At 39.5% G+C, this 144,179-nt stretch overlaps 4 protein-coding genes and 2 long non-coding RNA genes across 7 annotated transcripts; 3 read left to right on the top strand and 3 right to left on the bottom strand.

Moving 5' to 3' along the window:
• Positions 1-47,629: 47,629 nt before the first annotated feature.
• Positions 47,630-54,747, top strand: LOC148190034 (uncharacterized). The gene is made up of 3 exons (XR_015775705.1): positions 47,630-47,815; positions 51,128-51,156; positions 52,934-54,747. It is a non-coding gene; the product is annotated as an uncharacterized LOC148190034 (long non-coding RNA).
• Positions 54,748-54,750: 3 nt separating this feature from the next.
• On the bottom strand, positions 54,751-116,943 carry LOC148190033 (uncharacterized). Its single transcript, XR_015775707.1, has 4 exons — positions 116,028-116,943; positions 113,354-113,430; positions 100,400-100,432; positions 54,751-54,886 (listed from the first exon to the last, which is right to left on the bottom strand). It is a non-coding gene; the product is annotated as an uncharacterized LOC148190033 (long non-coding RNA).
• hmx1 (H6 family homeobox 1) lies at positions 56,194-59,789 on the top strand. The gene is made up of 2 exons (XM_042484306.2): positions 56,194-56,889; positions 58,496-59,789. Exons 1-2 carry the CDS (start codon positions 56,589-56,591, stop codon positions 59,116-59,118), a joined length of 924 nt encoding a protein of 307 aa, XP_042340240.2. The 5' UTR covers positions 56,194-56,588; the 3' UTR covers positions 59,119-59,789.
• hmx4 (H6 family homeobox 4) lies at positions 61,044-62,814 on the top strand. Its single transcript, XM_042485956.2, has 2 exons — positions 61,044-61,444; positions 61,605-62,814. Exons 1-2 carry the CDS (start codon positions 61,219-61,221, stop codon positions 62,177-62,179), a joined length of 801 nt encoding a protein of 266 aa, XP_042341890.1. The 5' UTR covers positions 61,044-61,218; the 3' UTR covers positions 62,180-62,814.
• Positions 116,944-117,452: 509 nt separating the features above from the next.
• cpz (carboxypeptidase Z) lies at positions 117,453-128,651 on the bottom strand. 2 transcript variants are annotated; one of them, XM_042485561.2, is made up of 13 exons: positions 128,390-128,651; positions 127,861-127,896; positions 127,217-127,268; positions 125,844-126,166; positions 125,517-125,732; positions 124,221-124,417; positions 121,708-121,869; positions 121,023-121,181; positions 120,790-120,925; positions 120,555-120,694; positions 120,099-120,198; positions 118,556-118,701; positions 117,453-118,353 (listed from the first exon to the last, which is right to left on the bottom strand). In XM_042485561.2, the coding sequence occupies exons 1-13, from the start codon at positions 128,481-128,483 to the stop codon at positions 118,150-118,152; spliced, it is 1,965 nt and encodes a 654-aa protein (XP_042341495.1). In that variant the 5' UTR covers positions 128,484-128,651; the 3' UTR covers positions 117,453-118,149. The 2 variants fall into 2 exon arrangements, with proteins under 2 accessions (XP_042341495.1, XP_042341494.1); XM_042485560.2 differs by having other exon boundaries at positions 124,182-124,417; positions 128,390-128,650.
• A 1,637-nt stretch (positions 128,652-130,288) lies between these two features.
• gpr78a (G protein-coupled receptor 78a) lies at positions 130,289-133,973 on the bottom strand. The gene is made up of 3 exons (XM_042485928.2): positions 133,005-133,973; positions 132,693-132,806; positions 130,289-131,130 (listed from the first exon to the last, which is right to left on the bottom strand). The coding sequence occupies exons 1-3, from the start codon at positions 133,676-133,678 to the stop codon at positions 130,887-130,889; spliced, it is 1,032 nt and encodes a 343-aa protein (XP_042341862.1). The 5' UTR covers positions 133,679-133,973; the 3' UTR covers positions 130,289-130,886.
• Positions 133,974-144,179: the final 10,206 nt, after the last annotated feature.

The following is a 144,179-nucleotide window of genomic DNA, read 5'->3' as shown; positions in this document are numbered from 1 at the left end:
CTGCATCACATTCTCAGTGCGCCAACCATATTGTTGTAATCAACGCAGCAGAAGAACTAAAGGCACAGTGAAAGTGAAACTTAAGCGTTCTTTGTGCTGGGTCTAACTGTTTCCATTCATGCATTATGTTTCTTCTATCATCCATCTATGTCCTTTGGTCAACGTCAGAGGCGAGGCCCATCACATTCCAATGAAAGTTGCTCAGTGACACAAAAAGGTGTAACTGCTGTGTATAAAATTATTCGGATGATTGGCACTGCTTCCACACTGTGTGACCCATATATAAGAAGCACTAGGACTTTTGCTGGCCCAACGCCGCTTACTTGAAGATGGTTAAAATTATTTAATTATGCAGTGCTTCTAGACTTTCCAAATGTAATAGTACTGAGTGGATGAAATCCCAAAAGTTAAATTAGTCATTTTGTGGGGGTTGTGAGGTTAAAAAAATGTATCCATTGATTTACATACATCTCTTTCATCATGGAAATAAATTGAAAAAATCCTTGTTGGGCCACACATTACAGTGTAATTCCACCGTTTGACCACTATGAAAACTGGCTTCAAAACCTGGTGCACTTACTGGGGGCCTGTTCAAAAAGGGGGTCGACAAACCAATGGGTAATGTAACTGTGGCTATGTCCATTATTTAATACAGTCTATGGTGGTGACAGCACTTTACACAATTATAAAACTTCATATTGAAAGAAAGTTTTGTGCACATTGTAAGACCTGTTTTTGAGAAAAATGCTTCAGAGTGCTGCGATAAAACCATGCCATTCTCCAAAAACCACAGGGGCATAATGGATTTCTCCAAAAGTGATTTGCGCAGGTGTGTCCAGTGTGATGAGACTAAAAATAGGATGCTGATATACAGATTACATTTTTTCATAAACTTAATGAATTTCATACAACCTGCATATGAACTCAGCATGCAGAGTATGATGGGGCTGGCTGTTCCCCGTGATCTACCCATCCTTATTCTTTGTGATATACATTATTGGCACACTGCTCAAATGGATGGCATAATGGTAATACAATGGGACGCACCACTATACATATAAAACACCACATTTTGTATGCAAAACAGACTGAATAAAAAATGCATTAAGAAAATGAATCATGAATATTTGGCAGAAAGTAGAATGAATAACAATTGCCTCATTCCAGTTGCCCTTTTCCACCTAAATGCAGCATGCTGAGCCAAGTCCACTGAGGGAGCAGTAGTGACAAAGTTAGAGATGGGACAGAGTCATAATGGTGTCAGTGTGAAATGTCACGTTATTCCACCCTGGAGCTTACAGGGGAGGGAAACTGCCATGTGAGCACAATTTTCTGCGCTATGATTTTCATATTAGCATTTGCTGGCCTCATGTGATCACATTAGGAAGGATAGTCGTGTGCACATCCAGAGACCTCAGTAGGTCAGGGTGCAGGACGCAAAGAACAAAGTGACGAAGGACATAAAGGTTTCCTCATACTGGAATTAAAGCTCCTGTGAGAATCACTTTATTTGTAACTTTATGGTGTGATTAGGTGTTCATGATGTCTGTGGTTGCTTCTTATTTATACCTCTCATTTCTTTTATATGGTTGAAACATTGCTAGTAAAGCCGTTTTCACAAGGGAGCTTTGATTCCAAAGCTGAGATCCCCTCCACTTTATATTACAAACATTTCTCCCGTTTCATCCTGTTATCTCTCAATGCCAAACACTATGTCCAATCGGATAAACCAACTTGTGAATACCATAAAAATTCATTTCAACATGTTTGCCCTGTTTACTAAAAAATGGCACAAATGATACATGTTGTGTACCTCTGAGATCTACGTTATGTGTATGATATAGATCCCTCTCTGCTCTGTTTACTCTTTTTGAAATCAGTATTACAGTGATGTTACTGTTTGCCTATCTCAGAGATGAACATCAGTTGACACAGTTTAATGCATAGGAACAGAGCAAAATAATCCTATACAGTGCAATTGATATCCACATCCTATCTATCCCTTTTCATTAACAATGGTTTGCAATTTAATCGCTCTCTGCTTTATGGGTCTGGGAGTGTTGCAATATAGCAGTGAGTCATTAAGTGAAGCAATCTGCACTTATTAGCCTGTTAATCTCCCTAATTAATTTGACTCTTGGGTAAACAGCTGTATATAGACAGTCTCTTGAGGAAGAATCTTGGAGTGGCTGCACACAATGCACTCGCTGACACACGCAGTGCCCACACTTACACTCACATGGCTGCACATCTGCAAGCGCACACACTCGCCTGCACACAGTCACACACAAACACTTTGATTCCCTTGTGTGTGTGTATATTCTCTCAATACAAACCCTTAGACAACTAGGCTGAAACAATGCTTGGCTGGGGTCGGAGACAAGAAGCAGACAGATAACTTTACAGCTGCAATGATTCTAATATTTTTAGGATGGCTCTAGGGGTGGCAATGCAGGTCAGTCAGTCCACCATTTTGGTCAAAACTGGATGGACTCACGTTCCTGAGAAGATGAATCCAAATGACTTTAGTGATCTCCTGACTTTTCTTCTAATGCCACCATGGGGATTACATGTTTATTTTATTGTAATATTGCACACCATCTTTAGGTCAATATGACTTTGCCCTTTGATTCATGACCTAATATATGCAAAATTAATAACAGTCCCATCAGCCCCAGCTGTACTTTACAACAAATGTTAGCATGCTGACAGACTGAATTTAGATGATGCCCATGGTCAACATTAAACCTGCTAATCATTAATGTCTGAGCACAGCCTCAAAGAACTGCTAGCATGGCTGAAGATCAGATACTCAACTTAACCAAATCTGGCCCCTGATAGGGTGCCAGGTCCTAGAAATGTCCTAAACCCCAAAAAAACATCCTCCCAAAAAGTTGTTCCTGTTAGTCCCTTAGACACAAAACATGGGAAAATCTGGTCAAGACTGAAAAATACCAGAATTACCCTTTAAGTCATCCATTACGTTGGTGTGAGAGGTTAAAGGTCAGTTCTCATTAACTGTGAGGACATAAATTACCATCTTCATTGGGTTGAGAGAGCCGTAATTGATTTCCCATACAATCTTAATAAACCAGTAGGTTTCTTGATCATTCTGGATGATCTGCTTTATTGGCTATGAAGTTACCAAATTTGGCTCCTGATAGGTGCCAAGTGCCCCTCCCCCAAACATTTATTGTACTTTTAGTATACATAAGGTACCAGAGTGCATAAAACTGCATAAAAATAGAGCTTGTTGATTACAAAAAGTGCCAGTGGAGGATCCCCAAACCCTGACAGAGGTCCTAGCTATGCCCCTAATGTCCTAAAATCCTAGAACAACCTAAAATCCTAGAAGTGTCCGAAAAACCCTAGAATTATCCTAAAATCCTCGAAACATCCTTAAATCCTAGAAACTCCTAAAAGCCTAAAATTGCCCTAAAATTCTAGAAATATTCTAAAATCCTAGAAACATCCTAAAATCCAAGAAACATCCCTAAATCCTAGAGATGTCCTAAAATCCCCAAATTACTGTCCCATTAAAAGAACAAACAAACAAAAAAGCAAAAATGATGTTCCCATTTGTCCCTTAGACACAAAAACAACAGAAAATCTGGTCAAGACTGAAAAAATACAAAGTTACACTTTAAGTCATCCATTATGTTGGTGTGAGAGGTCAAAGGTCAGGTCTCATTTACTGAGGTTATAAATTACCATCTTCATAGAGTTTAAAGAGTCGTAATTGATTTCCCATACAATCTTTATATACCAGTAGGTTTCTTGATCATTCTGGATGATCTGTTTTACTGACAATGAAGTGTCTATGTATTTACTTACCATATGCATGTGTGTCTGTGTGTGTGTGTGAGTGTGTGTGTGTGCGCGGAAGATGGTGAGATATTGATCCGCAGGTGTAGGTGCTCATCCTGAGATTAACAAATAGTTATTGGAGACAGAATGGGATGCAGAGGAGGACTGAAGGACGAGTAATCTGCAGGGTCCTAAATCATTAATTGCAGGCTCTTGTGGTTTGTGATGACATCACTATTGCTTCATTGCATAGAATTAACCTTTAAAGAAAGGCAATGAAGATTCATGAGCTCAAGAGATGAAAAGAGGAAATGAGAAAGAAAAGGAAAAGAGAGGAGGAAGAGGAAATGGCAGCTCTAATAAACATGATGAATTACTGTTTTGCAACTGTGGATGGATTCATTAAATTTGCAGTAAACAAGCAGTTTAAATGTATCCATCATTGGGGGATGGAAGTGAGGATGTGAGGAGAGAAATATGGATTAAAACATAAAACAACACTAGCAGATCAGGTGTCAGTGAAGGCAGCTGAAGGTAATCCCAAGTCAAGTCAACATATTTTCTTCCATGCAGTTGCATATCAAACATGTCTGCACCGTAATGGAACACCTCTATGCTTAATTTTTTTCTCACCAGAAGGGCTCTCGTGCATCCCAAGTGCCCTTCACTTAGCCCTAAATGCCCCACTGCTGTGACCTTGAGGGTTAAAATGAAGCATGATGTCCCCTTTCACTTTCACCCTTCCCAGTGAGTATCTTTGCACACCTCTGTTTCTGTCATCTTGACATGTTTGCACAGACTTCCTATTTCCTGACGATCTTGCAGAGAAAATGTATCCTCCAGATTCGTTTGTGCTTTTCTTGTCACACTGCCAGGATACAATGCACCTGGAAAAAGGCAAGAATGAGGCTGAAAAACCTTAAAAAACCTGTGTACGCGAATGAAACAAAGAGGACAAAAAAGAGTGTATGACATTGTGCCTGCGAGTGTGGAGCCAGCATGCACAGGTTAGTCAATTACAGCCGGGCCGTGCAGTGCAACACGAGTCACAAAATCTTCCTTACTTCACCCTCTCTCTCTTTACTGCTCTCTAAGGATTACACAAGATAATCCTGCAGCTGAAGGTGCCTGCAATGACACAATGGTTCTGCGCGATCTCGCCTTGAGCAGACTTCTGATGGAAATGATAGAAAAGCCCCGCGCCTGATGAGCCACAGGTGGTCCCTCATGGGGCTGAATCTGCATACCACTACACTGAGTATAATCCTGTAGCTCGAGATGCTTTGCTGCCCGTAAGGAAAAAGATGAAGGATATTGGAATAGTAATGGAATTTAGTAGTTTGTCTGGGCCTCTTAGTCGTCCATCCATCTCATGTACAGCCCACGCCTCGGTGATGGCTGACACATGGGAATAAACCTGTGTGAAATACAGGAGTAATGACTGTATAGGAATATCTGCAGCAGTTTTCTTTACACAAAAGATTGCATTTCCTCTACGAATTCACGGTGCTTAGCTACATCACAAATGCAAGCGTAAATCTCCGTGGACATAAAGAGTAAGCTTCGCGGCTGGATCTGGAATGAACGCATACGTCTGATATATCAGACTGCCAGGAGGAGCCTATGATATGTCCATTAGAAGATCTGATTCTGTTGCACCGACACGGAGCCAAGGGGCCTTATTTCTATCTGGTGCTTCCTCCTTTAAAATAATGTTTTCCCCATCTGCAGCGGTGTGCTCTAAGGTATATACAGTAGCCTGCCAAATTAAATAATTCAACTGAACAGCCTCTGCAGCAAATGCAGAGGAGCTGTGAGGGTGGAAGTGTTGTGTTTTATAGGGAAAGAGAAAATGAAAGGGGTTCAGTAGCGAGGAAAGACAGATAAAGGGGAAAAAAAGCATGAAAACACTAATGCTGACAGTGGAAGTCTTGAAGTGTACGGGAGATAAAAGACGGCAATGGCCTTTGAAAATAAGAGGACAGATAAAGTTTTAGTATCACAGTATTACCTCGAGGCTGTTTGTTCAAATTGTTTTCAATCTTTAACCTTGAGGCTTAGACGGATCTCCCGCTTCCGCATTTCAACTTGCAGGACGACCAACAACACTTGATGTGATACTGAGAGCAAATCAAATAACAAACAATGGATTTAAGTGTGACACAGATTACAAGTTCTTTTTTTACCATAGAGTATTAGAGCTACAAAAATTTGTTGATTAACTGATGATGATCAAAAGAAAGGACAAAAAAAGAAAGTTTCTTTAAGTGTTTCATCGATATAAAGAAGGCCCTCACAAAAATCTAAGTCGCCTCTGCAGCAGAAGAATACTTTTGACATTGATGCTACAAACCAGGGAGAACAGAGAAAAAGGATGCTTTTGCTTAAGAGGTAGAAAACCGACAACGACCACAATGCATTGTGCCTTACCAGACGCTCCCGCTAGTGGGTGACGTCACACACGGACTTGTCTGAATAAAACAATGGTGGCCAGCGATCTCGTATTACAGCTAAACGGAAAACATTTTAGGCGAGAAATATGCAGTGACATAATCTTGATTTTTTTATTGGATCAGCACTAGCTAGATTTAACGTTTGATCGGATTTAAATGCAGAAGTACAGCGTACAGCCTGTAGTCCAAGCAACAAGTCAAGAGCCAGCGAAACTCCTCCAAATGACATAAATTACATCATTTGGAGGAGTTTTGCCATGAGGGGAAGGAGGGATATCTTGGCATTGGTTAGATGTAGGAAAGTTTACCACAGCACAATATTTTGATACAAAGCTAATTGATAGTCAGTGAAATATCCCTTTAACTGTCAGAGTTTGCTGCTTTAGTTTTTCAACAGTTGCCTGGAGTCCAGGAAATTGTTAGGAGCATTTTCAGGGGAAGAATAGGAAAGAAAACATTGTTCAAATTTAAAAAAAAAAAAAAAATCAGGATTGTGACCACAGACCAGCCAGTCGAAAAAGTGGTCTCAGTCTGCAAATACTGTGAAATGAATGACTGAGCTGAGTCCAAAGTAAACATTTATGTGTTTGTGTTTCTCTTTGTGTGAGGGAAGTCTCTCAGGTTTTCTCTCTGTGTAGAAACAATCATATACAACCAGCGCTGCTCGTCTCCCGGTTTATGTAACATGTGTATACAAGAGATCTGAGAGTCCCTTGCTGTCTTCCTTCTGCAACAGTATGGGTTGACAGACGGTAGGCTACGATTGCAGGTCCAGAGAGGACCATTACTCTAGTGGGAAACAATGGTTGCCTTGGAAACAAACAACAAATCAGGCTTGGAAAAAAATAAGAATCTGCCACCCAAAAGTAATAAAGACAACACATATCCAAGTGGATATATGATCATATTTCAAATGTGCTGAAATGCATGTCACTAAATACAATACACTACAATAATACGCCTGTGCCATTGCCTATATTAATGGTATAAATGTGTAATTTATGTTCTTTTTCAATTCGAATGCTTATAAATATTTTTAAATTGTTTTAAATTGTGGCTTACAGTACACAACCTATTGACAACTTGACTGTAAAACATAACAAATTGAAATATATCTAAAGTATTGAAATTAAAATATCTTAATAACAAATACAACATTTAACGCTGCTATGATCAACATTATAAATCATGGATCTGCTGAGCTGCTAACTGCTGTTAGCTGTGTTTTATGTCTTCTAGCAGTATGCTCCACCACACAACACGCTGTAAAAATACTATTGTCCATGTCCATGCATCCGTCCTGCAGGCTGTTAACGCAGATGTGGATTTCAATTCAATTCAATTTCATTATTTATCTCAGAGGGCAAGTTGTGTTGCAGCAAGTATAAAAACACAGGAAAACACCTAAAAGCACAAAAAATATGACATAGAAACATAGAAGACACTGATCTGTAGACAGGATGACTTGCACCTGTGCACATTCAAGCTCCACAGGAGCAGATCAATAACTGTCCACCATAACTCCATAGGGCCTGAAATAATTAAGAGAGCAATAAATATGACAACCTTTCCTCAGTAGTTTACATCACCATCAACAGATCATGACAGTCACAATAATGCAGCATCAGAACCGGCACCATGGAGGCTGATACTGCAATATAGCATACGAGTACAACATGTACTTCTGCTGTCACGCTATCATTATCATCAACAACATCATTATCATCAATAGTACAAGTACACTATGTATCGTTACTGTCGCTCTACCACTGCATTCATCATCACCATCACCATCATCATCATCATCATCATCATCATCAATACTGCAAGTAAAATATGTACTGTGACGGTCACTCTATCATTATCATTATCATCATCATCATCATCATCATCGTCATCATCATCATTATCATCAATACTACAAGAACAATATTTACTGTTATTTTCATCGTATCATCATCATCATAATCAATACTACAAGTATAATACTTGTGTGTTTGATGTTGTTACTTCCTCAGCTGCCCACTTGGAGACGAGGAAATTCTGTCTTCGTATTCCGCTATTGTACCTCTAATATACAGAGTGGTGAGACAGAATAACGGCGTGACATTCCCGCCTTGAACAGGCTGTACAAAAGTGGCTATGAGTGGACAATGTAATGCAAGATTGTCTATTTTGTTGGGACAAAAATTAATTAGATTGCCAGTGAACATTTTGCAAATATGTTCAGTATGAACATTTTTGCACCGTGCCAGGTATGTTAATTAAGTTAATGTTGAAATGCAATCTGCTCTGAATTATGTGGCCTTCCAAAACATATTTACTGTTTCATATGAAAGTAATTTCTAGTAGACAGGGCTGACTGTTTTCAAGTGGCCATGCAACAATGACAAAAAACAATTAGATAAGGTTAAATAAAGCTTTTTTTTGGTAAAAATGTGTAAAAGTTGGAGCCTGGGGGCCAGTTCATTACAAGCTTTTTAACATTTTGAAACCTGTGCAAATTGGTTTAATTTCTTTTGAAATCATGGGGGAGAAAATGTCCCACAGGTAACAAGAGAAAGAGCTGATTTTTTAAAAGGGGGAAACAAAAAAAAAGTCCAGAAAACAATATTCATAATTATCATAATTATATATCTAAATCATGTTACAGAAAAAAAGAAAACATTTTTTAGCACTTTTTTGGGATGATTTCTTGTTGTTTTTTTAAAACCTTTTTTGACTAATTTTTTTTTTATTATTTTTTGGCCATGTCTTGTTGTTGCTCATTGCCTTCTCACTGCGCTTTGGCAATAAATTCAAACCAGTTTATGAAACCAATATATGAAAAACAATACCTAGAAAACATAAAATGCCTTCATGCATATCACCTATTTGCAGTGGAACCCTAAAAGAAACTCTTTTATGTTATCGTGCTGTCAATATGTAATCTGCCTGACTGACAGATAAAAATAATAAATTAAACTAATCTACTAGATTGCATCTCATGAGTGCGCATGTGAACATGAGCATCATGCGTCACCAGCAGGGAGCTTGTGTGTCCTCTTTACATTTGTGTCACTGGAAGTATATAAAGGACAGATGACATTGCAATGTATCAAGCCAATTAAGCTGAAGGTGAGTTATAGAAAATATGTATTCCATTACCGTAAGAATTTGTGCCTTGGCTTGACCTTACGCTTTGTGTTTTTGAGTATCTCTTTCACCTTTCTATCTTCGTGACTCTCTGGCTGGCTCCCTCTCTCTCCTGCAGCTCTGCAAGGTCAGTTCACCCAATTACTCTCCGTGTTCAGGAGAGGCAAAGTGTCCTTCTCCCCTCTTCAGCTCTACAAGTGATGAGATCAATAGCACTCCAGGTCCAAAGTTAGAATGTCTCTAGACTTATTAGCACTGAGCCGCCCTCCTGACAACAGCCGCACTCCTTCAGCCCAGGTTTCACTGTCACAGTGGTCAGCATGTGAAGAGCTTTATCCCAAGAGGAGAAACCCTCCATTCAAAAAGAGAAAATCACACCTACGCCTGGCATCGACTCCTGACATCAACACAAAGAGCCTGCCGTAACAGTCCGAGTGCATTTCAGGTAATACAATTATTGCAACACTGATATAAAGTAATTTGGAACGAAATCCACCATTATGTATGCTGTGCTTCATTTAACAGTATAAGACGGTATATGAGAAGCAAAAAGATGCAGAAGATATTGAGTTTGTTCACTGAGCTGTTTTTACTGCATTGTGTTATTTATAAGAGGACTACAGCAGAGAATATTGTATTTGTTACAGTAAATAAATACGTGGGTAAAATATTAACCTCACAGCAACCAAACTACTGTACTTCTTATTTTTATTAATACCATAACTTTGATTTTCTTGTTGCTAGAAAATCTAATAATAAACTTATGGATCAGCTTGAGAGACTGGATAAATTACATTTAACAGACAAAAGCAGAAGCGGCTTCACACCTCACTACATCATAGTTTTTATTGCTTTAATTCCCGTTGAATCTGCCCATACTTCTGTTATTTATGCTTCCACCTAAAAAAGTGGCTGTTGAATTAACAGCAACAGAGATGTTTCTGCTTCAAGTAACTTTTCAAAAACAAAGTCATTAGTTCCATTAGGTCTGTATCACTCTGCTTCACTGCACGCTGGTTTGGCTTACACCGGGCCCAATTAAACTGCAGGCCTGTCATTCACTTCTGTCCCTCTGATCCTTATAGTTTCATATCTCAATATGTAGCACGAGATAAATTAATGAATTTACCATCATGAAATTAGATTAATGAATTCTCAACAATGAATGTAAAGAGTCCCCCCCCCCCACGCATGCACACGCACACACACACACACACACTTTAATTAATTAGAAAATATGTGAGAAGCATAACGAAACATGTTTTGTAAATTAGTATGCAGCGTACACAAGGCATTTGTATGTTTTTGGCAAGGTGTATGTACGTGTGTGTGTACAGCAAGAAAGAGGTACAAGAAATTAGAAAGTGTTGATTAAAAAGCTCTGAAGCGTATCCCTGTTATCTTCATTAATAACAAAACAATTAACCTGCTTTGAGCAGAAAGCTCTCAGTGATGCTGGCTGGCATACATACAAAGACACTCACATACACAAACAGACACACGACAACCCCATCCAATGACCTACACATAAGAATGACCCAGCCTGGGTGGCAGGTGAATGAACAGAGATGGTTGAATGGCTTGCAATTTTTTTACTGAAAACATCTGTCTGCTGCAGGTGGAAATGAAGGTTATGAGAGGGGAGAGAAACCAACGTGAGAGAGAACCAGTAGCGACAACAAAACCGTGCTGAGTGCCCTTACGTCGCTGTGTCTCAACCAAAAAGTTGCACATGAACACAAACTGACATCTAACCAATGCATATGTTCTCTGCCTGCATGAAAGGAAATATTCCTCCATACCAACAGACGGCAGTCATCTCCAATCATCATTCAAAAAGGGAAACCAGAAGGAAGCCTGACACTAGTTAGCTAGTTAGTACATTTAACACAATCTCATGTTGAAAGAACAGAGCATATTTACCGTACGGCGGTGAACAATAACATAAACCATCAGAAACTGTTTCTGCTAAAGAGCTCAATGGCTAAAGAGAAACAGCAGTCGGCTTCTTTATAGATTAGCGCACAACTTGAGCAATATTTTTGAAATGTCGAGAAAACACAAGATAACTGTGTTTCCACTGAGTGATATAACGCGACTTCTGCTCTTACAATAACATTTCGAGAAGTATGCCAATGGATGTTCACAACATTAGCAGGTTTGTTTTTTATTGCAGCCACCGTACTAACCATTTTTATTCCCAAATGAAGGCGAGGCAAGCCCATTATACATGGGAGTGGCCAAATATGAGGGACTTCTGAGAGGTAATAGCCCACAGTCTTAACAGAGGAATCGTGGATTTTAAACTTCTGGATGATTGGCTCAACTTTTGAAGAGTTATGCGATGCAATAATATCTCTCGGTGTGCCTGCTGCATCATGCCCGAGGGTGCCAGTTCCTACCGAGAAGCACATAGCCAAAGCATCATGTGACCTATAAAAGCGAGAAAAAAAGTGTTTCCATTAAAATTTTGAGAAGTAAGGCTTTTTTTGAATCACCTTAAATATCACCTCATGTGAGCCTAATTTTTTTTTGTGATAAATGAGTTTTTTTTAAACTGACATATTTCCATTAGACATATTTTATATTCGCAATTTCAATTTGCTCAGCTTGAGGGTTAGTGGAAACCTGCCTAATCTTACCTTATAAAACAAGTTTGTCTTGACCTCACTTCCTCTTGACATTGCCCTTTGTTTACATTTGTCACTTCCATTTCTCTTCTCATGCACCGAGTTGAACGGCCAATCAGAGTGATTTCATTCACCGACGGGATCCACGGCCTCCGCCGCTGATTCAGTATGTTGAATTCGCAGAAAAATAGAGGGCCAACGGTGAGCGACACACCGCGATGATGAGGTCCATGGACGCACGCCGTCGGCCCAATGTGGATGGACAGCTGACCGTTGGACATTGCAAAATACTAAAGTTCTCAGTTTTGACTTGTGTTCCAGCAACATTTTTTGAAAATCCTAATACTCATGTGAGGCAGGAAAAAACTTTTCCCTCCAAAATCACATCCTGTCTGGCCCACAACTGACTTAATGTCCTATTCCTAATCTCACAAGTCACCCGCTTTAAAACTGTACAACACGGTCCAAAACTCATAAGATGATCCACACCTACGCAGAATTCTCGTCATTTTCAAGCACAATGCCATCACACTAGTCATGCACACTAAACTGCCTTAGGGCACCATACCTGTCACAATCTTTACCTGTATTCTAACAGAACAAAACTTTAGCAAAGTCTCCTACTATTCAAAATACACAGAAACTGTTATATAAACCTAAATAATAACAGAACCTATATAATATGTCATATATGTCATATACAAACATAAACATATTTACCTAGAACAAAATATGTGACCAGGTGGCTCATACAGTCGGCTTGGTGCGTCACGGTTTTAACAGGCTCTGTAGCGCTCAGGGGAACTGCGGAGTCAGAGTGATAATTCTCTGTTAGTTTGTCATAATGGGTGACCTGTTTCACATTACAGTCGTTTGACCCTTTTTAAAAATTCAGAAGAAATATTGCTTAGTGCAGCTTTAAGGATTACACTGTCCCAGCATTTGCTTTGATTTATTACTTGGTTTTGGTGTATGCTGTTCATAAATGATCCTGGAATTGTCTCTAATATTTTATGCATGTTAAATCCAACCCCCTTTCTGCTGTTGTGCATACCCAGTCTTGAAAATACACATAAGGAGCCGGCTCATGGTAGAGAAACACAAATTCACAACAGAGATGATAGTTTGTGGTATTAAAATGCTGGTCATGTCATGCTTTGGTGAAACATGCCAAGGGCGGACCAATCAGTCAAGGAACAAGTTGGAGAGGGAGGGACGACGCAGGAAGCAGATACGCTCAATGACAGTCTTAGAATTCACACCACCAGCGACAAATACATCAGAGAGTGTATTGCTTACAAATCACCTTGGCTGTTTGTTCTTCTAACACACATATTACTATAGAAATGTGCATCACTGAATCATTGTTAGCAGCCTCAGTCAAACAGAATCCCCCAGTTATAATCTGTATCTGCTTACACTCACTGTAGGTTCCTATAAAACAAACTTTAAGGCAGCTGTAGTTGCCAGTTATCCATATAAATGGCTCATTCTGAAGGATCTCGTTTCCACAAAGGATAATGGCACCGATGCATAATGTATAGACTCATTAAGAAAAGCCAAGGGAGCTGAAGAAAACACACATCAGCATTAAGAATCATGGCGGACATGAGTGTATAAGGGAAAAAAAATAGAGCCTGGGGCGATACACAGCGCTGCACAGCAGGCTGCTGACCTTCAAAGCAACACAACAGTCTCCACGTTGACAACACAGTAGAGTGTGCACTGTGTTGTGTATGTGTACATGTGCGTGCAAAGTGGCTCTTTAAGCTCAATGTCACTGAGCTGTCTCACTTTGTCAGTGGTGCCACGGGGAGGCTGGAGACGCCACGCAATACCCTTTTTAAGACCGTCAGACATGATCTGGAAAGATACTTCAGAGGACGCACCTCAGAGCAGAACAGGTTAAGACTGTTGCACCCTCTCAGTGCACGCTGGCTTCCTGTGGATGCTGGTGACATCCTGGAGAAGATCACAGCAGGACAGAAACTCACCAACAACCCTGAACAGGGTGAGCCATCTTTTTAAATTAAAGGTTCACAGAGAAACAACACACATGAGTCAGCATCGAATGTAGACATCGAAGCGATCCGCAGCTCTCACAGGCTCTCATTGAGGGACACCGTCGCATTAAACAGCACTGGCAAAGAGACAATCCCAGGGTTCCCCACGCATTCATTTGTTTGTGGTGGGCCTCCACAACAAAATCATCCACCACCACAGCTAGATTTTTGGCGCTAGACTGGTTATGAGAAGCACCATTGTTATATATATGATACAAATGTTGGATTTTAGAGTGAGAAGACAGAATGATACAAAGGGGCACATTAACATTTGAAAGATGCCAATAAAACAAAAAAGAAACAGCGTCAGCTATCGCCATACATACACTGGCATTCTGTGGGAAACACTGCAAGCCCCTTTTACACTACAACATGACGCAGGAATGTTGTGCTATTTTCCGCCTCACGGTTTTGTATAAAAGTTACCATCATGGGGCGTCCAGTGGCTTAGTGGATTGAGCAGGCGCCCCATGTATAATGGCACTGCTGTGCCGCAGCGGTCGCGGGTTTGAGTCCGGCTCGCGGCCCTTTGCTGCATGTCGTCCCCTCTCTCTCCCCCTTTCGCACTACTGATCTGTCCTATCTAATAAAGGCAAAAATGCCAAAAAAATAATCTTTAAAAAAAAAAAAAAAAAGTTACCATCATTAAATGGGGGAACGGAGCTGTCTTGTCTTAAAGTTGGCATGCGAGGTAGTAACAGCACTGAATTGATGTCTGTGTAACATACAGTGTCGTCATATTCCTTCCATCATCTAACATTCACAAAAAAACCCTAACAAATTTAATGGTTCAACTAAATTTGAACTTAACACAACCATCCATGAAATACATTTCCAATTAAGAAATGCATGAATATTGAGGACTGGAGAGCCGAACTAAGGTCGCTGCTGTTGGGATCATGTTTCTCTGTTCATAAAGTAAAGAGAACAATTATAATCCCATAGAGGCTACAGAAATGGCTTTAAGTCTAATTACACATTTAACCCGCTTGGGTTTAAAATGCAGTTTAGAAATCCTGAAGTCCTGCCTGTTTTTTAAACCATAACAATGAGATTTACCAAACTGTCTGACACTGACCATATCTTTACAGTAATTTATTTGCACCGTAGTTTCCATGCAAAGATATTGCAGAAATAAAGATTTTTAAAAACACTGGCATTTAATGTAGTCGTCCAACACAGATGTTCTATTCTGGTGACAGGGCTGCAATGTCTTTAAGACTGTAAAAGGAAACATTAATGGGATACGGTGCCGCTTTTCAACCGGCTATTATCAAAACTATGTGGGTAGTCTGTGTAAATGACCTGTGGTTAACGTCTCCCCATCTAACCCGGGCCTAGAAATCCCTCCTCCCCCGACAGTGAAACTCCAGTCAAGGACGTTTTTTATGTGATCCGGTCGAGTTTTTCAATGGCTCTTGGAGCTCCAACTACAGGCTGTACTTCAGCATTTTTTTTGCCTGCCTACTGTGCCATCGCCACCATGGACACAAAAAGCAAACAGCTGATCAAGAGACACATCAGCCCCTCCCTACGGCTCGCAAAGTTGGACCAAAAAAAAATCCTACCAAACAGTAAAACTATGCAGTACTGATCGAATACAAATCAAGATTACATTACTGCACTGCCTGTTTCTCACCTAAAATGATGTCAGAAACGTATTTTAATGCTCCCTTTTACCGTAATGCAGAGAGTTTGTGAATAAGAAGTAGGGCCCCATCCTACTTCATGCACAGTGAAAATGGAAGCCGAAAAAACTGAGATCAAACTGTAAAACTAAGCAGTGCTGATAAAATATAAACCAAGACTCTGTAACTGCGTTGCACATTTCTAGCTTAAAATGTTTTCAGAAACTTCTTTTATTTTACTGTATAACTGTAATACGAGATCCAGTTGGCTGCCATTGTGTTGAATGGACGAGGTTGCATTGCGTCCAGTGGGTGTGTTCACTGGTTTGACGTATTCTGGTGGTTGTAGGTTTTCTACCTTTTGAGCCAATTTCAAAAGCATCTTCGTTGTTCTACTGCATGGATGGCCTAATTTTATGTGAGGAAATAGTTCTTTAAGTGCTGAGATGACACACTGATATCATTCTCCACGAGAACAATTCGGTCCACACATGAAAGGCCATGTGGCAGATGGGTCATGCAATGTATGTTGAACACAACATCCAGAGCAGTTGTGGATGATGCTGATCCTGCAGCAGCTGAAGCTGTCGCCAGAAGGGTAACCTTCATTTATTCTTTTGTGTGAGAATTGAAAAGTCCAGCACCCAAGACTTCATGAGCCTATTTCCCTCAAGGGTCCAACAGGTTACAGGGAATCGGGATTGCAGTCTGTGGCTGGGCTCCTGGGACCAACTCGTTCTTAAAACTGAACCTTGTGCATGGAGTGAATTAGCATGGCCTCAGTGTCACATACTCCCCGAGGTGATATGAGCTTAAGGAAAGGTTGACAAAGGTCTGTCAACACACACTCCCCTTTTCATTTTGCTCCCCCCTCACCCTCTCTCCCTGTCTGCTCCTGGTTGGCATCACTTCCTCTTTCCCCCTCTCTCTTTCTCTCTCTGCCTCTTTAATGTAATCATTCACCAGTGAACCCAGGAAACCCAGACACTTATTGGGTTGCAAGGACAAAGGAAGTGCATTTGCCTACTCTCTCTCTCTCTCTCTCTCTCTCTCTCTCTCACACACACAAGCACACACACACACACACACACACACACACACACACACAAGCAGGCAGGGCAGGCAAGAGAACATGCAATCTCTGCGTGGTCAACACCTGTTGCGGCTGCTGGATGGGGAGACTGATCGAATTTCCTCTTGATTAACAATCAGCCGACGTACTCAACCCCTTCGTTGTAAACACGAGGAGGGAAACACTGAGTGATGCAAGCTATGTTTTTCCTTTCACTCCTCATCTTCTTGTCTCAATTGTCTCTGTGATCTCTGCTGGGTTTTAAGAGGCTATTACATTACAGCTGATTCACCGTTTGACCCTCCCCTTCTTCAAGGAGGAGTTAACGATAATCAAGGCGTCTGCTCTTCACCTCAGATATCCGTCTGGCAGGACTCAGGAAGCACTTTGCAAAATGAAGAGGGGACTGCACTTCAATCAGTTATTATGGTAAGCCCTGACAGATACAGTGAACTTTGACCCAGAATTAACACAGCTCTCCTGACATTTTGTCCACAAAAGAGAAACAATGCGACAAAACACAGCACAGCATTACTAAATGATAAGGCTGGTGATATGCTATATTTTTCTCATGTGTCATGTCTCGATTCTTAGCACTTTTACGATTTCCCCAGCCGGCCTGTGGCACTTAATCCATAACTCCAACTGAAGATGTAAATCTTTAAAAACAGGTCACAACACTGTGTCGGAGATATTTTCCACCTTGGATTTTCTCGTGAGTATTTATGGCAGCAGGATGGTGTATGTGCGATCAACTATAAATAACTACAGTGTGCTTATAATGAAGGATGTAACCCACTTTAACAGTGCAACTTTCGAATGCACTTTTTAATAGTTTCTATGGCTCTAATTGTTGTTAGAATGAACTGTTAGTTTATACTTTTCATGGCCTTTTCTTATATCACACAAACCCTCTTTTCTATCCTGTACTGTGGAGCTGCAAGATTAGTCAATTAATCAATTTGTCAATCAACAGATATTTAATCTGCAACTATTTTAATAATGTAAATGTAGTAAATTTTTAGCAAAAAAGCCAAATATTTGCTGTTTTCATGCTTCTTAAATGAGATAATTAAACATGCTTTTCTTCATCCTACATGATAATAAATAAAAAGCTTTGGATGTTTGGATTGTTGCTCAGATAAAATACAAATAAATGATTTGAAATCATCACCCTGGGCTCTGGGGAATAACACAGGGCATGTCTAACAAGTTTTCTGACATGTTATTTACAAAAAAAATATATAAGAAAATAATGGGTGGATCAATCAATGCTAAAAATCATCATTGGTTAGAGCCCTATTACAGTGCCAACACTTTTAATGTCTTCCACTGCCCCTATATATTAATATTTTGTATTTCGCTGACTTTATGTTTTGTATTCTATGTATTTTCTGGTCCCTTGTTGCAGTTTCCCAGTTACCCTCATAAATAAAGTTTTGAACTGAAAGTTTTGAGTTGAAAATGATCCCAGTTACGATAAAATGCGATTTCTGTGGGTAAGCACTAAGCAATTATTGATGCCCATTAGATGCATCCAGAGTTAAAGAGCCATTAAACTCCATATCTGCATTTATGGCAAAGTTTCATTTTAGCAAATAGAACACAATTATCCAAATTAAACATTTCAAGGGGCACTGTGGGAATGGAAGCTAAACTAGAATTTCCGATCCATCAAAACAGCCAAAAGATAATGACTATCTCATGAAAACCATCTGCATACTCTGGCATGCATTCTGCATACACACTTGTATGCAACAGACTCCACTGCAGTGGAGTTAGTGTGCTGTCTTAAACGCTAGTTAATTACACAGTTTAGGGCAGGTCACACTGTCTTTTAATATAAGAATTCATTCCTCAAGCAGGGAACGTGATCTGAATCTGTATGCGTGTGCTTATATTGGAGTTTTCCATTTGGCCACAGGAAAACGGGAGAATAAAGATGCACACTGACCTCTCCCTGCTTAGAATCACATTAATAAATGTAACAGTGCAGACATCAGGATACAGGTTCATCCCCAAGATGACATGGACAGTTTGCACTGAGCTCACACTCGCATTCCTTGTGGAGATTTCTTCGCCTTAAATTTGATTCCTGAGTTAAAATCCATGTCATGCATTGACAGAGAACATGTACAATGAGCTTTGTAAACAATCTGTTCACTGTTTTTCCAGATAGTCATGTTCAAGCCTACCGTCCTTCTTCATACCCCTGAAATACCCTTTTTAATTAAAGGAAGCAGCTATTTCTAGGTTTGGACCATTGAGAATATAATGTCCACAGTCTGCCAATGTGTCAGTCTGCATGTTGGATAAAAAAGAAGAATCATGGGCTTAAGAAAACAGATTCTCACCACAGCTGATTCTCTTAAAAAGTTGGTTTGTTTCTTTCAGTCCTAAAACTATTTGCAATTCCAATTAAGACTTAATCACGTCTTGGGATGAATTTGACACTCGATATTTATTGATTTACAATATACCTGCCGCAGTGTCCTGTGTATTTACAACTGTGTGCCATAATGCTGACAAAAAAATGCCTTTTCTACATGTTTGTATGTCTTCAGTAAACCACTAACATCCCGATTTTCATTTTTAAAGAGAAGAAATAGGCTTTCTCACATCCAGCCAGTAGCTATAACTCAAACATCAGGGGGCTGGCCAAATAGGAAACTTTTAAACACACATCAGAATCAATTGCACTCAGCCTCAAACATAAAGACTGATTAAGTTCAGATGGGACAAGATCCAAGACATTTTTAAGCTCTCTCTATTTTGTCAGCATGTTCCTGCATTCCTTATCCTAATCAAATTAAAGTTTGGAGCAGATACACAGGTAAATGAAACGTAAAAGAAAAAATATAACTAAAAATATGCACAAACAATAAAATACAAAGATGAACACAGTGAGGGGATGAGGTAAAGAAGTCGAGCTGATGAAATACTAAGTAATAATAAGTGTTTCATTGATCTGGTGTGTGAGCATACCACTGCATATGAGGAAAAAGGTTGTGTAACCTGAGATTTATTGTGCCATTGACAAGGCCGGAGTGAAGAGTACATAACAGTACACTCCATTCACTCAGTGGCATTGCACTGCCATGAATCTGTAGCAGAAACATTGACATAAAATCAGTACTGCACGTACGTTTTACCAGCAGTGACATTCAGTATGTGTCGAAGTACAATTTATCAGTGCTGGAGGGAACAACGTGAAGTGTGATACTGCAGTGAGTGTATATAATCGTTGTATTCTGACATCGATACAAATATTAAAGCATTAATGCTCTGTATAAACTTTCCAGCTTGAGGGGGGAAAATTTAAAAAGCACAGTTACACTAAATGCTCATGCTGATTCATAGAACCATAGTGCTATCAGTTTGTGCTTGCATGGTTGGAGTCCAGCTTGTTTTCCAGCCTTGTTAATTACTTGAATAGGAATTGTCACAATATTATGTTAAGGATGCAATTCTTTATCTTTCATGTGTTTTTTTTTAATTAATGTGTGTGCTGCATGCATTTGATTAACTTTATATGCCTGTATAACGTTTCGTATAGGTTGTACTGTACACAATCTAAACAAGAAAAAGCAGTTGTAATCATTATGCAGCAAAGCAATAGAACACATTGCCTGAAGGTCTTAGAAATACCCCAACTATTGCAGTTTTAAAATCCAAACTGAAAAACCTTATTCTCAAGCACTTTAAACTCAATATTTTAAACCCTAAGGGCCTGTTATCATTGTATTATTTAAGTATTGAATATTATTATCATCATCACCACCGCTTATTATTTTACTGGTTTTTGCCCCTCCCCCTCCCTTCGGCATTATGTTGTTTTAAATCTCTCTGGACAGCACCTTGAATCTACCTTTGTGTATGAAATGTGCTTTAGAAATAAAAGTGCCTTGCCTTATTTCTAATTCTATTAAAAAATGAGAAGTTTTTTTTCTCAGTTCATCTTTATAATTCCCCCTGATTGTAATTATCCCAAACAAAGTGTCCCCAAAGTTAAATGTGAATTTCACTTGTGGCAGCACACAAAATTTATTCATGTATACCCCCCTAAGTTAGGAGGGTGCGCATATATTTCAGTTTTGGGATGCAGTGGTCTGTAGTATTATTCGTGATTTTTCCAGGCTGATGGTGGCATGAATATTCAGGGCTGGAGAACTGAACTAAGGTCGCTGCAGTTAGGAGCTTATTTCACTGCTTATTGGCGGAAATCAGAAAAACAACCAAAGTTTTCCTATTTTTCATGCTGATGGGGCTAATTAGTAATGTGCATCATTTATTTTATAAAATTGATTTTTTTTGCCTCAAATTTATTACATATGAAGAAAAACGTTCTGAGGAATTACACAGTTTGATCAGTTTCGCTTTGTAAACATATTTAAACAGCCAGAAAGCCTGTTGTGGAAATGTTTCTGTAAAAACTGTGACAGGCCATATGGGAATGTAGATCACACTGTTGCATATGATTAAATTGCCTCTTTGACACTGGTTTCAATAGGAACTGTTAAATAGGTTTAAACTGCACAATCTGTGCACTCTGCTGTTTACTGCAGGGGCGATATTTGGAATAAGAACCATACCAACTCCAGCATGATGTGCCCCACCTCGCTCCAGTCCAGTGCTATGTTCCCAGTGAGCACAGCAGTGCCTGATGATAGGTGCCACCGAGGCCATTATCACCACTATATGCACAATTTTCTATAATCAGGCAGAAAATGAAAAGTGATATTTTGGAGCACAAAATTGTACCCTGAGACTCAACACTGGGCTAGATAATGTGAAATGTGGTGCTTCTGGAGACCTGCTATCTCTACAGACTTGCAATTAATTTCCATCTGGATAACCACATTCCTCCCAGTGTTATCACAGGTCCAACTGTGCAGCATGGGAGGCTGTCCTGAAATAAATAAATAAATAAATAAATAAATAAAAATACAAGGGCATCACTCAAGCTTGTTCTCACTAATGAAAGGTTCCTCTTGTTACAAGGAAGAATGGCACCTACCACTAGGCAGCTGAGGCTGAGCAGTGACAGCACGAGCTATACTTAAACATCCAACACACACACACACACACACACACACACACACACACACACACACACACACACACACACACACACACACACACACACACACACACACAGACTTTGTTACAGCCCATTACCCAGCCTTCGGTACTGTGAAGGGAGGAGACTGGCAGGTATTGATCCATAACAGCAAGTCCAAGCAGATATACACAGAGAGAGGAGAGAGCGAAGGAGAGAGGGAGCACACACCTCATCCTGTCACTTTCCCCCTGCTCTCTGTCCTTCATCTTATAACACACACACGCACACACACGCTCTCTGTCTCTCTCTAATGATCAAAATGTGCATTTCATTAAAAGCATCATTACAATGCTTCTAACAATACTCGTAAATCATTTCATAATTGGGTCTTTTGTGGTTACAAGTCAATTTCACATTCACATGAGGTGGTCGGTTTTTTTTTTATTTGGATATCTACAGAAGCCCATCAAGTTTTAAGTTGTACTTTATCCAAATGAGGAGGTTAATCATCTGCATTTGACTCATTTTAGTAGCAGTGGGCAGCGACAGTGCTGCAGTAACTCAGAATGATCTTTACATTTTGGGAAATGCTTCATTTTTCTGCTGAGAGTTAAATGACATAATCTTTACCACTATGTCAGTTAACCCCAAGAGACCCACCGGACTACCTGCTGTTTTACCAACACACTGACTTTTAGAGGCTGCAAGCAGGCTGAGCTTTGAGGTTACAAGTGTTATTTTTTGCCCATTGCCTTTGAATATTCCTGCATACTGGAGTCAATAAACAGTCTTACTATAAATCAGGCATGACTTGAAAGCTAAGACTCTATTTTTTAATCTTGGCATCACTGTATAAAATAACTCTTTGTGACCTTGAGGACAGTCAGAGCCTCATGACAAACTACAGACCTTGGGCATTCAGAGGATGTATGGGTTTCACTGGTATATTTATTTATATATTTATGTTTATTCCAATCGCTGCTAAAAATGCAGTTACTACCTAACCAAAACAACAAAAAAGAAAAGAGAAGAAAACAATCTTTATTTCTTATTATGACCAGAAGCTCCAGCTTTCAGAGGATGTAAACCACTTGTATATGGTACATACTGTTGACCTGATATCCCCTCTAATGATTCCCTATCCCCCATGAAGAAACAATGAAAAAAACAAACAAAAATAATGGGTCTATGGTAGGTCTCAGAGGGTTAATTAAGTCGGCCAGATGCCATAACTTCCTAGAGTTTCCTGGCAACATCATCGTGATGACAAAACAGGAATTCACTGCTCAAAGCAGTGTGGTCAAGCACATCATTGCCTTTAAAAAGGGTTTATGTATGGATTAAACAAATGTGATCTTGTTTAGTGTCTCTGTGCCTCCAGTCTTTATGCTACATTGATACAAAGTAGAGTACAAATATGAGAGTGGTATTGATTTTCTCATCTAACTCTCTGCAAGAGGGCGAATGAGGGTATTTTGCAAAAATGAAACACTTTCCTTCACTTATCACGTGTACCCCTGAGTATAAGTGAATGCCACCGAGCAAAGACAGTCCAAAAGTGTGCGCCATTATCCACAGTTGTTATGATTCATTGAAATGACGCTGCAAAGACATAAAAAAGACCTCTGTGTCTTTTGGAGAGAGATCAGGGGGTTGGGTGATGCAGCTAAGTGGAGGATATGATGGCAGGATTTTGCTCCACTTTTGACTGTGGCTATTTGGTGTGTATAAACACTTTTGCCTTTAGACTTGGTCGGATGACATCTCCTACTTCACACTAAATGACCCCACTCTCCATCTAGCGTTTCAACTTTTGCAGGTTATTTTTCCTGTGCTTACTTTTATAGGATTTTATTTTCCTCTTTGTTTTGTCTTTAAATGATGCTCTGATGCATTTCTTTGCCTTTTACAGAATAATTGCCTTGGTTTTAAACCTTTCATATTAAATAAATGAAAAATACAGAAAAATGTAATGGGAAATGTTGTGAAAACCCCTATGTTTGTCTCTACACATAGCTTACTCTGCATTTTTTAATTCTCTTCATTTTAATTACTGTCTGGTAAATGTCTCAGCGGATAATTTAAGTCTTAAAGTAGTCGAGAACTTTTAAACCAATCAATGGCTTCCAAAGTTCTTAATAATGTTTGGATAACAGAGCCTCTCTTAAAGAAGCCCTCCTTCTGCTTCAAGATATTTTAGACCCATCTCTAAGGTGGTATTTTAATCCAAGAGTTTAGAAAAAAAATGTCTTGATACATTAACATCAATTTAGAAAAATTTCAGTCTGGGTTTTCACTCTCTGTACAGCACTGAGACTGCTCTGTTCAAGGTCTCCAATGACTTAGTGCTTACTGCAGATGCAGGCCTGTACTTGTTATGTGTGACTCAGCATTTGACACAGAGGACCATAATGTCTTAAAGGAATAATTCACCCAAAAATAATATAAATTGTACATAGAGCTCACCTCACTAGGTCATCTATGGTCCCAGAAAACTTTTTCTACCTTGTGACATTAAAGGGGGTGAAGCACCTGGAAAATAAAAGCATATCCATACGTATGTGGGTGTACGCATATATACTTAGTTAATTAGAGAATAAATCAATAAGGAAGCTGGTTAATTAAAATTGAATGACCGTAGAAGGGGTGGGATTAAATAAGGTTGTACTTCTCACTCCTTTTCAAATATGTAAACCAAGTGTTTGACCATTTCTTTTGCTTAAATTTTTCATTGTCTGTAAATATTACTTTTTTGTCTGTCTACTTGTTTGTATAATCATTTCTCTATTTCATTTTTACATGTTCGAAATAAATCAAATTAAATCAAATCAAATCAAATCAAATCAAATGATATGCAACTGTATTTCTAGATAAAGCCTGATAGTGATTGTCTCACTAAAACTAATAACCGAACATCCAAAAATGCCCCATAGTTGAATAAATCAGAAATAGTACGAATTACCCCCTCTTGCCCTACCACAATACTGTAAAACAATCTTTTCTCTGGTCTGTGTATCTTATCTAATAATGTTTTAAGAAAAAAGAGAACAAAAGAAGGCCTGAAGTTGGGCTTTTTGACTTAAGAGTTGACTTTTGATGCTCGGATGACTAAAGTTGTGCAGTCTTATTTTGTCAAACTCAGACATTTAACCAAGATCAGGTCATTCTTTTTCATCTGCAGATCTGCAAAAGGTCATCAATGCTTTTATCTCCTCCAGACTTGACCACAGCAGTGCACCTTATTCTGGTATCAGCAGGTGAAAAAAATCCAAAGACTTCAGCCTCGACAGAATGCTGCTGCCGGTTTTTAACACTCACTAAGAAGAGAAACGACATCACATAAATCCTCTCTGCCTTTCACTGGTTACCTGTGAGTTGTAGAATTGATTTTTGGATTTTATTGCTCATTTCTAAAGCCTCGAATGGCCATAAGAGGCTCCTGCCCATATCGGTGATCTGCTAACTCCCTGTAAGCCTGATAGCTGCCAGACATCATCTGGCAGGGCTCCTCTAACGTTTTCAACTCAACTTCTCACTGACAGGCCCTTCAATCTGGAACTCTGTACATAAGAGCTTCTTTGGCTACAATTGCAGGATTGTATATGTTAATGGTAATCATAATGATGGTTACCAGAAAGAGATTAAAAGTCCATCTACCCAGAAAGCACTGGAACTTGAACACTAATGTGTAATCTCTTCCCCTGGGTTTTTGTAAGCTTTTTTGATGCTTTCATCTCGGATAGTAAAAAGAGGTCTGGGTCAGACGGTTGCACTGCAGAGAGCCCAGTAAGCACTGTACTCGTTCCTCTGCCACCACTGAATCCTTCTGATCGTTTTGCCTTTTCATCCCCCATTTTATCTATTCTCTACATCTTTCACCCTTTCCCCTTCATGTCCTGAGCCTTTACTTCTGCATTTTCATCTCTGTTTACATCCTCCCCCTCTCCCAAAATCCCCTTATCCAGTTGAAGCACTGTTCCTTCCAGTACTCCATTGTTTCTATCACAGCTATTTCTGTCACTCTCAGTCCCCCTTTTTTACTTTAAATTCTGTCTTCCTGTTTTTTCTTCATCCATTTTCCTGTCCCCCTCCTCCGCCACTCAGAGATGTTGACAAGATTTAATCTCGCAGCAGCCTCACTCGTTCAGGATGATGGTCTAACTTGGCGCACAGTCGTCTACCTCCATTTGGTAACCCTAACAACACCATGGTAACCGTGATGTTATCATGGCTGTGTATCTGCTCCCAAGGTAATGGCTGGAAATTTTGTTTTTTATTGTCTCAGAATCGATAGAATAGCACAAGCTGACTTCCCTTTGAGTGTTTTTCTTAATAAAAGACCTCTGAAACTTAAAACAACCTGGGCTTTTTCTGTTAATATGTCATGGTCCACTTAATTTAGATCCCAGTCAACAGCGTTCTGTTTCATAAGCTTCTGTCAGCTGCTTTCTGCTCGAAAAGTTCATTATTTCCCCATCTGGTGCTTTAAATGTTTCACAGAGGGAATCACAGGCAGAGAATCAGCCTTTGGAACTCATAAATTAGTCGAAATTATGAGTCAAAGGCTATAATTGAGTTTCTGAATGTTAAAGTGACAGTCAAGCTCTCTGCCAAGCCCTGGAAAGCGTAATAACGATTTTTACAGGGATATACTAATCACCCATGTATTGTGCTAAGAGGATAAGTAAAGTGTGAATAAATGAAGATGCCTGGATGAGTGCATGCATCAGTCTCTCAGCCGCTCTAAAAAGTCCAATCAAAAGGGGCGTTTTTCATAAATCAAGCAAACTGCCCACACATCCCCATCTGACAGTCACTCCTCCGACTCCCTGCCTCACTCTTCTACTGATCATCACAACAGGGAGAATGCATAATAAAGACCTGTAATTCTCTATCACAAAAGATCTAAAGATTATGATACACTATATGCGTTTAAAATGAAAACTCACACAAGCTTCTCTGCAGGCTTCGATGATAATGTGCACTAATTGCTCTATTAACCCCCCTTATTGTATCTTTCCAATCACCATCTCACGCTCTCTCTCGCTGTTTGTTCAATCACAACACATCGTGCAGCAAATGGCTAAAGCAAGGCCATAATAGCAAGGATATGGCTATGTCTGTGTGTGATGTCACCATGGCAACAGGCACCTGACAATGTGCCATCTAGCAAGGGGTGAGAATTAAATGGAAAAAATGTGGATAAAAGAGAGGTATATTTAAGTATTAATATTAGTATTGCAGTAGTATAAGTTAAGTATTTTCAGACAATTGATCACAGCAAACATAAATTAGATATCCAGCATTATATTTCTGAAGGCTCTACAGTGTCATCACTTTCTGTAGTCAGTTTTGTGTCAGAGAGAAGGGTTTGGTTTGGTGTGTCTTCTGCCAAAAAAAAAATAGGAATCTAGGCCATAATTAGTACATATATATATATATATATATATATATATATATACAATCAAATGCACATGGAGTTATAATGTTGCACGACCTTATGTTTACACAACATGAGCACAAAATTAAGCTATCACAGTTGAGCTTTAAAAAATATTATATATTAATATTATCTTCTTCTTTCATTGAGTTATTTTTTTAACCAACATCAGTCTTAATCATAAAATATCAATTATTCATTAATTTTCAGAATTTTCAGAACTTAAATGCCAGGCTTTTGTCAGGATGCCACTAAAAAACAAACAAACCCCCCCCCCCCAAACAAACACAAAAAAAAAGAATTATTTTCAATATACTACATGCAGGTATATTTTTAGTAGATTTTTTTGTTAAGTTTTTTACAGCCTGGGATATGTCAGTTATTTGCAGCAACATTGATTGTGACAGTGCACCTAGTGGAAATGGCATGTATTTTGTCCATATGCCAAATATGAAAAAGAAAAAAAAAGAAAAAATACAGTGCTAAAAAAATAATCAGGTGGAAAATAGTAAAAATTATATATTCCAAGGCAAAACCTCAGAATGACACCCACAAATAATACAATGCATGTTTTATGCTTTGATGGCTGTGGGATCAAAAAATTGCAGTTTGAATGGGTTTCAATGTTGATTTTTTGCACTTAAGAGTATGAATGTAACAATTGTGTTTACACAGTGTATTTTAGACTTATTGTAGGAGCTGAGCTGGAAATTACACAAAAAAACACAGTCTTGCCAAAATGTATGCCATATGTATGAACACAGCCAAAATTATCAAAAAACTAAGAATGAGTGTGTAAAATGCACTCAACAGTCCTTCTGGTTTAAAGTCGTGTCAAACTGTTACTCAACTGCAAATACAACGTAATGCAAGTACACACTCTACTTTTACATTCACTGTGACTCTCTCTCATCTCACATACCATAACAGGTTGGTCCCGCAGGACAGCAAGGTATAATCAATCATTTATCTGGTGTGGCCATAGGAATGTGCATGAATGTGTGTCACAGAGAATAGGGGAAGCTGCAGGAAAGAAATGCAACTGCATGAATCATAGATTGAAACTCCAGCTTGACAGAAAGTGAAGGTTGGTAACAGGCGTAGAGGAAACTGTTGACAAGGATAGAGTTTTAAATATTGACCTGTGTCAGCTCCAGTCATTATTACCTGCTATACACACTGGATATTACAACACTGCTCAAGCCTGGGGGTTAAACTGTCAGCTTGTCAGTGTTTTTGCACCTTGATTAGGCCGTACAGGAAGATGGTGGAAGGCGAACAGGTTACCTCCTGGTGCTTTCTTCAAAATTGTATTTTTTCTTTAATTTACCACAAGTGTGACCCCTCAAGTTTCACAGATGAAAACAAAAGTACAAAGACGTTTCACTTTGGAAGACCTTGGTTTGTGTGTGTTTACCAAAAAAAAAAAAAGAAAGAGAAAATCAAAGAAAAGAAAAGTAAAATTCCTTGGTTTGACCATGAACAACAGAATGCCTTGTAGTAAGCTGTCATTTCGGGTGACTGCCTGTCTAGACATTAATTGACTACTTTTGTGTGTATGTGTGAAAAGTAGAAAATAAACTAAGAGCATGAAAAAGAGTTTGAGTGCAATGCAGGAGAAGGTCCTGTAGACAGTTGTTAAAGTGCAGTAATGTACGATATGTTGGGGACACACAGTTTTTCTAATTATGGTGAATTCACACTCAGTTGAGGGACTATGAAGATGCGAATCTTGCTGAGAAACAATAACTTGATAAAGATATCCCTAAATTCAGACTAAATCCAGACAAAGATGTTCCAGATATGTTTGCTTGTCTCGTGTCTCTGTCAGTCCATGGTCTTTGTGTGCTGAATTGAAATGAGAACGTCAATGATAATCTCCTTTAGTGCCACACTGGAGGGACAGCAGCATCACTTCACTCACTTCATTTATCAGCCCAGCCCCACTGACAGTAAAGCCCTAGCAACCTAATTAACTGCGATAGCTGTCGGCTGTTTAATCTCCACGGCCTCACAAAACAAGCTTTGTGTTCCAACAGAGATTTACAGGAAGCCAGGGGTAAGAGCCGACACACATCTGTGAAAACTCTACGGGACAAAGACACAGGCAGCCTGCCGCTCCTATGTGGAAACTGTGCCCATGTTTGATGATACAAGGTTATAACACAGTCTGTAATGTGTTAGTGTTGTTTGAGTTTTGTCTCTGTATGCTTTTGGGAGCATTTGTATTTTCCCGACTTACCACAGACCAAACCGTAAGGCTCAGACAAATGAGCAACTAAATTTAGAGGCTTTTTTCATCTCACCTGAAGTTGTGTCTCAGCTCCCAGGTGGCTGCGTCACGACGCCGCATCGCTGCAGAGGAACAGCTCAGGTGGCAGCATGCAGCTTACAGGGTGAACTCCGGTGTCAAGACTGCAAATAATTAAAGGTACCAAGTGCTGCTGTGGCCCAGTTTCTCCATTACCTGAAAATATACAGCAAAAAAAAAGATTAATAAGTAGCACTTTTAAACTATTATGGGGTGTTCTGTTGCTAAATCTGTTGTCATGTCTTTTGTAACAATCATTTTCCTAAAAAAAAAAAAAAAATGAAAGTGTGCCCGTAATGCTGCTTATTATTGCACAGGAAAACTGTAAGTTTGGGTAATAATTTTACCTTTGTTTTCTCCTCCAACCAAGTCTGACTTATCTTGTTTACAACCTGTACGACAATATAATGGCTCAAGTTTGTTATCCCAGCAATTACTTGAGTAAAATCGTATTGTAACCCATAGGACAGGTGGCCAAAGCTACAAAAATACAATCCAAGTCGTAAGAAACTGCAGTTTTCCTTCAAGTACTGAGCTGGAGCCAAAACATGTTTAGCCTAGGTACATGAAAAGAGCTCTAAAGCTGTATTATGAAAACACTGTATCTCATTAACATGTAATTAGTATCTTGTTTATTTAACTCACATTAAAACAGAAATATAAAAACATCAATGTTTGGTTTTAGGGGAAGTTACGAGCTAGAATTATTTTTTTGGCAAACAACAACTGCGCACAGCTTCATTAAGTCTTGTTTACAGAGGGATTGGAAGCACTGTGCCGTGCATGTACTGATACCGTATCAAAACCTCTGCTCAGCAGACTGCATTAGTAACCCACTCTGTGTACGGAGATGCTGCACAGAAGTACTGGGATGTATTAGCTAAAATGCTGTGTTCTTCAGGAAATACCTCCAAAACGAAACTCATCTTTTTGCTTATGTACAGGACAAAAAATGTTATATAAAAAGTCTTTTAAAAAAGTGAGCTTTTGAGATTTTGCTTTTTTTTTTGATGCATTTTATCTCTCCACTCACTGCTAGGGCTGTGCGATATGATGAAATATATCGTCTGTCTGTGTGGCCGAGGGGCCTTCTAAACAATGCAAGGCAGCAAAACAGACAAATATGGAGGAGCTGGAAAGCGATACTGAATGTGGGTATTCAGTACTCTTTCTCTCTCTCTCTCTCTCTCTCTCTCTCACACACACACACACACACACACACACACACACACACACACATACACAGACAAAGCAGGGTTTTTGCAGAGCTTCGATTGCAACTATTTCGTCACATTCTCAGACCAGGGTGCACCAGTGCGACTTGAAACTTAATTTTATGGCAGTAGCTACTTTTGTAACTGTATTTAATTTCAGAATTTTGTATTTTAGTATTTTGCAGTACTTCAGAGATTTCAAAATATTGACATATAAATTGTGTATCGCAATATAGCCTAAAAATATCATGATATTATTTTTAAGCCATATCACCCACCCCTACTTAATGCACATGCATAACAAGTGCATTCCCCAAAATGTTGAACTGTTCCCTTAGTTTTCTTGCTTAACTGCTGGTAGTGACAAAGAAACCACCTTTTATCAACGTAGAAACTCTTGCACAGCTCAGTGGGACTGAGGCCTATTATCAGTGCCGTGTTAAATAGGGATATATCATGGTGGCAAAATGTAGGAGGCTCCATTGCAGGCCTGACTAAATCACTCTGAAAAGGCTAAATGAAAGTCACTGTCAACACAGTTGGAATGAGTAACAGTGGTGAAGATTTTAAAGGCCAGAAGAAGCTGGCAGAGATCCGGGCGAACTATTCCCGCCTCTGGAGAGCAGAACTCTGGTGATCAAGCAACACAGCCCGAGGATATCGAGTCTGCTGTTTTGAGACTGGAGGATGATGGTATAATAAAACACTGACTGACTTAAGTTTGTGTGCAGGTGCATGCATGCACAACCTCACACAGAAAGAGACATGCCAATAAACTACATCCAACTTTTATCTTATATGTGGGGAAAATCATAAAGCAAAACAGTAAATATCTTACAGTTTCTTTCTGACTGCATTAGAGGTCAGTGCTTCAATCATTTCTCAGGTAACATTAGCCGTGAAATCGCTCTCCTCGAGACAGCTTTATGACCAATGCAATTATCCTCTGCAAGAACAAAAGCTAATGGTAAGGAGCTCCACGACAAATGAGAGTTTGATTAAATGAACCACCCTGGCATCAACCTTTTCCCCTCACATTTTACAGATGGAGCTCTTATTCAATCTGGCTTCAAACAGAAATGCTTTATATATCTCTCTTCTCTGAGGCTGTGTTGTTTTTCTCTTTAAATACAAAGTAAAGCAGAAGAGGTAGTGAAAAAAGAACACAATGCGTTGAGTGTGACGGTATCATCTTACTTCAATACCCCTGAGTTCACTGAAAGGTAACTTCAATATTTTTTTTTGAATAGGGCTGCCCCTTGAAAGTCTGGGACTTGGATCATCAGTTGGACTGAGACTGCTTCAAGATGAGCAGTCATTTCTTTCTTTGCAGTGTACTTCTGGGGACGTTTGGTTCCACAAATTTTGCTGCAGAGTGAGAGCTCTTGACTTTCATGCTACTCTTTACAGTTGCGGACATGCAGGCCGCAGCACTGAGAGATGGAGAGACCGCACTGTAAAGTCAAGAAGTGGTTAATTTACAGCTCACAACAAGTTAATAGGACACAGTCTCTGGCTCTTGTTTGATGTCTAATACCGGCGAAAAAGGTTGTTATGCATTTGCAATTCATTGTTAGCTTGTTTACTGTATGACTCGAATGTCGCTGTCACACTAAACATCCCACAGAGCAAAGGTCAAAGTCTTGACTCACTCTGAGTGAACTAAACTGCCAAAATGTTTACAAGTAAAAGTTAAATTACAAGTAATCACATATTGGAGCTCTGCAGAGGACTCCCATGTCTCCATCCGCTATTTACATTCCAGGGTGCCACTATTGTGATGTCAACAACAACAACAACAACAACAACAAAAGCTCATGGCAACCAACACCAGGATGTCAACAAACACACATGCTGGCACGGATGGTTCGGCAAAAGTGGCACATGGTAAGGAGCAGAAAAAAGAACATCACATTCAGACTGGAGGTGAACACCGGACTTTCCCATGAAAGCCCGAGACCTTTGTGATTCTTGTGTTCAAGTGGCATATCACGTGGATGCAACAGGTTCTGAGCAGCTGTATTCTCAACTTATGCTGACCGTCTGTGTATCATGCTGCCGCAGCAAGTGATGTCTGGCAGTACATAATAACACTAAGAAAGGTTCTGTCCGGCCACATTTTCAGCTTACCAATGGTGTATGATGTGGATGCAAAAGGTGCCTTATGGCGTCAGGATCTTACGCCGAAAGCACTACAAAAGCAGCAGTATTGACGACTTCAGAATGAGAATGGGCTGAAACTGCACTGAGGTTAATCACACATGCTTGTAAGTCCAAAAGGGGCAGCAATGGTCCAGTTAACTCAGCTTAATAATATGGTTCAAGTTGTTAAAATTTGCTATGTGGTGGATTAAAAACAGGAACCACAGCTTTGACCAATATGATGATTTGGGGGGGGGGGGTTCTGATCTTTGGCGTAAACCCTGTAAGTCTGTGCAGTTTGTCATTTGGAAGACAAGGCAGCTTGTTACTGTTAATCAGATGGTCCAGTCTGAAAACATGTATCTATATACAAACTAAAGTTCCTTCTACAGAAACATGAGTTACATTTGGGCCACTGCCAACACTGCAACAAAACCACAGGAAGAGTGCTGGTTCTGTTTCCCTAAAGGCTCAAAAGATCATTATCTGTGGAGGAAACGACTCTAAAAGTAATAAGAAAACTTCCAAAGCACCCAATACATTCACAGGTCGCGCATGCCTTCCAGATCCATTTGCAGTATAGTACAGTAGGTAAGCAAGGTAGTTTAGCCTTCCTTTCTCCAAAGTTGCACAGCTCCTCCTGAGAAAATAAGGGATATGTTTTCCCCTCAGGGTGCTCTGGGTCTGCCTTGAGTTCTTCTCACAGCTGGTGGGCCCAACAAACCTCAAAAGGGAGGTATCCAGGGGCCACAATTAGTTTTTTCCAAAGCAAAAAAAAAAAAAACCCAGCAGTTCAAAATCAAGCTTTTGTGTCTGAGCTCCTCTCCTCTGCAGTGAGCTCAGAAAATTCATTCTGGCCACTTCATCAGCCGTCTCATTCTTTCTGTAACTAAAGCTAATGACCATATTTGAAGATTGCAACTTACTGGTAAATTTACACCATGTCCATCTTCAGGTTCAGCTGAGTAGCAACCTCAGAGGCTGAAAAATTAAGCCAATGCCTAAGTGCCAAAACCTGCAGTTCCTTCAATGGCCATTTGAGTTTGGCTCCAGAAGAGAGAAAATCCCCACAGACACCAATGCTAAAATGACTGACTTTACAGCAGAAAAAACATGTTTACAGCCTGGTTTTAAAAAATCTGTTTGGTCTCTACAGTCGATTTCCCTGTTCATAACAACTGTGCTGCAGATGAATATTTATTTTTGTCAACCATATATATCTTTTATTAAGGCCGAAATGGCCAAAATGCCAAACTTGAACCTTCAAAACTGCACTCCACGATCCAGTCAATCATGTCATGTTAGCCATGTCCAATATTTTATACAATCTATGGGTTTAATCTTCAACACAACTTCAACCTGTTGATCTTGTGGCATTGTCTTGTGTCTATACCAAGGATCAAAACTCAAACCAAAAGGTCAAATACAGATGTAAAAGCCATCAAGATACATGTCAAAGTTTTATTTTATTTATATATTTATTTATTATTTATATTTATTTATTTATTTATATTTATATTTATTTTATTTTATTTATTTAAGTCTTGACATCACACTGAGGCTGCCAGGTTTGTTCCCACTTGTTGGTCAGTCCACTACTTTGGTCCAGACTGAAAAATCCTGAAAAACTGTTGAGTGGATGCTATGAAATTTTGTAAGAATATCCATAGTGCCCAGAGGGTTTTGGTGTTCCCCTGGCTTTTAATGTGACACTATTATAAAGGTCAAAACTTTAATTTGCCCAATACTTTGATTTATAACCAAATACCTGCAAAACTGGTGAGAGCCCCATCAGCTATACTCAGCTGCTAAGTGCTGATCGTAGACCTTATATAAAGAATGTAAGCATGTTAACAAGTTAAACACTTGCCATAAGAATGCATCTTTTTGTCTGATGTGACTTGTTTTATTTACATTTAGCTGTGGTTTTGATACTTGGTTTATTGTTTATTGTTCTACTTTGTATTTATGAGTATTAATGAAACAGTTGACATCCTGGGAGACACATTTCAGAATTTTTTCTCTGATAATAAAGTGAAATCAAATAAAAAAAGAATAATGCTTGTGAGAAATTCAAGAAATACATCCACCAACTGCATACATCTCTCACTACAATACAGTCCAACTTCAGCACCTCAAAAAAGGGCCACGATAAAATTTTAACACTAAACAAAGGCATGCAAGTTACTGAAATTAAATCTGTCTTTCTCTTTCATCAGACCCCTCTCTGTGGATCACAAAACTCATCTCTGCACAACCTAACCCTCCCCTGCTCTGTACACTTAATCAAACTGCATCAAACACCAGAGGACCAAAGCTTTTAAATAAGCATCACAACTGTAATAAGACAAAATCCCATGTGCTAACTGTAAACCAATCTCTTCAGTATCTGAGGAAACACATAAAATATCAATTACAAAGTTTCTTGGCATCTGAGCCTTTTAATTGAATATTGACTCCACTCTCTCATGTCATGGATGTATCTCAGTGGAGCTTTACTCACTGTCATCTACACACCGCTGCCTCTCAGATATGTGGTGCAGGTGAGGAGGGAAATGCGGAGGAGGAGAGGAAGAAGAGAGCGCAGGGCAACAGAGTAGAGGAGTACCTGTGGGTGTCTGTGCACAAACACCACACATCCAGACTGTACGTATGCTGTGGATATCACCTTGTCCATGAATCTATATGCGCGTGACAAACCTTATTAGCTCTGTAGTTAAACTTTTAAGTCCAGCAGAGAGACTTTGACAAATAGCCTGTCTGCTGACTCCGTCTGGGGCAGTCAGTCGAATGCAGTACCATTTGACATTTGGCCCGTTTCTAAATCATTGTAATATGACTGAAATATCCCAGGCCTTTAATCATTCACAGCCCTGAGGGAGAGGAAAAGTTATGAGTCGCTAACGGATGGGAAGAAATGGTGAGAAATGACATTTCCTTCTTTCTGAAACTTGCAAAAAAACATACACACACACAAATATACAAAGGCATTCTCTAAATGCTCTTCACACACTCACATATGTGCAACGTGGTACATTATGATCATTATTGCATCACTCGGAGTACATCGGACATCATTGAGGATGCAGTATGAGGACACTGAATACAAAACATTTGTACTTGAGAGAACTGAAGAATCATTTGAGAAATCCTCTTGTGTATTTTTTTTAATTAATAATGTAACACATTGTTCTTTAAAGAAACGATTGCTGGTGTTGAAGAGAAGGCTAGATTAAAGGGTTCAGTGTGCTTCAAAGTGTCGTCTGAAGATGTCCACAAGAAAAAAGGTTGTGTTCTGTTGCGAGTGGCCACATTTGAAGGCAGGCTTAAAAGCCCGCTGCCACAAAGAAGGGGAAGACACAATGAACTGTACAAATGGGGATAACCGTGCACACTCGTACACAAAAACAGTGATAGATGTTGTTGAGAGAAGAATGAAAGAACAGAGCTCGAGTTCAAAACCAGTTTATTATCTAACTATCCTCTGCAATCCCGGCCAATCAAAGCGTGAAGCGGGCGTGCTTGTCACATTATCATTTTCTGACCTTTCCAACACTGAAAAGCACAGCTGACTCAACCCCAACTTCAGAGAGGTGTAACAGGAGGGGGTTACAGACACAGACCAATGATCCGACAAGCACTTTGTCTGAGGCACACTGATACCTTAAAGGTCACGTTACGCTCTGATAGAATGAGTTGGTACTACATGTTGTCTTATCACCTCTGAAATCATCCCATTGGGCAGAAAAAAATGTTGGCATTATATATTTACACAAACCATGGATATATTATGTTTGTGCGATATTATGTAGTGGATGAGATTAAACAATGCTGCGGTTAACGTGTGTTTAGGCACAAAAAACACTTGGTTATGGTTAGGAAAATATATGTATATATAAAATGAGTTTTGGTGGCACAATCCCAACTGGAAACACAACGTCTTGGTAATAAACAACTATCTTTGTGGCACTATTTCCCGTGGAAAATCCATCTGGGTGCTATAAAACTGCTGGAAACACAGCATAGCTCACTTTTTGCTGGTCTCAAACAGTGATCTGCTGTGGTCTGCAGCTTGGTAGGTGTCTTTTATAGATGTCACATCATCCATCATCCCTTCCACCTCCAAATGCACCTCACAAACTGTACGTTTTTCTACCAAAAGTAATGCACCTGTATTCGAACATATGCCATATATTTTGAAAGGCTGCGATCACAAAAGTAATGTGCTTCCCACGGAGACGCATGTTCAGAACCATGTCAACTTTAAGTGAACTTTGAATCATTTTTAAGGCACGTCCTCATCATGTTTCTTTTCATAATCCTGACCACAGTAACTTTACTTGCCTAAACCTAGAGACACCGAACTATGTTTCGTTTCCTAAACATAACCATGGTAACTTTATTGCCTAAACCAAAGTACTCAATAACTACATTCATTTCGTTACTGTACATTAAGAATCTAACGTTATCCGTGGGGTGCTATTTCATATGATATCATACAAACAGTTTTGCATGCTTTTTTGTAGGATATCGTACAACCCGTTTGAGAACACTTTGCCAGATGACTAATGGAGCTCATGCATGTTATTTAAGAAATGTTGATATGAATAAGGTTTGGGTGGTTTAATGGTATTGTGGTATATCAGGGTATTTAGAAATCCCAAAGGTATGCTTTTCAGTATCGTCCTAAATACAGGCTCTCCTCTTTCTATTAAACTCATTGTATGTAGTGCACAGCATGCACCACCAGAGCTCAGTCTCCGGTCTCAACTGGTGGAACAGGCAGCTGAGCTGAAAGACAGTGCAGAGATAAGTTATAGGACTGTAAACAGCTGGCAGCCTGTAATGACTGTGGGGAAAAACTGCATGTTTTATTTTTTGACATCTAAGCAAGATGGTTTAGGTGAGTTTTGTTTTGTTTCAGTCGAGTTTGATTGAAGTGTGTTTTATGATAAGTTAACGACACAATTAAGCCTCGTCAGTCTTTCGTTATTTATTACTAAAAGTAAGTAGCGCACTCACTTCATTTAAACTTGTGTATACTGTATACCCCCGTACCTTTCAGGGAGGCATGAAGGTATGACAAAATAGATACCATCCAAGCCTAATATCATGTAGCAATGAAAATTGCTATTTGGTGTATTAAGGATTTATTTCGACCAAACTGGAGCTGGCGACTGTTGGAACAGTGGACTCACTAACTAGATTATTAGCAACATTAACCAGGACAGTTTGGGTGAGTTTTGTTTTGTTTTTGTCGAGCTTAAATGAAGTGTGTTTTATGATGAGTTAACGCAGCAATTACGAGGGTATGAAGTTATGAAATACTACATACTGCCAACTTTTTTTTTCTGACGCCTGGGCCGCTGAAATCAGTAGTTTTTCTGAATGGCCACATTGGACAGCAGAGAGAGAAGCCAGCAATAGAAGAAATGAGGAAGACGCGTATATACGGAGGTCACGGTGCACATTTAAGACGTTATCTCTGGAGTGTGTTTATAGTGTTGCATTAGGTTGTTCGTTTCAAAGTGAGAGAAACTGTTGTATTCAGAATGAAATAAGACAGCTGAGAGAAAAGTTCAAATCCTGGCTCTTTTCTTGCATCCTCACAGCTGACCAATCACGGTGTGAGGTGGCTGTGACTGTTGGATCACTGGTTTCTCAGAGTTACATAAATAATAGGGCACAACCCTGTTAACCTGATGCCAGAAAGTTGCAGGAGGTAGAGAATCATACTGGCAGCTTAAGACCTCCATAAGCCCCCAGGGTGTTTCTCCACAAAACCAATCTGCAACCAGGCAGGTGGTTTGCGGTAATATTCCTGGTTTTCACTTAGTGGAAAAACCAGAAAGGAGGAGAAGAAGAAAGGTATTTACAAATCACTAATGTAGAGAGCAAAGCAATGACCTTGGATATGTGTAAAATAACCCTATCAGATGTCTGCTCTTTGTCAGGTCATTATTAATCAATAAACTAAGAATAACTCGCATTTCTTCTTTTTGATTTGGCAGGTAAAAAAAGCCAGTCAAAATAATCTGAAAAGCCTTTTGTTTTTGTCCTTGAAGGCTGAATGAGGTCTTGCGCTGCTGCATCGCTGTTCACATTCACAACATTTAGTGAAGTGACATTCACATTTCTGCTCACTGTGCATCCAGGAAATCTTGGGTTAAGTGTCTTGCTCAAGAGCACCACAGAAGCAGCTACTAAACAAAGGTAGCCTTTAGGTAGTATGGCTGTCAGACTGGTCAAATTGGTCCAATGACTCGGTTTTGGCCAGCCTGAAAAAGGCTTTCCGTCATGGCAACATCAGCACCACCTCCCTCCTTTATCTCCTCAGCCAGTCACGCCTCACCTGTCCACCTACACCCTCGCTGTGGCCCCCTGCTCTGCACACCTGTTCCCAATCTCCTCATCAGCTCCCCAGCTGCTCCTTATTGGCTCATTAGTCTTTCTGTGTATGTCAGCATTTTCCTTGCGTTACAGGTCAGATTGTACGAGTTACCTTTGTGGAAAAGTTCTAGCTACCCTTGTATACCTCACCTTTGTCTTTGTCTGCTGCAGCAAGTTTTAGTTCCCATTCTTGTTGTATGTTCCCTCTTTGCTCAACTTTCCTCCCAAGTTCAGTTTCTCCTACCCCACTTTTCTCCTTTACTTCTGCTGTCTTTCCCCTTCTACAGCAATCTGGATATTCTCTTATCCTCTCTGCATATTTATGTTGTTTGGATTAACAATATTTGCTGTAAAATAGATTAAAAAATCAATCAGTTGAAGTTATGATAATAATTAATAATTTTGTCAGCATGTTGCCTTAACTCTTTGAAACTGGGAGAAATTGGCTTGATGACTTTCAAAAACATAGGAAGTAGGCAATGAGCAACTTAAGAAAAAAATGAACCAAAAAATTAGAAGACATTTACCTGAAAATGAACAACAAAAAAGAAAAAAAGAAAAGAAAATAGCCTGAAAAAAGCTTTAAAATTATGATATCTCTGTTAAATACATTTAAATATATTCTGATAATTATAAATGTCGTTTTATGGACATTTTTCCCAAACCTTAAGCTCTTAATCTACTTTTTCTTGAAATTTGCGGGACATTTCTTGCAAAGTTGCTCATTGCCATTTTCCCCATGTTTCTGAAGAAACTGATTTGTTGAAGGTCCAAAGATTTAAATACTTAATTGAAATGCATGTGAATGCAGCACAAGAAACGTGATGTTGATCCAGGTTTCAAAGGGTTAAAGAAGCTTCTCGAAGAAGATGTTTCGAGATTTTTTTTTGTGTTGTTTAATAATTTATTGTTCTTAGGAGAGATACATCTGCCACATGTTTGCCTAAGACCCTAAGATTTACAGATGAAGATCCCTGGTGGTAATGCCCCCCTCAATATTTAGATTTAGATCATGAAAATAACAGAGGACTTTTGTTTACTTAACGACAATTACACCAGAAAACAATGCAGAGAAGGCACAAATTGGTGCAAGAGCACAAAACCTATGCTCTTGCTAAATTGCACTGTCAGCATTTGCCTCCCGTTACAGGTCAGATTGTACATGTTGCCTTTGTGGAAACATTCCTGCTGTTCTTGTATACCTCGTTTTACTTCACAATGTTGTTATACAGAATGTGTCACATTTCACTCAATTCTCAGTAACCATAAAAATTATTTTTCAAGTCTTATCTTGCACTGCACCATTCCCCTGCAATCACAGGTTCAAAAAGTCCCTATTAGTTGGCTAAAATGAAATTTAGCTATACTGTGGGACTGGGGACCAGCGACCTAAATCACATAAGTAATTATGAGGCTAATGGGGTTGGTGCCATTTGTAGTGGAATAATTTTAACCTTTCACATTATTCATGAAGTGCAGGAGCTGGACAAGTGACAGGCATTATAAAAAAGGAGTAAGACAAATGACCATGACTCCAGTTCATATTAATCATGAACTATTTCAGAGATTTCAATCACATTGCAAAATTCTGCTTTTTGGCAGGATCATACAGGCGAAGGAATGTGGGTGATTTGCGAGTCCCAACTGAATAAATGTCTATTGAATCCAGCAAGTCATGATATATCTGGAAAAAAACCCATCTGAATCTGTTACAACAACTCAGTTCAGTGCTCCATTACATTACAGGGCTGCTCAATTTAAGCGAGAACGGGGAGCGATTTTCTCTGAGTGGTGCTCAAGCCATTAGCTTTCCCAAACAGGTAGCAAGGTAGATTGAAGGACCTTGGAGAGTAAGACCCTTTAGTTGGAGCAGAAAAGCATACCTGTTGCCATGACAACCACTGATAAGAATTGAGTCAGGCTGCAGGTTTTGTTCAAGACTGCATTAGTGTGACTATAGTGCCATCTTATGGTTGGAATTCACATTAAAAATATATGGTGTTGGTAAAACTGAAAGTTTGGACACAAAAGAATCACAACAAGCCAAAATGACATTTAAATAACACAATCATCAACCAGCACGGGAAGCAGAGGTCAGATTAGTAACTTTAAAGGCATAAATGTTTGGGGACATAAACGCACAAGAAGAGAGTGAGTGACAGCAGAGTTAGGGGTGTCAGCTGCAGAGAGAGCTGATAAAAACGTGTACTTTGGTGCCACTTGGTGATGACTTGTGTGCATGCCGTTAAGATAAAAGGGAAAACCATAAGAAATACTAGTTATAGTTGGTATTTTTTAGATAAAGTACATAGTGGTCATTTGCACCAGACACAAGAATGCAAAAAGTTCTTAAATCTGACTATGCTGCAATCAGTGTGTGTGTGTGTGTGTGTGTGTGTGTGTGTGTGTGTGTGTGTGTGTGTGTGTGTGCGTGCGTGCGCGCGCGCGCGCGTGCGTGCGTGCGTGCGTGCGTGCGCTCTTGACTGGATAGTGTGAAAAATGGTTCCTGACATTATGGGTCTTGACAAAGGCCAGGAACCTGTGGAGAGAGAGGAAACTGTGGAGCTTCATCCAATCATCAGCCAGAAAACTGCGGGCAGAACTCTGCAGTAGGCCTCCATGTATCTAATCATGCCTATCACACACATACTTATACACACACACAAGCAGAATGTTCCCTCATGCTACCCTGCGACATGTATGATCTCGTTGGTGTGTGAATTTTCGCTTATTACTTTGGTTAACTGTTGAGAACTTCAGCCCTGGGAAATATTTGGGAAAATACAGGAAAACACAGGTGAGAGATGAATGAAATCAAAACTTCGTCTCCAGTGGTGGTTTTTAACGATAGTTTAAAAACATAATTAATTTCACTAAATGTACTTGCAAGCTAAACATGTCAAATTAGATTTAAAAATAGTAGAACAATTAAATTAAATTAAATTGACTTAAATTGACTTAAATTAAAAAACACATATGCAGTCTCAGTGTTGTTTCAACACAACAGTTTGTTGTTGCAATATTTTTTGTTTTCACACAGAATTTTTATTAAGAGCATTCAGAGCATTATGTATTATACTGGATGACATAAATGTGGGTAAAATACATAATTAGTGAAAATGAGATTGAGGTCCGTCTTCACCATATTCAAAATTGGTGGAAAAAAATCTAAATTTTTGAAGTTGTTTTTTCCATTCTAATGAATTATACATGAATTATTCTACAAAATGAACATCAATGACCACAGATTATCAAAACAGAAGGCAACTATGCAAAATGATTTAATCACAAAATGTAATACACTTTCTGTGTTCATTCAAAGTAATTTATCACCATGAACAATTAAATTTAAGGATATAAAAAGCTAAAGAGAAAAATAACAACTGATAGCAACTAAATAGATATATTTAGCAAAGAAATTATTTTTTAGTACTTTTTCACATTGAAATAATCAATGCAAAAAAAATCGAATTGAGGATTTTAGCAATAATAGGTATCTAAAATATAGTTTAAAAATATTTTTTCACAAATCAGTACGTAAAAGGTAAGCGAAAATGTATTTAGGTGTATTTTACATTTTTTGTTCTGGGACTTTACTTTCTAAGCAGAAGTATCATACTATTTTGGCTGAAATGTTTTAATTAATTTTAATTGTTGTGAGATAAAGAATATGTGAAGATTCTCTGCTATCACATCAAAAAGTGCTAAAGCAGGTGGATTTAATTTCTTTTTTTAACTTTATTTTGCAAAAAAAAAAGGTGAGACCAATAGGTGCAAAACGATACAAAACATAGTGAAGGAGGACAATAGTTGTGCATTAATCAGCGATCAAGAATTTAACAAATTAGCAAACAAATTATAAAAAAACAAACAAACAAAAAAGAACAGAAGACCAGATGATAAGGACAGAAAAAGAGGAAGAAAGAAAGCCTGTAGATTTGGTGGCCTTTGAAGAGGTAGTTAAATGAGAGGAAGATGTATATCTTTATGGATGGGTAGGCATGTATGCATGCAGTTGTGTGAAAGGTAAATGTTGCAGAGGACGGACGGGTTCACGATGGGGTTTGGTAGCTGGTGGGGGGAGCAAGTGGACTTAGTTTAAAGAAAAGTCAGTGGGCGTACATTAGAAACAAAACATTGAACCAAGGGTGTATAGTTAAGACATTTCACTATACATCCTTGGCTCAATGCCAGTGTACCTAAAGTAAGTCCAGTGGCTTCCCTTTATTCCTATAGCTCACCAGTTTGACTCTGAGGGTACCTCACATTCACCTGGAGTTTACCATTTTATGCCGTGAGCTCGCTGTATTTTTACTTTTGGGACTTTATATAGATTCTTAATGAGTTTGACTCTTCTGAACAAAAAAGTGTCTTAGATTTCCAAGAAATAAAGGATAATAAATTAATGTGTAAACCACTATATCTCTTTATCACTTTTGTCTTAAATTTCATGTATGGAGTTGCAGAAATACTGATGCCTTTTCTCTGCCGACACTTGATCAGACTGATGCAGGGCTTGGATTTCAGTGTCCTGTCATGTCGCGTCTCACTTGTGATCCATACTGCAAATACCCCCATTAGTTTGTGATGGAGATTAGGGGCATTGTATCTTGCATCAATGGTATTGTGTGCCTACATGGGCGACTCGGGGGGGTACAGATTAAGGTGATCCCTGTCCTTCAGTGACAGCACATTAAAGGGCTGAAACATGCCATGGCCCGGGCAAACTACGTGTATGGAATCTAAACAGTAATCACCTTAGCCTGACAGTCATTGGAAATAGGCCATTTCTCAGTTGTGTGTGTGTGTGTGTGTGTGTGTGTGTGTGTGTGTGTGTGTGTGTGTGAGTTGGTTGGTAGGTCAGAAAGACTGCACACACACTCAGGAAGTGCAGCAGTGGAGGATGGGCGGGGCATCAAGGAACGTTGCGTGACAAGACTGAGGAAAACAGAGCGCAGCCTGGTGTCTCACTAACGCACGCGCACACGTGCACTCAGACCGCCAGCCACATACACACACACAAACACACACACACACAGACACTTATTCATACACGTGCATGCGCGCACACACAGGCTCTTTACTCTTTTATGTCGCTTCAGGTTAGGTCAGTTGCCCTGGCTTTCCTTCACTCTTTGCTCAACTCTCCTCCCCCCGTCAGTTTCTTCTACCCCAATTTTCCCCTCATCTACTTCTGCTGCCCTTTTTCTTCTCTAATATTTGTCTTTTCTTTGATCCTCTTTGCGCATTTATGTGGCCTTTCCATGTTCCCTCTATTATGGTTGCAAAAAGGAATGCAAATTATGATAATAATAAATAATTTTGTCATTATGTTGCTCTTTTATCAGCTACTCTGAGGATGCCATATAAGATATTTAAGAAGAAGAGGGGAAAAAAAGCCTTTTTTCTTTCTTTCTTTATTTATTTATTTTAGCTTTGAGAATTTGTTTGTACTTTAAATCGCTGTGCATAGGAGAGATACTTCTGTCACAAGTTTGCCTAAGACTCCAGATTAAAAGGTGTAAATTCTGGAGGGGGGATGTAGGGGACAGATCTCCTTCAATATTTATAAAAATTAAGAGCATGCATTAAAAACATGAAAGTAAAAAAAAATTACACCATAAATCGATGCAGAAAAGGCACAAATCGGTGCATGAAAATTCATCAGAATGCAGGAAATTAAGTGTCTGATGCTCAAAGTTTTCTGCCAATGGACCCCATAAACATCGCTATTTCATGTGTGTCTCCAAAATGTCTAAATAAATTCTACACCCCCGCCTAGATAAACTGCCAAAGTCTACAATCATCATGAAATTATTAATATTAACACAAGATGAACACAATTATTGTAGACAAAAAACAAAGTGAATAATAGTAATAATGTTTTCAAGTTATCTTGACATGCATGTTTCATTTAAAACATTAAACTGGTTTGTACTAAAAAAAAAAAAGCAGGGGAAACCTGGCATTAACTTTCGATTTTTTTTCCTGTCTTTTTGTTGCTGGTAACTAAATAGTGCATAGTCACTTTTTCTATGGAAAGAGTACAGAGCGTTCCCATTCATTAATTATAGGAGCTATTTAATACCAGCTGTACACTTGAGAAAGCCATCACCAACACAACATTAGATGCTCTGTTCAGATTGCATTTTGTGAAGTATGTTATTCTGTAAATCATCTGTGTTTTGTTTAGTTCATATTCATGTACTTATACGTTGTTTTTTTAAAAAACTTTTTTTCCCCACTGTTTTCATTTGGCTGTCTTTCCTTGTCATGCTGTTGGCTTTTAGATTTTCCATTGATCGAGTGTGTGTGTGTGTGTGTGTGTGTGTGTGTGTTTATTTTGTATTTTAGAGATAGTGTCACTTACAAAGCTGTTATCATGTCCAAACCAGGGTAAAAAAAAAAAAAAAGAGAGAAAAAAAGAGAAACACTTCATGTATTACTTCTTTTCTACTGTACTCATTTTTTTTGCTATGAAAATAAAATAAAATGCAAAATGTGTGAGATTTTGCAGAGTTTGTTTGTTTTGCATTAAGACTCAGGTCATGTAAGTACAATTTTAATCTCATGCTGAGCTGAAACATGTTTCACATTAAGATGATAGTTATCGCTGGAGGCTGGTCTGGATGTGTTCACACTGTATAGTGACACATTAACCAGAGCCTGAGTAAACATATTCCTACTTAACACACTGAGTTTATTTTTTTGTTTATTTGTTTGGATGCCTGTTGGCTGTGTCCTAAAGCAAAGCTAGCTTTCTTGGGTCCACATTTAAAAACATACAATACACATCGCACTCAAATGGCAAAAGCAAAAGACAGTAAAACTTACACAGATATGCACTTATTTGTTAATTTAACTTATTAAAAGTTTCAGATTTTGTTTAATTGAGCCTTTAAGCTTCTTGAAGGAGTCAAGAACAAAAGTTACACTAAAATGAAATTGATAAAAGCCAAATTGATGGAAAAACTATCACCATTACTGTTAAAAATGCTTTTTTTTGCATTATACAAATATTACTAAATTATATTTCATATTTTTTGTGTAATTATATTTAACAATTAAAAAGATAAAACAACAAATTGCTTATCAAAACATTGTGTTTTTATTTTGTACGTTTTGCCTCTTTTTTTGCATTAAAGTGATGCAGTTAATAGGGAACAAGAACAGCGACAACGACGTCTAATTTATGTTTGCTTTTGCATCATCAGCATCGCATCTGTGTTGCAGAGCGGCAAAACAAAAGAAATACTATCAAATAAAAAAACAAGAGTGTACTTCCTTCAGAAAAAAATACATATGTCTAGTACTTAAAAGCAAATGCTCTGTACGAGAGCTTTACGCGAAAATGTTAATTATTTTAGAGATCTGAATAAACTCCGTGATAAGGTGTCACTAAAACACCCTCATATGAAAGTGTAACGTCAGACCGCAAACACACGCAGCAAATTAAGAGCGTGACTCTCGTGGGTTTGTTGTTACCTGTGTGTGCAAGTGGCCACGTGAGACTGTCTTTGACAAATGAAGCCGTTTGAACAGTGTGCTGATGGTCTGATCGCCTGCGCCACCATCCTCATTTACTCCGCTCGAGCTACTTGACAGCAGGGCCTTTAGCTCTCGCGCTCGACCTCCCTCTCTTTGCGCGTCTCGTGCACTCCTCTTCTTTCTCACGCGATCGTTTAATGTGAAAGGTGCTCATCTGAGCATGAGATAAGCGAAGTAAGAATGAAAGACACAATTTACTAGTATGTGGCTCTTTTAGCTGCAAATGGAGGTAAATCAAATGCAGTGGCCACTGAATAACTGTTGAACATAACACCAGCTTACAAGCGGCCGGAGGGCGCGAGGTTGAATAAACAGGCTTTAAAACAATCTGACAGTGAAGAAAAAAAAAACTCGTGATCTGCTTTGATGGACTTTTATTATGGTGCAAATGAAATGAGATTTGTAATAGCGGTCAACCTAATATGCAGCTAATCTGATTTCTAATGACGGAGCGTGAGGTCATTGAAGTTTGAGTGTGGGGAAATATGCAACTGTTTGGTACTTTTAGGGCTTAATTTAAAAACAGCAATGTGTTATCCTGTTTGTTAAATATGCTACTCAAAGGAAGGTAAAAGACTAACAAACCACGACATCAGTCCAGTTATTCCAGCCTCCAGGTACAAGATGTAACTCAAAAGTTACAATACGAGTTTATTTAGTGATGAGCTGCATCTATCGGGTGCCAATGATTGATCTGTTTGCGCTTGGACTTGTCCAAAAGTCTGACTGAACACAGCCTGATTCAACCGGAGATCTCGTTTTGTATTTACCATATGACCAGATTCCTTTTTTTTTTTTTACCCCCAAAGCCTGACTGAACACTGCGGGCAGGTCTTGGCTCCTTACGCACACGGATCTATTTTGCCATAAGCTTATTACAGGAGGTCAGCAAGTCCCCGAGCCACGTGTTTTCAACTATGGTAAGAAATTATGAAGAAATATTACACCTCGCTTAGAAGGCATTAGCATGTTCCTCTCACAAAGGCAAAAACTAAAACAAAGAGAGGGGAGCTGCAGGTCCTGCAGGGCTGAGAGGGGCAAATGCACATATTTACGCAATTCACAATTGAGTTCTTTTGAAATTCTGAAGAAAAAAATACGAATTTATACTTATGCAACTTTTTTCATTGCTTTTCGTTTTCCATATTTTAAAGTAATCGTTTAGAGCGCACTGGGAACTTTTCAGGAGAGCAGGCTCGGGTTGGAGCACAGGGTCGACCGAGGGGGAAAGGTCCCCGCTTTTCAGCCCCTTTGTACTGGGCTGACGAGTGCGTCCTGACAGGGGTTAACGTACCGTAAAGAGGTTAAACAAACGGACATTCCCGTTAGAAATCTTGCACACACATAAGGCCTTATAAGTGAAGAAATTGGCAGTGGTGGTCCCGGATTTTAACCAGCGATGGGAGCTAAAGTCGCCTGATTAGTTTTAGAGCTAAACCAACTTTTCAGACTTTTTTGGGGGGTTAATTAATTCAATAGGCCTGCAGTCATTTGAAAATAAGCTGATGTGAATTGTAATAATAGGGTCTTTTTATTACACGAGATTTGTGTCTGAGTTTATTTTCATTTAATGTGACAGATTTTATGTAAACTGAGTTAATACAACTACCAATGACGTCATCTGAAATAATTGCCCGCGAAATTAACATAAGATAATGAATGTAGCCTGTTTTAATGAGGCCCGTTTGAACTGGAATGATTATGATTTGTATAGGTTTAACAATATTCTTGATATTTGCCAGGACTATCATGCATGAAAAAATAAACAAATAAATTTAGATCAACATGCTTTGTCAGACTGCGCAAAGAAGAGGAAAGCAAATGCAAAAGTTAGACTCTTTACTGCATCATTCTGCAGTGAGTCTTTAGCACAGTCAGGTGCATTACTCCAGCTTAGCTGTAATGATCATTTCCCACAAAACCCATCTGGACATCATCTGATGTGAAGTAGTCAATGTAATGCAGTATTTGGAATAAGAGGACCTGTGGTCAAATATTGAACTTAAACATTTGACTTGAGATAAAAAGCTTTGACCCTTCCGTTCAGGGACTGTAAAATGACTTAAGGCTGACAGTGATTAGATGTATTCTAGCATAAATAAAACAAAAATTGTATTCTTCAAATGAGTGGCCCACTGACACAAATACATGAGGCAGAATGATCAAGAAACTGGGTTACAGCAGGCTCTGAATGCATTCTTAATAATGAAAGAGATAAAAAATGCACATCATAGACAGAGCAAACAGATGTGGAAGTAAAGTGGCATCGTGAGCATTTCAAACCTAATCGCCAGGGTAAATGTTGGCATTGTACGTTTCTGCAAACCACTGATTCCTTACATTTGTATGTTATTATGAAGCCTGTACATTGAAACTTTAAGCACCATGTGGTTGAAATGTGGTTAGTTTTAGGCACAAAAAAAGCATAAATGCCTTGGAAAAGATTGTATTTTGATGTAAAATACCCAGTTTTACCGGCATAATGCTGGCTGTAAACGCAGCAATCTCTCCGTAAAAAACAGTCGCTTTTAGTGGTGGAAACACAGTGATGGGTCACAAAAATCACCCACGTTTTGAGGCTAAAACACTGTTTGAAACACAGCGATGACTATCTTAAAAAACAACAGTTTTGTTGTTTGCTGTTCTGCAGTGCCTAGGCGTCTCACTGGTGTCACTCCATCCACTGTCCCCTCCACCTCCCGATGACAGTAAGCTCATAAACTAAGTTACTCTAGAATTGTTGGTATTTTTATTATCATTTTTTCATTATTTATTATTATTTTTTTCCCCTTCTTTTTCTGTTTTTTTTTTTTTAATTTTTATTGTATGTCTGTGTGTCTATGTCTGCCTGTTTATCCAGGGTCTGTGTACGTATTTAACTAATTAGTCACTTACTGTGGCCACAACCAAAATGGGAGGTTTGGAAGGTGGATTTTGGGAGGGTTAGTGGGATTTTTGTTGGGGTTTTCTCTTTTTCCTTATGCAGACACTCTGTCGTGACTGCAAAAACTGAACATAAAAAATTGGGAAAAAGGAGAAATGTTGATATGATACATATGAAACATACAACTGTAACATATCTGTGGTTTGCAGAAATGTACAATCCCGATATTTTTTTCTGGTGACTGGGCTGTCCTTTCCTAAAAGGAGAGAATCTACGGTCTATTGTTCCTTTAAGCGTTTTTTTTTTTTTTTCGTTTGTAGAAATGCTTTTCAGGTGCAACATCAGTTAAGTTTGTCTTAAGAAGGAAAAAAATGTTCCCGAGGAGTAAAGCTCTTTGCTTTCAGTTACAAATATGAGAGTGCTGACTTGAAATCCAAATACAGTAAGAGTGCGAGTAAAAATCCCAAAACCCTCTAAAGTTCTTTGAGTTCTGAGTCGAAAATCTCTTCCAAGCATTCCTTGCTGTGAGGCCTTTGCACTGATATCGAGCTAAAAATGCCTTGCTAAGGTCTGGCATTTGTAGGCTATATGCTGTTGACTTGCACTGAGAGGAAAGAGAACAGCAGAGATTATGGGCAATTAAAGCCCACTTTATGCCGGTCTGCTGGCGTCACAAAGTCTGGCCAAGAATGCTCACCTCGGCTAATACTATCAATGAGAACAAACTCTGCAGCATCAACTTATTATGTACAGTGAATTATTAATGCCAGAGCTAGCACGATCCGGCTAAGCTGGCTTGCCAGTTAAGGAAAGCAAGTATGCAATGAGATTTTGTTGGAGTGCTGAACATTTGAATACTTCAAGATTTGGCAAGTTCTTAAACTGTGAGAGGAGATGAAAAGGCGTCTTCACTCTACTATTAAACAGGCTCAAATTAAAAACACTCTTAAAGCGGACAAATCACATTTTTTGTGGATTTCCACAAGGATACAGAACATGCTGAATTAGTGGCCCAATCTGCTTTGCACCTTCATGTTTGCTCAACTTCCAGCATGCAGTTATGCTGCCAGCAGAATATGATCTGAGGGTAATGACAGCTTATGAAATTGCGAGACGGCTGTTTCAACCGCTTGCTAAGCTGCATGGTGCAAGGTGGTTTATTCACACACTGTTCTGATGATACATTACATTGTTATTTTGTTAGGATTAACTATTTTGTATCTTAACTGATTTCATGATTGATGGTTTTATATAATGACTTTATTATTTTAATCATTATTTACATGCACGAGATAGGGAGCAACACGCGTTTATGAACTCTAATGTAATTGTAATGCTCTTCTTTCAGCTCTGTTTTGGTGTTTTTGCTGTAACTAAGTAAGTAAATAAACACACACACACACACACACACACACACACACACACAAATAAATAAATGAATAAATAAAACCTGCTGCAGCTAAAACCAAAGTTTTGGGCCCTAAAACCAAAACAAAGTCCTTTTATGCTGAATTGCCTTGCAGGCCTGTGTAATGTTCATTCTGTCTGTTTTCATGTGAAGAAAACTGCTTATAATGCCCTTATTGTGAAGCACTTTGTGCTGCATTCCTTGTATGGAAAGTGCTATATAAATAAAGGTTATTATAATAATAACTACTACATTTAAGATCTATGGTGTACTGTGCACTGTTGACCATTAGAGGGCCCTCTGACAAACCAGAGACAAGAACCTGATCGCTCTCAGATCTGTGTGACTGTTACAAGTCTCAGTGGTACATTTTGCCAGCTTCATTAAGGTGCATTTCATTTGATTGTGTCACAATTTCTTATTTCATAAATGAATAAATAAGATAAATATAAATGTCTGTGTTTACTGTAAGTTTATATTCATATGAGTGCATGCATCACTTCGAATACAAGTCAGCTGAGGTCACTATACTTCACTGAGTCGCTATGAAGACCTCTTAATGTAAAGCGAGCTGTGAAATGCCCCAGAGGAGATGCATGCCTTCCTGTCTCTGCCTGCCTGTCTCACTGCCTCCAGTGTAATGAACTAGGTCAAACTGTCTCCACTTTCATTGACTGTAAACCCCTACTGAGAGCGGTAGACTCCAGAGCCATTAAAATCACACTTGAGGAAGTAATGGCTGTTATAAAATGGTGATTAGACCGGGGTTATTTCAAAATTAAAAACAGGGGACTGCGGAGGAAATATGACTGGTTAACGATAATGAACTCCTGTGTCACGTCATGAAGAATGTACTGTATTTCAAATGACATACTGTCAACAGAAATCAGGACGGAAATTAGAGATCAGTGTTGTGCATCTTTTTTTCTTTAAGTCTTATTCTAGTTACTTTTTAAACAAAATATCATCTGAACAAGACACAGTGGAGGTGACCACGGCTGCCAACACGAGTACACTTTAAAATCTGACATGTTGATCTTACTCAAAATCATTTTAGAAACTGATTGCCTTGAAAAAGGAAACATAATTAATATTTAATTTATGTTAACTTTACATCTACTGTTTAAGTTTACCTAAAATTTTGCCATATTTTCTTAATTTTGTGAAGTTGTTAAAACTTGAAAATGAGAATTGAAATTTCCTTGTTCTTTCCAAGTGTTCGCAACTTCAGTAACCCAAGTTAGTCTGACTTAACTTGATCATGACGAAGAGAACTTTGTTAAGAGATCAGCAAGTTCTGTTTGTTAACACATTTACGAAAATATAAATACGATTGTCCGGTTTACGAGCAGTGGAATACAGAAATATAGCACACGAAACTTGGTTTAGTGAAGTTTTCTAAACTTGGAAAGATTGATTTAATGAAACTTGTCATATTTAAGCTGCAACTTCACAAAATGAAGTAAATATAACTAGATTTTGAGTAAAAATAAAAATTATATCTAATGTTAACAAAAATTAAGACTAATAGTTATATTTACTTACATTGTTACATTTTTATAGTGTACTGAAAAATGTTTTATGTTGTTTTTGCCCAAGACTTTCAAAGCACATAATGTGTGTTGTGTACAGTCAATTTGCTTCTCAAAAACCAAACAAGTTGGCCTCACTGCCACCTCACAGAGGACTTCTATTTTCTCTTGGAAGATAATAACACAAACTGTGACTGTGTTTTGCTGCTTACAGGCCTGGCTGCACCAAAGGCTGGAAAACACTCACCGCCGCCAACTGGAGAAACATGCTCAATTTGACGCAGCTGTCTCCCGGAGCACATGCTGGAGATGTGATGTTGTGCGGTGAAACTGTACTTCAGAGCTGTGGTGGCACGGAGGGGGCCGAGGCTGTGGAGCAGGCCATATAAAGCAAAGGGCACGCCAGGCTGGATAAGGATCAGAGGAGGATGAGAGAGAGGAGAGAGAAGAGTGAGAGAGGAAAGTGAGAGAGGGGCCTCTGGGTCTGGGCTGTCGGCCCCCAGAGCAGGGGGCGCTGGCCGGGGTGCCACATCGTTCAGACGGCGTGGTGTACACAGAGAAACCTGATCTAATGTGGACTTTTGAGACACAAACATAATATCTTCTTCTGAAGATACACCGTCGAATAATTCAATAATTTACATTTATTTAACTGCTGTACTTAATTTTGACGTACTTGGACTTTACTTGATTATTTCTGTTATGCTTCATTCACACTTCATATTTTACTCCACTGCATTCATGTGACGGCTAGATACTTCAAAAACTAAGATTTTAAGTAACACGCATAAACTTCCAAAAGATGATAGAAGACACCATATTATAAGACATGAAAGTTGGTCAAGTCCTCTAACTTGTAAAAAATAATAAAATAAAAATTAAAATACATAAATAAATACAAATCTTTTAAACCTCTCAGATGACTGCATTTAAATGGCAGTCTGGGGCCCCACAAGGGAAAACGGTCCACTATTTCACAAAAAAGCAAAGATTAGAAAAAAAGTGCAAAAAAGGTTAACAGAGTTGTGCAGCATAATTTGTTCCTCTCCCATTAACCACTAACTAACAACCCTTTACAGGCGGTCCAACCCCGAGGTTTGGAACCACTGGACTAAACTACTGAAGTGAAACGAAACTAGCTCCACCTCCTCTGTAACAGAGTGTTTTTACATTTTGGTATTGGTATTTAGAGTCAAGTAAATGTTCTGCGTGCCAGCAGAACCAGCAGAATGCTGTTCACTTACAAAAAAAACCAAAAACAAAACATGAGTCTGAACATAAATTGTAGAAATTTAAATGAATCTGAAAACCAATATCTGCTGTAGCAAAAAGAATATCCCAAGCGTACAAGCTGGTGGATTTTTATGAATTTTACCAAACCTCAAACAGAGAGCAATAAATCGTAATTGTAACAGTTTTGCAGAAAATTAACTCATATTGTGATACTTTCATAGATTGTTTTAATTCTGGTAGGCTAAAATATAATTTTGTATTATTATATTATTACTTTATTATTTTTTACTATTATTAACAGGGATAGAGGCTTTGGGCTATATTGCATTAAACATCTCCATACACTTATACTCCCATTCTGTTTTTTCATATTTGTTGAGTTTGGTATTTGGGATATTTGATAAAAAGTAGCCAACTAAAATAATTTTAAGGTATTTTTCTATGTCTATAGAGTGTATTACAGAGCAAGCTTCTCATCCACTCATTAAAGTTCAATATTAAAAAATGACAATTGAGAAAAAATTGTTCTCACAGTAGACAGAGCCGAGGCTAATTGCTCAAATGTCCAGTTATGAAATAATTGCAGCTGACTGTTTTGCTCACGGGTCTAACGGCGAAACATGTGGCCTTGTCTGCTTCTGTGAACCAGTACCAGACTCCCTTTAAAAAAATGGTGGAGCTCTGTGCGTAGTTGAGTGGTCATGGTTTGGGCACAGGGGCTGGGTCCCGCATTGTAATACGAGGGTTTGTTGACCTCGTGAGGAAGACAATGCGGCGCATCAGCCAACACGAGATTAAGTCCCTTTATTGAGAGGCAAATTACAAGACAGGTGCAAAACTCAGCTCTTCACCCCACGGCTCATGTTACTCTTGTCTTCACTGAGTGTTGGGTTGAAGAGCAACATTATCGCTGATCCTCAGTCAAAGGGTAAGTCTGGCCTCAGGGAGAGAGGGAGAGAGGGAGAGAGAGAGAGAGAGAGAGAGAGAGAGAGAGAGGGAGAGAGAGAGGCTGAGTTAAAGGTCAGTGCAGCTGACTTCATTGAGGGAAATAAAAGCTCAAATGTCTTGCCATTTTAGCGAAAAGGGTAAAGACGCCCGTCAGCACTCGTTTAGATGTTTCTGGTGATCTAATAGTGATAAACTTATCTTATTCTGTCCGATGAGGGCTGCAGTCACTTCAAACATATTACTATTAATCAAATAACTGGTTTGTGTGTGCAAAGTAACTTCTTGCTCCTGCAATGACGCTGATGTAGCAGCAGAACAAGAGCTTGGAAATTAAGTGACTTTACTTGGGATGGTTAGCTTTATCATGACTACTTTTTAAAGGTTATTTGCTGCTTTGTGGTGAATTTTCAAAGAAACCAAAGGCCCATTGCCCAAAGTCAAATGGAAATGTCAAATATTATTATAAAAAAGAATAAAACGAAGATATATACACAACAGAAACGTCTGTTCTACTGTTTTTACTCTCATATGTGTATAATTGCTTGCTTTTTTTCTCTGTACAGTCCTCCTCCACCATGAAACTGCGGAAAATTATCTAATTAGACTGAGGCCATCATGTGCTGAAACAGCTCCGTCGATACAACACTAATTCTGTATATAGACTCTAAATCTTGAGATTGAGGAGGAAATGTGCAGTTAGACCTGATTAAACCATGCAGCGCTCTGCTGCAGACAAACAGGCCTATTATCAAGAATATCAGAGCCATTATGCAAAGTTTGGATAACCTTTGACAGTAGCCGCATCTCCGAGACGCAGCATTTCACGTGCCATTACAGAGCCATGCATGGTTCAATACGCACGTGCGTTTAGAAATGATAACCCTGAGGTCGACAACATCATGCCTCTGAATATGGTCTACTGTTATATTGGCTTATTGCACATATGTGAAAACTGAAACTGAGGGTTTTGAGATGCTGTCAAAGGTCAGACAGACTTTATATAAAGTATAAAGGAGAAAATAGGCTATATTCTCTCTCTCTCTCTCTCTCTCTCTCTCTCTCACACACACACACACACACACACAACACTGAAAATTGACAGGCTCCACACTGTCAGTTAATAGCTGACTGTGAGGCTTATATGTCAGAGTGGACCAGGGTGGGGGTGGGGGGGGGGGGGGCGACCTCGGGGATGGTTGCTGCCCTGGCGGATCTTTATTTTGATTTGCACTCTAATTGACCCATATAAAGAGTACTGTACCACGAACAGAGGTTTTCTCCTGGCTACATGGCCTCGAGGGGACGGGCCTGCACGTGAACGTGAACACACACACACACAGACACACACACACACACAGCAGCAGCAGCAGCGGCTGACGCGGAGAGACAGCAATTCTCCTTTCCTTGGAAAACCCCATTTGCTATTGTGCTCGTCCAATCGCTGGATGCCCTCGGTTCGTTAAGCGTTTGACTTGACGTTTCACTGTACTACTGCTTCCGTCTCCCCGTCTCTCTCTCTTCCCGCTGGCACCGAGGAGATCCCCGTCCCGTCTCTGCCATGACTCCTCATCCGATCACAGCGCAAAAGCAGCGACGCTCGAAATGACCGCTTGGACTTTCGGTTGCCTTAACGCACAAACGCAGGATCCGCTCGGTTTTGCGTAAAACCACCGGCAAATCGGGACAACATGCAGGATAAGCTAACAGACAGCCAGGCTCCCACTTCATCGCGGGCGTCGTCGTTTTTTATCGAGAACCTACTGGGAAAGGGACGGAGTGGGCAGCAGTCGACGTCGGACAGGAGCCGTGGGGAAGCGAGTGTGGAGACGGTGTCCACAAGCCGAGTCCTGAACGCACAACACGCCGATGCGAGCGCTCCAGCGCCCGATGGCTCGAGTTCCGCAGCTCGATCCCCGTACAGAGACTCGCCGTTGCAGTGGTATCGCGGGGAGTCTGCCTTAAACTTCAGAGCTTTGGAAACGCCACAGAGTGAGTACAGTCACTTTATGCGTCCTGAAAATAGACGATAATTTTTCTGAGGCATAAAATAACGCCAAAAAAATAAGCTGTGTGCATTTTAGACTATATGTGTACATAGACAGTTTGTTGCATGAATTACTGGCACTGTAGGGGGGGTGGGTAATTGGTGCATTCAGATTGCCATATTTCTTTATTAACGGACCTTATTGGATTATCGCATGACTAAAAATGAAGTGAAATTCATGGAGTGCAAGAATTCTCTCATGACAGCAGTTTATATTTTTAAAAGAACAGCAGTAAGTTCTTATAGTTTACGGGGTGCGGTTCTTGGTCACATTTATGCAGCTGTTATTTACGTCAGGTCGTTTTTTTATTGGTGTAAATGTGTTACCGGGTTTTTATTGGAACCATATGTATTTAATATAGAAAGTCTGCCTAGAACGATGCATGAAGCGACTCGCTTCATTAAATAAAACCAACAAAGTCAGAGCGATTAGAGTCTGGAGCAGACTGTTGCAGCCGCGGCTCCTCTCTCCGTTCACTCACTTTGAGCTCACCCGTGCACTTAAATGCGTGTCAACATTTAGCAAATACACGATCTATAAATCATAAAATATTCGATCTATAAAATACACTCTTTTTTCCTGTCAGATCGCCACAGGCACAATTAGTCCTCTACTTAAAAAAACAGAAGGATATACAGCATTATGGTTGTTTGTCATCAAGAAATTCGCGTCTCGGTTTGAAGATTACGCACGTGGATTACGCACAAATGCCCACAATACAAACCAAAACAGAATTGCACGTCAATATGACGCCTTTACGCACATTCAGTGTCGTTTGTGCCACTCAAACGCGCCCTCATATCAAAACAAAGTGCCCCTCCCTTTGGTATACAGTATTTTGATTTTTAAAATCCCCAACTCCACGGGCCCTTACAAGAGATAGAAGCCCCCGGTCAACAGCAATGTCCATAAATAAATAAATAAATAATAATAATTATTATTAACTGTAAAGATCTTGGGTTTTCTTTTTTTAGAGTTATCTATTTATTATACTCTTTTCTGCATCACAGTCAGACCAGACACAACTTCCTCACATGGGTCATGTGTCGTGCAATCCAATCAAAACGGCTTAGCTTTGCCCATGCGCACCCCAACTTTTTTGTAACGGATGGACTGCAAAACTACTACTACCACTACTACTACTACTACTACTACTACTACTACTACTACTACTACTACTACTACTACTAATATTAATAATGGCTTTATTAAGGACACAGAAAAGGTCCATAGCGTAGTAGTACATAAAAACAGTCAACGGACTATGTACAAAACAATATATACAACAAACAAACATTAAACGTTAATTTTAAACTGTGATTTATTTAAGTGAAAATATCAGATGCCAGCGTTTTATCTCCTCTTAACGTGTTCACTTCCTTCGGATACACCTTTTTTAATTTCTTTATTCCAGTGGACTCACGTTCCGCTTTGCTTAAATACACAGAGAAAACATGTATAATTATTTATTTTAAGGTACAACATATCAAAAAGCTGGGCTGCACTGAAGTCTTTTAAAGTCAGTACTGTTCTTGTTTTTCTCCTTTCAGGTCCAAGAGATAACACAAGTTCAGACGACCACTGCTGCTCCATATCGACCAGTGACAGGTGCTCCCCCGCGGTATCTGAGCCGATAACGGAGGACAGCGACGAAACCGACAGGAAAACAGGCGACAGCAACCTGACAGACGACAACGAGGACGCGCACAACGGCTTTGACGCGCGGTCGGAGCAAGACGCGTCCTCGGACCCGAGCTCCACCCGGAAGAAGAAGACCCGGACCGTGTTCAGCCGCAGTCAGGTGTTTCAGCTGGAGTCCACCTTCGACGTGAAACGGTACCTGAGCAGCTCGGAGAGAGCGGGGCTCGCAGCGTCCCTCCACCTGACTGAGACACAGGTCAAAATCTGGTTCCAGAACCGGAGGAATAAATGGAAGAGACAGCTGGCGGCGGACCTCGAGGCTGCACATATCCCACACTCCTCCCAGCGGATTGTCAGGGTGCCCATTCTGTATCACGAGGGACCCACACCCACTGCAGCTGTGGGTTTCAGCCTGAACGGACATCCACTCTCTCCACCCGTGGCAGGCTTTTCGAGCTCCATCAACTACCCTCTGTCCTCGTTTGCTCACTCCATGAGCATGTTAAGATCGCAGATGACCGGTTTGGTGTAAAAACTTTTACAGACTGAGACATCAAACTGTTTGTTGGTAACATAAATTCACCCTGTTGATACTGAATCGTGCAATAAACCACAAAGCCGCATTAAACTGTTGACTTCATCCAAAGAGCCGCAGAGACGTTAAATATATGAATCATCTTTATAAATCTGTTCAAGAGTCTGTGCTCCTGACGCAGAATAACAAGGCCGAGACCACTGGAGGCCGCAGCTGTTCCCGTACTGTATGTTTGAATACACACATATTTTTACAAACTTTTATATTTAAAGCCACACATTTTTCCAACTTTGTCACTTTTTCCACATAATAGATAAATAAATAAAAACAAGCACAAAATTGTCTGCTTTTCTGTTGTTCGTAAATACACACTGAGCTCAAATATGACTTCATGGTCACGTGGAGAGGTGTTTATTGAGAACGAAGTGAACCCATATGTGCTGAGACACAACGAAAAGAAAAAATATGAAACCTGAGTATTTCTTTCGGAAATTACAGAGTTAACCTTTTATACACTCCTGAGCGTTTCTGCTACAAGTAGGCCGCTGTTATGACTATCTAAGCTCTTTTTGGCGTCCATGCAGATTTGCAACTATATAGTTCATTAAATAATTTAAGTAAGAATTTACCATTTTTTGCCCGTCAATGATAAGCAAACATGATCGGCGATCCTTTAGACCAATAAGATTAGATAGATAGATAGATAGATAGATAGATAGATAGATAGATAGATAGATAGAGGGGGGATATAGCGAGATAAATAAAAACAATAAATAACGTTACAAAAATGCACTGAACATGCAGGTGATCTCATTTTACACAAAAAGCCCTGGTATGATAACTAATCTATCGGTTTAGTGAAATTTTTAACAAATGCCCAACAGTCAGCAAGTTGTGTACTTGGGTTGACTGATATATAATGGTAAAATAATTTAAAAACGTCAAATGTGAGAACGTATTGCTCATGAATTCCCGAGTGTATTAATTTGAAGCAAATTTCCAACCCCTTGAGTATACAAAAAAAGACAAATTAAATACAACGGCCAATTGGCCTAATACATGGGCAGTGGCTATGCAAAAAATAGATAAAATAACATTAAAAAGAATACAATGGGTAACAATTTTAATTAAAATACGAGGTGAAACTGATCTAATATCGTTTTTTCCATGTCACTGCTTGAAATGAGCAAACATGTAGCCCATTTTTGACTTAGGCTACTATAGTATGGGCTAAAAATGAAGTAAATATTTCTATAAACGATCATATTAGGAATGTAAAACGGCATAAATGTAAAAAAAAAAAAAAAGGCAACTATTTTTGTTGGGATTTATTTACAAGGCTATATTACCTTATATTTGTGCCTGCATAGCCCAAGTAGCTATAAAAAAAACACAGCAAGCCCAACTAAAGAGAAAATATTACTGTAATTCTACACAAAAATGTGTGCTTATCAGAAATACTATACGAAAATGCCACAGACAAAACTATGCCACTAATAACAACAACAACAATAATAATAATAATAATAATTTTTAGTTACTCCTGTGGTTGCATATGAGTTGACAAACTTTTTTTCAGTTCGGGGCAACTACATCTGACTCGCATTAAGTCGATACATCAGAGAGAAAGTTCAGGCTAAATCAAAACCACCATCAATTGTGTATGGTCTCACAGCGCAATTACAGTATGGTGTGAAATAACAGTGACATTAAACTCTTTATTTTCCCGAGGGACCTCTGCGGGGCTCCGGACCCGGCTCTCCTTGCAGCAGATGCGGAAAGATGCAGGGGGGAGTGAGAGGAGAGGGAGGGCACAACAACACTCTACTGCCCTCCCCTCGTCTCCCATCCCCTCGCTGTCATTGGTCCGCACTGTACGCTAATCCGGACCAATCAACGACGACAACGCGCTCCATCCGGTGTGTGCAGTCACGGTAGAGGCAGAGCATCGCCAGCCCAGCAGTGTCTGCTCAGTGGCTGCTGCTATGGTGCGTGGAGCATCGAGACGTTAGTGGTCATATTAACGTCCCGGTTTAGACTTAACGGAGAGCAGAGTCGCGGAAGTAAACAAAAAAAAGGACTTAAGCATAGGAGAATATGAACAAAGTGGACGCGCCATGTCGACCCGCCGCCTCTCTGAAATTCACTATTGACAACATCCTCAATCTCAAAACTAGCGGGAGGAACTGTGACAGTTGTCACCCTGCCGGACTGCAGGATGACTCGGCCACGGCGATGCGTAAAGACGGTTTCCAGAGCCACCACGAGGAGCACGTAGCCCTCGTGCAGCGGCAGGACCCGGGCAGCAGGCTGAACGAGAGAGGTAAGGAGGTTTTGGTGAATTTTGAAGCTGTGCACAGAGCTCTGCCGTCATGTCTGCTCACCATTACGCGCGACACTCGTCGGATGAGCTTCAGGTTATTGTAGCAGCACAGTTGAGAGTTAACCACAGCGGGTTGAACCAAGTGTCATTTTGTTCGCAGAGTTGATCACAGACTGCACCGGAGCAACGGAGTCGGTCATTATCAGCCGCGGAGACCCGAAGAAGGCTGCGGAGGTGCGCTTCGAGAGCGGGGACAGCAGCTGCGACGACAGCAGTTCCACCACCACGGCCACGGACACCCACAAGGGAGGCAGCCCTGCCAAGAAGAGCAAAATGATAACGAAAAAGAAAACTCGCACTATTTTTTCCAAGAGACAGATTTTCCAGTTGGAGTCTACCTTCGACATGAAACGCTACCTAAGCAGCGCAGAGCGCGCGTGCCTCGCCAGTTCCCTCCAGCTCACGGAGACGCAGGTGAAAATATGGTTTCAGAACCGCAGGAATAAATTGAAACGGCAAATATCGACCGAAATCGACGGACCTGTTACCGATTTCCCCGAGACTGGAAAGCCCGTGGTGGTGGGGCAGCTCCCGGCCTTGTACAAAGAGAGCAACCTGCTGGGGAGATGCCTGCTGCCCATGCCTCTGCCCGTTGTGTACCCGGGGAGTAGCACGCCTTACCTCTGCTTCTCAAACGCCAGCAAGTACTTCAGCCTGTATGATGGGGACGTATGATGGTTTCATTCATTCCTCATGTTAAAGAGACACTTTTTGGTGGTCTGTTGCCAAGTTTCCAAGCATTTAAAAGGTGTTAATAGATGGTGGGCCGGACCTGCGGCCTTACTGTAAATGAAGACTGCAGATACAACGACAGAGGAGTAGCCTACATATCACTTAGCTGATTCGGTATTATTTATTTTTCTGTCAAAGCTGTGGGTTTTGTATACAGGCCTAAACCTGCTACAGCAACACATGGCCGTTTTTTTAGGAAATAGCAGGCTAAGCTAATGATAGCCTGAGGGAGGCCTCTACAGTATAAATCCCAACATTTTATTGTTTACATGATATGGCATTATTATTATAATAATTACTATCATTATTGTTATTGACAACAGCATTTCCAGCAGCCTAAGCCACCAAAGAAATTACTATAGCCTAGCTATTTGCATGCATTTCCTGTATCATAATGAATTTTGAATTACTGAAATTATCTATGTATTTAAATGAATGTAATTAACATTTTATTCTATGTTTCACGCATGTCTACTTTTTTTCTGAGTATCCTACTATTCTTACTTTATTCCACGTTCGCCTATAGGCTCGTTACACCATTTACTGAAACTGCAATTAAAACATCTTCGTTCAAGAAAGATTTTTACAGAATTGATTCAATATTTTGAACTGAAGTTTTTGTGTTTCAGACAGGTTTATCAGTGCACAGAATTGCAAAAAAGCAAGATCCAATGTATGTGCTGTCAATTTAATAAACTAAAATTTAGCATACAATGGCACATGAATTTTAAACAAAAAAGATGCAATTTTTAAATTCATAAAATGCATTCACTTGGCCTCAATAAAGGCCCCTTAAATGTAAATCTATCTGAAATGGCATAATGCTTGCAAATCAAATATGTTCAAAATGCTTGTAGCCACCCATTCCTGTTTTATTTCAGCAAAAACTCCGGCCTCAACATGTTTCAAAAGCAGTGTATAACAATCACTTAAATCTTGCAGAAATTCAGAAATGACTATAAAAATCATTTCTGACAGTTTGATACTATAAGTACAAGCAACAAGACCATTTAAACTGTAGTAAAGCCAGTAAGTGTGGGTAAAATGTACAAAACAGTGGACATCAATGTCAAAATGAAAACACTAATCTGCAGTTGTTCATAAAACTGGCAAATATGGGATATACACTAAACATATTGTATACCAGGTTAGCAATATGAGACTAAATTTGATCCTTGAAAAACTAAAAACATTTAGAAGTAAACATGTTGGTCAATATGACCTACACATTCCTGCATGCAGGAAGTGGTAGACAGACAGGAGGTGAGACTCATCTAAGTTTCTCTGTTAAAGCTTCCAGATATACCTGGCAAACTATAACATTATTACCGACTTGAGCAACCGATTTTCTTCCTTTTATTAGGGACAAAAACGTTTTAGGAAAAAGAGTGATCCATGCAGAAAGTGGTAGACAGACACAGGCCAGATATTTGTGTTAGACAACATTTAGATCCTGAGAGTTCTGTTCCTTAACGGAGGCCACTCTGCTGTCGCACCACAGCCACAAACTGTTTTACCAGCAGCCTCAGCATAATTCAAAGTGTACACAATGGAAAGCTGTGCTCCCACATCTGTGAATCCTCGCCAAGCAAGGCTCATTTCGTATGGACTGGCTTCAACTCAAGAGTATTACTAAAGATTTGGGTTTGCGCTTTGGCAATACACCTCAGACGGAGTGAATTTATGCACCGCAATAATCTATAAAAGGAAACTGGGTTATTGGCTGTCTGGAATTTTGTTTCGGTGATAACGTCTTAGTTTTTACATCATCTGTTTTGTGGAAAGTGTAACTCTTAATAATATGGTGAAAAAAAACACGGGAAAAGTCAGTAACAAGCAGTTCAGTGTCACCTTAATATTCTGATATGGAAAGTCAAAGACAAAAACAAACATCTAAATTCTGCAAGGATGTAATCTATGCATTATGGTATACTAAATACATGACATGAGTTAGTCAAATTTTACTTCTCTTTGAAGGCAAAAATGCTTTTGAAAAATATGACCTACTTCAGATATTTAATATATTTAATAGAGATTGTTTCTTAACAGAACTCATTACAGTTCTAATGATTATGATTGAAGAAGATTTATGATACTGACCTTAAACTATCTCAGATGATTGTGGTAGTCTGAAGAGCTTCACAGTGTAAAGTTTTGATTTTAAGACCTCATGATGTTCCAAACAAACATGAAAAATTTCCCCTGTGGGAAACAGGTTTTCCCCTCACCCTTCTGATGCCACAAACTTTAATAGCCTCGACTTGGACACCAGAATGTTTAAGTAGCGAAGAACTAAACTGGATCCAAACCAAATCTAATCTAAACTGATCCTACATGAATATCACAGGGTGGAAATAACAATCATGCTTTTTTCCCACTGATGTCAATCCCCCTCCTTTACTGAAAGTCAGTTGACCTTATCAGTGCTGCCCTTTGACCCTCAGTGCACTGTGCTACAACATTTGCCCTTCACAAAATCATACTGAAAACAGAACAGAAAATTGACAGCATAGCGTAGGGACATATTACTGATTGTAAAAAAAATCAGGAATCTATTTATTCATCATCGACCCACTGCATCAAATAATAAAGCAATCTCTGAGGCATTTGCATGCATCATTATGTGTGTGGTTAAGAGACGCGCACTGCGTGTGTGCATCTATTCACTGAAGAAGAGAGGCCTGTTATGTTCAGCAGGCTGTCTCGTGTTTCAGAGCTGCTAGAGAGAGTCACACCACTGCTCAGTACCCACAATCCCTGGCGGCTACCGGCTCAGACATGATGGCAGACTGTCGAGATGTGAGGTGTGGCCAAATGGTATGTTATTAACATTTAAGTCCTATTTAATGGAGTCATAAAATGAAGATCATACTATCTTAAAAAGCACTCGGGCGGGATCTTTGGACTGCACACGCTAAGGTAAAATTTTTAATATATAAAGTTTTATTTATTATGAATGACCTACTGATGTCACACATAAAACACTGATTCATCTCAGTGCTCGTTATAAGAGGTGCTAATTGTTTTCACTACTGTGCTCTTTTCATTTTGTCACTCCTCTCCCATTCTTACTGTACTTGCCTCCCGCCTCTTGCCTTGTCATAGCTCATCACAGCAGTCTGCGCACTGAAGCCTGACTGTGTGCGAGTACGACTTGAATGAGAAGGACTGAGGAGGAGGAGTGTGTAACAAAAAGAGGGAGAGGGTGGAGGAGAAATCAGTCAGAACCAGTTGATGAGTGAGTGTTTGTGTTGGAAAAACTACGATCACGTTTGTATTTCTGCATGGGTCTGCGCCTCTCTAAAGCTGAGGTCTGACTGATAAGGAGCAAGGAAGTCCTATTCTCTTTGGCTGGAGAGCGACTTGCTGTGTGTGTATGTTTGTGTGTGTGTCCGTGTGTGTGTGTGTGTGTGTGTGTGGACATTATGCCAGTGTAAAACTCTCTGGCAGCTCTTTTCTGCATGACTAGATGGGGGCCCCTCTCTCAACTCGCTTGTTACTTTAACCTCTGTCGACCTCTCTCAGTCATCTGACAAAGGTCATCGCCCAAGACGATGGGAGAGACTGTCCCCGAACATGTTTCTGCCACATGAAAGCACAGACAGACTGTCACCAAAAGATTTCACATGGACAAACTCATATAGATGCACTCTATTAGATCCTATAAATGTGATACTCAACTTACAGCCCGCAGGCCAAATCTGGCCCCTGATAGTGTGCAGGGTGCCCCCCAACCATTTTCTAATTCTTCAAATATGCTAAAATCCTAGAATTGTCTTAAATTCCTAGAAGTGTCCTAAAATCCTAGAAATGTCCTAAAATCCTGGAAATGTGCTAAAATCCTGGAATTTTCTTGAAATCCAAGAAATATCAGAAAATCCTAGAAATGTGCTAAAATCCTAGAATTGACTTAAAATCCAAGAAATGTCCTGAAATTCTAGCAATGTCCAACAATCCAAGAAACATACTTAAATTATAGAAATGCCCTATAATCTGATAAATGTACTGAAATCCTGAAAATGTCCTGAAATCCTAGAAATGTCCAGAAATTCTAGAAACGGGCTAAAATCCTAAAAAAATATGCCAAAAAATCCTAGAATTGTCTTAAATTCCTAGAAATGTCCTAAAATCCTAGAAATGGTCTGAAATCCTTAAAATATGCTAAAATCCTAGAATTGTCTTAAATTCCTAGAAATGTCTTAAAATCCTAGAAATTTCCTAAAATTCTAGAAAACATGCTAAAATCCTGGAAATTTCTTAAAATCCAAAAAATGTCAGAAAATCCTAGAATTGTCTTAAAATCCTGGAAATGTCCTGAAATTCTAGCAATGTCCTAAAATCCAAGAAACATATTTAAATTGTAGAAATGCTCTAAAATCCGAGAAATGTGCCAAAATCCTGAAAATGTCCTAAAACTGTAGCAATGTCCTAAAATCCGAGAAATGTCCTTAAATCCTAGAAACACAGACGGGGCTGGTGTTACTAGCCCCTGGCCTCCTGTCATTTTGCCAAAGCTGCCCCCAAGTAAAGCAAGTTTAGTATCCCTGCTTTATGGCTGGTGATTAACTGAATGTAACTGTACAGTACAAGCCACATTCAGAAATAAAATGTGTCTCTGGCATCAGCCCTGTCCAAGGATTCCCCCGGGGTGTCCCGATGCACTGGAGGGCAACCTGAGACCAAAACTACATGACACAGCACATTGTAAAGTAAACAACAAGGCTATTAGTTAGAAGGGGGAACCTGAGACAGGGGGTCTGTGTATGTGTCACACTTAAAGACTGTTTGATGGCGTATTGATCTGCTAATTTAGTCACCCCCCCCTCCCTCTCTCTACTCCATGATGCAAATTGCTGGAGGAAATTGAACGACTGCAGAGGGGGATGAAATCAGATAAAAGTAAGTGATACAGAGATAAGAGATGAGAGAGTGCAGGGATGAGTGAAGATGAGACCAGACTGGATCACTGCCAAAAATTAATTGCAAAGCGCAAAGCAAGCTAAGTGAGAGAGTAAAAACAAATAAAGTTAAATGAGTGAATTTATAGACATAGACTGTGCAAACGTGAAGACGACCAAACTGTGCGTGTGATTGCACAACACTTCTGTCAACATGATTTAACCTACCATACACTAAAGTAATCAGCATTTTTTGATATATTAAATAGTAGATAGAAGACAGAAAGATGAAATTGAAAATATTTGCAGGTACATTTTGACTAAAGTCTGAGGTGAAGGTGGACTTGTGCCTATTTGAAGTATGGTTATTATCAAACAAAACTAAGTTTAAAGCCTTGCTAGTGACTCTGTAAGGCAGCTAACATGTACAGGCTAACACGCTTACAATGAAAATGTTATCATGTTAATGTTTAGCAGGTATAATCTTTACCATGTTAATCATCTTGGTTTAGTGTGCTAGCATACTAATATTTGCAAATTAGCAGTTCAGTCATCAGAAGAAAATGTTAGCATTGTACATTTTTGTAATCATCAAATACTTTACATTTTAACATTTCAAACTTATCATATCAATGCTTCTAAAGTTACATATGAGCTGACTTTGTCATCACAAGATGGAGAGGAAGATGTCACACATAGGCAGTATGCCTACCAAGCTAACAAACAACAAAACTGGTTGTGTTTCAGCGACCCGTCACTATTTTTCCTCTGGCGTTAAGTACTGCCAAAAGCGTTTTTGTTTTGTTTTTTTAACTGTGACAGCACTGTGTTTCCAGACAAAATAGTGCCACTAAAAGCCAGTACTTTAAGCCAAAACATGAACTGTTTCTAACGATAAACAAGGTATTTTTGTGCCTAAACCTAAAAACGCACTAGCATTGTTGAAAGGTAAAGAAATGTGAAAGTTCAATGCATTCTATACACCATAACTTTTAAACGAATTAATTAATCAATTTAATTATTGTTTATTTTTACAGGGAGAGTGCACAATTAAAAGTAACTGCACCAGAGACAGCTAGCAGCTGATTTGCATCTCTTGTCCCCAGGGAGGTAAACACATGAAAAACAAACACACTAAACAGCAAGTAGCCTACACTACCTAAAACAAGACAATATGTCAAAGTCCATATATAATACATAAAGGTCCATAAACATATCTCGGGTTTGCAGCAACAACCAAAGCCAACATTTTTTTCTGGCAATTGGGATGTAGTTAGCATCAGCTACGGACAGTGTCATCTCTAGGGCCATGCAGTTAGCATGGTCAAATGTGCATGTCTTTACATGTTTGAGATATGCTGTATTTAAGCTATCCTGTTTGATTATTAAGTCACAGCAGAACTGCCATATAAGGAATGGCTTTATAACCCCATTAACACATAATGGTCACAAATAAACGTATCGTCATGGAAGAACTCACAGTTTCTGTTTTTGTTTTAATTGGCTTTTAACTCCAAATTCAATATAGACCAAAAATGATGAAAACCGTCTACCATCTCATCTTTAAACCATCCAAATACTACCCTTATTTGGATATCTTACATTGAAGATATACAAGATTTTCATCTACAGCTACAATAATGTTAAGAAAATATTAATTATTATTTTTATAATAAAATATGTTCATTTTGTTGTTGTACAAAGTCCAACAATGACGTAAATATATAAATAAATAAGGCAGTTGCATCAAATATATACAGATAATCTACAATCTACATTTATTCATTTTTCACTACATTTCCTAAACTCTCTCCCTCTCTCCCTCTCTCTCACACACACACACACACACACACACACACACACACACACACACACACACACACACGCGTGCACACACAAACCGTGTATCAATTAAAGATCATCGTCTCTCACGCCCTCCCTCACGTCCTGTCCCCTCAGACACTCTTGTCAGGGTAATGTGCCATTAATCTACCACTGAAAACACATTATTGGCTAATCAATAGGTGAGATGGAGGGATAAAGGCAGAGGAAAGAGGAGAAGGAAGCAGGAGAAGGACAGGAGGCAGGGGAGGGATGCTCTAAGTCTGGGGGACGTTTGAGCGATGGAGAGGGGGTCAACACTTATCCATAATACCACTATTTGCAGACATGGAATACTCTGTGTGGTTTGGTGCTGACAGTCAATACAGGTCCATTAACAACAGCCACAGTTGTCAGAGTGTCCTAACTTTTTAATAACTCCCCTTCCATGTCCTTCAAAAACCTGCATAACCTCGAGCGGACAGCCAAATCTCTCACTGGGATTAAATTACCGGTACTGGTTTACCCATAATTTTTTGAGTTGCTATCACCACACTTAACTGTAGCTTAGGAACATCACATCCTTTTTCCAGTCACATCCTGTAACACAATGTTGTTGGTGACAAATCAGTATAGCACAAACATGCAAACTCACATTTACTGTGTATTCGAGCCAAATCGTTTGTAAATTCATATTCATATTGCCTCCGGCGCTAAAATTATAAAATAAAGGTTAAGTTGAATTAAATTCCTGTTCTCAGCATTTATAAGGATTTGCAAGCTACACCAGATACAGCTCTCGCCTGTTACCTCTCCCTTAAAACACATACACACACTACTGGACAGATTGTCTCTGTGACACTGAACACTTACTTACACACACACACACACACACACACACACACACACACACACACACACACGGACACACAAAGATGATCATATATACCTTCAACTACAAAGGCTTACTCAACCCTCCCACACACACCTTGATGGTCTTGTACCACAGGATGCGGTCATCCAGATCTAAGCTGAGCAGAGCATGTACTGTGCGTGTAGTGGAGCTGACCTGAATGCCTCCATAGTGACACGACACACAGTCACACCCAGGAGACCAGACAGACACTGGCCTGCTGCCATTTACAGCTTCATTGGATGCTGTTGAATAAATAGCTGCAGTGAGACCCAGTCCCCAAACACCCGGTGTCCTGCAGGTTTTTGTCTCAATATTGTTGCATGTGATCCAATTAAAGCACACACAATGAAATATAGTCCTGTCCACCATGACGATCTCAATGGGGAAGCGCTGGGACAATAAACTGAAGGACAAGGGGTAGGCTACATGAGGTCAAGAGAACTGGATATAACAATCAGCTCTATCTGGACTTGTCCCAAACTTGATTACTTTTAAGTCCAGAGACAAAAAAAGTAGTATTTGTATTTGTTGATGAAAATAGTTATAGTTATTACAATGCTGCTGTTGACTGTTGAAGGGAATTTCCTCTCATCGTGTGAAAAAACTGTATGTACGAGACTTATTTGTGCCTTTGCTTTCACAAGGAAAAAATACAGACAGGTTTCTAGTTTAGTTTTCCAGCACAAACATTATGGTGGTATATTAAGTGTTAACTTGAGAGTTGAAGTATTGCAGCTAGTATTCACCAAGGTATTCTTGAATACACAGATTCAGCTCCAACATGTCACAGCGCAACCCAATCATGGCATTGTATTTTTTTTCAAACCACAGATATGTTGACATTTGTACATTATTAAGTAGCTATTAATACGCTGAATCTTTATGTTTTAACGTGTGGTTAGGTTTAAGGCCGTGACACACCACGCCGATGATCTGCTGTTGGTCAAGTTTGCGTCGTTGGTGAGTACTCATGGCCTTTGTTGCTACCTCCCACTATTGACCCTCCACTACTTTTTTCCTCCAATTCAGCATGTTCAATCAGCAGTGGCGGCTGCGGAGCCTGTCAGTGAATAAAATGGCCATTCAGCTCAGTGTTCAAGAAGAGAAATGGAAGAGCGTAATTTAAACAAACTGCTAAAGTCAAGAGGGAGTGAAGCTGAAACAAACTTAATATATTAAGTAATATTGTTGTCAATGTGCTCACTGGCTAGCTAGTGTCAAGATGGTCTTCCAGTCTCCCTTTTTGAATGATAAATACAGACAACAGCTGTCTGATGGTATGGAGGGGCAGAACATACGTGCTGGCTGGCAGTCAGTTTAGTGTGTTCATGTGCAACTTTTTGGCCAAGACACAGCGACATGAGGCGCCACAGCAGGGGGCTTTCATCACTGTTAGTTCTCTGAGGTTGGTATGATATGTCTGGGCCTTTAGGTGCAAAAAGCACTTGGTTATGGATGGGAAAGATCACGTTTTGGCTTAAAATATCCACATTGAAATACCCGCGGCTGGAAATTTAAAAAAAAAAAAAAAAACAACTAGCAACGCTTGCTTTAAAAGCCGCTGGAAACTGGTTCGGTTGTTTGTTCATCTCCAACATTGGTCTGCAGCTTTGCAAATGTCTTGCCTATGTGTCACGCCGTACACTGCACCCTCAACCTCCTGAAGACAAAGTCAACTGAATTATTATTACGTCACTTCAGAAACATTGATATGATACATATGAAACGTACAAATGTATACATAGTACCAGAGTTTGCAGAAACATGCAATGTAAGCATTTTCTTCTGGCAACAATGCTGCTCTGCATGTACCTCTGATTTGCAACACTGACTCTGCGTTATTAGTAAAGCAAGTATTTAAACTGTTGACCAGTCACTGTAAATATAGTGGATTAAATGAAATGTAACAGTGAGAAGGAAGAATAAGTAACTGCAGAGCCAATGTCTGAGCTCCGAATGTTCTCAATTAAATGGACAGTTCTTCCAGCAGAACAAGCACGACATTCAGCCCTCAGCGTTGTTGTGATACAGAGGGCTTCCACCCGTGAAGGCTGGAGGATCAGTTTGATGTTCTGCCTACTGGTGTTGTTGAGCAGGCTACTACTGGTTGCAGAGCTGATACAGGGATCCTGACTTTGTATTTACATCTTATAGACTCCTCTTGACTATAAAAAGTAAACATTGCAGATGCAACATTTTGTTTGCACCTGTCAATCAAGCTGAAGGACTCAGAGACAACAAAATTAGCCTGCTAAAACATTAGACTAGGCCTCGGCTTGGCTGAGAATGGGGGCTCTGGATTAGCCACAAGAGAGAGCATGCTGATTGATTTTGCACTATGTATTGATAATTACTTCATCCAACACAGACATGGATATACAGTAAGGTTGAACATAGCTGAGAGAACACAGGGTGTATTCTACAACGTAAAGCTAACAGAGATGTTCAAGTGTTTAGGTCTCAGGCTCTGGCCAAAAACTCGCTGGGTAATCCAACAAAAATGTTGAATCTGGCTCAACTACTGCCATTGCATAATAATGTAATGGGAACTCAGTATTTCTACCGTTTACCTCAAGATCATATGGACTTAAGATAAAATGACTGCTGCTGAAAACCACTTGTGCAATTTTGGCATTTAAATTGAGCCTTCAAATTGACAGATGTGACTCTCAAAGTGGACTTCCTTGTTTGTATTTCATCTCGTCAGGTGTACCTGAAGCAATGCACCCTCATAAAAGCAGACCCTTGTGTTTTTTTTATTTATTAATGGAGGGCTATTTTCTGTCTGAACACTTGCCAAGGCCTTGGTTTTTGCTATATTACGTAAGAGAATTCCTTCCTGGAGTCATAGACATTAGGCTGAATCTAAAGGCCTGTTGATAATCATACATAAATCAAAAGAGTTAAGGCCACATTCACACCAGCACGTTTTCATTTTAAAACAAAAATGATCCCTAGTGTTTCACCACTGTTTCAGAAGTAATTTTTGTCCATATCAACACGCCTGAAAACATGCAGTCACTTGACCGATGTAAACAGAAAGCAGATTGTTTCATCTGCGGTTGGTTGCTTAGTTACAGAAAATACTACACAAATGGCAAAAGTAAGACAAAATATTTCCTCAGTTGGACCGACGACAAGGTGGAACCATTACTGAAAGTATCAAGAGTATAAGGCGGTCAAGACAGCGAAAAACAGACTTTGAGTCATTACAAAGCAAATATAACAATATGTCAGAGTGATATTGGAAGCATTATCCTTCACTGAAGAACGCCATGGTGATGGAAAAGGAGTAAAGTTAATTTGAAAGAGGGCAGAGGGTCGTATCGTTACCCAATCAAGGAGGATAAAATCACAAAAGGTATGTAGACCTAGCTATAATATTTTTGCTTGACACGATTGGTAAAACTTAATCGTGAAGTAAACATTGGTGTCTGCACCATCGTTTTAATAAGTCCCTGATTCAACTCATCCAGACTGAAACACAACCCTGGATTTTTCAAACTAAGCCACACTTATACAAGAACAGCCCTAGAAAAGTCTTCCCTTTGAGTTTAAAAAATCTGTCTTAATATGATAGCATTATGAAAATGATCCTCGTGTACATGGATCCGCAAAAACAACCGAAAACGATTCAGTATGCATGCCAGGCCAGTAGGTGTCAGTGTAACTTTATACTGACACCATAGAAGAACACCACACGCACGTGCTTAGTGCAGCCATGACGTCTCCTTTCTCACAGGATCCACACATTGCCAGTTTACATGGCGACAGAAGGAGTTGTGTTTTCAAAAGATTACACCCTGGAACCCAGTTTTAAGAGTTTGTGTTTCAAGGCCCCCAAAACACTTTCATCATGTGAACATAAGGCCAAACCGCGACCAAAGTTTAACATTACATGCAAGACTCCTAAAACAGGGTCAACAGTGATTACAGAGCTCTCATTTTATGGGTCCCAAATGCCCGAGTGTGGATGCTAGGCATTATCATAGCAATAGTTATGTTAAAAACAAAAAAAAGAAAACATTTTAATGTAAGTTAAGTCTGCATTTCCGCAACATTCTTGAAAAACAGACGTTAGTGCAAGTGAAAACCCTTGGCATCCAAACAAGACTGCAACTGAAACCTACATAGATGTGTGTATCTAGATAGAATAGAAAGTTGTGTGCTTAAAGGATAATGAAGATTTAGTAAAAATATTCTAAAAATGTGATTCGTGTCATATTACACTGAGGCAGAACAACATGTGACAAAGTGAAGGAGAGCATCGATAGCTTTGACTTCATAAAGAATCTTAAACAGCAACAGAGAAATGTTCAACTCACATGGCTGCATAGAAGGACAAGAGAAAATATATGTATAAACATAACTTTACACACACATTTAATTCCCATGACAAATAATTTGATGAACACGTCCTGTGATGAGAAAAATCTGTAAGTAACTACATCACAATTCATTTGTTTTTTATATGGTTTTAGAGTATTTTGGCTTTCATTTGAGATATTTTCTGTTTGCTATTAGTCTCGTGATAACTCTCTGTTACTACCCCACAAAACACACACAAAACACACCTCTTAGCCCTGAAGCGTGCAGACCTCTCGAGGATTGTGCTCCCCTCTGGCCAGTTCAGGGGAGGCTCTAAGTGCTCTGTAATAGCCAGCAATCAGCACAGATGGATAGAAACCAACGTCTCGCCCTCAGGAAAGAAATATAAATAAATAAGATGAATAAATAAAAGCCCTGTGTCCTCACAACCACATACTGCATTGGGCATGTGTTTTATAATGAATATAGATTGAGAGGTTGAAATATTTATGGTCCAGGGGTGGTGTGAGTTTGGGAGGGGGGGCTAATGGTGTGAAATCGCATCCCAAGTGGACGGAAATGAAAGAGGAAAATTCCTCTTGGTCCGGAAGCTTCCAAGCGAGCATTTGTGATGCCTCAACTGGGATTCTGTCAAGATGCTTCCAGCAAAATAGCTTAAGGATGACTTTTATTTCTTTTTGATGTCAAAGAGAAAATCTTAGCTGAAGGTGCACTGTAGAACCATAATTTATTCTTATCGTAAATGACAACATTTACATTTAAAATAACTTCTCCACAATCCCTGCATGATGTCACAAAACAGCCTCACTGATCAGCTTTTACAAAATGCTTTAACACTCCCATGAAGTGCTCTGTACACCCCCCATTACCTAATTTCCTTGTATGAAGCCTTCACCTAAGAGCCATAAACAGTTAAAGCCCTCCATTGGTCAGTGGAGAGGTGTCTGGGGACACGGGCTGACTAAGAACAGCCCAGGGGCCCGGTGAAGAATAACTGAGTAGACGGCAGCAGAGAAAGAACATATTGTCCCTGACAAGAACAAACATTAGACTGATAAACAAGTGGCTCGGGGTGAGCAAGCGTTTTAGGGAAGCATGAGAAAGAGAACAAACTGTAAGCGGTAAGAGGGAGTCAGAGGAGATGAGCCGAGATGAGCGCAGGCTCCAAAAATAGTCACACCGAGGCCTCGTGAGATCTCTGAGATTCACCGATTCTCTTTTACATCGTTGCCTGGGATCAGCCTCAAGACGTTCTGTGTCTGTGTGTTTGTATACAAACAAATGTGTGTGTGTGTGTGTGTGTGTGTGTGTGTGTGTTGTCTGCCTGACTGAATATTAGTTATGTACAGTAAACATGATAAAAGTGTGCATTTGCTGCTTTAATTTTGCCTTGATTGAACTGTGAAACACTAGAAAGCATTGTGGTAACCCTGATTGACCCCTGGCCCACCGGGGCAACTGAAATGCAATGTTCGTCACTACATTGCACACCAATTAAGCAGACAGAATAGAGCTGAACATGAGACCAACGTTGACATTAACTTCTTTTGCCCTGCAGGACTGAGATTGTCTATCAATAATAACGTGCATGTCTCATAAAAGCGTCTCCTGGCTCTTGTGGCGATGATAAAGGAACACGTCATCTGAGATCTCTCTTTACAGCGCTGCACTACTCCCGGCACTATCGCTACTTAAGAGAGATAAAGCCTTGCTTATTGTCAGACAGAAAAATATTCCTGTCATGAAGTGAATATTTTGTTATGCGTTTGAGGGACGGTTAAAAACTTAGGTGTTTTAAAGCGTTGTTTGGGGTTAGGGGGTTTAGATGAGTGCTGGGGAATATTTGAGAGAGGCAACTTCTGGTGGCAGCCAGAATAAAAAGTTGATAGTCTGTTGGGACGGTTTAATAATGAAACGAGAACATGTGGACTTGCTAGAGTTAAGTACACTTAGGAGTGCACTCAGAAGTGTTGTGGAAGAGATACCGGATGACAAGATGGGACGAGAAGGTGCTATGAAGATGGTTAACAAACCGCAGTTTGGAATCTGGGTCGATTATCTGTCCGTCAAGGAAAAAGATTTCCTTTAATTGTATTGGAAAACATAATAAACAATACACGCAGACCTGATTAACAGACTATTATGAAGCACAGAGTTGTTCTCCATTCAAACCTAGAGGCAATAAATGTAAATGTGTTCTGTTCATACGCAAGAATTACTGAGTGCTGGTGTCTGGATGCTGTAATGCTGCAGATTGAACAATAAGTGTAAATGCATTGCACTCATGTGTGTACAAATGTAAGAATGTGTGCACAATAGTGTGTGTGTGTGATTGTGTGTGTAGCCTTTCTCTGCCATCAGGAGGTTTTAATAGAGTAGTATATTCCTTTGCATTTTACATGACTCTAGGGCACGCTGCTCTCGCCTGTCTGCTCTGCTCAGATCAGACGCTCAAATTGGAGCACAGAATGGACTGCAGGTCTTCATACTATCCTGCTCTGTAATCTGCGTGTGCCTTTATGTGTGTTTACAGGCGTGCATGTGTGCATACTTTACATATAGCCCCCAATATGAATTCCTATACAACACTTTAAGGATTGTACTGGATCTGTCAACATTTCATCAGAGAAAAGTCTAAAATAATACAGTCAATGGGTTTACATGGACGTGAATAACCTGTTCATGATCAGGTTTTTGGAGTACCCCATTTATATATTTGAGTATGTAAACACTGTATTAAGTTTGTGAGAAACCTGAATATGCTAGCTGGAGAGATTGGGATGTATGTACAGGATGTGAATAACCTGATATCTCTGTGCTCATGTAAACACCTTACCCATAATATGATCATAATCAGCATAGGCTTCCTAAACAGGTTATTCATGTCCATGTAACTGCAGTCATGTGCTTCAATACTTCACACACTGGCCTGAATTATGTGTGTCAGGTCAAAAAACTGACTAAATTTAAACTACATCATTTTAGCCATGGATTGCAATGAAATTTTGTACAAATATTCATGGTCCTGAGGATGGATTCTACTGACTTTGGTGACCCCCTGACTTTTTGTCAAGTGTCACCATGATGTTTAACTTTGAGGTTTAAAGTAATATATCTCACCTATTGGATGAATGATTGATGCCATGAATTTTGGTGCAGATGTTCATGCTCACCGCAGGGTGAGTGTAATATCTTTGATGATGCCCTGATGTTTCATCATAATTTGATCAGAATTCAATTGAATTCAATTGGTCACATTTTGTTAATGACCAAATAACATACTGATGGTATTCCCATCATCCTCAGTAGTATTTGATGTCCTCTAGTCCTTACTTTAGTCCCAATTATCAAATGTGCTCATAATGACAATGCTTATGTACTATATTTATTATGATACACCAGTATTACTAGTATTACCATATTTACCATCTCATTTCAACACTCATTAAATTAGTGTATAGATGCAGGGGGTTTTTAATGAGGAAAACCTGCTAAGAATAGACAACAGACTCCTTTCCCACTGCCAGTAGATGTAGTATTGCATATAATTGTGTATTAAAGTGGTCACTTTTTTTTAGACTTCTTCAGTCTCTCTTTCAAACTTCATGCCAACTAATTTAGGACAAAGTTTGAGCCCTGCTTGAATGAAGACCAACAGGATATGTGGTGACAAGTCATTGCACCACACAGCAGTAAGGGTCGAAAAATAAGCGTGTAAACCAAGGTATCATGTTTCATGTTGCATCACTGTCAATCAAGTCCAAGCCAAGTGGACCCTGAGCTGATAACTACCCATGACTACTGCAGAGTCATTTGTCCTGCAAATGAATGCCGATTGTCACCTTTCCCATGAAAGACATGAGCCAAACGTTAGTGGGTTTTTTTGTCCATGTGAAAGGGGCTATAAAGCAGCAAGACTGAAATCTTCTACACCTTCACTTAAACTGTACATTTTCCCAAACATTACAATTTTACCACAACTTAAGATTAATGAAAATACAGCTGGCAAAAGAATGGGCAGAAATTTTAACCAACATTGCTGCTTTGACTTTTAACTTTGCCGTAAATAAATCCTAAAAACAGCACCTACTACAAGTATTTTTCCAGAGCAGCTGCAGTAATTGCAGATTGGTGGAACAAACTTTTGGCTTCAGATGAAATAACTCTATCCATGCTCTGGTTTGTGTTTTTCATTCTCTTTTTGGCAGTGAAATCTCCAACCATCTAGTGTGATGTGTGCCTTGTTTTCACAACAGAAGAACAGGTCTCTGAGGCCCTTTCTCACACTTCTCCTCTCCCACGCCTCCATTGACTTCTGTATTACATACAGCCTGAAGTCTTTGAACTATTCATGATGTTTCCTTTAGAAAAGCCAGTAAATCATTTATTACTCCATACTTTAAAACAAAGGGGACACATTTATTTTCAATCTAGGTTCACATCTTCAGGGTGTAATATTGAATTCTCCTATACTTAGCACACACAGCTTTAAAAAACACAAGAGGGGAAATCATTCTCCAACACCAGAAAAAATGTTGGGACTGTACAGTTCTACAAACCATGTACATTTGCATGTTATTATGAGCAGACACGTTGAAACTTAACATTTCTACAATGCTGTGGTTAACATGTGGTTAGCTGGAAGTACAAAAACACTTAGTTGGTTGGTTTTGGCCCAAAATAGCTGATTACAGGGGCACAAGTCCCACTGGAAAAGCAACGATGTCTCAATAAAAAACATCCTCTTTTTATGCCAATATCTCAGCAGGAAACACAGCAATATTTCTGCAAAAACAACAACTTTTTGTGGTACTATATCCACTGGAAAAACTGATTAATCGCAACAAAACACCCATGTTTGGTGCCTAAAAGCTGCTGAAAATGCAGGAATGACTCCCTAAATCACATTTTTTTTCTTTTCTTTTGCTTGTTGGTCTCAAACAGCAGTCTGCAGCTCGACAGGCATCTTGCCTAAGTGCCACGCCATTTGCTATTCTCTCCACCTCCTGATGACTATATCAGCTCAGCTCATATACTCATATATTCATATACTCAATCACCTAATAATAATAACCCTATGAACCTGGGTTGCAAATTGTTAGCACTTTCCTCAATCAATTATTGGTGAAAATTAACAACTGAATAATCGTTATTTGAAAAAGACATCAAATTATTTTAAACAATAACAAACATGTTTTTTTCCTCAATCAAAGCTCACAGCAATATATTGCACATATCTGACAGCATTGCACACATGATCAATTAAATTTCAAGTTCGATTAAATTGTTATCAACTAAGTAATCAATTGTCAGGTAAGTGTTATCATCCCTATATGAAACGTGCACATGTAATGTATTTATGGCATGCAGAAAAATACAATGCCAACATTTTCTCCTGGCGACTGGGCTAAAAATCATTTCTGAAAATACAGATGCTTCCAGTTTCTCTCCAGAGAGTCTTACGGAGCAGTCTAAAGGAATATCAGTCATAGCAAACAGAGGTGCTACGCTTAAAAATCAATGTCGAAACCATAAATAGACATGCATGATACCCTTTCCCTGCTTAATCGAGATCTTATCTATTATCAAAGCTACCATGAGAAATAAATATTGTACCCGACGCTGCTCACACTGAAACTGGCTTTAACGACTGTAGCATGCAGGCTGAGCACTGAGAGAGCAAGAAGAGTGACTGACTCTCGTGTTTCCAGACGAGAGGGCAGTGAACTGGACTGTATGAGCAGAAAGAGAGATGGAGTGAGAGAGAGAGTGGGGGGTGACAGCAAAGAGACGTAAAAGACACCAGATGAAGAGAAACCAAGAAACAGGGACAGAGAAAACAGACTGTATTCATAAGAGAGACAATTAAGTTTAATAAACTCATCAGTTTCTAAGTGGGAAACACTCCACAGTGTCATAAGACACATCAGGGTGAAGAAAGTTATCTTAGACATCACTACATTTTATAGAAATGCCAATAAGGATTATAGATGTTACATAGTGTTAGAGATTATTCTTAATGCAGACACAAACACACGGCGTGAACTGTAAACCCTGTAAAAGTATACGTGTGCTGCTGCTGTGTGTTTCTGTGTGTGAGAGCATTTACGTGTGGGTCTTTTTACTTAATGCAAATTTAATGAGACTTGCCCTGCTTGCCTGAAGAAGAGTGCCGCCAAATCCTCTCATCCCCACTGACAGGGCGAGGAGTGAGTGAAGAACTATTAAACAGACTAATTGCCAGCAGGATAGCCCTGTCAGACAAAAGGTGCCATTTAGACTGAGGAAGTAAAATCATAAGGAAGAAAGAGATGAACATAGGAGAAGAGGGGATGGAAAGGAAGTAAAAAAAAGTTGTCAAATTATAATTTAGTGCATTCAGAGTTATTTTTAATCAACAAAGAATAGATGTGGGTTTAGTTAAAGGAAAAGGCAGATGATAGGGCTGACAAATTGTTGTTGTCTTTATAACATAATCACTATTTGAAACTGCCATTTCGAAACCAGAAGAGCCACAGTTTAAATTATAACTTACATACTTCAATGTCTTAACAAGCTGTGCGTGAAACTTATGCCAGCAGCTGTTGAATTCACCAGCTCTGATGACAACTGTCATCTGTAAATTTCCTCAGCTGAAGTTAATTTTGTGAATTGGTCAAACAACAACAAAAAAAACTGTAGCTGTTGCCTGGTTAATATGCTCTCTATGTGTCAGTGTCTGCAAAGATGGTTCTGTCAAAGAAGAAACACGATCTATCATTTTTGAAATAAGGAGCTGGCTGTGTGTTTTTGCTGTGCATCAAAGCACAACACAGTGGTGAGTCATTTTCTACATAAACAATCTAAGGTTTTTTCAATTTCGAACAGGTAAATAAATCTGACATACAGTACCAAATGAGCTGACTTATCCTCTAACCGGTGTCGGGTGATATTCGCTTTATTGCCTGGAATTGGCCTATCATATCGGTTAATATTTATTTGTTGTTGTTTATTTTGTGTTGGTTTAATGTTGTGTTAATTATTAGCGGTTGGACTTAGACAACAACAGAAAGAATACCCAGCTGCTAATTCGGACATGACTGGCATTACTAAGAGGCAATGGGTCCATGTACACGTGTAGTTGGTTTTAATGTTTGCTTTCAGAGAATGGCAGTTCAGTTCAACATCTCACATCTTGGAGGAGAACAGGAACAGACTGAGTTGCAACAAGGCAGAGATACAGTGCTTGTCTTTGTAAAATAAAAAGCATGCATACTACTAAGTAGTAGATTATGAGGTAGCACTAATTCTTATCTTTTATCATAAATATCCGCAAGAGGAGGCACACTGTATGAACAATTTTTTTTCATGAATTTGTATGATTGCATTTGTGCTCATTCAAAGGTTGTGTTAATAATACAATTAATTAACAACAAAAAAATTTGTATTGGCTATCAGCCAAATGTTATTGTAAACACTGATATCAGCACTAGCCCAGAATTTCACAATTGGTACATCCCTAAAAGTTCTGTATTAATTCAGGGCTAAAATAATAATAATAAAAAAAAAAATAGGGTTCAAATGGCTAAAAACGAAAGCTCAACCATTGTACCATTTCCTCATGTTTAGTAACAATTCCTAAAAAATGAAAACTAATATAAAGGGAATGTGTTGACAATAGAAAAATATAGGACAACACAAGCTTTATCCTCTCAGTTTGGGTTTTAAATATATCTCCAACTTCCAGCCCTGACATTAAACAGAACAAGCCAAATCTCAAATGGTTGCGTTTCTGTTTTGCAGTGAGCAAATTTGACCACCTAAAAATATCTGTATGCAGCACTCTCCCCTTTCTCCATCTTCACACTAAATTGAGTGGCTGAACACAACTCAATTCACAGAGTCTAGGTAGAGTTATATTGATAAATATTACATGGGATACTTTTATTGCACAGAGCTTGTCGTAGTTGTTGTTTCAGAAGTGTGCTCCCTGTACTTACAGAGCACACCAGAGCGCCAAAACGTAAACGCAAAGAAGTGAACCAACAGAAATAGTACACACGCCATGAGAAAGGAAAAAAAGAGGAAGAAAAATGAACACTGCTCCGTCTTTAATACTGTGTGGATTTCACCTAAAGTGATCGAATAGGTGTTTCCTCCAGTTTGGATCTCTAAAAAGCTTTTAAAATTGCTGCGGCATCTTGATTCAATCAATATTGCAGGGGTGTTGTGGGGATAAATAAATAAGTGAATAAAACACATTTAGAGGAGAAATGCTCTTATTGCTGCAGAGTTTCCATGTATGCCCTCTGGCTAAGCAGCAGAGGAACATGTGTCCCATTACAGAGTGGGAATGCATGGACGAGATCAACCCATCACTTAGCACACAGAATAAAAATGAAAACATACACTTGTGTTGTTGTTGTTGTGTTGTGTTGACTGTTGTAGAAATAAACTAGTTTTAATTACAACGCACCAAAGTAAACACGTTCTTATTCAGCTTTTTCCTCGTCACACTTATCCAATTTGATTCTCTTTGTCTCTAATCGTCTATCAGGTTACAGACAGCGTTAGAGTGACTTCATCTGCATCTCCCTGTCCTGTTAAACCTCTCTACTAGATTTATTATCATTTCATAAGCTCTGTGTGTGTGTGTGTGTGCGTCAGAGTGTGTGTATGTGTGTAAGAGAGAGAGAATAACAGTGAGAGAAAAAGAGAGTGTCTGTGTTGATTTATGATGCTGTATTGGTAATCAATATGCTTCTTTTAAGTCATTTAGATGCAGTGATTGATACTTGGAGTGCTCAGCATATGGGCTGGGAACCCGAGCTGTAAGTCTGACCGTTCCCATATGGGTAACACTATCTGCGCTGAAACCAGAACATCTATTGTTTGTGCTAAAGTGAATTAGCTGCAAATAAAAAGCTGGGAAATTAAAAGGTAGTTGTCAAAAGCCGACGCTTTTCTACGAGAGAATTAAAGACGCTTCAGAAATAACTCTAATGTGCAGTAAAACATCTGAAACCTCAAATTTAAAAAGGGGGTTGTCTTCTTCTTTGGGATTATTTAGTTCTGTGGTCTATAAAGGACCGCACAGTTTAGTTTAGGGGGTGTCTCTTGTCTTTCTTTCATGTGCAGGTTGATTTGACAGGAGGGTTAGATGAAGATAAGAACATACAGAAGCCTCTCTTTGGTCGTCTGTCAGCAGACAGAGACAAGACTCCCTACGACAGACATACTTTACCTCCGGCCAGGCACGAGAAGAAAGGTAGCTACTTTGATTGAGCTTTGATTAAATGTTGTTAACAATGCAGAGAACTGGTTTGGCCTTTTCCTAACTTGGCCGGCACACGGGCCGAGGGGCCACGGACAAAGCCTACAAAGAATTCCCGAATGTGCTTTTACAAACACAAGATAGCCGAACTCTCAGTGAAGCTGTTGGAAAATTAAACTGTCATGTCTTGGGTTCAACTCTCTGGTGTTCATTAGATCAGGGACCAAGAAAAGAGCAATATAAATGATAACTTTCCCACCCAAAATCAGCTAAAGTGAACAATTTTCTATCTCTGGAATTAAATAACTACAATCGATAATAACTGTATCCATGCATGTTAAAATCTATTTCTCAAGATTACCTTTGCAAAAAAATCATTTTTTCAGCTTCTTTTTTTTTGGTATGTGTGTAACATTACATATTGTCTGTTTCCACATACAATAATTGCTTTTATTTGGGATTTTTCAGCTTGTGCACACAGTGGTTACACTGCTCCGAGTGTCTTCGTCTAACCTGTGTTAACAGCCCAAGAGGCTGATCTGAACTATTAGAGAGGAATGTTTCATCCAGGGTGATGAAAGACAACAACTGCACTCATCTTATCAGCTCCTGGTGATCAGGACGGATACTCAAAACCCTGCATGGGGGATCAGAGCTTCGCAGACTACTAACACACACACACACACACACACACACACACACACACACACACACACACAAATACAACCATGCATATCTGCGAAAAGCCATATTCACACACTCATACACACAATGTATATTTGTATATGTTGCTATAATCTCAATAATGAGTGAGCAACTACTTACAGAAGTTGATGACAGTCAAAATAGCCCCGCCGAGAAATAATCCATCCGACAATGGCTCTGTTATTTCAACTTTAAAATCTCTCTTGGCATGGCTTTTGATATTCCAAAAAAGCACAGTCATAGTCAAAGCATATTTATTCCTTTATTTAGGGGTTACGCTTTTAAATTTGCATTTACACTTTTAGGACATTTTTAGGAATTGTGAAGTTAAACCATTTATTATTTTATTTTATTTTATTTTATTTTATTTTATTTTTTTAACTCAAAAGCCAATCCCAACCCCACATACAAGTACTCATAATGCTGTACCTGGTATGAAGATATTTCAGAAGGTGTACATGTAATTTGCATTTTCTAATTCTGTTGTAGTATAGTCCACTATAGTCTGCAAGAATGCATTTTAAATGTTAAAACTTGTCTTGCATGAAAAAATTTACATTCTGAGCTCTCAAACTGCCAGTTAATTACCACAGGTTAAAGTGCAGATATATTGGATATATTTTATATATATATATATTGGATATTTAATTGCCGCTTTATTAAGTGAACATGTAGGTAAAACTAACGCAGACTATCTAAACAATCCTGCCCTTCATGAAGTTTATGATATAAAGTTTTAGAGAGGTGTTGGTTAAACTTTATGGTCATTTTGGAGGCTGTCATTTGTGGCGCTTATGAATTTTATCGTGTTACACCCACAATGTTATTAAGCTGAACAAAATCTAAATCTAAAAAAAGCACAAACCCCCCCCCATAAATAAACGCACAAAATGTTGGCTGTTGTTTGATTTTGTGTTGGCCACATTTATATAAAACAGTGGTTCTCATTCCTATGTAAACGACAGAGCAGTGCAGACTCTCCAATAAACACAACATAGTGACAGCACACAAATGTGAAAAATGCATCATCTTACACGTTTTACAGCCGCTGTACCAGGTGTCTCATTGATTATTTTGGACTGAAACTGTAACAAAAAGCCATCTGAACACAAACAGGCATGCTCACACACACGTATCGGATCTCACAGGCCTGTATTTCATGTCCAGCGCTGCACTGATTGCAATAGATTTCAGATGAGGATCAACACTTTGAAACTGAGTCTATGACCCGAGGGTTGAGAAGAAAGGAGGAAAAGAGAGACAGAGAGGGGAAGAAAGAGAAAGGAGGAGAGAGAAAGATGGATAGTGAGAGGAATGAAAGAGAAACTGGATTTAAAAAAGAAGAGAAAAGTAAAGACAAATTTTTAAAAAACTAAAAAGAGAAATACAGGTGAAACACCAAAAAACTTTAATGGATCTAAATCTGGGTGCTGGTGTTATGTCTATGTCGTAATAGGAGTCATAATAAATAGCCTCGGCACGCTCACGTCGTCTTGTGTTTTCCTGTGTGTGCAATCTAAGAAAGATGTATTCATAACTCGTCGTTCATAATCCAATCTGTGACTGATTTAGCCGTCTGCTGCCCAGGAGCCAGGCAGGCGCTACGGGACACCCCATCCAACACTCTGCTTTCCCACTCCGGGACACTGGGATACCCCCGCGGGGCCACAGTTGGGTTGGAGCGGGCCGATCACCTTAGTCTAAACTGACGTGTCTGCTTAACACACACACACACTCCAAGTAGTGTGCATGACAGGGGCTTGGAGGAGAAACTGCATCAGTAAGGATATGTGCTTTGGCCTGTGGTGTAGGATATCGTCCCTGAAGGGGCTCGGTAGGTGTGTGTGTGTGTGTTTTTGATCTGCTGTAAGTATATTGTAAGTTTCTGTGACTATGCGAGATTGAGCGTTGCATGTTTTGGCACGTTTGCCAGCATGTAACGGAGACGAAGAGACTCTTACAGATATATTTTACTGCATAGTAATGGTACATTTGAGCAGCCTGGAAGACATTCACAATCATACAAAGCACACTGAGGAAATACTCACTGGCATTAATCCTCAGGCAGTGAATTGAAATTGCCTTCCCCTCTATGTCTGGATAATAATCATCACCATGATTTTCACCACCGTCTTTCAAATGTTCTTGGCCGTTGCCTCTGGGTCTCTTTTGTTTCTAAAATACCAAACCTCCCTCTATTATTGGTTTCATACAGGGATCACGATCTGAAAACACACCGCAGTGATGAATATTTTGAGTAATCGCTCCCCCCGAACCCTATTTGGCCTCTTCGTGAGCGCAAGAGGAACTAACCCAACATAACCCAAAACTGCAGCCTGTATTTACTGAATCCTCTTTCAAGGCCTTAGGAGTTAACAACCAAAAACCAACAGAAAAACATCCTGGGTCCAGGGGTCATGGTAACTAGGGGGTATTGTTGTTCCCTGGATTTCTCGCCTCTCGCCCTTCGTAATGAATATGAGAGGCCTAATAGACCCTCAGTCTGACCTCCAATAAGTGCTCCACGCTTGGAAACATGAATTGCTGTCTTCAAAGCGCTGCCACTTCCTGAATGTTGCCCTTTCATTGAATGTGTGAAGTGTGTGTGCACATACACACACTTGAAACCAATGCGGCAGAGGTGACTGCCCCCTCGAGCAGTGAGGAGAACCAGGGGATTCCAGACTCACACACCATTTCAACAGTCACAATTATTCATAATTGCAAAGTGCGTGTGAGTGTGTGTGCGAGTGAAAAGAGGGAGAAAGTTGAGAGACCCACAAACTGACAAACTCAATAAAAAGCCTGAAAGAGTTTGGCAAAGTAGCGGGAAAAACAGAGAAAGAACGACGGTCAAGCTTTTTTTGCGGGGGAGAAAGAGTTGGCACTGATGAAGGCAAAGTTTTCACACTGATTTCAAGTCAAAGAGCAGAGTGAAAAGGTGGCAACAGCTGTGTTTCCTGAAGAAACCAAAATGAAGAAATTATACCATAATCTGTCAGCAATCTTTAAAACAGTCCTAGTTAAACTTTGTCCAATTTGACATAAATCTATGTTACAGAAATTGTCTCATACTTGAATTTTCACCTAACAATCCTCAACTGTACAAGAGTCAGAAAAGAAAATAAACACTCATCTTGTACCTTATAAATTATTTCAGTTAGATGTGTACTTTCACAGGCTTCCTCACACAGGACACAATCAACTGCAATTAATCTGATCAATGGAATGTTAAACGGTGTACAGGATATGCTGCGGCAAGAGTAAGTGCCCTCGAGCCCCATCGAGGATATTCGACGTGATGGAGAAAAACCATGTCCCCATCTCCTCAGGGGGCTAAATCTCTCCCATGTTAGATAAATTAGTCTGGGTTAGTACCTGGACTTCCTATAGTCAACTCGCAACCTTTTGATCTCTAACTACGGCAAAATGGATCCAAGCTGATGAATTTGTACGCCCCGGTTATGATTGATTATGTGGGCGCTCAGGACGGAAAGGCCTGCCAAAGTTTATTTTGAGTTTTTTTAGGTGCTGGAATGGGAGTTGGTTTCTTTCAATATTGAAGGATTTTCAAAAAAACAGGAACAGAAATAGAGAACATCCAGAAAACAGAATACAACAAAAAGGCACACAGTGTGTGTGTGTGTGTGTGTGTGTGTGTGTGTGAGACAACTGAGTCTTGGGATAGCGTTGAGCTGGACAGAGGGCAGATCTGAAGTTAAATGATTACTCTAATGATGAGGCTGTAATGATCTCGTCTACAGCGGCTGGTTTCCATGCAGACACAGAGAGACAGACAGTCAAGCTGGAGGCCATCACGCACGCTCTCACACAACCACATGCACGCAAACACACAAGCACGCACACAAGCACGCACGCACGCACAAACGCACGCACACACGCACGCACACACACACATACACACACACACACACACACACACACACACACACACACACACACACACACACACAGACAGGATAAAATAGAAACACATGGTGAGTGTGCACATGTTCACACCCTCTCTTCTATTGCCTTCTCCTTTTAGGCCTTTACACACTAAGCAGCAGGAAGTTGCCCCCTCGGTTTATTTCAACGACATTTTGATGGAAGCTTTGCCGCCTTGCTGGGCTGTAGCGGCATCTTTTGTACCAACACATTCAAACACAAGAAGAGGGACAGTATATTTAAAACATATTTCCAAAATAATCCATTGCAATTTACAATAACTATGGCTTTAAGTTATAATAGAGGTGATCACCTCTTAGGGTTTCCATTACAATATTGCAGAAAACTAAGCGTCAAGCGTTATTTTTGAAATGTCGATAAAACACAATTGAGAGATGACTGCATTTCCATGAGTGATGTTATGCAGCTTTTCTTGTGATGATATGCACTTTTATCCTGGCGATAACATTTAAAGTAGCATGGCGATGGATGCTCAAAACATTGGCAGGTGTATTTCTATTGCAGCCACTGCTCTAGCCGTCATTACTTCCAATCGAAGGCAATGCAAGCGTGTTATGTGAGCAATTATGGAGAGGCAAGCCCCTTATATGTGGGAGTGGCCACATATGAGGGATTTCTGGGAGATCATAGTCCACAATTTCAAAGAGGAACTGTGGATTTAAAACTTACAGATAATTAACTTTTAAAGAGTTATGTGATGAAGTAACATCTCTTGTAGCACCTCCTGCATCATGCCCGATGGAGCCAGCTCCTACCGACAAGCACATAGCCAAAGCATCATGTGACCTACACAAATGAAAAAAAGTGTTTTAAATTGCTGAAATACCACCTCATGGGAGCGCTTAAATTTTTGTGATAAATTGGTGTGTTTTTTTTTAATTGGCATGTTTCTATTAGGCAATTTCAATTTGCACAATTTGAGGGTTAATGGAAACTTGCCTGGTGACGCAGACACATTTTTAACTAAAACTTAATTTACAGGGACAAGCTTTATTGCAGAGTTGTTTCTCTTTAATGGATTCCGAGCTTAGGTATAAAGAGGTTCACCTAAAGGTCTGTACACACCAGGAGCGTGACGACTTAACACACGAAAATGCACCTGCGAATATTTTGCATCAAAACTATTCACACCAGCAGCGATGCAAATTTCTGACAGTTAGAATACATTGCTCAATAAAAGGTTTTGATCAAAATAGATTTGCTGGTAGCGATGTGAATTTACAACAACTAATGTTAGCGAGGACCTATTGACCCAGATAAGCCTCCGGGAGTATGTCTGAGGTGTTTTATTAAGTTTCCTTTTAGCAAAAATGCTTTGCAGCAAGTGGCTCAGAGGCAAGACCACTCTATCCCCCCTTTCTGCGATCACATGTTATATAATGAGGCGGCATAATGGTGTTTAAATGTGGCTTAACAGAATTGTCTATTTAAACACACAGCTCCAAACAGCTAATTGCTATTGCTTCTGCTAACTGCTGTCTGTTGGCCAGCGGCCACAGCTGCAACTGGAGCTGAAAATGCTCAAAATCAAATGCTCTTTGATTTCAGCTTACTGAGGGACTGTGCTCATATTCAATTATCTCATTTGTTGTCACACTGTATCAGTACACTTAACACCAGTGTGCCTGCTCCACTCAGTCTATTCCCACTGGAGGGTTTTGTTTTTTTGCACTGTCTGAAATCAGCTCTCAGATTAGGCAAAGAGTTGTTTCTGAGTGGAGTCATTAAGCTAAATGTAATTATGTTTTCCAGTCAGTAAATTGACTAAACTAGCTTACAGCCTGAAATTAAACAACCCAACTCACTCTCTCTTTTTAGTGTTCCTGTCTTTGCTGTTTTGCTACTGTACATCACTTCCAGCTCAGCTGACTCTGTATGCATGGTGTAACGCACAAATGGACATAAACACACTCTCACAGCACAGCCCTTTTAATGGATACTAGTTTCTGTGTTGACAGTTGTATTTTTTGTGCGTATGAATCATTTATACTTTTGGCCCCGGGTATTTTTTGGAGAAGCTGCCTGAGTGACATCAAGTCATATGCAGAAAACAGCACATATTACATTCTTGTACTGCTTTTTCTCCCAAAAAAAAAAATGCTACTGAAATTACTAGACAATCAACTGATACATAGAGAGAAATAAAATGAAATGTCAACTCATTTGGGACTATGGCAACTTGCGATGGACATTTTTCTTACCACACAAATGTTACTGACATATACTGTATAATAGATAAATGAGTGATGTGACCCCAAGGAATTAAATGCATGTACAGTATGAAGGAGGTCAATGTTCATGTGCATGTTGGACAAGGTGTTGTGGAATTAGAGGTGGACTTGGGGTGTCAGGGTATCAAAGGCCAGTTGTCTCCATAGACGCTGTTCGCCATTTCACTGTATAGCCCTTTTGACTCAGAATTGTGAGGGCAGAAGTTAATGGTTCATTCTCTGTGTGTGCCTCTGGGTGTGTAAGCTCTTATGTTGCTTCCACTCACTACAATCAGTCCATCTCCTAGAAATTACATTTATCTACAACCAGTATGAAACAGCAAATATTTTTTGAGGGAAACGTAACGCAAACGTAACGCAAACGATGCTATTTTTTCGCAAAAAAAAAATTGTACTGAAAATATTAGCACTATTCACTGACAACATTTTTTTCCATCAGAATAGGCACTCTTGCATTACTGTATCCATTCATAGTGGCCGGAGCATTATGTGGCTTTTTTTATTACATTTAACCGGAATCACAACCTTTCCCTAACCTTAAACACAGAGCTTTTGTTACCTAAACCCAAAACATAAGTCTCTTCACCTAACCAGCTCATAAGTGGAGAGTGGACATCGCACGTGATGTCGCTGACCCAATATCAGCAGCAACTGCTGTATGCACGCAGTGCAGGGTGGCAGTGATAAGCTATACACACACAGGACTCACGTACTAACTTCTACAGACGGCCAGACTGTCTGCCACAACAAAAAACAGAGAAGCTTGCATTACGACATACACAGAGAAGGTGTGACTTCATTCTCTGCTCAGGATGCCATTAAGGCTTATAAATACTCCCTTTACATACAAAAATAGATACACTCATGTATCCTTTATGTTTGCATAGATATGTAAAATAGATGGCACTAGAGGGCCGAGTCAAAATTCCCGAAAACAATAAACATAGCGACTGCAGGGAATGTTGTGATAATGTACCTTAATGGACATTAAATATATTGCAACATATGGACAGCAAGTTCCTTTCACTATACTCATTCCTTTCCACCATAAATGAGCCATTACTACCCTATATTTTTTCATTCAAATAGTTACTTGCTGCAACATTAAAGTTCTGAATGCTGTATAGAACCTTCAGTAGACAAAAAGCAGCAAAGTAGTTGAAAGGGCAGAAAAATAAATCCGTAGGGTAACTCTGTTACAAAATATTTCTCTCCTCAGGAACTTTTTATACTTTTCAAACTGAGAGAATGATAAAACATTTACAGAGAACAACCTGAGAAGCCGAGAAGTCCAGGTAAATGTGAGTCCAGTATGCAGACAGTGGAGAGTGAAAAAGCGTGTGTTCCAATGACGTGTGTGTGTGTGTGTGTGTGTGTGTGTGTGTGTTTGTGTGTGTGTATGCGTTCTCCTGGTCCTCAGGTCTTCCCATTAACAGAGTGCTGGTATGACTTACTCCCTGAATAAACTCACTAAATAAAAAATAAATACAATCTGATATACTTTGAATGACTACACCTTTTCATCCTTCCATCTTTGAGCCCCTCCCCCACTGGTGTTACCATGGAGATGACCAAATGCATATCATATGCATGCATGAGTTTGTGTGGCTTATGCGCTCAGGGCTGGGCGGCAGGCAAAGGGGGGAGAGTGGGGGGGCGACACAGAAATGTGTTCTACTTAAAATGCTAATTTTACATATTTAATGCCACAGAGCAATTTCTATTGGGAGATGAGCGTAGGGGCAATGAAGTGAAAGGAGAAGGGGGAGAGCACTTATAGCATACACTCGACTGTCCAACAGAACCGAGGGGGTGCAGGGACGATGAAAGCACAAATTCCCTTCTCCCCACTTAACTCATTTATTCATCTGTTTGTACCCTCTCCCCTCTCTCTCTCCTGCCCTCGTCTCTCTTTCGGTCTCTCAGCATCCCGAGCCTTCTTATATAATTGTTCTAAGTGTGATGAAACAGAGATTCACTGACGACGGTGCAAATGGTTTCACTTCAGACAGACAATATCAACCAGAGAGATTCCTTGACCTGTTGCAAAAACACGTGCACACTTGTAATTTGTAAAATGACAGAAGGCGCTGTAGGGAATAGGATAGAATAGCTACGAGTAGGAGGGACATTTGTAATCAAAAATACAAGAAGCACCAAATCATGCATTAAAGATTATTTAAAAATGTATGTTTTTGAAGTATAATTTGTTCTGGAGAGGAAGTGATTCTAGAAATCAAGTAAAGAAACAGACAAAACTGGTCACAGTCTCTTCTGTGGTTTTCGATATTGTGTATCAACATGACAGAACGTATATATCCGCTCCATATCCACGTCATCATCGACTATTAGTTCAATGTCCCAGTGTTCTCTCAAGGTCTCTTCCTGTTGTGCTCCCTGACCCCAGCTAGCATGCAGCCATCAGTGGTTTCATGGTTGATTACAGCTGTTCCTGGATTACTCCCGTGTTGTTTTTGGGGCTAAAGGTAAAACCAGATTAACTCGACTTTGGATCTGTGAACTCAGCTGGAAGGCCAGAGGGCCGGTTCTCATGGAGAGAGGATGGACACACACGTCCAGTGAGCAGGAGCGAATGCACACTCCCTACACACACATGCGCGCGCGCGCGCGCGCACACACACACACACACACACACACACACACACACACACACACACACACACACACACAAATATCAAGATATCGAATGAGCACGCACACACACGCGCGCACACACACACACACACGCTTGATGAAAAAAAAAAAAATCGCAGATTTCATTTTTATTTTTCATAACATATCTCAAACTGTCTATTTCTACTGATAATAACACAATTTAGCCTGGTTTGGTTATATTCTGGTTAATGGATTTACTTGGATACTCAAAAATATCAAATGTTGTCAAAAATACTGACTTATAGACAGAATCATTTTTAAGTAATAATAATAATTTCAACGATATCAATGCGATACTAGTTGTTTTTCTGCTCTCTCTTATTCTGGATGTCCTGTTCTCTGCTACAATACAGGAAAAAGTCTTTGTTGCCATGTTATAGCCTTGATACATTTATCTTTTAATAAAAAAATTTAGTTTTATACTCTCAATGTTTCCCCACATCAAATGTCAGTATTTTTCAAGATATTGTACCGTGTGACAACAGCACAGCAAATGACCATTCAGAGTAATTTCATGATGGACACAAAAACAAGCGCCCTACGTGGATTTTTTGCATTTATAACTTTAAACCTGAGAGATAAATGAGTAAAAATAAAAGCAGAAACTGTCAAACTGTTGCTACATCCACTGAGCAATAACTGCTACTCTTTACAAATATAGCTGCTGAAGTTAAAATCAGCATTTTTGTAGTTAATCTTTTTATTACTCATTGAAGCACAATTTCTTTTCAGTTTTTATTTGCACTCTATTGCAAAACTGCTGAATGTTTTAGACAGTTCTTATCATAGCAGAAGATTTCAAGTTTATTCTTATGCAATGCTTTTTATTCTAACAATAAACCTAACCAGTTATTAAGATTTAAAGCTGCCTGGTGGGATCCTCTCAGTTCTGGCTGTTGTTAGTTACTGTTTAAATATTTGTTGGATCATCAGCAAATGTACCACATTTAACTTTTATGGAGGTCATTTTGCGATCAAACTAAAAATGGCTATGATGGTATCAACCTCTGGACCCTCGACATTAAATTTCCAATTGCACTGGCCTGTCTCAGCTGCAGCATTCAGTGTAGTCGCCGTCTCTTGCTCTACCCATGCCCTGTCTTTATGACTCCTGGCTTCACCCTCTCTGCATACCAGCCCAGAGGCCATCAGCAAAGCTCTCTCACTATGTTTCATAAAGAGTCTTAACTCTCGAACCCTGAGGCCTTCTGCATCACGCTGACAGGTTGCCTCTGCTGTGGAGCTCAGTGGAGCCAGCGAGTCCTGGGCTCTCTGGCTGATGATGCCCATGGCTGGCTGGAGCCATTGACAGTCCCTGACACTGACAGCAAAGCAATCTGCCTCCAAAGACCCTGGGCTCACCGTATGTGTGTGTGTGTCTGTGTGTGTGCGTATTTGTGAGAGCACGTGTGTGTGCATTTAACTCAGTCAACTGACTTCCAATTGCCAAAGCTTTCTGTGTGAAGATGTGGAGTTTTTTTAACCCCAAAGCCCCCCTCGCTTGGATCCAGGCTCTTGTAAAGGGGTGGCCTGCCTGGGCTATAGGCCGGCTTGGATTAAAGTTGTTGGAACCCATAATGATGGGAAAAGGCAACATAAGTCGCCAGTTATTCATTTGTCTGTGCAGTTACAAAAAAATGTAATTGGTAGAAATGCATTTTTCTTCTCTTGCTGCTGGAGGTTGGCGTAACGCTGCTCCCCCTGGTAACATAATTTCTGGATTTGCACAAGATGGCCTTTTGGTCATAGTAGGCTGAGTGAGCGTGCCATCTTGCCAGTCACAGATGTCCTTAACCACTATTTTAGTCTGAGGAGGGACAAATAACATAAGATAAAACTGACAGGTTAACCTTTTCAATTATCTCGTAGCCATGAGGGAAAACAACGCACACTGTTAATGCAATGTGGCACGTAGACAATTGAAATATCATTGCTCTCATATCCCGGGGCCTACACACACTGTATCTCCATGCGATACAGCAAAAAATGCCCAAACAAAACAGCTGGAACTCGATTCCTGTGCTTGTTTGCAAAGTTCAACTCGTCGGTGTCAGTAGAGTCTCTCTGTGTCGTATGCCTCGATAAAACAATCAGCTGAAAAGAACACACACGCACACACACACAAATCTCAGTGAGTGGCCTGCTAGACACACAGCTTCCCCAATCCTCCCACAGGCACCAGTCCAGCCCATGAGGTCATCGCCTGCCGAGACCCAGGATTATAACTCCAAAGGGACCCTTGGAAGCATGCGGTTATACGTTCTGACAGCCCAGCGGCCTGATTAAGCCCCCTGTTTGCTAACGCTAATGCTAAGCTAATATTAGCTTTGTAGTCAGCCGAAAGGTGCCTTTTACAATAGCCCCGCCAGGCTAAGCTATGGTAGGCTAAGCTAAAGCTATGCTAATTTCCCCCACTGCACCTCTGTATTTCCTATCCAAATGACTTAACTCAGTGTGAGAGATTCATCATCACGTAATAAGCTCAATGCACTGAGCTAACGGAGGATCACTTTGGACTAATACAAGATTAAGGAGGGTCATATGCAGAGGATTTGGGTTTAACTAGTTTAGAGGCTGAGGGGAACAAGACTGAAAAGGGTGAAGTGTCAGGGACACAAGCTTAATGCCCCTGTTTTCCTTTAGTTTAAAACTAAGCAGCTGTTTTAGTACATAAAATATGTCCGTAATCTGCAACAAAAAAAACAAAAACAATCAGGAATATTGGAAAGGAATACTGTTTTGTTTTTTTGGTTTTTTTTGCTATATTCCAATCAAGACATAATTAACGTGACCATAGATTTTAGATACAACAGATATTATCTCTACCTTTTTTTTTTTTTTGCTATGAATGTGTTTTAAAAGTTTACAGAATTTTTTTTTAAATTCCAGACAAATTGCAAGTATTGACTTTAAGTGATTTTTTCGCTGACACTGAAAGGTTTGGTATGTTATTCTGGAGAATTCTCAGATAAAAATGACACTCTGGGCTGGTGGTTTTGGTCCAAATACCAACCAAAGACTTTTATTAGTATTTTACATTGTAGGAATGAGAGTCAACAATCACCTATCTTTCTTCAGAACTGAATCTTTAAATGAGTGAAAATCTGGTGTGTGTTTCCCGTGATTGTGAATATTACATATGTAATTTGTAGTGTTAGAGTAGTTTGGCATCAGTTTCCATACATGCATTTATTCCAGGCAAGCACTTCGTTTTTGTTATAAAATAGCATCAGTGTTTGGGGGTTTACATTTTTTTATTTTTTATAAATAATAGGTCACAGATTGCTAATTATCCTGTGAAAACATTTATAAGCAATGTAACTTTTTGAAATTATTTGATCAAAGTAATGTAACTAATCACATTTAATTGCTTTGAAAAAACAAACAAACAATTGTTTTAAACTGGGCAACAACACACTCGCAGCATGACCAGCTGTGGAATTAGTTAAGGATTATTTTATCTTCTAGGCTGAAAACAAATGTTTAGAAATGGTCTCGGCCAAAAAGAGGGAATTTCTGCACAGGGAAAAGATGCAAAGCCGCAGAATGAACGTTATATTCTACATATTAACTTTCTGAAAAGAATATATTCACATGTAACCACCAACATTTTGATAGTAACTGTAGTCAATTACATATTTATTTTTCAGTAAGCGATTACAATTAAATGTATTTTGTAATCGAATTACAAACCAAACACAGTATCATAATGAACTCAATTTGAGAACTAAACATTTAATAGTTACTAATGTTTGCCATTCTTGGCTCAATACATGTTCTCTCACTCTGTAGTATATTTCTTAGCTACTAAAACGGGATTGCCGAGGATTACTGAGTTGAATTGACCATTAGATGAATAGAAAATGTGACCAATGTCATGAAGAGCCATTAAAACCTTGACTAACAAATGTGTAGTGATCTCAAGAGGATCACCTTTTACTATTAAACACGTATGCTATACTCTACACAGTGAACAGCATGTCAGGTCCTTATTTGTGAAATTTCAATATTAAGATTTTTGGGTTTTCTTGCTTGAGAATGATCCTGTAGTGCAGATAAAATTTTTCTCACTCTCTCTCTCAATACACTGTACCCATCAGTGCTCTGAGTACTTTGTGGTTTTAACATCAATTAAAATCCCAGCGCCACTTGCTGAGCTGCACTGTGCACTGTCACATCGTGTTGTGTGATCTTGCGGTGTGATGAGCTGTGACAAAAAGCTCCATAGTGTTTCTCTGCAACACACACATTCACAGACATACAGAAAAACACACACTCGCTCTCTCTTGCTGCATGTAAACATGCAAACGCATGTCTCATACATACAGTCATTATAATAAATTTGTGTACACACGGATTAAAATTAAGAGATTCATGCATGCCTGCACAAGCAAACACAATTACCAGATAATACGATTTGGCCGAGAAATCAAACAGAAAGTGTCATTAAATACGATGAGAGAAGAGAGGGAGACTTGTGTGAGAGAAATCAACCATCATCATCTCCATCCGTACGAGTTCCTCGCTTCATTCTCCCTGTCCTAACACATTGCCCAGTAAACAGGCTGAGGCCAACGGCTCAACTCAACGCCACCACGTGTTATCCCAGAGTGTCTGCTTACGCCTTCCTGGGTCTAATCAGCTCTGACAAACCAAATATCTCTGGAGAGTTTGCGCCACTTGGTTTGACTTGTCGGTTGACTTCTAACTACACAGCAGATTGCACGGCTTTGAGGTCAGCTGCTTTTCCAGCAGTTAACATGCAGACAGTTTAAAGGGTTAAAGCTGATGAGTGACACAGAACCCCAGAATACAGCAAATAAATGAAGCTTTAATATTTAGATTTAATATTTTCTATAAAACAGCTTAAGATCAGCCCAGCTTCACATTCTAGTTCTTATTCTTTTACTATATTCTGTCAAGGTTTTAATGTTTTTCATACTGATTAGATAAGAACAAGAAGACTGAACTAAATGTTCAATCATCTAGTCAAAATGTAAGAAGTAGCTCTGCATCATCATCACCATCACCGTGTCTATCTGTGTGTGTTCAGTGATGCTGACTGTGTGCGTTCACTGGTGCGTTCACATACTCTTGCATGACAGCTAAAGTAGCTCCGTCTAACGGCACTGATGTTCCCTGCCATTTGCCTTCAGGGCTTTTCCTCATTCTCTCTCTTCATCACTGACTTTTAAAGTGTATTTCTGTTTTTTTTTTTTTTGTTTCTCCTTCAGGAAACATGACCAACAAAGCTTGGCTTCAGAGAGAGCGAGGCCACTGATCTTAGTGTCTGTTTAGTGAGTTATCGTGGCCCGGCCAAAGTCTTCCGCCAGTTTACGTGTCATTCAGTAAAATGCAGGTTGAAGTGAGGGCAAATAAAGTTGGGGTTAAATGTTGCCTCTTCCTGAACTCCTTTTATAAACTAATGGTATGTGAGACTGCAGGTTAGATGTTACTCAGCTTTTGACATTCCTACAGCTAAAACATCTGTTGTAATTCATCTATTTAAACTCGTCTTTTAATTTAAATTTAATTTTGTCTTGATCTTGTTTAATTCTATTATTAGTACTATTATTTCTGTGTTTACTGCCAAAATTTTCGGATTGTATTTACTCTTTTTGGTACAGGTTGTTGTTATTTTTGTTTTGTAATTGTTTCTCTTGTGTCTGGCCTTCATTCAGCATCTATGTTTGGCTCTTATTGTTATGTTGCCTCTGCAAGAAACCCTTCTTCCTTCTGCTTTGCCTTGTTTGTCAAATAAATAGCAAACAAAATGCAAACCACAGACAAATTTATTGTGTTACATTATGTCACATACACCTTTGTAAAGATAATAATTAAATTAGCTGAATGCTAATAACGACATGATAACAAGCTGATGTTTAGCAGGTATAATGTTTATATGTTTACCAAGTGTCATGGCACACCATCCAAATAGTTTCTGAGATGTTTCACTATGGATCACAGTGTAGACTGACCAACCAACGCCCCTGGACTCCCACCATTAGCATGGCAAACATAGAGCCCAAACCATGTTACACCCATGACAAAGCTAGCAATAATCAGGTAATACGTCATCCATCTGTAATGGTTCCCCCACTACAGTACTTTATAAAGTGTTTCCCAAATTACACATCAGGTAGCAGACTCATGGCCAAAGTTATTCACCCATAGAGAGGTATTCATTACTTTTTGATGCTACAGAGCTGCATCTGTCTCTGTCCCTTCTTGTAAATGTCATGTATATGCCAGATATATTTATGCCAGCACAATGTACAGTGTTTCCATATTGCAATATTTCACCAGCAATAGTATGCAATTCACATGCTATTGATTTCATACAAAGGTTTCAGACTAAAAAAATCTTGCATACTGTTTCAGAAAACTAAATAGCATGTTATTATGGCATTTCGGATGCAGCCAAATAGTTACACAGTTTTTACATTCTAAAAACATAACTACTTAACAACGTGGTCTAATTAAAATTCAAGAAAAGGCCCTGACAAGATTTTAGCTTTTACAGTAGTCTCTAGCACAGCTATACTGTACATCAAGCACAATTATCAAAACAACAAATACAAAATACTTCCAATTGTCTGGTCAATAATGTCTTCAGTCTTTCCACATAAAATGAGAGCTAAACAGTTACTACAGTGCCAATCAACCAAGAAGCACATACTCAGTGGCTCTGTCACCTATCCACAAAAATAGAGCTTTTCCATTGGCACTTTTGATCTTGCTGAGTCAAAACATGCCACGTTGGTTTGTGTTTCCATTACCAGTTCAAATCAAGTCAAATCGCACCTGATGGTTTCAAAGTAGGTTGTGGTGACGTCAAATAGATCATTCAGTGACGATTCAGGGGAATGTTTTCATTTTTCCATCATTAAGCGGTAATCGAGGTCGTAACAACAGCCTAAAAATCTATGATGATAATTAACTGAATAGCAGTGGAATGGTTAACAGCGCTAAATGGAGTGCTGTTAAAGCATCATCAACTCAAGACAACCATGCCATCAGTTAAAGACACACTTTCAAGCAGGCAGCCCTGTTGTATTAAGACAGTATTTATGAGGCTTTTCCCCCCAGTATATCAAGTGTATTTTTCTTTTCCCCACTAAACCCTCTTGGATCTACTGTTCGGTGGTGTAATAATAACAATATTGCATGGTCTACTTCTTGCATAAGGAATAGTAGGGGGACATGGACTTGAGCTGCAACAGGAAGTGAAGGAACATCAGAGGCCTCGGGGAAACAACTACCTAATTGAATTGCATTTTACTTTGCTACTTTCCACAAAAACTAAAAGGATTGGAGGTTGAGGAAAAGATAGGAGAGATAAAAAAGAATAAAAACAGTTTTTACCTGAATGATGCAAAGGGCATTCCAGAGCACTCTCTGTAAGGACAGAAACAAAAGATATCTCTGAGTCACTGAATGGTCTATTATGCTTCCAGCTGAAAATAAAGTAAGACCATATTTACCGCAAGTCCTGACATTTATTTTGAATGACATTTCAATTCCAACATTTGACTTCATCACCCCAATTTAACATCAGTCAGACAGTGAATCAGACAAAATATTCAAACTATCCCTTAGGTCAATCGTCTGAGTGTCCATCCATGAAGACATTTCAGACATCTGTGAGGAGTCAAAAATAAAATAATCCAATTAGTTGAGTAAACAACCAAATATTTTTACCTCTGTATACATTTTCTGAATAAGTTTGATCTTAATTTGGTTTGCAAAGAACCCCATAAAAATCATATAGTCTTTTCACATTGTTTCTTCTCTTCATTAACTTTGCTCAGTTTTCATTGAATCATAATGACAAACACTAAAAATACAGCTTTCCAAAAGTCCACATCCTCCGCTTTTATATTTGTTTCAGTGGCCACATGGCTTTAGGGCATTTTACGGTAAGAGAAACAGCTAGAACAAATTAGGAAAACTAGTTTTGTGTGCGTTCCTGTACTGAACATGTATCTCTGCCAGTTTGTGCCAGTGCACATTTGTGTTCATGTGTTGTGCTTCTTTAAGCCACCATCCTAAGAGAAGTTAAATGCCAGACTGTCTGCTAGGGTACAATATATTTGTCCTTTACTGCTTAAAACAATATGTTGGATTCAATACATGACATTAGTACAGCCTATGACCTGTTAAAGCTTCACAAACCAACATTTTTTTCTATCTAAACAACGGATCTGATGACTTCTTACAGTGTGAAAGGGATCACTTGTAGGGACAAATCCACAGAAAATAACGGCCCAACTCTGCAGCTCTACAAATAATTTTTGCCAATTGTTCTGGTACAACCTTCAGATTCTGCTCAAGATCATATCCAGCAGCAACAGACTATAGTATTTAGCAAAAAGCTCTAAAAAACCAACTGCGTGCTACCTGACCCGCACCAAACAAAAATCAAATACATGGTGTAGCATCTCGTGAGCTTAAGACATAGGTATCTTTCTCTGGAGTTGGTAAAAAAAACAAAATAGAGTTAAGTAAAATTTGTCAGGTGCCTTGAAACATGGCTCCAACAGGATGGCAATATCTGCTGGATGTGAAAATAATACACAACTGTTAGCTAGAAAGTTGGGTAAGGGCAATAAAAGGGATGTGTTTACATCTCAGCATGCAGTTTGTGGTGTGGAACAATAATGTAAGAACTCCACCCTGTTAACTCAACTCATCAATTAACAGTATTGATATGACAAAGAGATAAATAGATAGATAGATAGACAGACAGATAAATAGATAGATTATTGCAACAATCAGTACATACAACAAAATTCCATCATTTTACCAAAACTTTCAAGGTTTTTACTGATTCCATGATTTTTCCAAGCCTGAAAAACAATAATGTGGAATTCCATGACTTTTCTAGGGACTGTGGGAACCCTGTGAAGAATACACTGACATTAAAGACCCATGTATGTTGATGTTCAATCCAAGTCAGGTAACATTAAATTGCTGCATCAAACACAGACTCATTTAGCAGTGGTGGGCAGACTGAGGTAAAGTCCCTCTTCCCAAGCACTCATTAAAACAATGACCAACATCATAAGAGTGCTGAACGCAACTCAGTCTGACTCAGAGAGTGTGGCATTTAAGCATAATGTGCTCGGAGTGCTGCAGCCTGAGTTTGTTCATTCCTGTGCAGAGAGTTATGTATTCAAATTGGTCCAATACAGACATACTGACATTGTTCTCTTTGATATTACTCACTGACCATATCCAGATGTGCCTTTAGTTTAACAGCATGAATTGCCCATGAGAAAAAGTTTAGTCAAGAAATCCAATATTTTGTTTTCCCGGTTGTACTGAATCGTGACCTCGTAACCACAAATAATATTGTGAAATTTGTGTACCATTACAGCCTGACTAATCTCTGCATGCCTATATAACTATGAAATTGTGTCTTCATGAACACTGAAAAAATAATTCACACTGATGTATTGTCTATTTAAAATCATTATCCCATCTTAGATTCCCACGTTTTGTGTGTGCTATCTGTGTGTGAGAAGGTGCCGACAGAAGTTGCCCTAGGAAATCGACGTAATCACACACAAATGGTGCAGAGCTGTGTCCAATTTCACACGCACTGTCGCTGCTCACGGCTACTCTGCTCCGACCTCTGACCCCTTCAGCAACCAGACACTTGCTGTTGTGGTACAATACTATGGCAACAACACTCCAACCAAATCAAAAGCAGATACTGTCTTTTAACAAGTCATGAGCAATGAAATTCAGGAATAAAAACAAGGTTATTATTAATTTAGGAAATGATTTCACAACACTGGTACTGTGAGAGTCAGGCATTTTGATTGTTCTATGTCATAAATGTAATTATTTTAAATTATGTGACTGAAAAATACATCAGTATAGAGATTAAGACTCAATGTCAAACTTCCCAAAATGCAAGCCAGAGAGGATATCAGAAAGGTATGAATGTTGAGAAAAGCAAAAGCCCCAAAACTCAAATCCCTCCTCCTTCCCCTTTACACACAAAAAAGAAAACCACAACAAATAAAGGAAAAGCAGAACGAGGGGTAAACAAACTCAGTACTGGTGAAACTGCCACTTGTTAAAAGAGCTTAAGCTGGCAAATTAGTTTTGGGGTCAGCCCCTGACTCTGGGCCATTGTCTGCCATGACACCAGTTCGTCATGCCTCTGCAGAGAAAATCAAATAAAACAATAGCAGCGTAACAGGAAAGATCAGTTGATGTTTTAGTAAATCCTCGTGATGGCCATTGTGGGAGTCATGGATGGGTAGCCATGAGAGTGTTTAGTAAAGGAAGTGACTCAAAGAGATGTCCAACTGTGTGCTGCTCACACAAGGTCTTAGTTATCACACTCAGTTAGACAGTGAAAAAACAACACAAAAAAGGAGGTTTCAACTTCAAGGAGCAAATGGATACATTTATGTTTTTCGGAGCCATTGGGTGTTTCAATTCGCACTTGTTCAACATTTTCCCTTATCTATACTGCTAGAAAGGGTACTGTCTTGCTATATGTATCTTATTTTGAATGTTATCCAAGGATACAACAACCAAGACAATGAATTGAGAAAAATGAAGAAGTATATTCTGCACAACACTAAGTTTTAGTAAATGTATTTTTAGGCTATATCCATATTACTTACTAGGGCATTTTAGCAGCCCTAAAACTGAGCAGTTTGTAAACGCTTTCTGATTGGGTGTTAAAAGCTATGACATGTCCTCTGATTGGTCATGCCCGAGTTATGTGACCATTTTCTGAAAGAAAACACATTACGTTAGCCTGCATGTATCTATGAGTATTGACTACTTGGTGATATTTTGACATGGCTAACAAATTACAGGCGTTGTTGTAACAGTTGCAACAGTTGTTACTGATAGCAGGTGCAGTTTGTTATCATGCTACTACTGCTTACATGTGCAGGAGGTAAGCTATTATTCAAGCAATCTGTGACAGTTCTTGTGTTCAGCGATGCTTCCTGTTTACACAAGCTCACACATATGCATTGTACCTGTATGGGTATGCATGGGTTTTAAGGTGTGTTAGTACAGACAGCCATTGTTTTTGTTTAAAGACTCCGTTCGCCCTAAATTGAAAACACTGTAATGTGGATCTGTAGCCTTAGATTGCATAAATACTATCATGCAATGTTTTTTTTATATCGACAGCATTTCCAACCTGTTCTCATTCTGAACTCGGAAAATAGTGCTGCACGGTCAGTTCTTTCGGCGTACAACTGTGACGCCAAAAGCCACCTTCCAGGTCTACATGCAGTGTCCACAGGTGGCGTCACTTCACAACACAGCCAGACAAAACTGGTTGTGTGCCCCTGAAGCACTGAAGGACAGCATCAGGTAATAACACTGCCACATTTGAAATAATTCAAAGTTCACTTGGTTTCACATAAGACACAAACACCCGTCTTGGGTCCTGTGTTTGCTTGACCCATCCACAACCACAATATGGCTCCTTTCACAGACTTTTGCTCTCTATTCTACTTCCTTTTTTACCCCTGTCAGTGTATTTGTCGTGTGATAGCGAAAATAAGGATTATACACAAACTCTTGTGCATTACTTTTCGTGGGTATACATACAGTGTCTGAGAACAGCCTGTCCTGTATTCATTGTAAACTGAGGAGTTGCTTGCTGCAGATTTCAGTCTTAACAGTTTCAAACTTTGGGATATTTTGTGCAAACATTACTGTTGTCGCAGCCTGGCTAAATATGAATGTCTGTTCAATCGAGCTTAGCCTGAAGTCTGCATTTGCCCTTTTCAGTGTCCTCACATACACACACGGAAGCGTACATACACCTCATTCAGTTACTCATGCCCCCCTTAACCTGCCGCCCCCACACACACATACACACAGTCTACTGTTCTTCTGCCCTTACTGTGTGCACGTCCAGTGGCAGGCCCGAGTCTGTAATTGCTGCCTCTGTGGCATGGACAGACAGGCGGACTGGGGATTGGAGATGACACGCACCCATTATTAGTGGACCAAGTGCTGTTTTTGCAATTACAGAGGGTTTGGCTGAGCACACTGAATCAGACTCTGGGATTCTCTATTCAGGAGCCATTTAAACTCCAACTGGCTGCACAGCTTCTGTTGGCCGTGGCCTAAACAGCACTGGGCTGGGCCTCTCTGTGAGCCTGACAATCAGTTCTGATGGGGTTTGGAAAGGATAAATGAATCAGGTCTCCACTTTTTGAAAAGTCTGAATCAAGAGTCCAACAATCCAATTTTTAAATTTTTTTTTTCTTTTTTTTTGCAGAGGCAGCACCCAGGTGGCCGAGGCAGGCAGTGTAGACAAAGTGGTGAAAAGGCTGCCTGGCTGCTGGAGGCCTGACAGCCTGAAGGCAGAGCAGACAGGAAAAAGAGGACTAAAATGAACATCTTCACTATCCGTCACATCTCTTTAAGGTGCAACATAGAGAGTATCAGCAATACAAAGTGACTTAACAGCCAGTACACTATGATGCTGAAGCAGGGTGTCTAAACCACCTGTAAATTATCCTGTTACATGTAATGTAAATAATGACAGATAATAGAGAGACTGCTCTAAAATGCAATGCCATACATTGTAAATCTTACAGCTATAATTCTACATATCTGGAAATGTTAATTATGGTGGAACCAACAGAGTGCAGGAGTGAGTCCAAAAACACTGACATCAGTTTGCACTTTTACACTTCTGCTTCCCTCGTCTCAGAGTCAGTGGGGTTTTTTGAGAGGGTTTTTGGTTAGATGCCTAAAGTAAGGTATGTGCTTAACATTTAAGATTTTTTTACATTTTGTTCTAAAATATGTCAAAAAAAAATAAGTCAGTATCGTCATCACGCCAAACATGGCTTAACAGCCTTGTTATGGCGGTGAGGTTGAAGTCATGCAACTTAGAGTTAGTTTATAGCCTACTGTTAGCTTTTACTTTACTTACACTTTAAAAATCCTAAAAACAGTGTTATTTTGTGAAGATGAACTTGCTAAGCAAAACATGTAACTATCTTAAATAGTTTTTTTTGCCGCAGACCTTATTTCCTGCAATAATCCATATTCCATGGAAAAATCCCATTGTCTTTTGTCAAGGGAACCAGAGCCATCCTAACTTGCGAGTCAGCCTAATCAAAAAACAAACAAACAAATTAACAAAATAAATGTCGTCCTTGCAGCAGTCTATAAACAGGCAGACCAACTGTGGGGTTTATAACCAAGAGATTTACTGTAGTTGTCAGGTTACATGTGGCAGGCATACACATTTTAGGAGATACTTATTTGCTTCCTTCCCAATAGTTAGATGAGAAGCTAAATACCACTCTCATATTTATCCATAATACCAGAGACTACAGCTGAGGGACAGTTATCTTAGCATAAAAACAGAAACAGGGGGCAACAGCTAGCCTGGCAGAAAGAGAGAAGGCAAAAAGAATAAATGTCAGCACCACTGAATCTCACTGATTAGCATGGTATATCCTGTTTGTTTAATGTGTTCAAAAACAAACACGTGTAACAACAATTTGTGGTTTTACTGGGATTATGTGCCAAACTATTTCTTGGCACAGAGCATTGACTTCCTGGAGTCACTGCTAAACTTACAGTGATGACAAGACTTCAAGATGTGACTGCTTCCGGCCAAGAAATAATCTGCTTGCAGTTTTTCTGCCAAACTATTCTGTAGCTTCATATTATTTTCCAAAGCATTCCTTTACAAGAAAGAAAAGTCTCCACCCCTGCATTTACTCAAAAGATCTGTCAAATGACATGATTGTTACTTTTGTACAAAGAAGATGCAGAAAAATTGTTTACAGATTTCCTGCGTGGTCGTATGCACATATCAGTTACATTTTGCAGCACTTTCTTCTTATTCCTTTTGAATGCACTCACTGGCAGACAAATGTCTGGATTGCAAGCATTATCTGTATGTATCTGTATTAAGTACACTTAAAATTATACAAATATCTTCAAGGCATGACAAAAAAAATACACAAGGAACAGTAGATTAAAAAATTTACTTGGGTTGTTACACGATTCATTTTTAAAATTTAATCACATAATTTCAATAGTTAATCTCTATTAATTTCATTTTACAACCACGTTTTCAATTCCATTATTTTGCATTACAAAACAGTTAAAAGTCCATATTTATCAAGTGACAGCAAAAAAACTGCATGGGACGGGAATAATGTAGGTTTATCTGTAAAGGGGATCTGATCTTGAGATCACAGGTCAAAGGGAATCCTGTAAAATGACCATTCAGCTTTTCTATTGCCAAAATTTAGCATATTCGAATCATCACTCTGGCTTTAAAACTTAGCCTGATATAGCCAGACAGGACTAATGGTTGGTGATTAACGCAATTAAAAGAAAATAATGCATTATGCACAGACCTTAATCGCATCACGATAAACGCGTTAACGCTGACAGCCCTAAAATTTACCTCTCAGTAAAGAAGTAGCTGAACAATCAGCACACATACTGTGCAGCTGTATTCTCAGGTAGAGGAGTTCCCAGGAAGTCTAGACATACATATTAGTTCTGCCCAGCAGGTCAGTATGAGAGGGGGGCTGACTCGGAGCCAGCCAGCCGCTCAGGCATGAGGAAGGTTTGAACCTCTCTGAGTCTATAAGGTCCGGTGCTGGGGCTGTGGTTGTTGTGCCGGCAGCCAGTGGCTGCTGCGTACCTGCAATCTCCCTGATGATAATGCAACATGGCAGCCCCGAGGGCAAAGCCCATACAACTTTCTCAGCCCTCTCTGAGTAATTGGTGACCTCTGAACCTGCCCTTCGTATAAAGGAAGGGAGGGGAGGGGAAAAGGGAGAGAAGGGGAGGAGGGGGAGACAGGACAAGGGATAGTCAACAGAGACACTGGAAAAGGGGAGACAGGGTCATAAAGAGGAAAGGAAGACAGAAGGCAGGAGAGGGAAAAATCAAGGAGACGCGAGCTGAGAGGAAAAGGTTAATCTCTTTTACTGCGGATAGTTTGAAAGTTCAACAGAGACAGAAAAAGTCTGCAGCCCAGTTGTGTCCATCACACATCGGGGGCAAATGGGGAGACCCTTTACATTCAGTCTGTCCTCTAACTGCATGTTGTATAAGTCCTTCTCAAACTATGTTCCAGAAATGCAGTATTTTCCCTAATGTACCAGTGCGATCAAAATAGCCATTAACTGTTTTGAATAAAATGGTTGAAGGTGGAACAAAACAAAGGACTTTTGCTCTAGAGACAGGAATTGTGCTCTGGTTTAGTGTACTAAAAAACTCTGGTTAAGATTCGGGAAAGATCGTGGTTTGGAGTAAAGCGAGAAAAGAAAACACACACTCTCTTGTTCTTCAGCTTTGAATTTTTGAGTATTTAACCAAGACCATAAACTTTCCCTAACCTTAACCAAGAGCTTTGAGTCACGTAATGCTGCAATCATGTCATATTGGAGTTGCCATAATTACCAGTTTCTGACTTGCAGTGTTTCAATCCAAGACTCAATCATGACTGGGAAATTCAGATTTTTCTGAAAGGCTGCATACATTAAATTTGGCACTTGATAATACAAAAGTGCCTGAATACGTAAACAAGTTTGAACACCTCACATCTGCCAAAATCTGCATTCAGGGTAATTAAACCCAAATATAATGGATAGTGTGTTATATTGTTCATGCACAGTGTTTTTAACCCTCACACAACCAGTTGTGTAACCATAAGAAATTGTCTTGAGTGGACTGGTGATAACTTTTGCAACTCATGAGGATAAGGAGGATAAGGAACACGTGGAAATTGTTTTGTTTGCAGAGTAAAAATTCTTACTTTCAAAAGATCAAGAGAATTAAATATAGTTGAACTTCAGTAAACCTGAATCTCTCCTAACGGCACACTCTCATAACAACTTGTCAATATAGCGACTTGGTCAGTAGATTTTTGCATATGCATATGACCCACTAGGTACCCTACTGCGTCTGTTGTTGACGTTCAAAAACGTCGTGTCACTTTATGTCTAAATGCATTGGGTCCGGGGCACCAGTAGCTCAGCTGGTAGAGCAGGTGCCCCATGTACAGAGGCTGTGTCCTTGCCACAACAAGGTTCAACTCTGGCCTCAGCCCTTTGCTGCATGTCATCCCCTCTCTCTCCCCTTTTCACGCTTAGTCTGTCCTATCAATTAAAGGCCAAAAGCCCAAAAAATGAATTTGAAAAAATGCATTGTGTCATTGGTAAAATACACTTTGCAGGAAATGTACAGTTTATCTTTTTTAAAATAAACTTACATCAGTATAACACCTTGTACTGTATTTATGTTGATTTCCTTGTGCAACAAATGCACATGGTTAGGTTTAGGCATTAAAAGCACGTGGTTAGGTTTTGAAAAAAAATCCACCATGGTTTAACTCAACATTCAAGCAGGAAGTGAACAGCTGGCTCCACGGTGAAAGTTTGGGGTTTGTTGGTCCCATTCACTTCCCCTTACGCCCATCCTATTAGACTCTCCAGCTCCTTATATATTACCTTTTTACCAGCGGTGTTTCAGATCGTGGCTGTCCTGCGGTGTATAATCCCGTCGCAAAAGGTGCCTTTTTGCATCGGTGTCTGAATTCCGAAATCACCAACCAAGCAGCAGTATTTGACAAGTTGAGCGTGAGAACAGACTGGTCTGAAACCACACTGTAGGCATAACAAAAATAAATAGTTTAATGTGTTCAAAAACAAACAAGTTGAAGTATTTTTCTTATTTTGCTCAATGACTGAATATTACATACACTGAAAAGCATTGTATTTTATGTCTCCATCTGCTGGTGGACTATCCCAATAAAAGTATACATAATATGATGATTCCACTCCAGAAGAGACTTGATAATCACTAAAATAAGGAGGGGAAAAAGTGGATATATTGATGTCGGTATAAGTTACCAACTAAATTTGTTGTTTTTTAGTGGCATATTGGATTTTGGCAAAAAAAAAAATCCAATATCCCCGCATCCATAATCTATTTGCTGTTTCTTGGTAGTGGTATATAAAAAAACTGATGCTATAGGGTTAACAAAAAAGTATTCATATGAAAAAACAAAGGCCAATGCTCACCTAGAACTGAAGGATGGGCAGAAGCAACACTGTATGGCTGAATATGTAAAAAAAAACAAAAAAACAAAAAGATGAATCACATCAACTGAACACCAAACTGCCCATCATCTATAGGCAGTCATTTCAAAACACTAATTTGCTCTTGAGAGCTACAATTAAAACATAAAACACATCGCCACATATTTCAATATGTAGCACAGCCATATGGTACAGAGATGCTCTTTGTCCTTGGAGCTTTCTATAAAGCTATCTATTCTTTCCCCACAGTGCTCCATGTTACCCATCTCTATCTTTATCTTTGGGCAGTACATATTAGTCTGTTCCACTGCATTCATCGCTCCGGCCCTGTCTGTGTTGGTTTTTCTATGCAGTATGAATCCATTTGTCTCCACTGACGGAAAATAATTGCAAAGCAAACAAATCATCTCTGCCACATTGAGCAGGCCTCTACTCCTGGGGCATAGCAGCTAGATAGCTACAGGAATGAAAGACGGACCGACACAGAGAGGAACGGAGAGAGAGAGAGGAGAGAGAGGAAGAGAGAAGGATGGAGGAAGTTCAGAGCAAAGTGGTTTGGCATTTGCATTATATGTGCAGAGTGTTAAAACGGGTTATGTTAGAGAAACTGATGCAGTGAGATTGAAAGTGACTACACAGTGCATTGGGGAGGCAAAAAGAGAGAGCGATGGAGAGAGAGAGAGAGAAACAGGCAGAAACCTCAGTAGAGGTCTGCCAGATGGAAACTCACTCCAGGAACATAAGGAGGAGACATCTGGGAACACACTGCCTTGGAAAGAAGATAATTATAGCATGATTCAAAAATGGCCTTTTCGAAAAGAAAACCTACAAATGCATCATAACTGTCCATGTTGTTCTGAATATGTAACTAGCAGAGTTCATTGATGCTGCTAGAAGAAATATGTTGCTGAAATTTTATGAGAAAATACATCAAGGCTTATTTAACATGAAGTTGAATCTTATTTGTTAGGGAGGTGACAATGTTTACATGCCCAACATATCATGCCCTTATTCCAAGAAAGACAATATTCCTACTCAGCTGAAAATAAATATTCCACTAATATTTCTGTTTACATTTAGCCGTGCATACCCTGATTGACGTGTCCTAGTAAGTTGTTTATCAAGTCAAAATATGGAAAAGTGGAATGACTGGAGCCAGTTGTACCATTTTGCTTGTAATGCATCAAAATTGATTATTTCAAAGTTTTCCACTGGCTGCAGACTGTTCGACTGTGAGAACATGACCTCCCTCTTTTATTTCTTCAACCAACTTCTTGAAAAGTTCGTCATTGCCATATTTATGCATATCCCAAAACCAGGTGGGGACAATTTTTATAATGCATATATTTTTTAATCCCTGGCAAAGACCAGTAGTGGTTTGAACATGTTGGCTTTTTAATGATTTAGCCTCTATAATAAAGGCTTTTAAATGCAATTTGTTCTTGTTTTTTCATGTTTTTTACACTTTTGGAGTGCCCGAATTTCCTTCCCGTTCATCTTGTTGATTGCTGTTTACCATGAGCACCCAATACAGATTTTTTTACCTACATTTGATTATAGTCTACAGAGCAACAAGTCATCTCTCTTTTTATCCAAAAGCCTGTTGTTATTCAAGTCTTTCTTGATATTTAGAAGAAGATATGTTTCTACTTCTGACCTGAAAACTTGGTTTCAAGTTCTAATTTTTCCTTGTATCATTTAATATCCATGATTACATAATCATCAGTTAAATGTGAAAAACTAAAATAATGTTTTTGTTGTTATTCATGAAGAGTTTACCACTCAGATTTGACTGACAGTGTCCTGGAAGCACTGGGAAACACAGCTGTCAAACACAGCATCAACTGTCATTTGATTTTGATTCAGATGGTTTGATGTCCTAATTGGTAATTAGAAGTATACAAATATACAATGTGCAGGCCATGTTTATCCTTTTTCATACCCACTTTAGATGAAACCACACTCACTTCCGCATGAAGAAAAGTGGGATATCAGACGTTAATGATTGGCTGCCAGCCTACTGCTAGCCAGGGCCATTCAAAGAGACTGCTGCTAGCCAGTGCTCAGATCTTAAAAAGCCAAATATTTTCATGATCCAGCAGAGAGAGATTGCTGCTGGCTAGTTTGCACGCAGCAATCTCTGTCTCACTTTTCCCAGAAAGTTTGCTGATCTGGTGGGGAGTCGGGGGGCGGTCCAGCCACTGTATGTCCATCTCTGTGAAATATGACAGCTACAGTAGCTTATAATATGGGTAGTTCAAGGGAAACAATTTCTAACCAGCTCTGTGTCATTGCTGTGCTAGCAGTGTGTGCAGAGTGAAAGTCTGGAGGACATCTGCCAGCTGATGAGCATGGAGCTCCGGCTGCCCGCAGCAGGGGGGGAAGCCAAACACCATTCATCTGCACACAATACGATGGAGCTGGTTGAAAATTGTAAAAGTTTCCCCTTAACAGCTTTGTCAACTCAAATTTAGCCAGTGACTGTTAGTAAAAAATCAGCCAGATATACATATATATATCTATATATATCTATATATATATATATATATATATATATATATATATATATATATACATAGAGAGAGAGAGAGAGAGAGAGATAGATATACAGGCATAAAAAAGGTAGAGGCGCATCAAAATCCAACACCCTGCCTCTAAGGTGAAGGATGAAAGGTTGTCAAGTTCCCCCGTGTTTTTTGGCGCCCAGCATGCTGTATTTAATCTAAAGGGGGTTGGAAAAACGCTAGACACCTATGCACCTCTCTTTGTGTCGTCATTGCTGTCATCTATGAGTCCAGCCTTAGTGGTTTATGGACGTGCATAACTACTATGAATTGTTTGTGTGGAAGTATGTGGTATCACATTTCAATACTTAGCCCTGCCCATGTCAAACCAGTACAAAAAGATAAAAGCACAAATAAAAATTTAAAAAAAAGATGAGATGAGAAAAAAAAAAATATATATATATATATATACACAGAAAAACTGTTCAAACTTCATTAGAAAGTTCTATGTTCATGTAGGATTACATTGCTGCACAAAAAATGCTGATCAAAAAACATATTTATTATTATCATAATTACATATTTAAAATAATACTACAGAATTATTACACACATTTTTTTTAAACAAATTTCTTGTTGACTTTTGGGTCATTTCTTCTTTCATTGCTCACTGTTTTCTTCTTGTGTAAACAGATGTGTGTGCTGATTGTCACTACGTTGTGTGTATGTGATACCTTGTTGTGGAGTCGCCGAACAGTTAGTAACGCACACTTCCAACTGCATGTTCTGCATGTGTCAAGATGTCCACTCCCTGTAACAAAGGGTTAAAAGGTTCAAAGAAAAAGTGAGTATTTATCAAGTGACAAACCATAAAATACAGTTTTGCAACTCTATACTCTAATTACTACAAGCTTTCAAAAGCATTGAGGTTCAAAAGGCAAAGACTTCCACAGTTTTGCACTCTTGCTACTGCTATAGACCCAAACTTAATGCAGGCTTTCAATGGGATATTACCAAGACTTCAGTATGACATTCATGGTTTACATACAGTTTTGCAGGATGTATGAGGAGCATAATCCAACATGAGACTTTTATTAACACTTATAAAAAGTTATTGGTGTGACCCACAATATAGTCCACTGACACATAGTCTCATAATGAGGATGTCTCTCCACCTTCTGCAGACTTGCATTAAGCTCATCATCATAAAACCTGCTCTGAGCATATATGACCAGTCTACAAGGTCAATAACTACTTTAGCTTCCTCGTTAACCACATGGATTGCATAATATACACTACACCATGCAGGCCTCCATAAAGCACAGCTAATTATGGGATTTATTATGGATATGAATCACGCTCTGGCTTAATACACTTGCATACATTAGTTCAAGTACAGGTCAGTGTGCTTTAGAAACAGATAGCAGATGGACTGTGAGGTTAGGAGAGGTTGCACGCGATCCAGTCGCCAGCAGACATTATTGATGGACTGCTGTGCATGCTCGGCTCCAGCTGTGACAATTGGGTAAGCTGTAGGATGCAGGTGGTGCAGATGGATTATACTGGATAGACCTAAATAAACACACGCTACAGAATGTATTGCAAGTATGGATTAGTTTTAGGTTTGTCATTACAATGCAGGCATGGTCACTGCACATGACCATGCATGGTCACTTATTTGTATGCTTAATAACATTTTTTAATGTTTGCTTTTGTTTTTTATTAAGTATAATGCATGCCTTCACACCCAGGTAGTTAGTACTGATTGGATGGTCCACATAGGTTTATAAAAGTTAAGCTAATAATAATAGGTTGTAGTTTGGAAACTGTGTATATCATTGCTGCCTGTTAAATTTTATTTGTCACATGTAATCATATAAGGTGGGGCTGCACAATATGCAAAAAAAAAATCATACTGTATTTATATTTTGGGGGGGATGTTTCCCTTTATTGACAGGACAGCTGTAGATTAATAGGAAATGCGGGAGAGAGAGGGAATGATACGCAACAAAGGGCCACAGGCTGGAAACGAACCCGGGCCGCTGAAAAGGCCTCAGCATATGGGGCACACACTACCAGGTGAGCTAGAGGTCACCCCACTTAACAAATTATTTATTTATTTAGAGAGCAAGACATGACAGGTAAGAACAGGCAAGACAAGACAGAGCTTAATACACTGGATGACAAGACAGGTTTGCAAACAAACAAAGAAGACTAACATAGAAGAATAAAAAAAAAACATGAAAACAAAGATAATCAAGGCTTTGTAGTGTGGGTTGTGTGTAATAGCAAGGGCAGTCTGTTGCTTAGTGTTGGCAGTTAGGCTATTATTTTTCACAGATATTGTGACTGCGATATGACTGGTGATTTTACTGGGAAAACAGTGGTAATTCTTGCATATCATTTCAATTGGAATATATATAAGTATATGCTGTATACAGCACCGCAAGGCTTCATTTATAATGTTATGTTGTGACACATTTTACCTTTATTAATAAGTTGCAGCCCCTGCAATTTGGATATACACTTGCCCACATTTCAATCTTGATAATTTTGCGATTATCTGTGCAGCCCTAATATATGAAATAATATGTGAAATGTGTTTAATTTTTTAAAATGAAAAATGCATAATAAATGCATAAAAAGTGTGGTGACAAGTCATTCAACCATTAAAATGGGATTCCCACTTTTGTAGCTTTTTATGCAAAAACACGTTTTAGGGATCACTGCCATGAAATAAACCTTATTATTTCCTCAATCAACATTTCCTCTGAGCACACACATGCAGGTGTAACTAACAACATTAATAATGGCTCTATTTCATCCAGGGGCTGTATATATCAGACTGGAGTCAATGCTGACTTTCTGTTTTTTGGGTTTTTTTTAAATATCATGGCCCTTCCCGGAGCTATATTTTCCCTTGAGGCTCCCTGAGTGACTGGGGAAAATACATGACCCTCCCTCCGCCATTAATAACCACATTTGTTAGTTTCTAGCTATGATTAAGGTCTAATTTGGGAGATCTTTGTGAAGAAAGCATGGCTTTCAAACCCACTTTGGGATTTGGAGTTCTGAGGATATTTAAAAAATATATATAAATATATATAAAACAAGCACATTAACGCAGAATGCCCCTCTCCAAACCCAGAACACATAGTCCCAGTGCTTAGAAAATATTAAAAGTCCCTGCCCCGTTTTGCAACCCCCCACCACCACCACCACTCATAAATAAGGAACAGTCCCTTAGCTGTGTAGTTTCATAACCTAGGTGTTCTGCACATTGACTCACTGGCAGAGCTTTATTGGTCGTTCACAAACCCAAAATATAATACAAAGGTCAAATACTGAATGTATTTACACGAACTGTGTTTATAAACTGCACACCTGTGACAGTTAACGTTAGCTTACCTCCGGGGTACCCGCCGAAGGAAAGGCCTGTCGGATGAAGGCCTCTCTGTCAACCTAAAACTAAACTTTTGCCTCTTCCGTTACAACAATCGGTGAAATGTACCGACAAACTAGTGACACTAATTTATTTGAAACTTTTTGCCGGCAATGGCTGTTAGCAAAACAGCTTTGTTGTCAACGTTAACGCGAAAAACAAACCGGTGAGAATCACAACACACCTGATGGCGCAGGGATATGGAACGCGCCGGCGCAGTACTAACATATGTAACTTCTTACAAAGTATTCTTCCGCGAGATAATTACGAGGGCGTAAGAATGAAAAGGAGGCTATATGGGCCACAAGCAGCAGCTTAACCCTGACAGATAATTTGTATTTTCTGGTGACTTCTGAAAATTTACTTCGACTTTTACTTGAGACTTAGTTTATTAAATTCTGCACTGACTGAAGCTGAAAAAAACTTTATAGAGACATACCTGATTGCATGAGTGGATTAAGTGTAAATACGCCCTCACCATCAATTATTAATTACAAGTTAACTACTCATCAAATTGGCACAATCCGTCATTACTTGTTCTCTGGCGCCCTCTAATGATCACAGGCTTCAACAGCCTCTTAAAATAAAATTGCAGCGCTGGGAAGTGTAAATTAATGCAAGTAGGACCTGTTTTAAACCTTTGAAACCTGAGCAAATTGGTTTTTGTTTTTTTCAAGAACAAAGCGAGAAGGCAATAAGCAACTTATCAATACATGACCATAAAATTAGCAAGAAATTAGTAAAAACGTAACAAGAAAATTACCTGAAAATAAGCAAAAAAGAAAAGTATAAAAATAAAACAAAAACAAAACCAAGAAAATGACTTGAAAAAGTGTTCAAAAACGAGACTGACAAAACTATTTATGTAAAAAAAAAATCCTGCAACACAATTTTAAATATAAAATTATATTATTTAAAATAATGTTTTCTGGATTTTTTTTCTGTATTTCTATTTATTCTATATAATTAATTATATAATTTATTCTGCATAACAACAACAATAATGATAATAATAATAATAATAATAATAATAATAATAATAATAATAACAATTATTATTGTTGTTGTTGTTGTTGTTGTTGTTGTTATTATTATTATTATTATTACTATTATTATTATTATTATTATTATATTCTCTATTTATATTTTTCAATAACCTCCCGCTTTTTGAAAGCACATTTTAAATTCCTTTTCTTGTCAACTTCCTTGCAATTTGTGGGTAATTTCTTGCTAAGTTGGTCAGTTTTTTCCCAAAAGAAATCAAACCAATTTGCTCAGGTTTCAAAGGGTTAAATAGTTAATAGCAGCACAAGAAAACTGATGTCAATCCAGGTATCAAACTCTTAATACACATTACTAAACATGTTTTAAATAAAGAAAACATGTAAGAATATATGCCACAAATATTTAATATTTATAGAAATTGCTTGAGGGAAAGATGCTTGTGAATAACAAAAAAAGCAAGCAAAGCTGTTCACAGTAGGCACAGTATTGCTGCTACTTCAAGCTTAAATTTGGTGATATTTTATGAAGTGCTGTTACAGGTCCAGAAATATTTTACTGTAGCTCCTGTGCTTGTGTAATGTATAAAATGTGGCTGTAGCACAAGTAATTCACCTGTGGAATGCAATAATAAAGAAAAGTCAAATCTGTATGAAATTTTACCCACTTCAGTTTTTAAAAAATGTACATTTATGCAGCTGCCGTCACATGTAAAATTGTAATGTACAATCACAATATTCAAACAAGTGCATACAAGTATTTATGATTGTGAATCTCTTTAAAAGTTAGACAATTAAGGCATCAATAGATCCTTTATTTCCCAGTGGTTCAATTTTTACTTAAAACAAGTTAAATGCAGCTGCAAAGCAATATTGGTCATAACTCCGCTTACAGGCCAGAACTAATTGTTGCCTGGTGGGAAAAAAAAACATTCACATCCTTCCAGGAAGCACCAAAACTCTAAGTACTGCTGATTTTAGTGTCACAGCTCCGGTTACATACACTCCCCTGAGAGCGACTGGATGTGGGACCGTCCATTGTCACTCTCACAGTGGTATTTCGGATCTTCATTGTCCTGTAATGCATCTAGACACTTCGCAGCAGCCAGTTTGGAGGTGAGATGCCAGACTGGGAGAAGTAGTTCCACCACCACGGTTTCTCCTGGCGCTCTATCCCTCCCTCACCTACGTCTGGCTCACTGTAGCGCTCAAACTGGTTGTAGGGGTCAAATCGATCCCATGAGTCCACTGTGGGGAAGAGGTGGTCGTCGATATCGGGTTCTATGGGAACCTGGATGCAGGACAATGGGAAGGATAAAGATGGAGAGCAATGACAATCAGTGTCCATCAATTTAGTAGTTATATTTTTTTTTGCTAAATCTGATGCAATAAATCTCCACTAAAACTACACAATGCATGGGTAGAAAGTCAGATTTTAAAACATGATATTTGAAAAAAATTGGTTGAAAAGATATTGAGGACAAAAATCCAACCTTTGCCAAGACAAAGTCGACACGTCCAGCCCTGTTCATGCTGTGAGGCAGATAAACCCTCTTGCTGACCTTAGAGTAACCCTTAGCTGTGGCTGTCAGGATGTGAGTACCAGGGTTCAGCAGCCGCCAGTAGTCTCCATCTTCAGCTGGAGGGAGAGGAACAAAACACAGTAATACAGTCAACATGTCAGAGAGGAGGTCAAACAATGACAGAGGAGAAGTTGTGAAAGAGGAGCAAAGTAAAATTAGAAAAAAAAACGGGGATAAGCAGATAAACATGTCTACAGTCATGCTAGTGGCTCTGTGAGGCTAAAATTGGGTACAGCAGTGCTTTGAAATGTAAGCACACTTACAGGCTCACAATGTCAATGCTAAAATGCTGATGTTTTGCAAATATGATGTTTACCGTGGTAACCAGCTTAGTTTAATGTCTTAGCATGGGAAGCGCTTATATGTTGCCTGATCTTTTCTTCCCAAGGTCTAATGTGAGTTTGAGTTTATTTACATTCATCCTTACAGTTATATGAAATTGATATAATAAATACAAATAAAATTATATCCACAGTCTGCTTGCGTATACTCCCAGTACATGTCAAAACTGTACACCCATACATTTATACTCATACATGTCATACATCACGTTCATACTTTCACTTTCATTTCTTTCATGTGCAGGATTCGATATTCCCAATTTTCATATTCTGTTTACACACATTCACTTACCTGCTGTATTTTCTGTCAAATTTAACCAGTTTAAAGTTATAATATTTCATAAATAAACTAACTTGATCCTTGACCTCTTTCCTAACCTTGAAACTGTAGTCAACTACTTTTGATTTAATACCCCAAAAATATTTTAAAAATTACTCCTTTTCCCCTTTTTTCATCTTTTGTTTATTTCCTCTCTTTTAACTAGTTATTTAATTGGTTGACTTATTTATATTATTTATAATATTATTATTTATATTAGGACTTAAATATGTTTGGGAGTTGTTCTCCATACAAAAGACCCTTATTTTGGGCCTCCCTAGAACATAGTACCCTGGGAACATAGAAATAAGGATACTCACATTTGCTAATTATCACTAAACACAAAGTGCAGCTGAGGTAGATGGAAATGTCATTAGTTTTGCATTTATTTAGTCAAAAATTAAAGTATTGCAAATATTAAAGTTTTGATGATGATTTTGGTGCAAAGCAAAAGTGAAGAAATCACCAAAGTTGTTAAAGTTCATCCTGAGGGGGACACAAATGTTTCATGGAAATCCATCCAATAGCTGTCAAGACATTTGACACAAATATCAAATTCATGGTCAAATGAAAGTCATTGGGATTCATCATTTGGGAACCACAATTATCTGTAGTTGTGTTGGACTGACTAACTCATGGTTTGGCTAAAACTGTTTAATATCCCTGGTGAGTTCTACAAAATGTGCCTCACAGTTACACAATAACACCAACCTCCTGATGGCTACAATAAACAGAAACGAAAAATGAAGTTAGACCAACTGGAAAACATGTAACCATGTCGGACTGTGTTTACCTGTGGTGACATCTTTCCTAATCCCCCTGACAGAGATGGTTGCACCTTTTATTCCATTTCCATCAGCATCCTTGACTATTCCCTTTATCCCGCGGTGGACCTGTTCAGAGACAGGAAGCAAAATGAAAGCCATATCATCTCCTTGTCTGCCTCGTACTTTGTTTGCAGACAAGTAAATCGCCCACATGCACTGTCTGTACGCGTATATTCCCTATACATATAGGCACATAACTTATTATTAATATTGTTTTCATCCTTTCTGTCCTTTCTTGCCTTTAAACCCCCCTTGATACAAGTGTTCTAAGAGCAAATTTGACTTGACAAGCAACTATCATTGCACATTTTTACTGTCAATTATTAATCGTTTCACTATCAGTTAAAATAAATAATGCACTGTAAAAAATGTGCACATTTTAAACACAAACTGGGCATCAAGCTTGTCTAACAGACACCTACAGACTCCATAAAACTGAGCAGAGCTTCCTTATTCCTCTTCCACTCTGGGTAAAGCTCGGCCTCAGAGGGGAATTTGTCACAGCCGAGCTCTACAGTGATTTCCAGGCAATTAGTGTGCAAGTAGTTGAAGTCTGACATACCTGAAAGGTAGACATGCACATAATGAGGACGACACAAGCAATGAGAGTAGCAGAAATGTATACATACATGTCTTCGAAAAAGTTTTGTATCTCACCACCAGCAAAACTGTACCACAATGCGCCATTGATGATGCCCCTCGTGCGGTAAAAGTTGGCCCCACACCTGTCTGTGTCATTGTTTGACATGGTTTCGTGGGCGTCTGCGTAGGTACGAGCCATCTGCTTGAAAGCCTAAACATGAAGTGAAGAAATCCAGCTGCATTGTTAAACAAAGCGTTTTTTCAGCAACCGTTAAACCACCACTTGAGACATCCATCCTAATCTCTACCTGTTCATCTTGAGTGGGTGAGAACATCCTCTCCTCATGGGGGTGTCTCGAGAAGTCGAAGGGATAGGAGACCACCAGATCACCTCCATGGAGGCTGGCAGACTGAACAAAGGGCAGAGACCTGATCCACTTCATCACTGCATAAGTCTCTGGCGCCACCTACAGCCCACAGGTAGGATTGAATCATTTTGGGACAAAAATACTGTACTGAGGATGAATCTCATTAAATCTGAATAGTAAAAGTATGGATGCCTGATAATATCGGCACATCATTGGCAAATATATTGGCCTTAAAATGAAATATCGGAATCAGCCAACACGCTGATCTCTGCTGAAATCACAAACTGAGATATACATACTTCCTAAAATTATTGACAGTGATGTACAAAACATCAGTCCTAAATTGTAGTATTTTTCTTGTTTTGCACATAAGTGAATATTACATTCTACTTATACATATACTTTGAAAATCATCAAATGTTATGTCTCAATAAAAGTATGCAAAATATGATGTTAATTCCACTTCAGAAGAGACTCAGTGATAACAAAAATTGGGAGGGGAAAAAAAGTGGATATATCGATATTGGTTATCGGTTATGGTCTAAATGAGTTATATATCGGCATATCGGATAACGGCACAAAAATCCAACATTGTGCATCCCCATGTAAAAGCCAACGCCCTTACCTTGCCAAACCAGTAGGCATCAGGGATTGGGATGTGGTCAGTGCGGTAGTGCCTGCTGCGGCGGTTCCGGTAGAAAATTGAGGTGAGGTCTGGAAAGTTGCGGTTGAGGTCAATATTCTGGGCGTTGGCCCGTCCACTGGTCCAACCATTCAACATGTGACCCTGAAACATTTAAGTTCAAACAACTAGGAGTGTTAAAAGGTGTCAGAGAGTGTGACATTATTTAGGATGATGTGATGTTAGTAGGAGCTTTGATTATATGAAGAAAATATTGAGTAAATGATATGAACATTAGTCAGAAGAACAGACCTGTGAGACTGTCTTTGTTATTCTGTTGTTAACATGTAGACAAGACCATGTATCCGTCATGAGAAAAAGCAGCAAGGAAACCATTATTCATAAATACTGGAAGTCAACAGAAAAAAAATTGAATCCAATCCAATCCAATCCACCCAAACAATCAAAAATAATTTTTGGATTATGCAAACTGTTGCATATTATCACACATAAAAAAAAGATCTGTATGTGCAGCCATATACAGTACAAATCTGGGAACAGTTTGAAGTTTTTGTTTGTTCTTTGGTATGCTAAGTAAAACTGAAAAATGCAATACGTTAAAGTATTTCAGCCTGCAAAATACATCTGAAATGTAATCATATTAATAAAAGGTGCATCATGCTGCACACTTTCATTAATGTTTCAACCACAAATGCATTGTGAATTGTGCAATCAGACAATCTGTCAGACAAAAAACAATGCATATAAAGCGCCCAGCCCAGCTGCTAGAAAGAAAACTACACATTTCTGCAAATCACAAAGATGTTACATTTGTACATTTCAAGTCTGATACCTCTGAAACGTACCAATGTAACACATTAATTTCCTTCTGGTCCATCCAAACAGCTTTCTCTCCAAAAACAGAGGAAGGGTTGTGATACAAAAAAGGGATCACCATATTTTCAGCCCTGTTGCTTGAGGAAAATATACTGGCATTGTGCATTTCTGCAATCCACAAATACATTACATTTGTACATTTCATTTGCTTCGTATCAATAGTTCTAAAGTGACTGTCTTTGGGAGGTGGAGGGGATTGTGTATGGAGAAGCAACTTAGCAAGACGCCTGCCAAGCTGCAGAGTGCTATTTGAGACCAACCAAAACCTAAACCAGTTGTTATTTAGCGATTTATGTTGTGTTTCCAACGGCCCTCAAGACACCAATCGTCAGTGTTTTTAAGCAATTTGTTGCTGTTTTTCCAGCAGGGATAGTGGCATGAAGAGCAGCTGGTTTTAACCTAGATATTGCCATGTTTCCAGCTGGGATAGTGGCAAAAAAGTGGTTGTTTCCTTACAAGATATGTGCATTTCCTGAAGGAAAGTGGAACAAAAAGCAGAGACATCGCTGCCGGGATTGTGCTCCCCAAACTGGGTATTTTAAGACCAAACACAAACTTTTCCTTATTGTCACAAAGTGACTTTTGTGACTCAACCTAACCACAACATTGTGGAAACAGTTTTAAAGTATCTACTACATAATGATGTGTAAATGTAACATATTCGTGGTTTGCAGAAACATACAATACCAACATTTTTTCTGGCGAATGGGTTGAAAATGCATCTCTTGGTGTATGCTTATGTGTATTATGCCTGCCATGAAGAAATCAGGCTTTTGAGTACATTTTAGATTGCACATTACATATATGGTGACAATCTTCAAAGAAGACCTCAGAATGTGACACCAGCTCCCTGTCATATTACTGAAACACACATTTGAGCATATGATCAGTGTACAGCACACATGCATGTGGAGTTTGTTAGATGAAAAGCGACACGGCGTGACACATTAGTGAATACATGCACAGCATATTCACAAAAGGTTTTGTCAGTATTGTTATAGTGAGCATTGCTCTCTTAGATGCCAGTGTAGAAGAACCTCTTTCTCAAGCTTGTCACATCCTCCACAGAAAGTTGCTCTCAGTTGTTTTTGGATAATCCTACACCATAATCATGTAGAGTGGAACAAACTGAGCTGAGGGACTTCCTTAAGTGACAAACAAACAAATGAAGTGATTAGTGTTCAATTCTCTGGTTAGTAGCAGAACAAACGGTGAAGGTGGCCGGTGGAAGGCTTCAGTACTCTGATCTCTTACATCCAGTTCAGCAACTGAGCCAAGATTTTGATATAACATTATCTTTATCCTTCTGTATGACATAGCAAAAGCGAAATGTTTTTTTGTAGATATTTGACCGTCTCTGTGGTCACAATATTCACAGCTACAACATTGCCATAATGTTGCTCAATGGTGTCCCATTTTACAACCCACAAACAATGTTGTAAACCTCCTCTGCATTAGCAATGCCCAAACTCCCTCAGCAGAGTACCTCATTCCTCCACCTCCACAAGTCTAGTTGAACAGGCAGTGGCGTGAGAGCGGATAATGGCGGTTTGTCTTTTTGTTCTGTTAACAGTATTTACTTCCTGGTTGCTGAGCTCCGGGTCATTGTTATCCTCTACCTCTGAGGCAGCCAACTCATAGCCGTCGGGATTCATGGAGGCCAGAAGATGGATGCGGGTGGTGTTGATGATGGTTTGAATTCGCTGGTTCCCCAGACTGTACTCTGAACACAGGTACTGGGTCAGGTAGATGAGCAGCTGGCGGCCCAGCACCTCGTTGCCGTGCATGTTTGCCACCATCTTGATCTCTGGCTCCACTACAAGTTTACAGACAAAGCAAACATGGTTAAAGCTGCATTAACTGATTTGGCCACTTTGGGGCAGCAGAACAAGCTGTAAACACAAAACTGGCACATTATCCATTTCACATGTGTGAAATGGTGATGTTGTTTGCCCTAAAAACAAAACAGTGAATGGGCAACTTCACAGTAGCTGTGTCCGTAACCGTCTATGGGTAAAGAGACCAGAAAAGAGCAGAGAGAAGAACAAGAGAGTGAATTTTGGTCTTAGATTCACATGGAGACCATAAACATGACACCAAATCAACATTAATACTGCCAAGTATTGGTTGAATGTGTAAATATGCAACTTTTAACTACTGTTGTTTCCCATATCAACATTACATGGTGATGATATGTCAGTGTTGTGTTTACAGCTTGTTTATGCTACCAAGTGGCCAAAAATCAGTTTATGCAGGTTTTAAGGCAGATATTTGCAATAACAGGTACTGTAAGCTGGGGGGTGAAGAAGAAATTACCAGATTTTAGGAATGCCTGATAATATCGGCATGTCATTGGTACTGGCAGATGACGGCTTTAAAATGGAGTATTGGCATTAACCTGAAATGAACATTTGTACCTAAATGACAGGTGATAAGAAGACACTTTAATTATGTGTCTTTAACAAGTTGAAAGAGGTCAAATTTACTCAGTATTTGGCTATTTTTCAGGATTGTCCTAGGGAGAGCATCATCATTGAAATTAAATATTGCATGTCTTACCTGTAACCTAGCTTAAAGGAGTTTTATTGTATTTCCCAGTGAATGTGTACATTTTGAAAAGCATTGTATTTTATGTCTTCATCTGCCACCAGTGAGCCATCATGATAAGAGTAGGCATAATATGCTAATTCCACTACAGGAGAGACTTGATGCAATTAGGTGGAAACACATGTTTGCATATATTGGCACCAACATCAGCAAGCAGCCAAAATAAGTCAGAAAATATTGGCATATCACATATTGGCAAAAATCCAATGTCTTGCATCACTACTGGATTTCTTTACAGAGGAAATTAGTAACACAAGAGGAATGCTGCAATAATAACATTATCAGAGTTACTGCTCTTGCTTACTCACAGAGCTCGTGCTGTCCTGGATTGTCGGTGAACTCAATAACCAGCAGATCCCGGCCCTCTGTGCTGCGTCCGATGCTGTAGACGTGAGAGATGTGGGAGCACTTGGCTGCTGTCCTCTTTAGTAAGTTGTACATTTGGGCGTTGGAGGTGTAGGTGAACTGGATGATGGTGCTGGGTTCTTCAGGAGAGAGGTTGGACATTGCTAGCTCCTGTCTGGCTGGAGGAGGGATGCCAGGATTTAGGGAAGGAGAAAAGGATGTTTGTTTGTTTCACAGAGCACTAGGTATGCATGGTACCAAACAGTACAACACAGCACCGTGACCTTTACCTTTCAGCCCCGCCAGTGGATCAAAGCAGCCCTCCTGGTCGCTGGCAAAGAAGCGGTCACAATCCAGGAAGTAGGGCCAGGCCATTTCTATGGCTTCAAAGGCGTGGGCACAGTCCCTCCTGATTGCATCACATGTGCTGCGGCACGGTTTGATCATCTTGTCGTTCTGGCAGGGCGAGGCGAGCACAGAGCAGCCGAGGAGACGCATCTCAGGGGAGCACTCCCCGTTAAGCAGGCCATGGATGACGCTGAGGAGGAGGTACTCTGCCCCTGACTCGGCCTCCACGCGACTCCGGTGGCCAAGGATGTTGGGGAATATGGTTCTGGAGTGACAGCATTTTAACAAAGGTAATTAAACATGATGTCCACAGTCAGCTGCAAAGAGCTTAAAAAGACATAAAAGTCTAAATAAAAGGAATAAAACCAATGGCTAAAAGGTCCGGTGTGTAGGATTTAAGGGGATATTTTAGCAGAAATTTAACATAATAGTAAGTATGTTCTCTTTAGTGTATAATTAACTGAAAATATGAAAGGTTGCTGGGCAGTTCATATATATATACATTGCAAGCAGGTCTTCGTCCACAGAGATTGCTGTCTTGTACTGCCATGTTTATACAGTAACCCAGAATGAACAAACCAAACACTGGCTTTAGATAGGGTCATTTGCGGTTTCCCATCAGCCACCATAGTAAGCAGCCCCTACACAACTATAGCATTGGAAAAACAATGATTTTTTAAAATGGGAAACTCCTTTATTCCGTGTATTTATCGGTTTAAATCACCGGGTCTGTTTGTTTTGGAGAGGTAGAGACCTCTGCAGACAACTCTCCTCACCGTAAAAACCTCCTGAGTGTCTGAATCATAAATAATGTGAGTACATATTAAGTTATCGGAGAAAAACAGAGAGCACACAAAAGCAGGTGCAGGGCTAGCAGCCTGTCTGCAATGCACCAAAAAGCACGGGAGAAACACTGTTCTGTAACATAAAACTGCTTTATTCAGTGTTTTTACTCGTTTAAATCACCCTGTCCATTTGTTTTGGAGAAGACGATACCGCTGCAGATAATTAAGCTCCCGGGAAAAACTTCCTGAATGTCTGAATCCTAAGTTATCAGAGAAAAGGCTGGGCACACAATAGCAGGGGCAGGTTAAGCTGTCTGTGCGCATTGTGCCAAACAGCATATGAAAAACACTGATTTGGAATTTGAAACTGCTATATTCGGTGTTCTTACTCGTTTTAATCACATGGTTCATATGTTTTGGAGAGGAAGAGACCTCTGCAGATAATTCAGCTCCTGGTGAAACCCTCCTGAACAAAAAATAGTGAAGGAATGATTTCATCACCCACATTAGTACCAACCTCTACAACCCACCTAGAATATTCCATATCATTACAGTAGCCCAGGTTCAGCTCTGTGCAAGTAGCTGTTGAAGAAAGAAGAAAGCTGTTAACTTACATTTTTAAATGGATATTTATTTAATGCATAGTTTAACAATTAAATACAATTATTTATATGGTTGTTGTAAATTTACTGCTGGATCTAGTATCATTTTTTGAGTCAAAATATTTTAATCTTTTTAGGTCCTGTCTGAAAGATCAGTATCTGTCACATCTTTGTGAGCAGTCAAAGAAACGCTTTGATCCACTGATTATCTGTTAGACTTGGCAGGTGTAGCACCTGGTGTTCCAAAATGGAAAAGTACAGTGTGGGATTTTTGAAGCTCCATAAATCCTTCCCTTGAGCTCAAATGCGGCTGCAGCTGCTTCTCCTCTCAGACACCAGCTATACAGTGAGGAGGCCTGTTGCATCTTGCAGTAGCACATTTCAGACAGTTTGGTTTTTCAGCCCTGAAGGTCAAATATTACCCTGGAAATTCATTGAAATGATCTGATTTCTAAGATGATGGGGTCTGATCTGATCATTCTCTGCATAAAATCTGATTATTAAAACTTATTAAAGATATGATTTCATATAAAGCCCTAGACTGCACGAGATTAAATTAATAATCCACCTACGTTTTTCTTCAAAAGCATTGCTGCTGCTGCATCTTCCTGTGAGAAAAGCATAAAATATTAGTAGGTCATAAATGAAACACTAGGAGGCGACATCTTCAAAAGCAAGGGACGAGCCAATGCATGCCTTCTGCTTTATGACTGTTTATGACAAGGCCGGAAAACAAACAGCAGGTGACACTGTCTACAACATGAAGTCAAATCTGCATCAGAGCGACACTTTTTCAGGGCTTTTTACAGAATTTGACTGTATATGCTGCGAGAGAAAAAATGATAAAGAATAACGAGTATTATTGAGCATTTTTAAGTACGGTGTTTAAATTGGAGCATATGCCGTGTTGACATGTGAATTTGGATCTGCATTTCAGCTGAAACGGCTGTTTTTAAGTGATTAGAAGCGCTGGAAGAAGCCTGAAATTGTCCACGCTCATTCAAATATGCCTTTAACTTTTGTTTTCTACGCATCACGCATTGGTGTCGTACATTAGGCACATTCCCATGAACCGTTTGTCTGAAACTGAAAGGCTCTTACCCAAAATTTCGTCTCCTGGCTGACAGTTCTGCTGCGGGGCGCACCAACAACTTTTCGTCAAGGAAAGAAACAGCAGCAAAAGTCCTAAACGCATGTTGAAGTGCAGTAACGGCGGTGTTGTGATGTGGCAGAGTGAGTGCGTGCGCGTGTTTGAAGCTGCAACTTTTCTGCTCTCCAGGCTGGATGATAATTACCACCCACAGGACGGAAACCTCCTTCTTTTGTCTGTACGGAGCATCCCTGACCCGAAGAAAAAAAAGTGCGCCGCCGCGCCAGGATTATGGCTCACTGCAGCCTGTGCGTTACGAGCGAGCGCCGATCATATTTCACTGCACAGTGTGTGTGTGTGTGTGTGTGTGTGTGTGTGTGTGTGAACATGAGGAAGAAACGTGGCTTGTGGGGGTGGGAGTGAGGAAAGTTCATGCCTGTTTGTTTGACATAATAGAGCTGCTGAGCTGCTTCACCAACTCAGAGCAGGAACAGATCTGAGCAGCATTAGTCTGTGAAACCTCATCAACCATCATGTCCTTGCTGTTTTATTCTTGTAATGTTCATCTATTGTTAGATTATTATGGTAATGTATGATATATATAGCAGCGGTTCCCAACATAGGAGGCAGGACCCTTCAAAGGGTCCCAAGGGGTCACCAGACTATTAAAGGAATAAGAAAATAATTAGCTGCAGAAATTGGTCTTGTACTTTAGCTTCTTCTTCTTCTTCTTCTTCTTCTTATCATTATTATTTAATAAAATACAGCATATTTTAATTATATGAATTGTTTTAATGTGTAAAGTGATCCTGTCTATGTGTTTGTTTTACTAAGTGTTTTGTGGTTTGTTTGTTATTTGCTGTAGTGTTACCAGAAGAAAATGTGTTATTGTATATTTCTAATAAGGACAGCTATGTTACTTTTGTGTATTTCATATGTATCATATCATCAATTTAAAAATCATATAGTTGGCTATATGAGCTGACAGCTAGGCAAGAGAAGGCACTGAGCAGCAAAAGAAAAAATGATCTAAAAACTAGCAAGAAATTAGCAAAAAAAAGTATGAGCTGACAGCTTGGCAGGACATCTGTCAAGCTGCACACCACTTTTCAAGATCTGCAAACAAAGAATCCTGTTAATATCTATTTATTTATTTATGCATTAATGTATTTATTTAGTAATTTATTTATTTTGAGTCATCACTTCATTTCCTGCGTCTTTTTAGCCACCAAATTAGAGTGTCTTTAAGCAACCCATTGCTATTTCCACAGGAAATCGTGCCATGAAAACCTTTTGTTTTTTAATAATAAATAATAATAATAATACATTTTATTTATATAGCGCATTTCAAAATACTCAGACGCTTTACAAGTACAGACAAGCAACACATTAAAAAGAATAAAACATAAGTTAAAATCATGAATTAAAATCACACATTATATACCAAGACATCACCGCATTTCCTGCAGGGGTAGTGCTTGTTGTTTTTACTGAGACATTGCTGTGTTTTCAGCTGAGATTGTGCTACCAAAAGCAAGTCATTTTTAGCGAAAAAATGTTATTTTCCTTATTGTAATAACCAAGTTGTTTTTGTGCCTAAACCTAACCACAGATTGTTGACATAACATACACATGTAATGTTTCCATGGTTTGCAGAAACATATCATGCTAACATTTTATTCTGATGAGTGGGTTGCAAGTTTTCATCCTGCTGGACAAGAAAGATACTCTCTTCTCTCCTCACTTCTTTAGGTATCCGTCAAGTGAGACAAATCTGAAAAGTAATTTGCTCCCAGCTCATGTGTTGGTAGCCGCTGCTACAACACAACTTCAATTCATATAACCAGCAAAATATTCCCAGAATGTAATGGTTTTTCACTTGTTTGCATTCAAAGAGCAGACTCAAAGTGTTTCTGTGGCAGTGGAGTTTATTCTTTAATCTGTGTTTTAGTAGTGATATAACATCTTCACACATCCTCACAACTATTGTTACACTACATGTTAAAAACGGCACTCATTAACACAGACTTTAACATTAGTTTCATAACAGTCAACAGTCAGAATAAAGTTTTTCTTTCAGTTCTTTCACTGAAACATGAAGACCACTTCCTAACAAGTTTAAGGTTACTTCAACCATACATTTACATTGATGATAGTAGTTAACATAGTGTTGTGGGCGTCATGTGGTGTGTTCTTGGCAATGCCTCAGTAGGCAAACTGATGAGCCCTGTGGAAACGGCAGTCTGTAGAGGCTGAAGAGGCCTTTGGCAAATATCAGAGGCCTGTGCGCTCTTATTGAGCGTACATCGTTTTGTGTCCTGCAGCTCTGCCAGTGCGCAATAATCTGGTTTAAAGAGTCCTGACATCCACGCCTGTGTTAAAGTGTCCTTGAGCAAGGCACTGACTCCCTTCCATCTGCAGGGCTGCTGCTCTTCAGAGACCCTGACCTCTGACCTTCCCGTAAGAGGGATACAAGTATTGAATCATTTAAATATTTGCACATCAAGCTCAGGTGACTCTGGCAGCGCAGGTGTCATCTGTGGTGTCCAGTGTGCTGCTGGCGCTGTGGATCGACTGTGAGTAGTGATCCTTTCTTATGAAACGGCTGATGATACCTACTAGGACCTTCCTGTACTGCTGCCGCAGCAGGCAGTAAACAAATGGGTCGCTAGAGGTTTTGGCATAAGACAGACATTTGGCGGTCATGCCCCAGTACCGGGGGATATGCACAGAGGGCAACAACTCCACCAACCTGCAGGAGGAAGAAACAGAAGAAGAAGAAGAAGCAGAGGAGGTCAGTTTTTTTGGCTCTAATGTACTGAATATTGAAGCCCGTTTTTGTCAGGCGCTTGAAAAAAAGGTTTGTTTCTCTCATCACTGATAACAGGTTTGAATAATGCAATTGCATTTAATCATTTCATCTTATTTTCTCATGATAATTTAAAAAAACCCACATGGGTAGGAACTTAAAGGACCCGTGTATAAGATTTATGGGGATTTAGTGGAATCTTGTGGTGAGGATTGCAAATTACAACCAGATTAAACTTCTCCCAATTAAAATTCCTTCAGTGGTTATTGTTCAGGAAGTTTTAACAGGGAGCCGAGGTATCAACAGAAGTCTCTTCATCTTTAAAACAAACGGACACTGTGATTAAATTACTGAATAAAGCAGTTTACTCTAAATAAATAAGTGTTTTTCCAACACTTGTTGCGTGTAGGAAAACTGCGATGACCAACATGAAAATCTAAAGCCAGAGTTTGTTTTGTCCGTTTTGGGCTGAAAAATCCTGGTAATCTAACACTTTATGCTTGAGGACCGGCTTCCTGTGTAGATATAAATGGCTCATTCAAGGGAAACGAAAACACTATTGCTATTTTGAAGGTATTATACAGTTATGGACAAAAAGTTAAAAACCATATGTTTCATTTCTGCTAATCATGTATCCTTAAATTCTACACACTCGACCTTTAACAGGTGGTACAATTTGGAATTTATGTCAAATTTATAATATGTGAATATTTCAGGTGGCATAAATTAGCTGGACTGTCTCTCTCTCTCTCTCTCTCTCTCTCTCTCTCTCTCACACACACACACACACACATTGTATATATGTGTATATACACTGCATATATACTGTATATATGCAAAATTTAAATGATCATTGATTTTAGTTTGTGAATACATCTACAAATATCATGTATTTAAGACTGAATGTTTCCAATTGATGTGTAAACTTTAAGATATGTTAACATCCTTCTTCAATAATGGACATTATGGACTTTCCTCTTTTTATAGTTGTTGTCATAAATCATCCATTGTTTCCATTTACTTAAACATTTTTCTTTCACTGGAGGCTGATCATTCTCTATCACATATTTCAAAAGAAACCTATAGCTATTTAATATATGTAATTGTGTGATTGTTTGATGGATATTTTAGTTCTTTGTGACGTAATAAATGTAACCTTATTAAAATTCATAATGTTGTCATTTTGTGTTTGAGATGTGTTGATTGAACTTGAGCCTGTGGTATAGCACTTTGTATTGTAGGACGACAAAATATTAGGACTACTTTACATCATTACTCTCAACGCAGATTAAAAAAAATGAATGTTGGAAACGAGATAAGAAACAAACAAAAAATAAATAAATTCTGGGGTTTTGCATAGAAATTACTGGTGTATTTAGGACATTGTGCTTAGTCTTTATGCGTCAGATGTTACACCACAGTGAAACTGAACTCTGAAGACATCATGTGGGAGGTTAACCAACTGGCGATAAACAGAGACAGTAGGCTACAGAGCGGGCTGTTACCTTGTTATAACGTAGGGTGAAAAGCAGAGGATGAAGGTGCCGATGAAGACGCAGATTTTTTTAGTGGCGCGCTGCCTCCTCTTCTTCTGCTCAGCCAGACACCTCTCCTTCACACTGACAGACACACAGAGACATTCATTTATGTCTGACATAATAACAGCTCATATATAATTAGTATAACAACACAGCCTTTGTCCAGCATTAAAAAAAGGTCAAATTAACTTCATTTTCTCCACCAAAACAAGTCAAACTGCACTGGATACAAGTAGAAACATCTCTGAAAGGTTCAACAGCCTCTCCCGTATACTTTACCTGGGGTGAATATCCACCAGCAGCAGCAGAGTCTGCACTGTTATCACATCTATCCTCTTGCAGTGCGACCTGGCCACTCTCAAAACTTTCAGGTAGGCGAAGCACAGCACGAGCAGGCAGAGCGCGAAGCTGCTGCAGTGAAACAGCGCAGTGAAAGTCGCATAGGCGGCCAGCTGCGACCTCTTCTCCCCATCCAGGTGCACCGTGCAAGAGGCGTAAGTGTGGCTGTAACCCCCCCAGTCCATGAGCAGCTGGGTCAGGGAGAAGGTGAGAGAGTGCATCCAGGAGTACGCCACGATGAGAAACGCGTCCCTGTAGCGCATCTTGCTGGAGTAACTGAGGGGGAACACCACCGCGATCCACCTGTCCATGCTGAGCGCGGCCATGCTCAGCATCGCGTTAGCGGTGAGAAAAGTCTCAGCAAAACTGACAGCCTGGCAGAACAAGTCCCCGAAGGGCTTTGCGCTTTCTGCCACAGCGAGAAAAGTGGCGGGCATGTTGATGACGGTGAGCAGGATGTTGGAGAAGGACAGGTTCAGGATGAAGATGCCTGGCACGTGGGATCTTAAGTCGGCGCTCTGGGTGAAACATAGCAACACTGACAGGTTTGTCAACAGCGAGACCACAGCTATCACCACAATGGACACTTCCAGTAGGAACTCCGGTATGCTCATCTCTCGAGGCTTAGCAGCAGACGTGGGGAGGATGGTGTGGTGAGTCCGCCATGCTCTCTGCTCGTGCCCCCCACCAGCTGACCACTTTCCCGGCGCACATGTGCCAGAAACGCTTGTGAGCTGGAGACCCGCGTGGAGAGCTGTCCAGTGCTGAAACACCCAAACAAGCCTTGCTGATGTTGATCTATGGCATGAGCTACTTTTTAAAGTATGTTGCTCAAGCTATCCAGTGATTAAATTGATTATCTTTTTAAATTCCTCCAGTTATAATTACCCTCCCGTTCTTTACTCCACAGTGAAAAGCTGTGGAAATTATGACTTCAGGTTACCAAGTGCTCTGTGTTTACTCTCGATCATGCGCACTACCCGGCGCCTCCTCTCCTCGCTGGCAATGCCGTGCGCCCTGCACGTGCAGTCGGTAGCTGGCTCATGTGACGCTTGAACAATATTCATGCAAGCAGGAGTTAATGTCAGAGATGGGGATGTCATGGTGTGTGCACACAGAATACACCCCCCCCCAAAAAGATGACAATGTGTTTTTTATGTGCAAAAACCCAGAGTGATGGCTGTGCAAAAATGTCTATGAGTGGCTTTAAATGTGAGAAATATTAATATGTAGTGTATGTGTGTGTGTGTCTGGGCGTTTGTGTTTGTGTGAAACAACTCTTTATATCCTCTCTTTGACAGTATATTTCCTTTATACACATTCCAGTGGATCAAAATGAGCACATCACAGTTAAACTGGGACCACAGAGACAGATTGAGTCCACCCCCCCAAATAACATCAGGTGAAACACACGCACTCTCAAACACACACACAAACACACAGACAAACGCACACACACACACACACACACACATAGAGAGAATAACTAATCTCCATGGCAACACCAAATCTCTTGTGGCTTCATCACTCTTTGAACTTCATCTTCTTTTGCGCTGATTTGTGTTGATCTCCCCTCAAATGCCTGTGAGAAGCCATTTGCCACAGTGCGTTCGTTCAAATGCAGCTATATGAAAAATATCAGACACCGTGTTAGGCATGTGTGATCTACATTACAAATGCAGGTTTAGGAGAGGAGAGAGCACGAGAAGTATGAGAGGAAGGATGGGACCTGAGGCTGAAAGGAAAAATGGATTAAGGGGGAGGACGGGCATGTGCAGGATGGACTGATAGAAAAATGGATGGACCTGCTTCTCCCAGAATGTCTCTCAGGCATCTTTAGTCTGTTTCAAGTGTACAGTTATTTCTATATGCCTTTTAAACTGTATTGCCAATGGATTTTAATAGTAATAATACAAAAACCTCGAATTTTTAACTTCAAGAGGCTTGTGGAGATGACCTTGAAGTGATTTTTTGTGCAGTCATGTGTGTTTTTTAATAGAAGATTTAAAATGCCTTCATGGATACAATTCAAGCTAAGAAATGAAGTCAAATAGAATTTACATTGTTACGCGTATTTTCTGTTTAATGTACGCAATAACTGTGTCATTATCTATAAAATAACTTAATTTTTAAAAAGTGAAAAGGGATATTATTTAGCTCCTTCACTCCTGAACAAATACTGCAGCAACTAGAGTGCTGTGTCACTTGAATGTGATCAAATGTCCTTTTGGGGCCCAGCTCATGTAGCAAATAACAGTATGTGCTTCATCTGACTGTATTTCTTTGATTGGATGGTGGATGGCATATTACTTAGATGAGCCACATGCCAAAATGAGGACCACTGTTTTGCATCAACAAACAACAAAACTATCTGGGATTTAATGAGTCACTGCTGTGTTTGCAGTGGCTTTTTGGGCATCAACCTTGGGTGTTTTGTAGTGAGCCATCGCTTTTTTTCCAGAGGGGACAGGGGCATGTAAAATGATTCATTTTTTACAGAGACATTGCTGCATTGCCTGCTGGGTTAGGTGCACAAAAAACAATGTTCTTCACAAAGATATTGCTGTTTTTCTTGCCAGTGTAGCTGCATTAAGTGTTTTTTTAATCAATAGAATGCTGCTTTTTTACTGTGGTTGTAGCACAAAAAGTGTTTTTTTTTTTTTTTTACTGAAGCTTCACTGCTTTTTCAGCTATGATTGTGGCACATTGGTAGCATGAGCAAGAACTCTCGTTCTCATGAAACCTGGGTTGTAGCACAACCCCAGTGTTTTTCACCAAGATATCACTGCTTTTCCAGTTGTGATTGTGGCATGAAAAGTGGCTGTTTTTCACCAAGGCATCTGTTCCAGCTATGATTTTGGCACTAAAAACAATTGTTGTCTTTTTGTTTTTTTTTACCAAGGCATTGCTGCTTTTCCAGTTGTGAATGTGACATAAAAAACGTTTTTTTGTTGTTGTTTTTTTTTACCAATATATTGCTGCTTTCAGCAGCGATTGTGGCACAAAAAAACATGGGTTTTTTTGTTTTTTTACTGAGATATGACTGTTTCTTGTCAAGATATGAAAAGTGGTAGCTTTTTTTGTGGGGCATTACTGTGTTTCCAACAGGGACTTTGCCCACACACCAAAACACAGTCTTCTCTTAACCATAACTGTTTTTTGTGCCGTTACTTGTCCACACATTAACCACGTGGTTGTTGAAACATCAAGCTTCAACTTATCCATGACATAACAACGTGCAAATACAAGATATCCATGGTTGGCAGAAACATACAATGCCAACATTTTTTTCTGCTGATTGGGTTGTTAATCTAGGCATTTTAAATCTTCCATACTTTCACCTCTGCTTGCATGCAAGCAGGAGTGAGCTGGTGTGTGCAAATGCGTGGGCAGCTATTTCCTGAGAATGTACACATTATATATGTTTGTCTGTGGGCATGACGGCGGGCTGTTCGTCCCAGCAGCTCCCCAGATGTTATTTTATCCCTCCTGTCCCCAAGGGCTCCATTTATATTTAATCATTAACAAGTTCTTAGAGGATCACATTTACAGTATAAGCACCAACACGCCTACTGTGCTGCCCCTTTTGTTGTCGTCCTGCTATCCTCAGTGGAAGTGCTGTCCCTGAGCGTGTTATCTTAATGGCTATTTTGCCGTGAAGGAAACCCCCCCTTTGTTGCTAAGAAGGAGAAAGAGCAAGAGAGAGGGAGAAAAAAAAAGAAGAGAGGGAATGAGAAATCGCCCCTCAGTGAGAGGAACCCTCTTAGTGGTCACGTGTATACTCCGGGTTCCCAGGGCTGGAACGGCTGTTATGCAAGCAACAGAATGCTGATGGCAGAAGCACTTAAGAAGTCCTGTTAGCAGGCGAGGGGTCCATCCAACTTCCCCGTAAGCCACTGCCCCTGGCTCTATGACTCCGTGTGTATGCCGTGAGTTTGCGCGCCATTACATAACATCACAATTCCCACGGTCGGCAACACAATATGGAGCTCCCTCATCACCTTAACTTCGCCTCTGTTCCTTTCCGTTTGAGCTAGTAAATGATTTTGCTCTCTGTCCGTGCATCCATCTGTCCAACCATCGCTCCATCCTCTCTGCTGCACGCGAGCCTGCCTCAGTCCTCCTGAAGCTTGGTTCCCTGCAAGTGAATTTTGTGAATTTTGTGTCCACATTTGAATACATCCTCAAAAGCCTGCACCCTCGGGCGCAGCTGTTTACTACGACTAAAGGCTCGTAGTGACTGAGAGAAGACAATCACTTTGTTTTGGCAGCAATGACCCTCATCTGTCTGCTCCACTCAATTCAATGTTGCACTCAAAAGACCTGAGAGGCATGGCATTTTGTCGAGGTGATGGTAGCACGCCCCTGTCCGGGGACAGTGGTGGTGATGTCAGGAGAAGAGTACGAGATGTGGGATGAGACAATAATGTGAGGGAGAAAAAGAATGGCAACAAATGTCATGGGTGAGTGTTTCTGGAGCGTGGGAGTCTGGGTGTAAAAATAGGTCTTAGCCCTGTGAGCTACAGAGCAAACGCTCCGCACAGAAACGCTAACTCACACAGACACTCACATGTCCAGACACACACATACACTCGCTTTCATCCATGCTCTCTGTCACTCTCTCTCTCTCTCCCTCCCCGCCTCTCTCCCGTTTCATCTCACTCTGTCACGTGCTAACAGTATGCGAGCCTGATTGTGGAATGAGTAAGTGTATGTTGATATAAGGGAGACACGTTTTTCACACGTTTGATGATATTATGAAGAAGATGAGATCTGTAATCTTTCTTCCACACTGCTGTCATGAGGAAAACTCAGTTCAATCGCTGATTTGTAAACAGATGTTACAAAAGCCACAGACAGATGTTTAACTTGCAGCATGCACACCTTAATAGAGGTTTAAAGGGTCATAAATACCACTAATATTACTTATATTCATTTATTTGTGCTCTTCTTATTTCACATTTTTTTCTGCATTAAAGTTGATAATTGATGTTTAGGTATGACAACATCAATCCTTAAAAGAATACTTCACCTGCAAAATGAGCATTTTTATGTCATTTACTTGTGTTACAGTAGATTCCCAAAGAAACCTTTGTTTGGTTTAATGCTTCCATGACGAACGGAGAATCCAAAAAGGCAAACATTTTTGATGAATTTAAGTCACGCCAAACAACAGCAAATATATATCAAAATATCCATTTACAAACTTTCACAAAACGTGTTGTGTAAAATCGTGTCTCATTTAACCAATCAAATGGATAAAGCTTTAAACTGGAAGAGGCCGTTTACACGGCAGTGGTTCATGCATGAAATGTTAAACTTTTGCTGTGGTTTGGCCTTTTGGGGGCATGAAAATGCAAACATTTGACAGTGGTTTCAAAGTATAATATTTTGAAAATGCAGCCCTTTCTGTTGCTGTGTAAATGGGCAATGCACGGCTCTTGTGAAAGCGATGACGTCACATCTGCACTTCATGCATGCGTATTAAGTTTCAGACTAATAGCCATAGGACAGCGATAATAACAATGGCGGACTACCGAGCTGTGTTGTTCTGCTGTCTCTGCTGAGTTTATTAATGCTTCTTGTGTGTGTGTTCGCCATCATCCTCGTTTGTTTATACTCACCGCTCTGTAAAAGAACGCCATTGTGTGCAGGCATGTGTTGTTCTTCTATGGTGTGTCATTGCAAAGTTACACTGCCAACTACTGGCCTGACATGCATGCTACAGCGTTTTCAGCTGTTTTCGCAGATCCGTGTACACATGGATCGTTTTTATGAACGTGGATTTTTTGAAAAACACAAAGAATAGACTTTTCTATTTTTAGTAGAGCGGCTCTTTTTCAAATGTAAATAAATAAATCGGAACATTTTAGTGAAGATGGATGTTTCTGGGAAGTACTGAGAATCCGACTGAATAAATGAGACTGGGATTATACTGCACGAGCTGTGGGAGAGTTTGTAAACTGATGTTTTGATATAGTTTTTCTGTTGTTTAATGTTTATTTCAATTAATGAAAGATGTTTTCCTTTTAAGGATTCACTGTTCAGTGGGGAGGAATGCGAGAAAAACAACATTTTCTTCAGTAATTGATGCACAAATGTTCATTTTGTGGGTGGAGGTTTTTCTTTTATGTGAGTTTCATGTGTTTTTCATCAACTAAATGTAATTCTTTTACAGTGCAGAACATCTGCAGTTTGTTTTCAGGAGAGATGTTTGAAGTTGTTTAGTTTTGGCTGAAATGCTTTAAATGATGTGCTGAGTCAGTGTTTATGATAAATGCAAAAAAAAAGTTTTCCTTTCCATGTTGCTGATCTGGGGTAGATGAGCTCACCTGATGGTGCCTCCAGAAAGATCGGGCGCTCAAAAGTCTTCACTAATGATGCAGTCAGAAAACATTTTTGCAATGCCTGAATGTAATATGAAATGCATGGATTATATTTAATTAATTTGCGGTCCATTTCAATACTTCCCCTTTCAATGGAGCTTATATCCGATACACTTGTAGGTGACTGCCCACCCGTCATCTCTCAGGTTAGGGATGGCACCTTGGAAGAAGCTACTGGTTTCATGGCAACCTCCTGGTTGTGGGAATGATGTTCGTCAATGATGCTTGCGCTTAGTGAAAATTAGAAGTTTTGGTCGACAGCTCCCAAATGCACTTTTCAAATGCCAGCTTTCTAAATTGGCACTCAGTCATCTAAACTTTGAGCACCCCGGATCAATCACAGGGTTGTATAAAGACAAAAAACCCTTCACTTAATACAAACTCTAATGGAGTGTTTGTGCATTTGGTGTTTATTTAGGAATCACTGTTGCTGTGAGTGAATAAAACTAAATGACCCCCAAATTGTGATTGTTTCAACAGTCATCCATGATGTAAGTGTTGAAATCATCCAAACCTTCCGATACTTGAAGAACTCTGTTGGATAACAGATTGAGATTTAGTGAAAAAACAGATGTCACTGTGAAAAAGGCTCAGAAGTGTCTCTGCTGCCTACATAAACTAAACTCTTTTCCAGTGGATCAGACAATGTTTTATTCCTCCTTCACTGAATGTATTTTAACTTTTTAATGTAAAGTTGCTAATTTACAACCGTTTGTCAAAAGGACGAGAACCGATTGTGAGTTGCTCTTAACCTCAGCTCTGACATTATGAGCAAAACACAAAGAGCACTTGCACAACATGAATGGGTCCTCAAAAAAGCATATGAAGCCTTTTTCTCACATGAACTCAAATCTGGTCCCTTTTACACATGTAGCACACAACAGAAGTTTGGAGGTGTCAGACGTGTTCTCACCCAATCAATACTCAGCTCATCTGGTGTAAGTGAGACTTGGCGCCTGGAAAGAGTGTGCAGGACATGGAGGGAAAAATGCGCTGCTGAAGTTGCAGCGTTTCATTTGTAATTTGATGAACAACACAGTTTTTTGTCATTCCTAGAATTTAATGATGATTTTGGCTTTGGCCCACTTAACAACAGAAGTTCCCAAGTTTCTCTCCAGTTAGACATTTTCATCTTTGTGAAAACTTCCCTCCTTTTTCACCCTCAGATGTTTGTATCCTTTCAGTTTCGCGCCATTCATATGTTAGAAATGTCATCAACATGCCCGCTCGCTCGCTGTAAATTCTCTGGATAATGATCTGCTTTACTCACACATAGGCTTAATCAGACATTACACACACTTCGTGATATCGAGCTGGCTGCATAAAGTCCATTTAATGTCCGGTCCAACTGATTCTGACATTCTGGAGTTCTCACATAAAACTCCTCTGGGAAATGTTTAGATGTTGAATGTTGTTGATGTAGAAGTTCGGGGTTGCAGTGTATGTGAGAAAGGGCCTTAAGATTGTCAGTGACCTCACACATGTTGTCTTCTGCTTTCATTGAATGCCGATGTGTTTTAGACTGCCCGTATGTAAAACAAATAAAAGAAAATTTGTTTTTATCCAGAAATTATTGGACCTGTGAACAGCGGCAGTACAAGAAACGGTCAGTTTACAGTTTAGATACTATATTGATAAATGCACTTGCTCTTTGGCGCTTTAAGAATTGTCACATGTGACCCTTTGTTTATGCAGAGTTATAAGACATTTTCTTCCAGTTAACTGTCCTTTGGAGCATGTTTTAAATCACACTTGTTTTTGTTTCCAGTGAGGAGCTTATTGTTTTCAGCCAGGCCATCAGAGAACATGAGGTTCTCTTCTTATCCAACATCTTATCCAAGATTACAGTTTCCGCTTTCCTTGGCTTGCTTGTTGTTTATTTTCACAAATGTGTGCTCCAGACGTCTCCTCTTCTGCTTTTAAAATGTGAAGAGGAGACTCCTGGATGCTGTATCATTAAATAAAAGCTGGTAGGAAACACCACTGTTTTAGCACTTCCAGAAAACCAGGTATACGACCACCTGCATCACATCTCTCCGAGAAGTAATGAAACGGACACAAAAACTATCAGGGCAGTCAAGCAAATATTTCAAATCTATAACTGAAAAAAAGCTAATTATTCAAAGTAAGAGGAACCTTTTCCAACTACAGTAAAATATTTTCCATGTGAGTGCCAGCTTTTTCCATAAAAAACGGTGCCTCTGGCTTTGGGCTCAGCAGGCATTACTTTCATTAGCCAGCTATACGGCTTCAGTAGGAGGCAATTACTCTGTTTCTTCAAACACTAAATAAACTGCACAGGCAGGAGGGGTGATTAAGCCTGTTTACACACATTAAAACACACCCACATGCACAATCCATGAGCTTAACACATACGCTCACAATGATATCGCCTATGTGAGTGCACACACACACCCAGAGGTCACAAGATGAGGAAATGCAGCTGAATTATTTAAAATCCCAAGAAATGCCCGAGTAAGAAAGAAGACGAGTTGAGGGAAAGGCTGCAGACTGGATTTACAAAGAAAGAGAGACACAGGGAGAGAGAGTGTCGAACGCATGAGTCAGCAGTCTGCCAGTAAGAGGGAGTTGAGAGACAGAGGAAGGCTCGCAGGATTTAGCTATCACTGGAGTCCTGACAAAAGAATTTCTGGGCTCACTTTATTGTGTGACTCCGTGTGTGTGTGTCTCATTTCCTCGGCAGGGTGTATACAAGGCCATCCAGTTCTGAGGAATTTGTGTAAAACCACAGCAAAGCGCTGGCTTCCATCTCTGTTTTGAAAGAGATTTGCTAAACAGTTTTGCTCTGAGCATGTCACAAATACTTTAATCTCAGAGGAATAGTTCCACATTATGGGAAATCACTTATTGGCTTTCATGCCAAGAGTTAGATGAGAAGACTGATAGCGTTCTCATGTCTGTGCAGCACTGAGCTACAGCCAGGAGGCAGTTAGCCTGGCGTTGCAAGTGCGCAAGGAGAAATATACCTATAATAAACCTATTACTGTAAATAAAGATGGACAACGCATCTCCACTTCCTCCCACTGTCCAAAAAAAAGCCAAATTACCTTAAATGCAGTGATGTCATTTGGCAGAATTTGTGCAGTAACAATCTCTCTGGGATCTAGTTCCTGCCGTCTGACCAAATTGTAAAAACACTTATTGGCACACACAGCAGTCAGTCATGACACCAAACCCCCTTTTATGTAGCATGAAATAACGAGCTATACAGGGTTTCCATGGTCATGGAATACCTGGAAAAGTCAGTTAGAAAAATAATTGAAACTTTTGGAAAAGTCATGGAAAATTTACTGTTTTTAATGAAATCTTTACAGTAATTATCCATGGATAACGCCAAAGAGACAAAAAACAACATCAAAGAGATGCATAACGGCAACAATGAGATGCAAAACGACCCCATATCGATGCAAAAGGAACCTAAAAGGAGATGCAAAATGACCATAAAGATACAAAAGAACCACAATGAGATGCCAAACAACCCCAAAGTGATGCGAAACGACCACAGAAATACAGAGCGACCCTAAAGAAATGTGAAATGACCACAATAAGATGCAAAAAAAACCCCAAAGTGATGCAAAACGACCACAAGCGATTCATATAGCCCACTATGAGATGCAGAGGGACCATACTGAAATGCAAAACGACCACAAAGTTTTTTATCCTACCATTGCATATGTCTCATCATTTTCTCCCCGTGTTCCCTCTCTCAAATTATGTTTGAATAGAGTTTGAATGTTTTTGTTTGAAACGTGTGATGGGGGCAAAAAGATGACATTTTTAAAATGGGTCCTTTAATAGTCATGGAAAAGTTTTGAAATTTGTGTGGGAACCCTGGTTATAACCGAAAGAATAAGAAAAATGAGCACTTGTATTATGACTCAGCTAAGGGACAGCATAACAGGGATTTATTACAAGGAAAGAAGGGGAATGGAGGTGGAGATGGCTTCGGATGGCACGCTGAGGCAGAGAGAGTGGGTAATGACAGGCGAGGCGTGGAGGGAATGGCGTGGTAGCAGAGCGGCAGAGGGAATTGCAGAGTGAGAACAGGCAGGCAGTTAAAGAGACAGACTGGAGAGGCTGATCCTGGAGCACAAGAGACCAGGATTAGAGAGGGCAAAAACACTCGAGGAGAATACGGACAAAAACTTGGAGACAGAGAGCGGCTTAAACAAGTAGATGGCTAAACGATATGGAGGATGAATGATCAGGATAGATAAACTGGAGATGAATGAGAGGCAAGTGTGGATGATCAACGGTAATCAGGGGCCAGGAGAGAACAGAGGAGTGCCACACCCACAGACACACAAAGACAGACAAGGACACTCAAAGGTTTCCATTAACCCTCAAATCTCCCATATTGAAACTGTGAATATAAAATACGCCTAATGAAAACACATACATTTAAAAAAAACTCCTATTTACTGCAAAAAAGGTTTTATGCTTGCATGAGGTGGTATTTTAGGCATAACGACAAAGCCATATTTTGCAAAATTGTAATGGAAACACTTTTTAGGCGTCACATGATGCTAAAGCTATGCGCTTGTCAGAAGGAACAGGCTCCCTCTGGCTTGATGCAGCAGGCACTACAACAGGTGTTATTGCATCACCCCTACGTTCTTTCGATTGGAAATAATGACCGTTAGTGCGGTGGGTGCAGCAGAAAAAAACGTGCTGATGTTTTGAACATCTATTGCCATGCTTCGTTGAT

Source organism: Plectropomus leopardus, chromosome 3 (genome assembly GCF_026936395.1).
Source record: "Plectropomus leopardus strain MGB_pleo_1.0 chromosome 3, ASM2693639v1, whole genome shotgun sequence".
Taxonomy (NCBI): domain Eukaryota; kingdom Metazoa; phylum Chordata; class Actinopteri; order Perciformes; family Serranidae; genus Plectropomus; species Plectropomus leopardus.
The sequence above is the reverse complement of the archived record's forward strand: the minus strand, read 5'-3'. Positions and strand labels throughout refer to the sequence as shown.

Bases quoted from the DNA above. Each gene is read 5' to 3' on its own strand.
- gpr78a (XM_042485928.2), bottom strand. From the start codon at position 133,678: ATGAGCATACCGGAGTTCCTACTGGAAGTGTCCATTGTGGTGATAGCT. The intron at 132,807-133,004 runs GTAAAGTATACG...TGTGTCTGTCAG, and splicing joins CTGGTGGATATTCACCCCAG to TGTGAAGGAGAGGTGTCTGG. The intron at 131,131-132,692 runs GTAACAGCCCGC...TTCCTCCTGCAG, and splicing joins TCACCCTACGTTATAACAAG to GTTGGTGGAGTTGTTGCCCT.
- hmx4 (XM_042485956.2), top strand. From the start codon at position 61,219: ATGAACAAAGTGGACGCGCCATGTCGACCCGCCGCCTCTCTGAAATTC. The intron at 61,445-61,604 runs GTAAGGAGGTTT...TTTTGTTCGCAG, and splicing joins CAGCAGGCTGAACGAGAGAG to AGTTGATCACAGACTGCACC.
- cpz (XM_042485560.2), bottom strand. From the start codon at position 128,483: ATGCGTTTAGGACTTTTGCTGCTGTTTCTTTCCTTGACGAAAAGTTGT. The intron at 120,926-121,022 runs GTAGAGATTAGG...CTTCATGTTTAG, and splicing joins CACCCACTCAAGATGAACAG to GCTTTCAAGCAGATGGCTCG. The intron at 120,199-120,554 runs GTAGGTGTCTGT...GTCTCTGAACAG, and splicing joins TGCTCAGTTTTATGGAGTCT to GTCCACCGCGGGATAAAGGG.
- hmx1 (XM_042484306.2), top strand. From the start codon at position 56,589: ATGCAGGATAAGCTAACAGACAGCCAGGCTCCCACTTCATCGCGGGCG. The intron at 56,890-58,495 runs GTGAGTACAGTC...TTCTCCTTTCAG, and splicing joins AGCTTTGGAAACGCCACAGA to GTCCAAGAGATAACACAAGT.